This window comes from Lissotriton helveticus, assembly GCF_964261635.1.
Source record: "Lissotriton helveticus chromosome 1_1 unlocalized genomic scaffold, aLisHel1.1 SUPER_1_unloc_31, whole genome shotgun sequence".
In the NCBI taxonomy this organism is placed as follows: Eukaryota; Metazoa; Chordata; class Amphibia; order Caudata; family Salamandridae; genus Lissotriton; species Lissotriton helveticus.
Genome location: NW_027611672.1, coordinates 858,780 through 1,002,958, shown reverse-complemented (window position 1 = coordinate 1,002,958; position 144,179 = coordinate 858,780). Strand labels below are relative to the sequence as shown.

Sequence of the window (144,179 nt, the reverse complement as noted above, 5' to 3'; positions counted from 1 at the left end):
AGAAAGGAAGGATGATGAAGAGTACATCACAGATATGTTCAGCTCGTATACAGGGAGTCACAGACGACATTTCACCGTACGACTGTGTTATCATGTCTTGAATGCATACGAGGACCGATATCGAGACAAAGGTCCCGAGAGCCTAAGGACTCTGTACCGGAAGGTCGATATCGGGGATGAGGGCGAGTGTGATGTGTCGGACCTCCTTACGCGTACGCTTGAGGTTTTCCGCCACCTCACTGAACGAAAGCCGGGAGCTAAATCCGCAGCCTCCGTAGTGACCGAACCACCAACCGAGCAATCTAGCGCCATGATGCCGATACGTGAGGCTGCCCCTTACTGGGTTCCTCCTCGGGGTACAGGGACTCACGATGATGCAAACAACCAAGATGCGAAGGGAAGGGTAGTGTACAACTGGGTCTACCAGCCATGGGACCGGCAAGAGATACTGACATTCCGGAAATCTCTACCCGACCTACGTAAAAACCCCACTGCCTTCTATACTGAATTGGGTACAGCCCTGGGTTCAACGATCATGACCCTGGCTGACATCGACTTGTTCTTCGGGTTATGTCTACCAGCTGATGTGTGGAAGCAAATCCGGAAAGTCGACCACCTTGAGCTGTTTGGACATACCTGGTCACAACTCGATGACCTGGACAAACAACGGGGACCAGGACAAAAGCCGTTGAAATCCATTCTAGACCTCCCAGATAAAATCGTAGAGAAATTAAAAACCCTAATCCCAGAAAAGAAAGTGGACTGGTCGATAGTAACAGCCTGTCGCCAAAAACCCCAGGAGGATGTATCGGAATACTTCTCCCGGTTCGAAACGATGTTCTCCGATTACAGCGGCCAGGACATGACCACTGCAACCGGACACCATCTGTTTGTCCAGAATTATGTTAAGGGCCTATCATCGGAAATCTCCCAGAAACTACAAGCCAGCGAGAGTAGTTGGGCAGCCTCCAAACCTACAGCGATTCTCCAAATGGCCCAATATTATGAGCATCAGAAAAATGAAAACGATAGGGCGACAGAGAAAAAGAAGAAGGACTTAAAAGAGAGGGTGATGATTGCCAAACTGCAAGGGGTGACTATAGGACGGGACCAATACCGGGGAAACTACCAGACAAACGTCCCTAAGACTACATTTCCCCAGGACCGCACTCTGACTTCCTACAGTGGACGCACAGACCTTAGAGAAGACCAGTGCGCTTTCTGCAAAGGGACTGGCCATTGGAAATCCCAGTGCCCAGTTCTTCTGGAAATGATCAGAAACAAAGACCCCAGGGATGTAGCAAACGGACCGAGACCTAAGGGACAACAACGAGGGCCCCCAAATGACGCGACTAATGACAGATCAAGCAGACCAAATACGTTCGATCGACCCAGGCAGAACCAATATCAACAATCTGACTATGACGACACTCACACCTTCGCATAGGACAGCCAAGGGCGAGGGAGGGATCCAGTCGAGCTCTATGTTGACCAGCAGGGCCCTTATGTCACTGCTAAGGTCCTGGGTACCAAGTCTCCATTTCTGGTAGACACTGGCGCAACACGTAGTGCGTTATCTAAACGACTGATTCCAAGGGCACCCTTGTCTGGCTCACTCATAACATCGACAGGTTTCGATGGAACGCCCTCCACCAACCCTTTGTCTGCCCCGATTCTCTTTGACGTAGAAAACAACACCACTGACACCACGTTCTTGCTTTCCTCCAATAGCCCTGACGCCATTATGGGACTTGACTTACTGAAACACTTCCGAGCGACGATTAGGTGTTCTCAAGATGGAGTTCGAGTGTTTCTTTACGACAACCCCGTTCTGCTTAGACATTGTTCCCCCCGACACATGTTTTCCATCACCGACGTTGACGCGTCCCTGCTTGACACTCTACCTCCGTATCTGTGGGCCAAAGCGGATTCGGACGTAGGGCGTATGTTAATTGACCCAGTGCACATTACTGTCCGACCAGACGCAACACTCCCAAAACTCCCACAATATCGGATATCGCCAGAGGGCGAGAAGGCATTGGTAATGATTATCCAGTCACTGATAGACGCAGGAGTGGTAGAGGAAGTGGTTAGCAACGTTTGCAACAGCCCTATCTTGCCCATTATCAAGAAGCAGGGAGAGGGAGATGAGAAAGCATACCGTTTCATCATCGACCTCCGAGAGATCAACAAAGTGGTGGTACCCCAGTACCCTGTGGTCTCAGACATCACCACCATCCTGACCTTGATTCCATCCACTGCCACCACCTTTTCCGTCATCGACCTCAAGAACGCATTCTTCTCCATCCCCATCCACCCAGACAGCCGATATCTCTTCGGCTTTACCCTAAAAGCCCGCTCATATAGGTTTTGCCGAGCGCCTCAGGGCTACACGGAAAGCCCTAGCATCTACAGCCAGGCCCTCAAAAGACAACTAGACCAAGTCCAGTTACCCGACGGGGTGGTGTTGGTACAATATGTCGATGACATCCTTTTGGCAGCCGACACCACCCCTCTAGCGGTTACCGCCACCATTCAACTCTTGCACTTCCTTGCGGAAAATGGCCACAAGGTCTCCAAGAAGAAGTTGCAATTCTGCCTACCCCAGGTCACTTACCTAGGCCACCTTTTGTCCAAAGATGGAAGAAAACTCACCCCTGATCGAATCCAAACCATTCTAGATACCCCTGTCCCTAAAACCCAGAAGCAGGTTCGCTCCCTATTAGGCCTCACCTCCTTCTGCCGACAATGGTTACCAAACTTCAGCCTCGTTGTAAAACCGCTGCTTTCTCTGCTAAACAAAGACGTCCCTTTCCCACTCCCTTGGACTCCTGAGTGTCAAACTTCCTTCACAGAACTGCGAGATGCCCTTTGCTCAGCCCCTGTCCTGGGTACCCCTGATTACAAAAAGCCCTTCTCCCTTTACACTCACGAAAGGGAGGGGTGCGCTTTATCTGTCCTGACCCAGGCCATCGGCCCTAAGCAACGACCGTGCGCTTACTTCTCTGCCACTCTTGACCCTGTCGCCAGAGCCTTGCCTGCCTGCCTTCGAGCTGTAGCTGCTGCTGCAGTCTCTATCCGACAGAGTGAGGGGATTGTACTCTCGAATTCCCTCACGGTACTGGTACCCCATGCAGTCGACACCCTCCTGAACCAAACCAAGACGCAACATCTGACGAGTGCACGACTGACTGGATACGAACTGACCTTGCTTGCCCCCCATATCACCCTGAAAAGATGCACCACACTGAACCCAGCAACTCTGTTACCCTTGCCAGAGAACGATCCCAATGTGCACCCCGTACATGACTGCGTGACTCTTACGGACGAACAGACCAGGAGTAGGGTCGATCTCAGAGACACAGCTTTCCCTGACCCCGACGGGGAGTTGTGGGTGGACGGTTCTTGCATCAAACTCTCCGATGGTACCACTTCCGCTGCCTATGCAGTCACCACGGCTCGAACTGTAGTAGAAACAGCCCGCATCACCCAGCGATCTGCCCAGGCAGCGGAACTGATTGCTTTGACGCGAGCCTGCATCCTGGCAACAGGAACCACAGCGAACATTTACACCGACAGCCAGTATGCCTTCGGGGTGGTTCACCATTTTGGGCTCCTCTGGAGGGAGAGAGGAATCTTGACCTCACACGGCACACCCATTTTGCACGGGGATTTAGTCTCCGCCTTAATCGAAGCTGTCCTCCTCCCCAACAAACTTGCCGTTATCAAATGCCAGGCACACAAGAAAGTGACAGGCATTATTGGACAGGGAAATGCACTAGCCGACATCACCGCCCGAACGACAGCTGAAAATAGAACGACAACACATATGTACGTGACCAGGTCACAAGCAGAAAACTGGACTGACGCCAAGGACACAATTAGAGACATACAAACGACTAGCACACAACACGAATTGACTGAATGGACACGGGTGGGATTGAAAGACGATGAAGGCTGCTGGCGGACAAAAGACACGAACAGATGGTTGCTACCTGATTCGTACTTGATTCCCATATTAACCATGGCACACTCCCCTGCCCACATAGGATCAGCCCCCATGATCGAACTTGTCTCCAGGGTTTGGCACAATGACAAGATCCCAGATTCCGCCAAACGCCTGGTCCAACAATGCTTAATATGCCTGCAACACAACCCCGGGAAAGGAACTGTAGTACCCCGGGGGGGATTTGGGGTCCCAAACCACCCATTTGAAGTCCTGCAGATGGACTACATCCAGCTAGACAGATGCCAAGGCCTGAAATATGTACTCGTCGTGGTGTGCGCATTTAGCAAGTGGGTGGAAGCATATCCAACCCGTGACAACACCGCTATGGCCACTGCAAAGGTTCTGTTAAAGGAGTTTTTCCCCCGTTATGGCCTCTGTCGTGTTTTATGGAGTGATAATGGCCCCCACTTTGTAGCCAATGTTATCCAGCTCATCCTAAATGGGATGGGTATTAAACAGAAATTCCACGCAGTCTTCCACCCTCAATCTGCTGGGCTTGTCGAACGACACAATGCCACACTAAAGCTTAAACTGGCCAAAATAGTGGCTACGACGGGCCTGAAATGGCCAGACGCCCTTCCATTGGCATTGCTATCGATGCGCTCTACCCCCACCCGACATCACTTAACCCCTTATGAAGTTGTCTTCGGTCGACCCATGAGCGTCTGGTCTGCCCCGAAACCAACTTCCATTCATGACGTTCCGGATGTCCTAATGTCTGATTATCTGTACAAATTGAGTGAAACTTTGTCTGTCCTTCATCAGCAGGTGCAGCAGGCCATCCCCGATGCTTCCAGGGGTCCGGGTCACGCCATCCAGCCGGGGGACTTCGTGCTGATCCGAAATTTTCAGCGATCAAAGAGTTTGGAACCCCGGTGGACGGGCCCCTGGCAAGTGCTGATCACCACTCGGACCGCACTTCGAGTGGAGGGGAAGAAACACTGGCTGCACGCTCATCACTGCAAAAAGGTCTCTCCAGCCCTGGCCACGACAGACACCGTCAACACCCAAGAAGAGCTCCTGAACCAGGACCGACCATCGTTGAACTGCTACCCTGATACTGAGACACTTGAACTTTCAAAACATCCTGACCCCACTGTGCCATCTCGAGAAGGGTATTTCCTGCGTCGAAAGGAGGGAGCTTCGGCTAAGTAGGCCACGGACTAGGTTAAAGGATCTCAGAACGGTGACCCAAACTACCAAGGGTTACCTGGAGAGAAGCTAAAACTAAGTCTGTGGTCCTGCCCACTACCGAGCACCTTGAAGACGAAGATGATGGAAGCGCCAGATAAGAAGATGATGGAAGCGCCAAATAAGAAGCCGACGGAGACAGCAGGAAATACCCACTACAGAAATCCGAGAATAGACAGACTCCATAGCTCAAAGACAATTGCACTCTTCATCGTAATCCTCCTCTGTTTTCTCCTCATGACTACGCTCTGGATTATGGAAGAACACGCACCTGCTCACGAAACATTCCTAACCACTGCTCAGCCTACCACCGTGAAGGAACATCATCTAATTTCGCTCTCCCCTCAACTAAGAGAGAGGCGAAAGGAGTTTTGGAACAACTCTTTCGTGCAGCTACTTCACCAGCACAATCTTGCCACCAACACCACCAACTGCTGGATCTGTGGGTTGCTACCCCATGCCACTGGACATTCAATACCATTCATCCCTTCACCCTTCTCCGTCCACGGCTCCTGCCTTGCCTGGCTGATCCTCCTGCAAGAGAGCTATACGGGCAATGCCACCTCCAGCAGAACTGCAGCACATTCTTCTCATGGGGCCGGGCGAAACAAGACAAAGACACACTTCTGCCCGCTGACCCCCAGTGACTCGATCCAAATGGACATCCCGGCCAAAGAACGAATCGAAATGCAGGTGTTCAACAATCCAACCAGACCCACCTTCTCCTATCTGCGGAAACGAACGGCTGCCACTCTGACTGTGGCCCTGTCGGTCATCAACGTCACAGGCCACATGTGTGTAGAAGGACTTGGGACACAGCTGGTGGGTTGCAGCGCTTGCCGCTTTACCAGCACTCTGGATTCCACGGATCCACCTTCCTTTGTGTCATCCCCAAACATGTATTTCATCTGTGGCACGAAGGCCTACACCTGGCTCCCCAAAGGCTGGGGGGGCACTTGCTACATCTCCTTTGTCCTTCCTCCAACTTATGTGGCCCCAGCAAATCACCACAGGCAAAAACGAGCCAAAGACGTTGAGCAAGCCGACTCAACAGGGGCGCAGTTCCTCGATGCTATGAAAGGACTCGTCCCCCTCTGGGGCCCGATGGCAAACAGCCGTGCCATCCGACATTTGACTCAGGCAGTCGAGACAACCATGAACATCACAGCGGGCATCTTTGCCAACAACACTGCCGAGCTCCAAGCGGTCCGTTTGGTGGCTCTTCAGAACCGCCTCGTTCTAGATGTGGTTCTGGCGGACCGTGGAGGAGCATGCCGCATTATTGGGTCCAGCTGTTGTACATACATACCGGACAACTCACCCTCAGTGTACAAAGCCATCGAACATCTTCACAGACTCTCTTCGGAAGTTCACCAAGAGCAAGAAGAATGGTCGCTTGGTGGTTGGTTCTGGGACACCGTCAAAAGCTGGGGCTGGAGACTGCTCACCATTATCCTGATTCCCGTAGTTGTAATATGTGGCCTATGCTTAGGAATTCAATGTTTGCCACCTATGTGTTCTTTATGTGCGAGTTGTATTTTTCCCAAAACTGTGGACATTGGAAGCGAACATATGAGAGCATTGTATGATACCGAAGTTAGGAATTTGATGAAAATTGACATTGAGTAAAGCAAGGTGGCTAGATATGTTGAAAAGGGGGGACTGTTGAAAGTTGGGCTGAAACCGTCAACATTATCGACGCCCTCTTGCTCTCCTTAAACCTTTTGTGCGCGTAAAACAGCCGCCATTTTGGGCACCATGGCTTCCCTGCTCTCGCCGAGAGCCAGCGCGCCTCTCTCTCCCTCCTAGCTTCGCTGACAACCCCCCCTGCCTGCACCTGCCACGAATCATAAAACCCCTCTTCGGCGCTGCTCTGCCCCAGGCCCTCGTCTTGTTCCCAGCGCAACACCTCCCTTCTTCCCATTTATGATCCCCGGCCCTTTGATGCAAACCCCTTTCCCCGTGTGCCCGTTTGTCTTCCCCGTTCCCAGGCCGACACCCAGCTCTGCCGATACCAATCCCTTGCCCCTCCCCGTACAATAGAAAGCTTCCCTCCTCAAAGGACCCCCCGAGATGATCAAAGCCCCCCCCATCCCACGAGATCCGATCGAACCCCACACACTCCGTGAATCGGCGGAATATCCAGCTGCGCGATGATCGTCACCTGTTGTGAACGGGACGGGGACTTCCACTGTAACCTTACGTGGGAACGGGCTGGGAAGGGGGGGATTCTGAGGATGTCTTTCCGTACATCAAAGTATCGACGAGAATGTGTTACATGCAATAAACAGATAAACGTGTGTATAAGAGGCCAGGCCTCAGGGATGCAGTTAGAGCACCTCAGAACGATACCTTCTGTCCGTTTCGTTGTGTTCTCCTCCGGAGAGAATAAAAACCTTGTTTCCTGCCTTCCAGTCTCCAGCGCCTGCCTCTTCAATCGTTTAACTTCTTTGTGGGTTCAAGAGGCGACACCGCCGGGCAATACTTAAGGATCTTATATTCTGGTTGGTAGTGCCCCCCATTTATTTTCAACAACTCCACCCTCTCCATGACCAAGCAAGTCAACACCATCTCCGCGTCCTGCTTCAACACCCTCCGAATGCTCCGAAGGATCTTCAAATGGATCCCCTCTGACACGAGAAAAACCGTCACCCAGGCCCTCATCACCAGCAGACTCGACTACGGGAACGCCCTCTACTCAAGAACAACAACCAAGCACCTGAGACGACTACAACGAATCCAAAACGCCTCGGTACGACTGATCCTCAACACCCCCCGACGCAGCCACATCATACCCCACCTGAGAGGCCTGCACTGGCTCCCCGTCAAAAAGAGGATCTCCTTCAAACTCCTCATCCACACACACAAAGCCCTTTACAACGCTGGACCAGCATACCTCAACGACCGACTCAGCTTCTACACCCCCACCCGCAGCCTCCGCTCTGCCAACCTCGCCCTCGCCACAGTTCCTCGTATCCGGAAAACCACCACCGGCAGCAGATCCTTCTCCTACCTCACCGCCAAGACATGGAACACTCTCCCTACCAGCTTACGACAGACTCAGGACCTGCTGGCCTTCAGAAGACTTCTCAAGACCTGGCTCTTCGATCAGTAGCAACCTCCCCCACCCCCCCAGCGCCTTGAGACCCTCACGGGTATGTAGCACGCTTTAGAAATGCATTGATTGATTGATTGAAGCATCTAATAATTTAGACTCCTTGTCCGGAGGTGGTGCCTCACCAGAGGTCTGAGAATTAGCCCGTTTTCTAGCGTTAGCTGCCACCAGGGATTCTTTAAGGGAGTGGACCTTTGATGTAGGCGGGATCATTGAGAGGAGGTTTATATTTTTTGTCAATTCTCGGATTGAGAATTCTAGCCCTAACAGGGTCTTTAAATATGTCAGGGGCATGTTTAATGACACCTTTTAACATTGGCAGGGTTTGTGCAGTGTTTAGTGACTGCTCAAAAGTGTCTATTAGAAAGTCCTCCTCTGTAGGGTCTGAATGCATTGAAACACCATGGTATGTAGCTGCCCTATTTACCAACTGACTAAAGCCAATATTGTCATCTGGGGGAGATGGCTTTGTTGAGTATGCCTGGGGATCAGGGAGGTCTGGAGGGTCGGCCGCGTCATCATAATTGTCCCAGTCGTCCTGTGGTACATCTGTGTCGGTATCAGGGTCTATAAAAGTGTCATTGTTGCCTCCCCCATCCCCTAAATCATCATCAACCTGTGGTAATGGTGAATTTGGTGAAAGCATAGGAGAGTGTGGAGGAGAGATAGGCTTAGTAGGAAGAATAGGAGAAGAGGGTTGTATAAGTTAAGTAGCAAAGTCTTTTTTCTTAATAGGCACTGCAGGAATGCCTGGTGTATCCAGTTTCCTCTTCTTGTGTGGAACAGTAGACACATGTCCGGTTTTAGGGTCTATGTGGAGTGTTTTTTTATTCGGATCGATAGGATCCGGTCGAAAAAGTTCTTCCTCTTCGGTAGACGCTTTCGGTGCCGATCTTTTCGTGTCCAAGCGAGGTTTGGATTTCTGCTCTGGAGCCTTGGAAGGTGTTTTTGGATCCTTCGGCTTCGATATGGAGGCGGGAATCTTTTTCGGTTCAGAATGTGTTGGTTTCGGATCGGATGCCTTTTCTTTCGGCGCCGGGGTGGTCGATGCTGATTTCTTTCTGGGAGTAGGCTGTGCTCCAGACTTCGGTGCCGATGGAGGAGGACGCCCCCTGCGAAGTTCTATTAAGGCATCACATGTAAGCGGGTGTATGTCTTATTTTGATTATATACGAGCGTAGGTCTTTTATACAGGCACGTGATCTATGACGGGGGAGGGGGGTAATGCAGAATTCATTATATTTATGTCACCAGTAAGTAGAGGCATCATCACGTTTTCCTCTACTACCGGCGGTTGAATGGTTGCTGTCCTATTAGAAATGTAGGTCTTATCAACAGGCCACATATTGGATGACATGTTTATCTTTAAATCGAAGCCTATATTTGATGACTCTCCATGTTCCAACGTATGCTCTTGATGAATGAGTCGATTCTTTGGCCATTATGTGCGGCAATTTACCGTAAACACACTTCTCTCGTTTTATATTCTTAGGTGTCAAGGAACTACAGACACCCTGTTCGTTATAACCTGCAACTCGGGGGACTTGCATTTTTTAATTGGACCTGAGTGACAGATCTCCCCCAGGTACCATTTGGTCTCCCTTTTGGTCGCAATTTAGACTGTTATGGCTCCATGTATTATGGGTTGGGGAATGCCTGTACTGATTTCTTGGTTAAAATATAGGTGTCCATTTTAAACAGAACGTTATGAATAGTATGCATATTGGGATAACATTTTACCCTAACGTAGAAATTAGGATCTCGATTTTGTTTGGCATTTAAATTTGACTACTTGCCCCAATATGGAGAATCATGGGACTCAATATTTATATATCACTATTATATCCTTAATATTTAGGAAAATACTGGGATTTACTACGATCGAGCTCAAATATTCGCGTGGATAGAGCTATCTTCTTTGATATTATTTCATTATCCTGACTGTTCAGTTTATGGTGAGTCATGAAATAATTCATGCGGTTACTTTCACGTGATACCCTAAGACTCTCTGGGCAACTAAGGTTGTGGATATTTTCTCACCTTAAAATGGTTTTTTATTGGGATTATTTCCACGTGTGGTTTATACTGGTGAAATCTTGGACTATGGTCCTCTTGACCACACACTATCTCCTCGAACACGCTAAACCTGATGCATGTTAAACTTACATAATCTTTGCCAGGCATCTATCTCTCCAATAGCCTGGCGTCCTCCTGTTCACTAATTTCGGCGGGTGTATGGCTGCGGATGCACTGGTGAGGGAGCATTTGCATCCACAAAGGGGAAAACTGACCCTGTCATATGGCAGGTATCTATTCTGTCCAATATGTTTGGATCTATGGTTTGCTTGTTTCTTTTAAATCTTGCGATTCTCTTTGTAAAGATTATATTTTTCTATTTATTAGCTTGGATATGTTTCTTTTTGCAAGCTATTTTAGATTTAAGATAATTTAAATACTTATATATGTAAATGTCTCTTTTCAGCCCTGACGAAATCCCCTAGGCACATTGTGGGGATGAAACGCGTTGGCTGTGCCGTTTTATGCAAATGAAAATAAAGAATACATTTAAGAAAAACGACAGAGGATCTACGTAGTTTATGGACTTTTCGAGCTACTGATTTTATTGAGTGCGCCTCTCTATTCTTTTTTCTATTTGCTTCGGTGCCGATGGAGCCTGTGGGACACTAACATGCGGCTTGCTCGGACACGAGCTGCCTGAAGGCTTGTCCCTTGTCTTTGGAGCCGAGCCCGGGGGCGGGGCTTCTCAACATTGTTTTCGGTCACTGCTGGGGCCAACAGGCGAAGTCTTGACCATGGCCTTCTTTTTTACAAGTGGGGTTGGGGTTGCGGCAGTGGTACTCACTCGCTGATCTGGAGGGATGGGGTGGTCTGAGTCGGAGTCGTATGCTTCGGACACGATTTCCAGTTCCTCAGAATCTTCCTCCGGGAAATCGAGCCTTCATCAAAGATGTCCACCGGTACCAGAGCTGCTTGCTGCGCCATGATGTGTCATCGGGCCCGGCGATCATCGATGGTCTTTTTGGATCGAAAGGAGGCGCAGGCATGGCAATTTTTCTTGTTGTTTTCTGTCGAGAGACCCAGATTACAGACCTTGTGATGGTCACTGTGTGGAATCCTTTCCATGAGCCGTAGGCCAGAATGGCGTCGATAGGCCCAGCGGCCCTTGTCGACGACCAGAATGGGATATTTGAGAAACAATACCGTTGAATTTTATGATGGTTTGCGCGTCGAAAAGGTTTGGAGATATGGTGCCGAACTGGAGTGCAGAAGTTACATCCGAACCCGATGGCGGAAAAAAACAATCTGAAGATGGAGTCAATGCACACTATGGTCCAAGGGAGGAGTCACCTATCTCGTGACTACAAAAGACTTCTTTAAAGACAACAACAAGGTGCAAGCATCCAAACCCAACACCAGATGGTGATCTATACACAGAGTGTGAATTCTGCAGCTCATATGCCTCGAACAGTGGGTTTCTGTTGCAGTAACTTGGTGCAGAACAAAGTGAAGAGTCGACATGGCACATCCCTGTGTGCCATGCCCACAAACCACTGCCCTGGCATACATCAGTCATCCCTCTAGCTGGGTGCCCTATGCCAGTGGTGAGTGTACAGATGCATGATCCCTATATCCCTACAGTGCCCAAGTCTATTCCTGGGCATTGTAAGTGCAGTGCTGCCATTAAGAATATATGGTGCTGGGAGCTTGTCATTACGAACTCCACAGCACCATTATGGCTACACTAAAGACTGGGAAGTTTGGTATCAAACTTCTCAGCACATTAAACCCACACTGATGCCAGTGTGGTATTTAATGTAAAAAGCACAACATAGGGCAGCTAGGAGATGCCACCTGAAACTCGACCAACTCCTAGTGACCTGACTGAGTGGCTGCTTAGGCTGCCACCAACTGACATGTTTCTGGACGCCTGGGTTGAGAGTTTGCTGCTCTCGGGGGCCTGAAACAATGCACATACTGGGAAGAGGTGCCAAGCCTCCTCCCCCAGGATAGGCAGGGTTCACGAAGGGGAAGCTTCAAAGGCATACTGCCCTTGTGAGCCTCTCCATACTATTTGCTGCTTTCAGCAATGGGTCCCCACTGGTTCTAACCCCCACTTTGGGTGGGAGAACCGGCGGGAAAAACAAGTGAGGAAGAGGGGTGTGCCCACCTCTGCCAACTCCACCCCTAAGTTGGGGAAGGCGAGGTGAAGCACAACCTTGAGTCCCCACCATCTTGAGGATGGGGGGACCCAGCCAACCAGGGACAGGCTCCGGCCCCCCTCCCACTGGAGAGTGACAGAATAGGGGGTGTACCCACCCGAGGGAAGGGACCCATTGGTCCCTGCCCTTTACCTACCTGTAACGCCCCTAAATTTAGTATTTAGTGGCAGCCTTTACCTTCCTTCCTCAGATCCAGAAACAAGAAAAGAAGAGAAGGATGAAAAGCCATGCAGAGCTAACAAGAGGACGACGCCCACTGACTTGGCCCTAGCCCTACAGGCCTGTCTCCCATCGAACCTGCTCCTGCGAAATTCCGGTGTGTCCTGTAGCCAACAACCTCACAAACCCCAGAGGACCTGCCTGCCTTCACTTTCAAGACTGTTTCTCCTGCGAACACCGGACGTGTTTAAACTGCAGCGTCTGGTGCCAGCCAGAAACCGAGAATCCAGCCCACTCCACACCCACTGAACCCGACCCGAGCTCGAGTGGAAAAACACCCCAAGGAGTTCCCCCGGCGATTCTGACACGAGATCTGGTGACCCATGACTTGCCTCAAGCCTCCAGAAGACGTCTGTAGCCTCAATCCAGAGGACCCCTCCTACCGTGACCGGAGAGGGTAAGAAAATCCGACGTCCAAAGGCACCCCTACATCCGACTCCCCACGGCCTTGTGTGCCCAACCCAGCGGTGCCTAACCAACCTACAAGATCCCAACTTACCACTCGAAGTGGTGGTCGCTCCTGGAAGATCCTCGTCCACAAGCCTGCAGTGTTTCTTTGTCCCGGAGAATCTCCATTGAAATCAACAGGGCACCCGACCTCGATACAGCCCGTGCGCCCGGCCGCTGAGGGTGCACCTTTGGTCCCCAACTTGCCCTGAGCTAAACCCTAGGAGCTTTGCTCCCACAATCCTGTGGCCTGCTTGCCAGCCGCCACCAAACGAAGCCCCCCTATCCTCCATAGGAAAACATTGGGCGTCAACACTCTGCACCCGGCCGTCCTAGTGCCGCGGAGGGTGCAACAACAGTGCATCACTGACCTTGGGAGACCCCCTGAGTCTAACCCCAGAACCGTAACTCCCACAGTCAATTACTTACCTCAGAACCGTTAACCTGTTTTCCCTCCATAGGATAACATGGACACTTTTTGTCCAAAAAGTGTGGAGTTTTTAAATCTAAAAATATTTTTTAAATTGCACAAATAACCAAAACGTGTTTACTTACCTGTTTCAAGGGAATGTCCCAGTGCTGAATCTAGGTATCCAAAGCGATACAAAAGGGGATGATGGACGGAGCGTTTGAGCAAATCAAACACTCACCCCCAGTCAACTGATCTGGGTTTAATCAATTACCATTCTTTAGCTCAGTCCGCCAGTTCAGACATGGCCATATGCTAATCAGTCTGACCCTGTGCCTCATGGGAACAGTCCAGCACGAACTGCCAAGCCATGTCTTCCCTGGACCGGAAACAAACATCCTGGGACCGATTTCGGGTTGATAACCCTCGTCAGCCAGGCTATCTTGAATCCAGTGGCAAAGTGAGCAAGGGATTCACGTCTGAGCATACCCTGCAAACTTAGGGTGAACAAAGCGATACAAAAGGGGATGATGGACGGAATCTAGGTATCTAGCACTGAGTTAGAAAAGTAACACGAAAAGTAACTTACCTGCAATTTATTGTAGAAGCCCATTCATTTCAATGTACTGCTCCAAAAAGTTTACAAGTGTAGAGTTTTAAAAACTGAAAATATTCTTTAAAAATCATGCGAATAACCAATACATAATTACTTAGCTGTTTCTAGGAAATGTACCAGTGCTGAATCTAGGTATCCAGCACTGAGTTAGAAAAGTAAAGCAAAAAGCAACTTACCTGCAATTTATTGAAAAAGCCTATTCATATCAATGTACTGTATTTGCTAAGTGTTGCATACTACTGCTCCCTTGTAAATCAAACAAAATACAATTTCTACTGCATACTTGAACGGTGTTCATACAAGTAAATGATTACTGCAAAGTATTTTTATGCTTACCTGTGCCAGGCTTTCTTGGTTCTAGAAATAAAACAACAGTATATTTTTTATACAAAGAAAATTGGCCTAGAGTTCAGTTCTTGAGTGTGTGAATTAATTTGCTGAGTGTGTACATCAAATGCTTAACACTGTCCTCTTATACTGCCTTACTGCTCGACCAACCTACCACTTTAGAGAGTAAGGTTCTATCTAACTTTAACCTCTGCCTACCACTGGAGACCTTTGGACTCTATACACACTATACCTCACTTTGGTGCAGTATACAGAGCCAGTTTCTTACAATACCTCACTGTATGTCTCTCTCAATTTACATGTGATGTTGTAGCCCAGTAGAAGGAGCAAGCTGCTCTGGTAACTTTTTCAACGCTGGAGTTACACACCCGGATGAGGGAAATATAACTCTGCTGGGGTCTGTACTTCAGCATAGCATCTTGAAAGGTCAGAGTTATCACTACATTTTTTTAACAGGGGATTTTAACACTCATGTGTAGGGACATCATGCAAGGAGGAGTGGAAGCTATGGGCTGTGCACGACAAGCAGGCTTACACATGGAACATACTCCCAAGGGTATTGAGCTTAACTCCATCTTGCTTGAATTCGATCTAACATCTGTAATAAATAAGCTGCCTCCGGGGAAAACAGACATTACTCCCACCTTTATTGGGAGAGGGTGTGAGATCGTTATTGATTTCACCTTTGTATATACCCCCTTTTACTCTCTGGTTACCGATTTTTCTGTGCAGGCGAGTGAATGCAGTGACCACAACCCCATTTGTGTCTCAACTGGCTGGACCCGAACACTCGGACACACCAAGGTGGGCGGGGGGCTGGTGTCCCCCTTAAAGAGGTGGAAGCGGAAAGGAGCATAAAGTGGGGGTGTATTGTCCCAGAACTACTCCACGAGTCCCTTTTAACTCGGTGTCGCAGCGAGTTTGCCACCTGTCTCGACGATGAGACAAGTGCTCCGGACATCATGGGTGCATTTGGATCCATGTCTACTGTCATAAGGAACTTTCTACGGGCCTGTTAGCAACCAGGTCCACAATGGTTTGACTCTGTGTGCTCCCAGGCTTCCAGGAACCTTGGGTGTTAAGCCCCGAGACTGGGTGGTGGTCAACAGACTACGAAGAGCATATAAGGCTGCTCCAGCAACTCGCGAGTCTGTCCTGAAGGAGGAGGCCTGGATCAATTTAGTGGAGGCTAGTACACTGTGTAATAGCTCAAAGTTCTGGGGCATTATTAACAGCCCATTTCTATCTGGAAATCATGCTAATTTACTGGATGCCCAAATCACAGAGGACGATTGGGTACATAATTTCGAGGGTATCTTCCAGTCGGATACCCCTCCAATTGAGGGGCAGGAAAGGGTGGAAGGCAAGGTGGAACTTATTTTCACCACGCAAGAGGTGAGTGCCGGTATTCTGGGTCTATCTAAAAACAAGGCCCCCGCGCCAGATGGGATCCCACCAGATCTCTACATCGCCCACTTAAAAACTTGGGTGCCTGTCCTCACAGCTGTCGTCAATACTGCAGTCCAGATTGGCCGCACAAATTCTTGGGCTTTATTGTTTATAGTCCCGGCATTTATAAAGGGATAACGGGACAGTACCTATTGTTATAGGCCCATTTCTCAGCTGGACTCTGTGGTGAAGGTGGTGGGCCGCATGGTACTTGACACACTTGTATCATGGGTTGAGGAAAACAACTTTTTATCCGATATACAAAACGGCATTCGCCCAGGTCGTTCCACTGTGGAACAGTGTTTAAACCTTTACATGGTTCTGAACAAATACACTGTGGCTCGTTCCAGCCCCATATACCTAGCCTTCATGGACCTGTCCTCAGCATTCGACTGTGTTAATAGGTCCAAGCTGTGGCAGTTGATGTCCTCCATTGGCATTGACATTAACATCATTTTATTCACCGTGATTAAACTGTAGTTGTCCGCTATTCAAAGGACCTGAACGTGTCCTGTCAGCTTGACATCAAGAGAGGGGTGCATCAGGGGTGCATTTTAGCACCCTTTCTTTTTAACCTATATATTAATTCCTTAGAGAAGGCCCTTTTGGCCACAAATGCGGATTGTCCCCAGGTAGGGAAGCATAGCCTGCCAGTCCTCCTATACGCTGATGACGCAGTCCTCTTGGCGAGGACAGCTAGGGGCCTACAACTTCTTCTGAATTCTTTTGTTCTTTTAATGGAGGACTTGGACCTGTTGATTCATCATGAAATGAAATGAAAAATTATATTTATATAGCGCCAACCACCCAGAGGCCTCGCAGGCCTCATGCCAAGTCGTTCATTATGCAGGTGGGACCTCGTAAAAGCTAAGCAGTTCACTTTTAAACTCTGACTTTCATCAATACCGAAGACCAATGTTTTCTCCTATTTGGGAGTTGAATTTGACGATTCCTTGAGTTGGTGCCCTTTGCTTACTTGGAAGAAAGGGGATCTATTGAAAACTTTTGCAGCTGTTTTTAACTTTGCCAGCAGAGGGGCAAGGAAGCCAATAGGGGCTTTTTTGAAGACATATGAAGACAAATATATCTGAAAGGTTAGTTATGGGAGTGAGACTTTGGGCCACATTGGGGTAGGAGCAGTGCAAAGTACTGAAAACTCTTTCCTCCGAAGGACCCTTTCAGTCCCACAAAGCACTTCGTTGTATGTCGTGCACAAAGAGTTGGGAATGCCTTTCCTCTCAAATGTACTGGCTTTCTGTCCCCTGGCTTTGTGGCTAATATTTGGGCTAAGCAAGAAAATACACTTAGCAAAGACATCCTACGGGAATGCCTTTCACTTGACAGTGTCTCACGCATCCGATGGCTTCAGTATATAACAGTTGGCCTCTCCAGGGTAGGTAGGAACTATTCGCTAACCCTGAGCGCAGATGTAAGAGTGACTTTTCACTGGTCAAAGAATGTTTTTAGGAATGAGCCACTGTGATAGAGAGGGAAATAAGCGGTGTAAGCCTAGTGTGCGTATGTACATCGTGTTAAAAACCGTACCAACCAGAGAACCTTAACTTATAGGGCTTAAAAGCATCCATAATCATTTTCAATGACCCGGTTTCGGCTCAACCTCTTCCATTACCTCATGGCACACCCTCGCGGCTTCCACAGAGGCCAGTGCCTCATGCCCTGTAGCTGCAACAGTGAGTCTTGTCAGGACATGATGCACTTTATAATGTTTTGTAGTTTTTATGCTGTCCCTAGAAAGTTATTTATTATTCCCATTCTCAAAAAAACAGGTTTTAGGTGGGTGAGACCAGCTCTTATCTTTTTACAACTCCTCTCTAAAGACACTGTTTTAGATATGCTTTACGTTTTACGGTTCGCTGTTAGACTCAGGTCAAGTTGCGATTAACTTCGGTACTGTAATTCATGAATTTTTATCTTGTGTTTTGATTAACTTGTATGTATTATATTTGTCAATCTGTAACTTGGAAAATGTTTTATCATTTTATGTATGACTTTTATGTTTTTCTTTTATAAAACCGAATAAAGTTTGTTGATAATAATCACTAGGGGATTCATTTACGGGGTAGCGTGGTATCCCTCACAATAACTCCAGGAGTCACAGTCCACACAATGTACATGCGTTATTCCCCCTACTTCTAACTTAACATGTATCCCCAATCACCTGCCCAAACCTCTCCCTCCTGATGCCAATGTGGTCCTCCGTCAACCCGCAGACCATATTTTTGGCCTCTTTGAAAGTGCTCATACAATAAAAATGCTGCAGGTGTAAATACATATCAACTACCATTTGTTGTGTTTGAAACATTTTATTGAATAATAAAACCTAATAAACATAAGCTGATTATTAAAGCTAAACAGAACATCAGTTGCCATACTCATAAGAGACGAAAGTTGTACATAAAAATCAACAAACTGTAACACAGCAAAAATATATAGAGCACAATTCTTAATTTCGGGCAGTCTTTAAAGTTCAACAACAGAAACGTTCATAAAGAACAGGTTAAGGAAAGAAAGAAGGTGGGATACAGTGGTTTCATTAATGTAATGCTTCCTACATATAGAAAAACAAATATTAATTATTTTCCTTAAGCAATAAAGTCCTCACATTAAAATACTAAGAGAAATATATTGAACAATGAACATTTCATGTGTAATTAGAATTCAATTTGAATATTTTAACCTCCTCAGCATTATTTGACTCATGATTACAACCTGAATGCTTTCTGGAAAGGAACTGCCTCATGGGGTTCAAAATCACATCTTTTCCAACAATAGGATTAAAATGATAAACTTGAATTTCAATTCGATTTATTGATTTAGGCCTTTTTGGAGATCAACAATTTTAAATATATACAAAATCCATACACTTTTGTAAAATTGTCACCTAAACTTGAATTCAATCCACCTTTTGATTAAACACTTCCCATTCCAGCAAACATCCCAAGACCACTTGTTGTTATCTTCCCACTTAGTGATAATGTTTCAGATGGCAACAACAATAAATATGTTTAGAATTTTGCCTCCGAAAGCAAAAACATGCCATTTCTGGATCATGGTGCAAAATAAAATGTAGGAACAGAAGGGCATCTTTAGGTATAGCATTCATTAAGGTTTGACCATGCTTGAAACTAGAATTCCTGATTGTTTGGACATTTAAATGTCATATTTTTGAAAGAGTTCTAACAGACCAGCAAGAGTTCCGCGAAAAATAGAAGATGACTGAATTGTACTTAGAGAAAATATGCTGATAATTAATCTATTGATGTAAAATACAGTGGTCAGGCAATGCTTGTGAATCGAATCTATTCAGATTTTAACTCCATAGTTTGTTCAATAAATTGACTGAGCATAATACTTGAAGGTCCATCTCTCAGATCAGTTCTATTACAGTTTTATTTGCGATAACACTAAAAGATCAATGATATATAGATTTTAAAAGCCATGGATGGAATTGATCCTTGGTCTAAATCTAGATTATTGTCTGGAATAGAAACCAGTTCAAACAGATCAAATTTAAAAGGAGTGAATATGTTTGTTATATTGGTTTAGAGTAAACCCAGAAGACACACATTGGACCTAAAACTCAGAAAATGTATCTAAAGATTATGATTACATCCTATGTATGTCCATAGACCGCTTAGGTGCTTTCCTGTTTAAGTGACAACATTTGCGAATATATTTAACAAAACATTAAAGCTGGATGTCAGAAAGTCTTTAAGTTTTGTTTAAGAGTTATGTGTAATGGTTTTTATTTGATCTGAAGCAACACTTACACTAAATAGGTACGTGCACAGGTTATCATTCAACTAACATTATTAGCAAACTTAATTTGGAGGGAATTGAGAAAAATTGTCTCATGTACCGAGGGTTTTATTGTTCAAAAATCCACTGGTTGGGTAATTCACAGAGTTTGCAAATGCTAAACCCCTTGTTGAAATGTACTAAGCCCATTTAACAATTCAGAATTTGGAAGGGGAATGTTAATAGTGTCCCTTTTGAATATGTAATACATCCTTAAGGTATGTATTAAGCTTTGAAACCATATGTGGACTGCAAAACAGTAACAGGAGGTAGTAACCCGAGGGGGAGTTTCTGAATCTGAAAGTAAAATGGGGTGCATTAAAAATGCCTTTATTTAAACGCAATAACAGACACAGGAGTGAGCTGACTCCACAAGCAATCACTTTTACCAAATGGATTATTAATGCAAGAACCTCAGTATTTTCTATATTGCTGAAATGTAGTCTCTAATATTTTTGAAATGTGGTGTAAATATTTGTTCCTGTTATTTCCCATTTCAATATTGTCATGAAATGTACCTATTCTTTTTGTCAAACATATTGAAATATCTTTTTTTTAATCTCTTTTATTTTCTAAATCAGGAGTAGAACATAGGCCCAGATGTGCACAGCGTTAAGCCCACAACCCATTGAGGGCCGGCCGCGTTGGTTTCAAGAGTTTCCCAGCATAGAAAAAGGCAATAATAAACTAATTGGAACACAGCATGTCGCCTACAACCCATGTTAGGCCGGCCACGTGATCTAGTACATATAACAATATTAGCGTGTTGTGGGAAGTCTCAGGACCTGTTTAAAACCAATAACATTGAGAACACAGGCTAGAACCCCATATAAAGTGGATAGCGGTAGATGAACAGAAAAGGGTCGAAAAAAGAGATAGAAAGGAGAGGTATACAGCAAAGTAGGCGGTTGGGTGGACGGACGGGAATAGGTGTGTGACGGTGTCAGGTGTGGCGAATGAAGGTCTTAATGCTGGTTGAAGGGGTTGGCGGGCACTACTGTTCTAATTATGTGAGAAGCCTGTTAGGATCTGGCGGAAGTATAGCATCCTCAAAGAGTCGCAGCGCTTTTTAACTTTTGAGGGTAAATAACGTGCATGTTCTATTTTATAGAGGTATTAAACTAAGGGTCGCCAAACAGCTGTGAAGCGGGTGTCTCGTGATTGCAGCCGCGCTGTAAAAAGTTCCATAGTTATTACATACCACTAGCGCACAAACCAAGCGGCAATTGGGGGAGTCTCCGCTTTTTTCCAGTATAGTGCTAAAAGTTGTTTAGCCGCCCCAAGCATGTGAAGTGCTATAATCCAATCGCTGTGAGTGAGTGCATTTAGGTTATCAGGTTTGAGGTACTGGGCTTCCCCCTGGCTGTGGACTCAGGCAGGGTTAAGCCCAATACCTCCTTAATATGACTAAGGACTTCCTTCCAGAGCAGGATCAGGAGTGGACAATCCAATCAAATGTGATCATAGCCCGAATATCCTGGACTTGCTGCTAGGGAGGATAGACCCAAAACTGTGCTGTGTCCAGAACCGCTCCGATGAAAAGGAGCTTATAGGAGGGAATCAGGTGCGACTTCAGCACGTTAACTGTGAACCCCAGCAAATGCAGGAAGTCCGTCGTAGTCTGGAGGTGGGAGACAACAGCCTTGGCGAGCTCGCCTTCAACAGCCAGTCGTTAAGATAGGGGAAGACTGGAACCCCTGATCTGCGCAGATGAGCTGCGACCACCGCCATCACTTTCGTGAACACCCGGGGGGGCTGGTAAGGCCAAAGGGTAGCGTGGTAAACTGTAAATGCGTGTGGCCTACCGTAAACCGCAGGTAATGCCGGTGGGCAGGCAAGACGGGGATGTGAAAGCAAGTGGCCTGCAAGTCCAACGCTACCATCAAATCTCCAGGGTCGAAGGCAGACAAGACCTGAGCCAAGGTTAACATCTTGAACTTCTCCTTTCGGAGGAAGCGGTTGATGTCCCTGAGGACTAAGATAGGATGCAGGCCTTTGTCCTTCTTCGGTACCAAGAAGTAGTGGGAGTAGCAACCCCAACCTAATTCTGGCACAGGGACGCGTTTGATAGCTCCCTTGGCAAAGAGATCCATAACTTTGTGGAAGAGAAGGGCCAAATGATCCTCCAACATGGGATGAAATCACCATAAACGGCATGACCCTTATGCACTCCGCTGCTTGCGGAACTCCGCGTAGACCCAAGAGTTTTTTTGTCACTTTGCGGAGTTCCTCACTGAGGAACTCCGCATAGGCTTAATCTTATCATTAATAAATAGATATCAGTCATATGTTAAGAAACAAGGGTGAGTAGAAACCTTTTGGGTGGAGTAAAATTTAAGACATTATTATTGTGATTTTTGGGCAATTAGTTGATTTTTGCAAGCACTAACACTTCTCTGTGTATAGTAGAGACCTTGAGAGTTTTGTAACTTTCAGATACTCAAATTGTGGATTCTGTTGCAATTAAAAATATTTCCAGGCCTGATATTTCTTAGGATGTTGCATGCGGGCAGCCTAAGTTATCCTGCAAGAGTTTCTTGATGATTTCTATTGCAACTACAATATGTGCTCTCTCATGTAAAGTCAGGTTGTTAGAAGCTTTTCTACAAACTCAAGATACACCTTACTTTTCACCTGGTGTGGATGCATTTCTCATGTTTAGTGAGATCTCTTTTCTGAGTATAATGTTTCTGGCTTTCCCCTCCTGTATATGGCTTTAGTCCAGTGTGAATTCTCTCATGTGAAATGACATTGTATTCAAGACTGAACCTTATCTACAATTCAGAACACACATAAGGCTTTCTTCCCCCGTGTGAGTTCGCTCAAGTCAAGTGAGAAGTAATTTGTAACCAAAACATTGCTTGCATTTCGATAAGGTTTTTCCCCAGAGTGGGATCTCTCATGAAGCATAACACTGTCTTTCAGATTCAACCTTTTATGGCATAAGGATTTTCTCTAGTGTGGAGTTTCTCATGGTGAAATAGCGTTTTTCTCTGCAGCTTTTCTGGCATTCAGAACACTAATAAGGTGTTTCATCAGTATGGAGTCGCTTATAGTTAGTGAGGCTGTGCCTATCAAATAGGAATTTCTGGCATTCTCAGAAATTGGTAATGTTTTTCCCCTGTGTGCGACTGCTCATGTAGAGTGAGATTGAGTTTATAATTGATGATTTTCTGGCATTCGGAGAACTGAAATATTTTGATGGTGTGTTTTCTTATGGCGCTAGTAACCATCTCTACCTCTGAATCTTTTCTGACATTTAGAGAACTGATAATTTTATTCACCAGTGTGGATTCTCACATGTTCAGTGAGATGAGATTTTTGGCTGAAACATTTTTGGCATTCGGAGCACTGATAAGGTTTTTCCCCAGTGTGGGTTCTTATATGCTGAGTGAGACGGCTTTTTACACTGAAACATATATGGCATTCGGAGCACTGATAAGGTTTTTCCCCAGTGTGGATTTTTATATGCTGAGTGAGACTGCTTTTTTGAATGAAACATATCTGGCATTCAGAGCACTGATAAGGTTTTTCCCCAGTGTGGATTTTTATATGCTTAGTGAGACTGCTTTTTACACTGAAACATATCTGGCATTCGGAGCACTGATAAGGTTTTTCCCCAGTGTGGATTCTTATATGCACAGTGAGATGGCTTTTTTGACTGAAACATTTGTGGCATTCAGAGCACTGATAAGGTTTTTCCCCAGTGTGGATTCTTATATGCTGAGTGAGATCCCTTTTTTGCCTGACACATATCAGGCATTCAGAGCACTGATAAGGTTTTTCCCCAGTGTGGATTTTTATATGCTCAGTGAGATTGCTTTTTTGACGGAAACATTTGTGGCATTCAGAGCACCGATAAGGTTTTTCCCCAGTGTGGGTTCTTATATGCTGAGTGAGACTGCTTTTTTCACTGAAACATGTGTCGCATTCAGTGCACTGATAACGTTTTACCCAAGTGTGGGTCCTTGTATGTTTAGTGAGTCTTTTTTTGTCACTGAAACATTTCTGGCATTCAGAGCACTGAAAAGGTTTTTCCCCAGTGTGGATTCTCATATGCTCAGTGAGATAAGATTTACGCCTGAATCTTTTTTGGCATACTTTGCACTGAGAGTGGTTTTCCCCTGTGTGCATTCTGTCAAATTCTGTGAGATATGATTTATGGCTGTATCTTTTTGGGCACAGGTAACTTTTTTCCCTAACTCCGGTTATTTTGCCCTCAATTTTAGAGTCGGGCTTGTTTAGATAATGTTCAGCACTTATCTCTAAAAGAAATTGTGTGTAATCTTCTCAACACTTGAATTGAGCAAAAAATGTCGGGAAGCAGTCCTGTAACACCTGTTGAAATCTTTCTAACAGATAATAGTCTTTAGGTAATAGCCTCTCCGGCAGCAACTTAATTTGTGACTGAAGTTTTTCTCAAATCTATTTGTATAGGTTCTTAGCAATGCAGTAATAAGGTGTTAGTCTGATATTTAATGATTAAACTGATAAGTACCTTTTTGCACTGGTGTAATGGCAGTAACTGAGGGCTTTAGAACGTGCAGAGTACTATTGTGGATCATTAGTCGCAGAACATCAGTTCCTTCTACCCTTTCTATGTTTGGGGTAAGTTTAAGGTTTGTAGTTCTGAGGATGAGGATTTATTTACATTAGATATAGCGCAACAGTGCTCCTTTAATCCATTTTTATATTTAACAGTTTTACATATGACTCCTGCACAACAGATAATGTTGAGGCGATTTACATAGAATTACAGAACAGTACACAATAAAAAGGAAACAATCTGAGATGGTCATTAACACAATAAAGTGGTGAATTTTTAAGGTTTTCGCAAGAAAGAGCAGAGTGGGTGAAGGTGTTTTATATCCAGAGACAGATAGTCTCAAACTTGCGTAACTGGTTAAAAACGGTTGTTGAACAAAGGTGATTTTCCAATCTTTTGGTTGTTAACGTGTCAGCTTCGGAGTCTTCTTTCAGCGTCTTTTCTTTGATGGTATCCAGAAGAAACCTTTAGTTGTAAGTTTCTTATATGTAGTGTGTGCTTCCTCTCTAAAATTACATGATGCTTTAGATGAACGTTATTCTGTCATGCTGAGGCAATTTGTCTTTCTGATAATATTTCAGATGAGGATGCTGAAGCAGTCTTTCTACATTATTTCTGATGCTGTGTGCACAGATATGGCTTTGCTCTGGGTTAATGAAATGCAAAATTAAAGACTTCACTTACAGGTATAGTACTTTCCTTGCCACACTTAGATTTTTGGAAATTGTTTAAACGTAGAATGCTGGATGTCCTTCAGTTTTTCAAAATAATCCTTCTTATGCCACTGACATTCAGTTGCGTAGTGCTAAATCTTGCTTTCTTCGTCCGTAATTTCAATCACCTATAGTATTAAAATTAAATAGTTAATACATGTACATTTCCAAAAATATAATTTACAAGCCAAATCAATGCAGAATTTTGAAAATATTGAGCTATTTTTCAGACAGAGCAGAGTGTAGAATGGTAGCATGAGAGTACTTGGATGGAAGAGTGGGGATTTGTAGAATTTTCAACATTTTATTAAGCTCACAAAGGATACATGTACCCTATGGAGTTGTAACATAGAATCCCAAAGGCAGATATATAAGTCATATGGACTGGCACCAAACAGATATTAAAAAATATACACTATTAATTAATTTGTAATGCAGATTTCTGGGAAGGGAATGACTCCTCCACGGACCACAGGCGTTTTCCCCTGTCCTGAGTTACCACCTACTTGTATCTGGTTTCCTGACTTTTGAATTTTGGCCTCTGCCTCACGCAAATCTATTGTGTGCTGCGAGGACTATGCCTAGACCAATCCCTCAACTATGGTCGAGAGTGTGAATCAAGGGCAATGAAATTAAGGCGTACTTTCATGTGTTCATTTTATTCCACCTGATTATCAGTTATTAGGTTTTTCTGCACCTGGTTTTACTGGGTGCAGAAAACCAGGACACAATCTTTTTCCAGACAGAAAAATTAGACTGAAAAGTCGCATAAGACTCTGGGTGCAGCAGAAGCAGCCAAGACTTATGCTGTTTTTTTTTACTAACTGGGTGAAACACACAATTCTTCCCTCTGTTGGTGTTCACAGTCGTAGTCGGCCTGTGATTCGGCGGTGAGTGCAGAGCATATCGGTTAGAGCCAAGGGTCCGAGCCAAGGAGGCGTTGACGAGCAAGCGGAGCGGAGCTTGAGACTCCTGCCCGGGTTTGTTTTGTGACCGGTTCCCACTCCCAAAGGTTTCTCCTGCTGCACCCTCGTCCTGTTATACGGGCGCTTTAAGTTCTACGGATCTGCTTTGGGGTCAGGAACAGCCGCTGCTGGCACCGCGGTGCTAAGGCGCTGCTGGCGCTGCTCGTGCGGCGGCTGCTGTAGGGCACCGAGGAGCACAGAGGGGCAGATAATGCCTGATTTTTGTCAAAAATGTGTTTAATATTTTTTTTTCCACAGTCCACAGGCAAAAATGACATTATCACTTGGTCCCACGCAGGGGATCATAAAGCCTCAACAGAATTATAACAGGTGGACAAAGTGCATTGATCAATATAAACCAGCTCCTCCTCTTATTAGATACGCCAAATGAAAGATACAGCTTCTAAGTGCCCCGGAGCTGAGACAGAGAGATAAAAAAGAAAAAAAAGAAGGTCATGCAACTTTGCTAAGCCAGCAGATAGGTCTAAAGAAAACTCAACGGCCTTCTGTAACGGTAATTTCTCCAGGTTGCTCCACCGAGGTGTTGTATGTGAAATAGCCAAAAAGCGTGGACAAACTCATCCTAACATTAGATAAGTAATTATGAATCTAACCAGGGACAAAGAAAAAAAAAACACCTCCCACCCCACCAGTGGTGGCGGCGTATTCATACTAATGAGAGGTTGGTCAATACAGGAATTGTGATCAAGAGTGGAAGAGATTGAGGGCACTGATGGTGGAGGGACACACCGCAGACGGAAGGCCCCGGGAGAGGAAGGAGACAAGGGGGCCCCATTTAAATTCGAAATTCTTACAATTATCCCTGAAAATATCAGCCAGGCTAAGCAGTCTCCAAAGATGAGAGTGCCATAGGGAAATAGCTGGAGGAACCCTTCTCTTCAAGGCGGCTGCCAGGGTGACCTTAGCTGCCCCACATGCACCACTCTCAAAGTACGGGACTTAATTTTGGGCGACGACAGGTGGACTCCTTTTCCATCCCCATTCACTCCAATCCATTTCAATCCAGCTTTCCCCCCGGCCCAATATGAGGGACCCCATGATGCCTGGAGAAGGGGAGGCTGCTTAGCTCCAATACATTTGTTCCACAATTTTGATCCCCTTACTTTTGATCAATGTCAAAGGGACTTTGAATCAAAGAACATGGAAAGATATCAGTATATCCAATAGATGCACTGGGCCCTCACACCTCAGATACGGGAGGCGGCTACTCGACCTCTCACAAAATTTGAGGCCTTTCTCACCAAGACTGCTAACATGAAAGGGGTGATCTCATTTATCTATAGCTTCCTCCTTAAAACAGTGCTTTCCCCACGCCCCCGGAATATGTATATGTGGGAAGACTTAATTCACTGTCCTATTTCCGATGAGGAATGGACGCATCTATGGTCCGACATCGCACGCTTCAATCATCCCTCAGAACTCAGGGAACTGCCGCCTGATTTTACGTATACACCAATCATTGAGCAGAGCAGAGATGAGCCGAGGAGTGGAGGGAAGTGCAAACATCTGCCGTCTGTACTGGGACTGGCTCTGGATTCAGCTCTTGCTCCTGAACGATTGCCAGCATTCTCCCTTGTACTCTTGACAGCGATGAATAGCAACGAACAAGCAATGAACAGTGAGTGGTGAGTGACAAGTGGCAAGAGGGGTGTGGCATGTGGCGAGTAGTTAAGGTTAAGTCGCTGAGCCATTGGAGTCTGTAACAAGTCTGTAAAACAAAATCTGAGAAATTATGCAAAGGGGAAAGTGACAATAGACTTTGACCCTATTGATGTACCCCTCGGCCCCTGAATTACTCTGCATGCCTAGACTACAGCCCTACCCGGAGCCCGGATATTATTCAATCGATTAATGAATTAGTTCATTAAATAAGTAACCAGCAGCACCGGCGGATTCTGTACTGAGGTGTGCTTTGGGGGTGTTTTCCCTTGGAGGTGTTTGGAGGTGTTTTTGTCCTATCAAAGCACTCTTTGGTCTTGTCACTGGCCCGTTTGATTCTCTGAAAGAAGCAAGACTTCTTCACCTTAGAGGGTGTATTATGAGGTCAGGAAAGGAGCGGCCACCTTTCCCTCCTATCAAAAGGAAAAGAAAAATACAACAAACACTAATACTAGATACGTTTAAAATAAAATAGGCAGGTGACATATAGTCCTTTAAATCATCAAAGGTCCATACATTTGGGAAACTGGGAAAGTCGCCGTCAAAGTTTGATTTTATGAAAGATCCAACTGGTGCTATGCTAACATTGCTAACTAACCCATGTGATCTTCAAACTCCAATTAAACCACTGAGTGGAACAAATGTTATAGCCCCTAAGCAAGGAGTAAGTGAACCAGGCCACCCGGAGTCTGAAGCTGAAGTCGAACGAATGTCAAATTCAACTAAGGACCAAGTCAACCATTGGGGTCAAATAACGGACCTAGAGATGTTAACTATTCCACTTACTGGTCGTTCACAACAAGAGGACGTAAAATGCACAAATCTAACAATGGAAGATACTCAGCACTTACTACAAACTAGGCAGCCAATGCCAATAGAAGTGCAAGTAAAAATCAGAAAAGCTAACGGTATAGGGGAACCATCTAATTTGGGCCAAATAAATCAACCATAGCAAGAAGCTCCAAATGAACTAAATGGTGGGGTGAAAATCATAAGGGAAGCCAATACCCCACTGAAATCGGATCTTACTCTGTCTAAAATAAATTCAGTTAAAAACAGGACAAGCCGAAATGTAATCAAAATAACGGATCTCAAATTAATAAGGACGAATACAACAGCAACCCAGAAACTCTGCAGCGTTGGAGTACTCCGTATCAAAAAGAAGTTTTGAATAGTAGTCCACAATTCATAAATTCTTGTGACGAGGGACATGATTTTCAAGGACCACAAAAAGAGGAGTATAAGGACCTATAATTCATAAATGGGCAACACCATAGCCTAGGTACTTAGGTACCAGGAAGTGGGAACGCGGGAGCAATTTGGGATTTATTCTTCAAAACCTCGCAATTAACTCTGGAAGCTTTAACATATCAGTCCAACAAAAAGGAGATCCAAATAGATCTCTTGAGTGCTGCGTCATCCTCTGTTGCCGGAATTGAGCAGAAGATAACAACACAAAATAATCTAATAGTAAGGGCACAATCTCAGCCAATATCTACGTATGCAGAGTGTAGTTGTGCCCAACTAATTAACAAACTAGCTACCATTCCGGATATTTTAAAAACAATATTTGACTATGTAAAAGGGAATTTTCCTAATGTCGGAATTCAAAGCATCAAGACCGACTGCCCCTCTAAAGATACAATAAAATGTAAAGACAATACTGTTGTTGTTAAAGAAAAAATAGATGATAAAAAAAAAGATCAAGAAGTGATAAACCTATGCTCGACACAATCAACAATGACAGACGCAGCTCAGGACGTTCATCTATCAAAAAGACAGAGGAAAAAAATACGGAAAGCAAGAAATAAGCTTCTAAGAGTATAAAAAAAATACAAATGCATCAGATATAGTGAGATTGAACACTGGAAACAACCATGACCAAATATCATATTGTGAAGGTGAGGGTAAACAAATGTCTCCAACAAAACCCTTTTACCCTCTATTTAATAAGGATCTATCGGAGGTACAAGCAGTTATGAAAAATAAATGCCTAAACAATCAAGCTGATAGTATAAAAATGATAGAGAATGGGAAAATTCAGTCCTTTGAAATGCTGCAAGTGGAGGAATGTAATAAACAGGTGGAAAATAAGCCATCACAATTGGAAACAAATAGAGCAAAGAGAGAGAGTATCAGAGGGGATGAAACTAATAGAGATTTGTTAAGTGGTGCAGGTAATTTTTATGCCGGAATATAAATCTAGGGGTAATAATGAAACAACTTGCAAACATCCGGACCCAACACAAGATGGCAGGAGTATGCGAAGCATGTGCATCTACAGCATACATGCCTGAGGATTAATGTCCCCAAATCCCTGCCGTGGTATCTTGTCATGTTGTGGCTGAGTGTGCCATGTGATGTAGCAGGCTATAGTGCTTGGTGTGATTTGGTCATTTTTGACAAGGTGGAGTGCTGAACGGTTAGGCAAATTTTTATTTTCTTTGTTTTTGGGATCGTGTGATATAGTGCGGTAACTACCGTATGATGTAAATAAATTATATTGCTAATATACCATAAGGATGTGGGGTGAGTGTTATTAGGGCCAAAGCCTTGCTGATTATATGCAGAATAACAGGTCTGGGAGGTCACTACTGACTAGAGCAGGTTAGCAGCTGCACAGGCCTTGGGCATCGATCCTATTGAGGATAATATGTGACGGGCACTGGTCACTGGAGCTGGCTAGCAACAACGCTGGCCTCTGGTATTCATTACAAGCAGGGTAACAATACATGTCAATATTGACTGGAACTGGTTGGCAGTAGAGTTAACCTCTGGTTTTGAATATTTGCAGGATTTAAGGTACAGGGGTCACTACTGACTGGAGTTACTTAGCAGGATAATAGGTCTCAGGGAGCCAATACTGACTGAAGCTGGTTAGTATGATCACTAGTCCCAAGGTGCTACTAAAGACTCAAGTTGGCTAGAATGATAACAGGTCCCAGGGGCCAGTACTAACAGGAGCTGGCTAGTAGGCTTACATACAGGTCCAAGGGGCCACTACTGACTGGAGCTAGCTAAAAGAATAACAGTCCCAAGGATGGTGGGGTGCGAGTGGCACCAGTGACCGGGGTTGGCTAGAAGCATTGACAACATTTGCTATTGAATAAATACAGGATTCCAGGTCACAGGAGGCACTGCTGAACACAACTGGATAGCAGCAGTGGTGGCCACTGGGAAGAAGGAATTGAGAAAACATAACTGGATATACTGGTTTCTTCAATACCGATAATTGTTTACACATCATACACATCAATGCCACAACCTGCATTGATATATTACATTACCAAATTACAATATTCTTATATTAATTTGATGTGTCTGTTTGCCTTAATATGCCTGCAAAGTTATATGATTCTATTAGGGCCCAGAACCATTTTATTTAGTGATGTCCAACTGCACACTTTCCTGTATCTTGTAGTAAATTGAATATTGACAAACAGAAGTGTTATTTTCAGAAACAGTGAATTCTGCAGCTTGTCTGTGTATCTTTTATCTGCACCTTACGGACTCCTCACATTCCTCTCGAGAGAAGATCCTGCCTCCTACTCATTAGTGTTGTTTCAGTCACTGTTTCTATCATGTGTTCATGTTTCATTGACTTGTATTAGGAGAAAAGTGTATAAAAATACTTTGTGTAGCATTAGCATTATATACTCCAACTTGCTTTAGGGTGGATGCTCTCGTCCATTGCAAAGACAATTGTTTGCTTGGCCTTTTGCTATTTTTGCATTAAATGTACGATAGATTTGTTGGCCTCCAGGTGTGTTGTGTTTTATTTTACATATCATAAAAGATGACGAGGAAAATGACAGTCCAGTATACACATTCTTCTTATAATTCAACTCACAGTATGCTGTACTAGAGGTTCAGTCCCACAGAAATAATCTCTAACTGAACGCCCTAGGAAGCATGTGCTTTTCAAACCAGTTGCCTTCTGATACGCTGTCCTCGCTATTGGATAAGTCAGTTTGTCCTGAATTTTAGGAGGGTTACTTATCTAGTGCACTCTGTTAAACAGTGCTCACCTTTGGTAGTAAGATGTTAATAGGCACCTAATCACCTATGCACAGTGCAGGGCTTTGAGTTACAGAGCTCCTCACGCGGTGGAGAAGATTAGGTCACATTTACCCATTTTCCCATATTTGGTCCTGATGAAATGCCAACAGATTGCTCCACAAGGCATGAAAAATGTTGACCTGAAGTATAGATTCCAGCTTACCAGCAGGTCCATAGGTGATCGACACATTCACACAGTGATAGGTGCCATTAGTTCCTCAATTTCTCTGCCACTATTTTTAATCTTAACATGGACTAGTATGATCACATTAACTATATTGCGGCAACTGGTCGATAGCTGATCTTATATTCAGACTTTCACCAATCTCACATCTTATGACACAACATCCTCTGTCCTACTATGCTCATCCGGCATACTTTATAAAAGATGTCCGACAAAATGCCCTCTTGTGGTGCCCGCAAGGCATTGTAGTGCCGGCCTGGTGAGGAGTATAGCCCAATGATGAAGCATGTCACCTGCAGGTGAGTGAACGCAACTTGTCTTAAAAGCACATGCTTCCTAGGGTGTCTGCGTTCAGTTACAGATAATGACTCTGGGACTGAACCTCCGGAACAGTATACTGTGATTTGATTGTGTTTTATTTCAACAATTGTACATAGCAGATATTGGCGCTTGCTTGTTTCACAAAAATGATCGGATACCTGCCTCAGAGCGCACTTCTTACAGACGAGTATGGGGTTATCATGTTGCTGCTACAAGCTCCTTACCTGTGCGAGTTATCGGGAACGATGCAGGGGCAGAACCAAACCAGCCACACATGGAGATCAATGACAAATACTGAAGATTTAACAGAGCTTCCAAGCTGGTGACCATTACTTAATTGATACTGAAAGTAAAAGACACGTTTTTAGTATTCAGGTGACTCATGACCATAAAAAACAAAGGTTATAAATCAATATTGTCTCAAATACTTAAAAAATGGAACTGGATGTGCTGAATCAGATGTTGCCCCAGGTCATGCATGACACCTTCCGCCACTATTGCTTATGGGACTTGTAGTTTTGTTTTTCTCATTAAAAGGATGGGCTCTAAAGTCCCAGTGTTCTAAGCGATGTTGGTGAAAATCAGAGGCCTGAGTGAGGGTGAAGCATGACACTGCTCTGCTTAGCAGTGAGATGAATGACAGTTCTCCAGCCCTTCCATTATTTGATCTATAGAGGCCGTCGGCCATTCATATTTTTTTGCAGCGACAAAGAAACTTTTATTGCAGCTTGTGCCAACTGAAGAGATAAAACCCCTGGACGTGTTTAATTAACTACTGACAAACATGAACAACCAAGAACATGAGTTTCTGGAAAACTATCAAGCACCCAATCAGAATCAGTCGCCCTTCACACCCAGGAATTCTTGAGGCTTTGGAGAGGGTGAATTGCACGTGGTAAAAGAGGAACACTACATCGACTCAAAGCTCACTTCTCAGGGATGTACTGAAATGTCAGCCTCATGGCACACTTAGCCAGCTCTTCACCTCCTCCTCCTCAAACTGTTGACCAGCTATCAGGGCAAACGAGCCTGCAGCAAAGCATCGCTGGCTTGGTTCGACACCGGACCGGACCAACTCCATACTCCTCCAAGTCAGCAAGCACTCTGGTCGAGCCAGTCCTAACCCCACATGAATGTTCCCCATCACAACTGTTTTAATGGTACTAAGTTATGTTTCTGCCAAATGTACGAGTCAAAAAATGAAAGGCTTTACATGAAGTGCTGAAAGAGAAATCATTAGTTTTTCAATATTTCTGAGTCTGCCACAGTACACAGGAGCATTATACCTCTACAGCAGCAAATCATGCATGTGCCCTGTAGAAAGCACGTTTGAATGAAACATGTAAGGCATTGCAGCCAAAGATCTGTGGTGCAACATCATAGCAGAGTACAAGATAACTTGTGTTATTATTCCAGCAGAAAGAAAGGCCATTCCTAATGGTTACGTCATTTTAAAGACAGTGCCAGGAAAATGTGTGGTCAGTGTTGTTCTTCTGCCTGTTAAAAGACTATCTCCATAAATGTGTCAGGAAATAAAATTCCATGAGAATTCCTACTCTTTGGCAGGGTACTGCCTGCCACTGTATTGCAGGTTACTTCCAACATAATCTGATTTATACATACATACTCCAGGGTGCTGCCAGCTATCAGGTCTGCACACAGCAGTCTGGAGCCACTCAGGAAGGAGGTAAGCTCTTCATTTCATCTTAAGCCCTTAGGTTACATTCACAGCCTGATGGGTCCGGAGAACTTTATCCTCGCTCTAACTGCGCCGACGTAGCCCAACATAGTCTGTGTTGTGTGCTGGGTGATGCCTGGCATCTTATTATCGTTGGCGGATGGATGAAGCTCTGATAAGAGCTACTACAAGAAGAGCAGAGAAACAGGACCACAGATCGCCACAGAGTGAAAACTGCCCAGAAGCTGAAGAAAGAACTCTGGAACAGCAAACCTCCTACACCCTGAGATTCTCCAGAGTAAGCAAATGATGGTAATGAAATGCAAATTGCAGCATTAAGGTCACTGTAACACTGGACAGGGGACGGGAGGAAAAGAACCGGATAATGTTGAGTGGTGGCGTTGTGAACTGACGTCCTCCCCCTCTCTGCCTCATTATCAGCATAACTGGAACAGGGGAGAACCTTGTTCCTGGGACCTAGCCGACGAATTGGATGACGGCCCCTTTAACTGGAAGACACACGAGTACGCAGCTCCGGCCCCTGATGACGACGCGGGATTCCTAGTGGGTAAAAATGCGGAAGAAGATGTCCTGGCGTGTGACGTCACCGACCGAGGATCGAGAGTGGGAGAGCGGCCCGGAGGAGCAGAGAACGTAGCATTTGGAGGCGAACCCGAGGATGACAGGAGTAAGCCAGGGGGCCACCGAATCCGTGGAAGACGGGGTTCTTGTAAACCGTAGCCGCGTGTGTGCCACAATATATGCCCAACCTTTCTTTGTCCTCACCGTGTAAATATACCCCTTCTCACCAGTAATCACGCCTCTGCACCCTCGCACGTTTAATAAAGTGTTTAGCACCTTAGCACGGGTGTCCGCTGCACTTGCCCGGTTCCCTGTGGGAGAGTCCTGATAGAGTACATATCCTGACGACCTGTACCTTTTTCTTTTCCCTGGCGGAGTCCAATGAGGAGTTAGGAAGAACGGAAAATCCCCTGAAGTCTGCTTCTTAACCATCTGGAAACAAGACCATAACCAGACGCCATCACGCACCCCAGAGCTTTTCAGAGAGACACCTTGACAACCTGTCATAAAAAGACGTTTTCCAAAATAAAACCTTACCTACCCCGAACTGGTCTTAGGTCTCTTCTTGATCCCACGCCACAGTCACACACTACAACATCTTTCCCTTTAAACCGAAGATAACAGCTACAATAAAAAACTAACCAAAAAGCAACAAAATTAGAAAATGCATTTCCAAAAGCTGCAAAAGAGAAACTGTTAATACAAATGAACAATATTAAACTTTGTTGGTACCTTAGTAATGTGCTTACTTCTGGGCTTCACTCCATCTGCAGCAATAACGCTCTGAAAGGAGAAAATACTGCTGTGAGTCTCAGAGTCTTCAGTATTACTGGTCTCAGTCACGAAGACTGTGGTGTCGGAAGATAATTTTCTCTTATTTGGCTTCATAGATCCACCAGTCACGCCATCGCTATTAGCAGACAGGCCACTGTCAGCAGCATCATAACTTCAGGCAGACCAGCAAAGCGGATCTCACCACTCACATTGGGTGAACAGACTCGCCTCTGCTATATACATCCACTCTGTTCTCAAATTTGCTTGGGGCTGCCAAAATGCAAAGAGCTGCAATATATTTGCCACACTTTCCTGACTACCTTGTTTTAAAAAGTTGTGACATTCAAGCGTGATTCTTGGTTCATCACCAAGCTGAATTTTTTTAGAGGTTCTATTGCCACACAATACTATTCCCATATTCCAGTTTGTCCACAGGGTGCTTCAAGCCTGGTAGGTTGTCTCCTGCCTGTTTTGCAGATAATTTCAGATAGTTTCTGTAAGAAACTGAATTATTATTTACGGTAGATGAGGAACAATCACAACCGTTGTCAGAATGAACTTTCAAAGCCATTCAATTAACCTAGGATCAACCCCCTGGTACCTAAGCACGGAACAGGCAGGCTTAACTTAAGGTAATATGTCAAATATTTATGCAGAAACCAAAAAAGTAAAAGTCAAAATGCAAAACAATAAAAAACCCAAACCAAAATAGAAAAAAAAAGTAAAATGTATTGAACAAAATAACACTAAAATGACCAGATCCAATAAGGGGAATGAGATATGAATTGTAACGCTGTAAGAATCACAAGGTGCCAATGGATGAGGGGCCCGGGAATGGATTAGTCTCTCTGGAGCTGACTGCCAAGTCTGAGTGAACTTGTATTCTCAGTTCAGCAGGAAGCCACTATACCGGAGAAAGGGCTTTAAGTGGAATGAAAAACCTTGTGCTGGCTCCCAGAGGGACGTGGTCGATGTAATGAAGGGCGTGGCTTAAAAACCCAAACTGAAAATACATGCTCGGCATAGTGTGTCGCCCCAAGGGTATTTTGCTGATTCGCCATTCCATCCATATACAACAAGTAAGATTACATCTACTACAAGCCAGGACTATTGGCTTTGTCAATGGTTGTTAGTTGCATAAGATAAATATGCAACAGCGATGGCTTCAAAGCTTGAGGGGGGCTGCTAAGGGTGAGAGGGGGCTGCGAGAGGTGAGAGAACTGTAGCTGGTGTGAGAGCGACGCTGCAAGGGTGTAATGGGTGCTGCGAGGGTGTGATGGGCGCTGCGAGGGTGTGATGGGCGCTGCGAGGGTGTGATGGGTGCTGTGAGGGTGTGATGGGTGCTGCGAGGGTGTGATGGGTGCTGCGAGGGTGTGATGGGCGCTGCAAGGGTGTGATGGGTGCTGCGAGGGTGTGATAGGCGCTGCGGGGGGTGTGATGGGCGCTGCAAGGGTGTGATGGGTGCTGCGAGGGTGTGATGGGCGCTGCGGGTGTGATGGGTGCTGCGAGGGTGTGATGGGCGCTGCGGGTGTGATGGGCGCTGCGAGGGTGTGATGGGCGCTGTGGGGTGGTGAGAGGACGCTGTGAGGGGTGCTGCTGGGGTTCAGAGTGTCGCTACTAAGGGTGAGAGGGGCTCTGCTAGAGGTGAGAAAGAACTCCAGGTGGTGTGAAAGCTGCACTGCTTGAGCGAGAGAGGGCCTGGTGGGGGTAACAGATGTGCTGAAGAGGGAGCGAAAGGGCACTGTAGTAGACAAGCAGTAATTCAGGCGTTAGAAGGGTAACACAGGGTTCGGGGACGGGGGCTGCAGAGGGCAAGGGATGCCCTGCAAGGGGGGAGAGGGGACATTGCTGGTGGGAGAAGGACACTGACGTGTACCTGGGAGCTGTGCACGAGAGGGGATCGCTGCAGACTTCATCGAGGGCATTGAAGAGGGGAGACTGGGGGCACTACCACAGTGAGGAGTGCCATGGCAGTGGCTAACAACAACAAAAGGATGGAGCAGATAGTGTGATAAGTGTGTAAACGGGCGCCCTCTGGTGTGAGATTGGATGCCCCACGGAGGGAGGCCGATCAGCGCGTCACTGGTTGAAGGTGTAACTCGGGGAGTGATCAGAGGTGCGCATCTGGTAGTGAGCCGTCACAGTGAGATCTTGAAAGGAGTGAGTTTGTATGGGAGGGGAAGTCCCTGTCTACCGGGACTGTGTGTGCACGCGTGTGGTTGAGGTGTGAATAGAGCGCACACTGCAAGAAGTCACTGTGGGGAGAGTGGATGTGTGCACGGGTGATAGTGAGTGTATTGAATCACCGAGTGAAGGTTGCATCCGTGCAGGTGGTGAGGAAGCAAGGAGAGGGTGAACCAGTGTGTGTAATGACTGTCTGCTGGAGGGCTGTGTGCAGCGATGAAGGGCTGCTCGTTGAAGGTGTGTGCAGCGTGATTGTGAGGGGACTGTGAGTGCAGGTAGTGTCTGAGAACAACTGTCTGCCAGCAGTGCGTGATACGTCACCGATGCCCTGAAAACGCGCTGGCGGTATATATATCGCTGTGACACCCCTCATGGAAAGTGCGTGCAAGGCGCGTGTCTTCAGAGAAATGTGTGCACCGGGAACCATTGTGCAGACGTTATATCAGAGGGAGTGTGTCAGTGAGATTGTGCATAGAGAGGCTTCTTGCAGAAAGTCACTACAACAAAGTGTGTGCAGGGGGAGTGCGTGTATGGGGGTCACAAGTTAGGAAGTCACCACAGCCGATTAGGAAGTCACTGCAACAAAAGTGTGTGCAAAGGGGATCACCAGCTAGGTAGCCACTAGCCACTGCAGGGAGAGTGCGTGCAGGGTGAGTGCGTGCATGGTGAATACCAGCTAGGAAGTCACCGCAAGGAAAGTGTGTGCAAGGTAAGTGCGTGCATGGGGGGTCACTGGCTAGGAAGTTATTGCAACAAAAGTGTGTGCAGGGTGAAGGTATGCATGGGGGTCACCAGCTAGGAAGTCGCTTTAAGGAAAGTGTTTGCAGGGTGAGTGCATGCATGCGGGTCACCAGCTAGGAAGTCGCTTTAAGGAAAGTGTGTGCAGGATGAGTGCATGCATGGGGGTGTTACTGACTTGAAAGTTATGTGGCCTACACTGTCATCCACTCGAAAGGGTGCTCTGTTCTGTATTATTATATGTGTGGTATACGAGGCTCCTTGTCCACCACCACCACCATGTCCACCACCACCACATCCACCACCACTACATCCACCACCACAATGTCCACCACATCCAACAATACCACCATGTCCACCACCACCATGTCCATCACCACCACCACGGCCACCACCACATCTACGTCCACCACCACGTCCACCCCACATCCACCACCGCATCCACCACCACCGCATTCAACACCACTGCGTCCATCACCACCACGTCCACCAACACCACATCCACCACCAACTCCACCCCAACCACCACGTCCACAACCACCACCATGTCCATCACCACCACATCCATCACCACCACGTCCACATCGTCCACCCCCACCACGTCCACCACCACCACCTCCACCACCACCATGTCCACCACCACCACACCCACCACCACGTCCACCACCACCATGTCCACCACCATCACCACGTCCACCACTAACACGTCCACCACCACCATGTCCACCACCACCACCATGTCCACCACGTCCACCACCATCATCATGTCCACCACCACCACGTCCACCACCATGTCCACCACCACCACATCCACCAACACCCCATCCACCACCCCGTTCACCACCACCATGTCCACCACCACCGCATCCACCACCACGTCCATCACCACCACCACATCCACCACCACCATTTCCACCACCACCACCTCGTGCACCACCACCACATCCACCACGTTCACCACCACCATGTCCACCACCACCACCACCACCACACCCACCTCCACCACCACGTCAACCAGCACCACACCCACCACCACACGTCCACCACAACTACCACCACCACCACATCCACCACCACCACGTCCTTCATCACATCCACTACCACCACCTCCACTACCACCACCACGTCCACCACCACATCCACCACTACCACGTCCACCACTACCACGTCCACCACCATGTCCACCACCATCACGTCCACCACCACCACGTCCACCACCACGTCCATCACCACTATATCCACCACCACCGCATCTACCACCACCACGTCCACCACCACCATGTCCACCACATCCACCACCATGTCCACCACATCCACCACCACGTCCACCAAATCACTAACAACACCATGTCCACCATCACGTCCACCACCATAACATCCACCACCACCACATCCACCACCATGTCCACAACAACCACATCCACCACCACCACATCCACCACCACCACGTCCACCACCACCATGTCCACCACCACCACCACATTCACCACGAGGCCACCACCACGTCTACCACCACCACGTCCATCACCACCACATCCACCATGTCCACCACCACGTCCACCACCACGTCCACCCCCACATCCACCACCACCATGCCACCACCACTACGCCCACCACCGCGTCCACCACCACTGTGTCCAACACCACCTCGTCAATCACCACCACGTCAACCACCACCATGTCCACCCCCACCCCCACCACCAGCATATCCACCACCACCAAGTCTACCACCACCACTATGTCCACCACCACATCCACCACCACCACCATCGCATCCACCACCACCATGTCCACCACCTTAATTTCCTATGTAATGAATAACGTTAAAAGATTTTCCAGTGGCGCATCTGCAGAAAAGTCCTCTTCCTGTTGGAAACTAAGAGGAACTTAACCCATCACCCAAACAATACATTTACGAAAAAAATGGACTGAATGAGAGCCGTGGCCTGCGGCCTTGGTGCTACAGTAATATTACACGTGGAGGCCAAGAAACCAAGCGCGTAGAAGCCCTGAGAGCACGGCCGTCACGCCGCAGATGCACGCACCGCGGCTGCCATCTGTGGGTTCTGCCCCGGTAGCTCGCGTGGTTTAATGTAACAGGCCATTGGCTTTGAATAGATCCCACAGGCTTCCCAGGAGCGGGATACACTTACAGGGGCAGATTTAATCTTCCATGAAAAATCAGTGGGATGCCAGTGGAGCATGGGACAAAGAGGCGCGAGTGGTTTATAGCCGCTGCCAAAAGGACCACTGGACATAACTTCTTCAAACAGTATATGTCCATCTTCACCATTGACCCAGTAATGCACACCAGAACCGGAGTCGTCAAGGACAACTGTGGCAATCAAACCACACACACAGGTATCTAGGTAATCCATAGGAATGCTTCTGTTGTGGGGTGGGAAGGGGGAATTCCATAAATCTAATGCCATTTGAATATAATTAAATTGGGGACTTTACTGTAAGGAAAATAGTACTTCAAGGAAGTAAGCGGCCACTAAGGCATTTATTCCACACACATGTTTATTTGTTGACAGGAAAATACACTATGCAAAATGTTTCAGTAACTGACAGCTTTTGGATAAACCTGGGCAGAATCATTCAAATTCAAACTTTGTTGACAACGAATTAGAAATGTATGGTTGTGTGTACAGCGCCCTAGGCCATAAGGGTCCACACCAAAGCTTCAAATTTAAGTTTTCTAATGTTACTAAAAAGACCATGAGACTGAAGATAACAAGCATTTGCAATGCAACAGGTAGCGCATTTACACGAGTTTAAGCTATTGGGATTGTAAATGACAAAGCATTTTATTTATGTTTTGAAACCCAAAACATAAATAAAAGGCATTGTCATTTACAATGCCAATAGCTCAAACTTGCGTAAATGTGAGACCAATTGCATTGCAAATGCTTGTTCCAGTTTGTTGTGTGTCCAAACACCCATTTGGTAGCAAGTAGCAGGTTTACCCCAACTGCCTGGTATTTAGTAAACATCAAATGAATCGCTAGTGGGCTGCCAACTATCAGGGTCGCACTGACATAGAGAATATTTACGGGCACCAAAATAAAAATGCTCACCATTAGTGAATAGCTGAAGAAGTGGCATCTATAAGCTAACTGTAATGCACAGCTATCATGCAAAAGGAAAATAATAATAGACTACTGCATAGAATATCTGTGCAATGCAGTAAAAAAAAGTACATAGATATGCAAGTCAGATTCAGAGAGCACTATATTCATTCTATATCATGCATTACAATATTTTAGCTTTCTCCCACTGGAAACTTGCTCTGCCCAATGAAAGTCAATGTTAACATGTTCCCCCACGTTTCATTAAAACTCTCCCACATTGTTGTACCAAAATACATTTAAGACTTCTTTATTCATGTACATGAGGGTATACGCTGCTCATGTGTGTGCTTATATTACGTGAATGACGGTTCATTACCATTAAAGAGAGGCATTATAGATTTGCAATGTCCCTCTCTGTGACATTACTGCACACTGCCTATGCTAATTAACAAACCCTGCCCCTCTGAAACCTATTTTTTGTTTTGTTTAGGGCTCGTGCCCCCTGTACTTTTCATTTTTGTACTTGCGGTTTGCTGTTTTCAGTATCTGTATGGACTTAAATATACAAAAGTGATGTTATTACAATCCTTAAAATAGCAAATGTGTCACAAATTGTGGCTTTCGTAAGGACGGAGGGACAGGAGACTGATTAGTTAAGTGGTGAATAAATACACCAGCCTCGTCACACTCACACTTCCTTGAAGACTTGACAAGCCTGTCTGCTCAACTGCGATCCCTTTTTGAAGAACATGGAAATACACATGTAGCTGGGGTGGTCGCCGGGAGGATCTAGATCAGTGATACTCAAAATACGGCCCGGGGGCCGCATAAGGCCCTCCAGGTCTTTACATGCGGACCCCCGGGCAGCAGCAGCACTGGGCTGCCGTTTACTCGAGTCAGAACTAACATGAACAAGAAACGTACATATACAGCAAACACTTATTTAAAGGTTAATTGCAGTTAGGAAAATGAAGTAACAAGGCCTTTAACTTTAAGAACACCTTCATTCTTAAAGGCAGCCACTAGATATACATGCTTTGTTTCCCCATCCCAGACTTTACACCCCGCTGGTATCAGTGCGGCCCTCGGTCACACCATAGACCAAACTTTGCGGCCCCCGAGAAAATGTTTGTGAGTACCCATGACCTAGATCAACAAAATGCTGGAGTAGTTAGACAGGAGGATGAAACAGAAGCTTGCATCTCTAAAAGGCACAAACAGGAAACAATTAAAACAAGCATTGGCATAGCCAATAGGTCTTGTCTTTGGGACCTTATAAGTGTTTAGTCTTGCAACAGTTGATGTTGTTGCACCAAGGATATTGTGCTGGATAACTAAACACTTATAAGGTCCCAAAGGCGAGACCCACTGGCTATGCCAATGCTTGTTTACCTGATGGGCATTGGCTGACTGCTACCTGGTAACTGAGGCCCTAGTGAGGTTGAGTCATATTTGGGGGAGTTTTAGCCTCATCAGATGCTGTGCAGGTCCAGGCCCAGGTGCAATGAGGCGCAGTCGGTGCTGACTGGGAGTGCGTTCTTTCACTTTCAATTGACGGGGCTGCCCCCCTTCACTCTGGTGAAAGCCACAAACGGAATTCAAGTCAATCTTCTCATCACAGACTTTTCAAGTGAAAAAATTTCAATGTTTGCTGATGCCTTGAAAAGAGCGACCCAACTCCACGAGTGAGGGCCAATGAGCATTGTTGAGACAAAATAATCATGTCTGAGGATCAATGCAGACAACAACACGAACCCGGAGAACTTACGGACCACTCCACTCTTTTTTTGTAACGGCAATGAGCCGAAGATTCAGGGCAAGCGGATTTGCTTGCACATGCTGACCGGCTGCACACCCGGCGGCGGACTTTTCTACCCCTCATGTTTCCTCGACGCTTCGGAATTACTCCTTTACGCGTCCGTCACATACTTCTCACACCCGATTAGGACCGGGTTGGAATTATCACCGGTCCGACGATACTGCCTTCAACTTAAACTTCCACAGCCCTGAAGAGTCACGGGTCTACCCCGTTATTGACGAAACACGTGTCGGCTGGTTTTCTTTGGTGAAACATATACTCTCACTGGACAAAATAAATACTAAACAAGACAACAACATTGGAGTTCGATCTCATCCTTTCATCAAATGATGCATAACGTACCTAGGAGCTAACTCAGGTTGTGTGCGCTTGACTTTGCTTACATATATATAGAAGGTGGAGTTCTTCCCCCCTCTTTTTTCAGAGACTAGGGTTATCTCTGACCAAGAAGCACCAACCACCTGAAATCTCACAACTACCGGAGGGAAGTAGAAAGACGGTGGTGACAGCTCTTGTACTTTCACGCATCGACTACTGTAACAGTCTTTTCCTCGAATAAACTTCAGGTCCTACAAAATGCGGCCGCCCGCCTTATTGGGGGGCTGCCCAAGTTTTCCTCAGTTCCCAAGGAGCTGGAGAAGTTGCATTGGCTCCCGGTGCGGAAGCGGATTCTGTTCAAGGCCCTCTGCATTGTCTTCAAGGCATTACATGATCTTGGCCCTCGGTGCCTTCAGGATCACTTTCAATGGTACAGACCAGGCAGACAACTTAGGTCGGCCAGTCTAGGGCTGGTTAAAACGGCTCGGATCAGGAAGGCGCGTTGGGGCGGGAGGAGTTTTGTTAGAGGAGCAGCCCTGGCGTGGAACTCCCTCCCTCTTTCCCTTAAACAGAACGAGAATCTGCTGGCATTCAGAAGGGATCTGAAAACATGACTCTTTTCCGTCTAGTTCCCGAAAATTCCTTCCCTGGGAATTATCACTTCAGCGCCAGGACACCGACTGGTAATAGCGCGCTTTATACGTGTTACAATAAATAAATAAATAAATACCGTCTTACTACTACCTGTAGAGCGCCATCATTTCGGAACACTCCCATAACCCTTCGCTGAATTTTGTGCTACCTGGTTACTGAGGCCCTAGTGAGGTTGAGTCATATTTGGGGAGTTTTAGCCTCATCAGATGATGCTGTGCAGGCCCAGGTACACTGAGGCGCAGTCGGTGCTGCCTGGGAGTGCGTTCTTTCACTTTCGATTGACGGGGCTGCCCCCCCTTCACTCTGGTGAAAGCCACAAACGAGATTCAAGTCGATCTTCCATCACAGACTTTTCAGGTGAAAAAATGTCAATGTTTGCTGAGGCCTTGAAAAGAGACCCAACTCCAGCAGTGAGGGCCAAGGAGCATTGTTGAGACAAAATAATCATGTCTGAGGATCGATGCAGACAACAACAACAACAGATGAGTCCTTAAGAGCAGGCTCGAGACCCTCCAGCACCAGACAATCTTTCCACCTTGTGACCTCACCTGGTCGGGCCTCACCTGGGGTGGTTTGGGTGCTGTGCTCCCTGCTGAGCCCGAGGCCAGGACTGAACCATGAGCGCGGGGTGAAGAGGCCTTGGATTAACTGCGCATGCGCGGAGGACCACCAAGGACCACGAGGCGCCTCGCGACACAGCAAACACTGAGATTTCAGTGCAAAGCGTCTCGGGTTGGCTCCTCTATATTGGGGGAAGTGTCTTTCCTCTGCGCAGGCGCAGTGAGACTGAGTGTCTTCTGTCCAGGGCAGTTCACAGGCTGCACTTCGTGCAAGGTCCTAACTCGGCGATTGAAAGTAGTGTCTTCGCTCCACACATGCGCAGCAGTGACGAGCGGTCCTGAGCGTGCGCAGCAGTGAGACGTATTGTTTTGTTCGCGCGCCTGTGGCTCGGCGTGAGCGTGCGCGTCACTCCTGGGGCAATAACACACCGGGCCCCACTCCTCACAGGCATCCGGGCCCCCGGGTGCCGGACTTAGCCTCTCCCCAAGGCCCTGCTGCCCCCACTGAGCGGTGCACAAGGAGAGGTGAGGCACTCTAATCCCAGTTTCCAAGCTCCATTGGTACTGTACTCTTTGCGCGTGCTGGAGACCGTGTCTGTTTTCCGCGCATGCGCAGTTGCACGGCGCGTGAGAGTGTCTATTCTAAGCCTGGCTGCACTAATCCCCGTTTCTAAGGTGCATTGTTTGTATCTGGGACATGTAAACAGACACTGGGGCTGGGAGGAGTATGGAGCTGCTGCTGCAGCGCCCCCAGTGTGGTCAGGGGACGGGCGGGGGGAGCATTGAAGTGTTGAAGAAGCCGAGTCAGTCACCGGTCACTCCTTGTACACACCCTCCGAGGGGTCATAAAAGGGTCAGTCACCGGTCACTCCTTGTACACACCCTCCGAGGGGTCATAAGAGGGTCAGTCACCGGTCACTCCTTGTACACACCCTCCGAGGGGTCATAAGAGGGTCAGTCATCGGTCACTCCTTGTACACACCCACCGAGGGATCATAAGAGGGTCAGTCACCGGTCACTGCTTGTACAGACCCTCCGAGGGATCACAAGAGGGTCAGTCACCGGTCACTCCTTGTACACACCCTCCGAGGGGTCATAAGAGGGTCAGTCACCGGTCACTCCTTGTACACACCCACCGAGGGATCATAAGAGGGTCAGTCACCGGTCACTGCTTGTACAGACCCTCCGAGGGATCACAAGAGGGTCAGTCACCGGTCACTCCTTGTACACACCCTCCGAGGGGTCACAAGAGGGTCAGTCACCGGTCACTCCTTGTACAGACCCTCCGAGGGATCATAAGAGGGTCAGTCACCGGTCACCCCTTGTACACACCCTCCGAGGGATCATAAGAGGGTCAGTCACCGGTCACTCCTTGTACACACCCTCCGAGGGGTCATAAGAGGGTCAGTCATCGGTCACTCCTTGTACAGACCCTCCGAGGGATCATAAGAGGGTCAGTCACCGGTCACCACTTGTAAAGACCCTCCGAGGGATCATAAGAGTGTCAGTCACCGGTCACTCCTTGTACAGACCCTCCGAGGGATCATAAGAGGGTCAGTCACCGGTCACCACTTGTAAAGACCCTCCGAGGGATCATAAGAGGGTCAGTCACCGGTCACCACTTGTAAAGACCCTCCGAGGGATCATAAGAGGGTCAGTCACCGGTCACCACTTGTAAAGACCCTCCGAGGGATCATAAGAGGGTCAGTCACCGGTCACTCCTTGTACACACCCTCCGAGGGGTCATAAGAGGGTCAGTCACCGGTCACTCCTTGTACACACCCTCCGAGGGGTCATAAAAGGGTCAGTCACCGGTCACTCCTTGTACACACCCTCCGAGGGGTCATAAGAGGGTCAGTCACCGGTCACTCCTTGTACACACCCTCCGAGGGGTCATAAGAGGGTCAGTCATCGGTCACTCCTTGTACACACCCACCGAGGGATCATAAGAGGGTCAGTCACCGGTCACTGCTTGTACAGACCCTCCGAGGGATCACAAGAGGGTCAGTCACCGGTCACTCCTTGTACAGACCCTCCCAGGGATCATAAGAGGGTCAGTCACCGGTCACTCCTTGTACAGACCCTCCGAGGGATCATAAGAGGGTCAGTCACCGGTCACCCCTTGTACACACCCTCCGAGGGATCATAAGAGGGTCAGTCACCGGTCACTCCTTGTACACACCCTCCGAGGGGTCATAAGAGGGTCAGTCATCGGTCACTCCTTGTACAGACCCTCCGAGGGATCATAAGAGGGTCAGTCACCGGTCACCACTTGTAAAGACCCTCCGAGGGATCATAAGAGTGTCAGTCACCGGTCACTCCTTGTACAGACCCTCCGAGGGATCATAAGAGGGTCAGTCACCGGTCACCACTTGTAAAGACCCTCCGAGGGATCATAAGAGGGTCAGTCACCGGTCACCACTTGTAAAGACCCTCCGAGGGATCATAAGAGGGTCAGTCACCGGTCACCACTTGTAAAGACCCTCCGAGGGATCATAAGAGGGTCAGTCACCGGTCACTCCTTGTACAGACCCTCCGAGGGGTCATAAGAGGGTCAGTCACCAGTCACTCCTTGTACACACCCTCCGAGGGGTCATAAGAGGGTCAGTCACCGGTCACTCCTTGTACACACCCTCCGAGGGGTCATAAAAGGGTCAGTCACCGGTCACTCCTTGTACACACCCTCCGAGGGGTCATAAGAGGGTCAGTCACCGGTCACTCCTTGTACACACCCTCCGAGGGGTCATAAGAGGGTCAGTCACCGGTCACTCCTTGTACAGACCCTCCGAGGGATCATAAGAGGGTCAGTCACCGGTCACTCCTTGTACAGACCCTCCGAGGGATCATAAGAGGGTCAGTCATCGGTCACTCCTTGTACACACCCTCCGAGGGAGCATAAGAGGGTCAGTCATTTCATGGTTTTGCAGATTCTGTTTTCTGAGGAAACCAAAGCCCCCTGCAAGATGCCGCATTTGTCATACACCAGATACTCCTGCAGGATGATGATACTAAGATATGGGCTGGATCTGTGCCTACACCTGCGTACAATGAGTGTCATTTAAGCAATACAGATTCGGAGGGCACGAATGTGTGTTTGTCGACATGGCCGAACATACTATTCAGTGGACTAATAATTACTGTATCGAGTTACTCTTTCTCTTAACTATAATACACTTGCACCGATTATATGGGCCCGGACTGAAAGCTAAGTGTTTCCGGTTATCATACCAGGTTTGGGCACACATACTCATCCAATATGGCGGAGTTTACTGAACCGTCGAATTGGAGAGGGGGAGAGGTGTCATATCTCCCATTTTAAAAAAAAAATAATAATAATTAATGCACCTTGTTTTTAAACTGCATAGCTAGAATATGACATTTTACTGAAGGTTTTATGTTGAACTGACTGGAGTAAAAAAAAAATTAGGGAATATAAGTTATGTCGTTTTTTAGATAACTATTTTTATATTGTCAGCATATTGTAATGATTTTAAATAATCGAACAATAAAAGCTTTTTCACCCGTCAAATCGGGCGAAACGGTCTAGCTATTGCACGGTTGGCACTCTTTTACAGTGCTTCTGGCATCCGGCTCTGAACTCTCGACCATACTGAGTTGCCGGGTGACGAGTGAGGATCACGGAGGATGCCACATACAGGTTAGAAGTGACGCCGGTTAGAGTTAACTCGCACCACGCGCCCTTTTTCTTCCTAGATATGGATGTTTGCTCGGATACTAATGGTAGTCCACATTTGTCCTTTGTATTTGCCTTGTAGCATCCAAGCACGGACTATAATTCCAAACCGTGCTTTTTGAAAATAGAAGGATCTTTACAGCGCGCACACATATCGTGCACTGATTTTGGGGTAAGCCTCATTTCTGCTTCTAATCAATACACACGGTATAAATAAAAACCCTCTGTAGACTAATGATTGCCGAGCACGTAATTAAAGCCACAAACCCCAACACTAGAAGTTGATGTATGTCACTGGATATGAGCACTTACCATATACTCACATAATAGATGCTATATAAGTATGATGCAAGGGCTAAATTTACACTTGTATGATAATCATAGTACCCATCATCTTTGTACAGATAATTTAACAAGATTGACGTTCAAGATTACGTTTATTACCCAGCCGATCTTAGGCTGGGTCGGAACTATAACCAGCCAGAAGGTATGTTTCTTACCTCCTGGTACTAAATAAATTCACAATCTTGGGATAATGAGCAGTTACTAAATATGGTCACATCTGGCTACCCTCTTTAGGCATACAAAGAGAAGTTGTACTTTACAAGGTAGGCCTGAGCTTTTCTGCTCAGTGTGTGTTTGGGAGAGGACACAGATGAGTGTATTCTCACTGACGTATATTATTAAGTATAGTAATGCGCTTGACCCTTCCTACACTTTCCACCACGAGCACCATGGTTTTTCTTTGTGATGTTCTTGATCTGTTGTTTATACTTCAACCTTTAACCCTTTAACCCAGGATATTGGGGGCTTTTGTCTCTTCCTGTCCCTCACCCATTTTTTCACCATCTACTACCTCCAAGTGCTGGTGGGATTTGTGATGTTGTATCACAACTTTGGAAATGTCATAGCATGGATTCTGCTAAAGTGATTTTAATGTTACAATGCCCGAGGAATTGCTGGATTACATGAGGTTTTCTGTTTTTCTTTCCCAGCCCTGAGGAAGTCGTGGGCCCTTCCCCATACGACGAAACACGTGTTGGCTGGATTCTGAGCAAGATACTAATATTAAAAGCATCTTGTCTAACTATTGTGCTCATTCTGTAACTTGAAAGTAATTTAACTTGAAAAAATCTGTACTTTGGTGTGATAGGGCTTTACATGTACGTTTGAGATCTGCGGATCTATTTTAGGGGATTTTGGATGATTGCCCCTCCCTAAGCAACCACTAAAACAAATAATCTCCAGTAACTCAATATTGCCGAAAGACCTGAGAGTGCCATAATCCATCCAGGATAAAATCATCCCAGCTTTTCTCATAGAAAGTAGTAGTCTACTTTTGTGTGTGGAAGTGGTAGGTCATTCACCAAAGATTAAAGCCACAGGTTTGGATTCGGGCAGCGCTCTTTCAATGACGAGGCTTCTAATTTGTTACTGTGTCAAATCCATTGGGTCTGGGAACGAAACTAGAATATCTGCAAGAAATGTGAAATACATTGATTGCAACTGTTGTATGTATTCAGGAATTGCTGCTCCCCATCGGAATTGAGACACACATGTACATTAAATAATGCGGCTGGTGATACTAATGTTTCTGCGGAGAGATTGGATTTTTGTTGAGTAGTAGCTCTGATTGTAAATTATCCAGCTCCAAAGAATGCGTACCACACTTTTATCACAGAAATGACTGTATTTTATGAGGATTATAGCAATGAGTTACTGGTTTTGTCATAGAGATCCTTTTGCTATTCGTGCAATGTCTGGTGCACTACAGCACCTAGCACTGAGCTGGGAGAGTGGAGGGTCAGGTGCTGTATATTCAGAAATAACATGGGTTTAAAACCACCTGCTGACGAATTCCTTGTATGTCCAAGAGTTCTCAGGCAACTATAAAAATGTAAAGATGCCTCCTGTGAATAATGTTCCTGCTGGAGAAAGAGAGGCATTTTGTCTAGTGCCTGTTTTTCCTCATCATGAAGTAGCGGAAAGGGTTAATGTGACTACTGCAAAGAACGTGTACTATGCAGACCACTTAAGAGCATTTTATGTGGCTAGCTCAATGAGTTACAGCTTGTCGCAGAGGTCCTTTTGTTACTTGCATTTCATTAGTTACAATCCTAAAATGGCACAGTTAGGTATGAACTGTCTTCAAGAACTGCATTCAAACTGTGTGTATAGGTTAGAACATTCTTTTCTCCCCCAGTTTTTCATTATCCTAATGCTGCTAAAAAGGGTTAGTTCTCGTAGATGAGCATTCTTTTTACTTATGCCAATTACTGTGGTATGTTTTAAATCCTGAGTTTACGCTTCTCCAGACCATATACTCTTAAAATATACTGCACACTTATATCTATGACGTGATTCCTACAACTTGCAATCCTCACCGTCATATGTAACATTTCCTATAGACTACATTTACACAGATATGATTAATTGTCTCTGTATAATGTGTGTGTGATGTATCGATCTCTGACACTCCATATTGTTATGAGCAGCTCTATAAAACAAATAAAATGTATATGAGAAGGTAAGTATTCTTCCATTTTCATAACTTAATTTTGATAGCAAGAAAGTGTCACTCTAAGTGTCACAAATTTGGTCGTTGGAAGTCATTCATAAGTACACTGAAACTATGAAAATGTCACACATAAGCAATCTGAAACCTTGGCAGCTATGGAGATTTAGTGTGCCTCACTCACATAACCGTCCTGACCCAGTCAGCCACGGTCGATCCACTCGCTCCCTGAACCCTTTTGCGCCTGATTGTGCCCCCGATCTCGCCTGGAGACGGATATTGCCCTCAGCCATGCTGCTTGCTTGCTGATTGTGCCCCTGAGATCGCCTGTGGTCATATTGCTGTGCCTGGTATCGTATTTGTATAGATATTGGTATCGTATTTTGTAGCTATTTATTTGTTCTGCCTTGCATTGTGCCTGGTTGTGCCCCCGATCCCCCCACTACATTTTGGACCGTGCCATTTGGTCCTAGCACCCTACCGCTGCTCCCCCGCGGCCCCACCCCCGTTCCCTCAAGCTTTCCCTGGACATCGCCTCCCCGCTCCCGCCTCCCAGCTGCTCCTCCCTCCCACTACCAACAAATAGATAGTCCCGCGAGCGGAAGCGCTGTGACCGTCCTGACCCAGTCAGCCACGGTCGCTCCACTCGCTCCCTGAACCTTTTTGCGCCTGATTGTGCCCCCGATCTCGCCTGGAGACGGATATTGCCCTCAGCCCTGCTGCTTGCTTGCTGAATGTGCCCCCGAGATCGCCTGTGGTCATATTGCTGTGCCTGGTATCGTATTTGTATAGATATTGGTATCGTATTTTGTAGCTATTTATTTGTTCTGCCTTGCATTGTGCCTGGTTGTGCCCCCGATCCCCCCACTACATTTTGGACCGTGCCATTTGGTCCTAGCACCCTGCCGCTGCTCCCCCGCGGCCCCACCCCCGTTCCCTCAAGCTTTCCCTGGACATCGCCTCCCCGCTCCCAGCTGCTCCTCCCTCCCACTACCAACAAATAGATAGTCCCGCGAGCGGAAGCGCTGTGACCGTCCTGACCCAGTCAGCCACGGTCGCTCCACTCGCTCCCTGAACCTTTTTGCGCCTGATTGTGCCCCCGATCTCGCCTGGAGACGGATATTGCCCTCAGCCCTGCTGCTTGCTTGCTGATTGTGCCCCCGAGATCGCCTGTGGTCATATTGTTGTGCCTGGTATCGTATTTGTATAGATATTGGTATCGTATTTTGTAGCTATTTATTTGTTCTGCCTTGCATTGTGCCTGGTTGTGCCCCCGATCCCCCCACTACATTTTGGACCGTGCCATTTGGTCCTAGCACCCTGCCGCTGCTCCCCCGCGGCCCCACCCCGTTCCCTCAAGCTTTCCCTGGACATCGCCTCCCCGCTCCCGCCTCCCAGCTGCTCCTCCCTCCCACTACCAACAAATAGATAGTCCCGCGAGCGGAAGCGCTGTGACCGTCCTGACCCAGTCAGCCACGGTCGCTCCACTCGCTCCCTGAACCTTTTTGCGCCTGATTGTGCCCCCGATCTCGCCTGGAGACGGATATTGCCCTCAGCCCTGCTGCTTGCTTGCTGATTGTGCCCCTGAGATCGCCTGTGGTCATATTGCTGTGCCTGGTATCGTATTTGTATAGATATTGGTATCGTATTTTGTAGCTATTTATTTGTTCTGCCTTGCATTGTGCCTGGTTGTGCCCCCGATCCCCCCCACTACATTTCGGACATTTTGGACCGTGCCATTTGGTCCTAGCACCCTGCCGCTGCTCCCCCGCGGCCCCACCCCCGTTCCCGCAAGCTTTCCCTGGACATCGCCTCCCCGCTCCCGCCTCCCAGCTGCTCCTCCCTCGCTCCGCCCCCTCCGCTCTCCACTTATGACAGATGCATTTGCGCGCAGCGTTCATGCGCAGCGGACGCGCCCCATGCGCGCCGAAGTCGTGCCAAAAGTAAGCCCGTCTACACCCGTCCGCGCCTGGACCGCGCTCAGCGCCAGACCCCCTGGCCCCCGCTAAAACCTCTCCACCCGCCTAACGTACGATGCCGCAACCCTCTCTGCACTCAACACCGGCCGACTCCCCGACTGCCACCAAGCCGCCCCAGGACGTACCCATGGACCCTTCACCTGCCAATCCTGCATCTCTGCTGCATCAGGACCAACACTACAACCACTAACGCCAAACTGAGCTCAAACAACAACCACCTGAAGTGCATCCTGCTCAACACCCGGTCGGTCCACAGACCGGGTGTTCCATTGAATTATGGAACCTACTCGACACCATAAAACCGAACGTCGCCTTTCTTACAGAAACCTGGATGAACGCCTCATCTGCGCCCGACATCGCCATAGCCATCCTGGACGGTTACAAGATCGTCCAAAAAGACCGCATCAACCAAACAGGAGGAGGCATCGCCATCGTCCACAAGACACCATCCGCATCTCGACCAGCTCCGACGACACCCTCAAAGCAGCCGAACACCTTCACTTCCAGATACACACCGACCCCAAGACCACACTTAGAGGCACCCTCATTTACAAACCCCCAGGACCCCGCACACAATTCAGCAAAGACATCGCTGACTTTATCAGCCCACACGCCCTCCCCTCCGAGGACTACATTCTCCTAGGAGACCTCAACTTCCACCTGGAAATGGACAACGATAGCAACACCACCTCCCTTCTGGACAACCTCGCCAATCTGGGACTCAAACAACTGGTAAACAACCCCACCCACTACGCAGGACACACGCTCAACGCAATCTTCTCCTCCAGTAAGCACATCTCCTTCAATCACGCCACAGAACTCCACTGGACGGACCACAGCTGCGTCCACTTCCAACTTCAGAAAGACCACGACCCACCACCACCCACAACAAGTCTCCCGCAGAAACTGGAACAAAATCACCACCAACCAGCGCACCACATTGCTAAACCAAAATCCTCCCGCCAGATCATCGGACCCAAATCAAGCAGCCATCAATCTCGCACAATGGATCACCCACTGCGCTGACGAATTAGCACCCTTGAAAAACCATTACAACAAGCCAGGAAGAAAAAAGCCCCCTAGTTCAACGATTGTTATTGTTATTGTTATTGTTAATTCCGGCTTTTATAGCGCCAACTCACCGGCAGGTCTCAGGGCGCTTATGACCGAAGGGCAACAACTACATAGTTATCAGAAGGAGGGGAGCAAACATGAAGTTTAAGCTGAGCTCAGTGCATCCCTAAACAAGAAGGTTTTTAGACTTTTTCTGAAGCGAAGGAGATTACCTTCTTTACGGAGGGTCTCAGGTAGTTTATTCTAAATTTTTGGGATCAGAGCAGAAAAGGATCTCCCCCCTTTTGTGGCCAGCCTAAACCGGGGGCACACCAACAACTGTGCGTCTGAGGACCTTTAGTATTCGTTCCGGTTTATATACCTCCAGCCTTTCCTTTATGTAAGCGGGTGCTTGCCCGTAGATTGCCTTATGGGCTATACATAAACTTTTGAAGACAGACCTTTGCCCAATAGGTAACCAATGGAGGTTCTGCAACAGTGGAGAAGCATGAGATCTTCTTGGAAGCTTGAAAATAAGACGTGCGGCGTCGTTTAGGACCACCTGCAATCTGCTAATCAGGGTTTTTGGAAGGCCCAGGTAAAGGGCATTTCCGTAGTCCAGCCTTGAGATTATCGTGGCAGAGACTACAGTGCGAAGCATGGACTGGGATAGGAGAGGGACTAATTTTCGCAGTTGTCTAATTAGACCATTGCAGGTGCCAACTATAGAGGAAATCTGGCTACACATTGACAGTTCGCTGTCAATCTTGATGCCCAGGCTTTTCACCTTATCCACTGGTGTAGGCGTTGGACCCAATTCCTGGGGCCAGTACAAGTCACTCCATGGGGAACCTATAGATGATACAACTAGAACCTCTGTTTTTTCAGGGTTGATTTTCAGAAGGTTCATAGTCATCCAACTCACTGTAAATCTTAGAACATCTTGCGCGTAGGTCTGCGCCAGCGCTGTGTTCTCTATGCTCAACAATAGTTGGGTATCGTCAGCGTAATTGAATACGCGACATCCCATCTTTGCCAGGGAGCTTATCAGTGGTTGCAGATATAGGTTGAAGAGGAGTGGAGACAATGCGGAGCCTTGGGGGACCCCGCATGTCAGGTTTCCCACCTCCGATACCTTATCCCCCAGCTGAATCCTCTGTGTTCTCCCTACTAAGAAAGATTCCAACCACCTATAGGCCGTATCTCGAATCCCGAAATTAGCCAGTCTATCCAAGAGCAGGGTATGGCTGACAGTATCGAACGCCGCCGACAGATCTAAAAGTATTAGGGCGCTCGGTTTCTTACTGTCAGCCATCCCTCTGAGCTCGTCCAGCACCGAGAGCATCACCAACTCGGTGCTGTGATGTGCACGAAACCCTGCCTGGAGATCATGGAGAGAATGATGTAACTCCAGGAATGCGGACAGGGACTTCAGCACATGTTGCTCCAGGATTTTTGACAGGAACGGGAGTTGAGAGATAGGCCTATAATTTTTCAGAATCTTAGGGTTTGCTCCTGATTTCTTCATTAGCGGCTTCACTCGAGCTTCTTTGAAGCTAGCTGGTAGCCGTCCTGTGTCTAATGAGTTGTTCAGGAGGGAGAGGATGTGGTCTTCCAAGGTAGGGCGTGCTAAACGAAAAACACTAGGGGGGCAGGGGTTCGCCGGGGAGCCGGATTTAACTTTGTTCATGAGTTGCTCAAGACTCATCGCATCCATCATTGGAAAATTTGAAATATGGGTTTGGGTTTCCATAGGAATCTGGGCATCCTGCAACTTGATGGATTCAGTCACAGTACCATTCCCAATGTCCTGTAAGATGGTCTCTACCTTCTCTAGAAAGTAGCTTTGGAAAGTGTCGCAGCTGATTGCTACTTCCATATTTTCGGATTTTTTGCTGAGTTCAGTTAATATTTTGAAGGTTTCCTTCTGGACATTTTCAGCTTGTTTTATACGCTTTTCATAGTATTTAGCTTTAGTGTCCAGAATGAGCTTTTTATGGATATTGAGCAAGGATTTATATTGCTCTCGACTTTCCTCATTTTTTTTCCTCCGCCAATTGATGACCTCAAGAACTCCAAAAAGAACTGCCGATCCCTCGAGAAAGCCTGGCGAAGAAACCCAACCACAGACAACATGACCGCCCTCAAGGACGCCACCCGCAAACACCACCAGCTGATCCGATCCACCAAGAAATCAGCATTCAAGGATCGACTCGACAACAACGCCCACAGCAGCAAGGAACTCTTCAACATCGTCAAAGAGCTTACCAATCCCAGCGCCGGCACCAACGACATCACTCCCTCTCAAGACCTCTGCGACTCTCTAGCATCGTTCTTCCACAGCAAAATCACTGACATACATAACAGCTTCGGCGACCAGCCCACTCCCCTTACCTCCGAACTGAAGCCCCCCACCACCACCCCCAGCGCCTGGAACCCGATCAACACCGAGGACACCATCCGCTTGATGAACTCCATCCACTCCGGATCGCCAACCGACCCATGCCCCCACCACATCTTCAACAAGGCCGACTCCATCATCGTACCCCAACTCCGAGATATCATCAACTGCTCCCTAAACACCGCTACCTTCCCGGAAAGCTGGAAACATGCCGAACTCAGCGCCCTCCTGAAAAAACCTACAGCAGACCCCACTGAACTTAAGAACTACCGCCCCATCTCGCTCCTCCCATTCCCTGCCAAAGTCATAGAGAAAACCGTCAACAGTCAGCTCGCCGCCTTCCTCGAATCAAACGGCTCCCTCGACCCCTCACAGTCCGGCTTCCGAGCCAAACACAGCACGGAGTCCGCCCTCATCGCAGCAACAGACGACATCCGAACACTACTCGACAACGGGGAAACAGTTGCCCTCATCCTCCTGGACCTCTCCGCAGCGTTTGACACGGTCTGTCATAGCACCCTTGTACAACGCCTCAGCAACGTCGGGATACAAGGAAAAGCATTGGATTGGATCATCTCGTTCCTCGCCGGAAGAACCCAGAGAGTACGCCTCCCCCCTTTCAGATCAGAGGCCACCGAAGTCATCTGCGGCGTACCACAAGGATCATCACTCAGCCCCACCCTCTTCAACGTCTACATGAGCCCCCTCGCGACCTTCGCACGCCAACACAACCTCAACATCATCTCATACGCTGATGCCACACAGCTGATCCTCTCCCTCACCAAAGACCCAAACACCGCCAAAACCAACTTACACGAAGGGATGAAAGACGTAGCCGAGTGGATGAAGAACAGCCGTTTAAAACTGAATTCAGACAAGTCGGAAGTCCTCATCCTAGGATCATCCCCCTCTGCATGGGACGACTCATGGTGGCCGCCGGCCCTGGGCAGTGCACCCAAACCAACGGACCATGCTCGCAACCTGGGATTCATCCTAGACTCCTCCCTCTCGATGACCAGACAAGTCAACGCCATCTCATCATCATGCTTTAACATCTTACGCATGCTCCGAAAGATCTTCCGATGGATCCCCGCCGAAACAAGAAAGACGGTCACCCAAGCACTCGTCACAAGCCGACTGGACTACGGAAACACCCTCTACGCCGGAATCACAGCCAAATTACAGAAAAAACTCCAACGCATTCAAAACGCCTCCGCCCGAATCATCCTAGACATACCCCGCCACAATCACTTATCCGGTCACCTGAGAGACCTTCACTGGCTCCCCGTCAACAAGAGAATAACGTTCCGTCTCCTCACCCACGCACACAAGGCCCTCTATGACCTAGGACCCAGATACCTCAACACGCGCCTGACCTTTTACAACCCCACCCGCCAACTACGATTGTCCAATCAAGCCCTCGCCGCGATTCCACGCATCCGAAAAGCCATCATGGGAGGAAGATCATTCTCCTACTTAGCGGCCAAGACCTGGAATTCGCTCCCCACCCACCTCTGCCTCACACAGAACCACCTCTCTTAAACCAGCTCAAAACATGGCTATTTGATAAGTAGCGAACCCCCCTCCCTCAAGCGCCTTGAGACCCTCTGGGTGAGTAGTCGCTATATAAATTTTCGACTTGACTTGACATAAATGCACGTTTTGCATCAGAGAGTGATTGACACTGCCAGAATTCTGTTCCAGTGTTAGCCAGCTAGGTGTTCGCTTGGGAACATTTAGGGGATGCTACTACTATTATGATAGTAGTATACCAGGGGTGTTCGCGTCTTCCTTGTGGCTTTATGTAGCTCATACAGTCCTAATCTCCCTGATGTACGTACTGTACTATGCAAAGGGAGACCAACTTGGCCCATCAAAAGAGGTTGGAGTACCAAAGATCATTCATGGAAATGAATTAATAGTTCAAAATGTAATTTTAGATTAGGAATCTAGGAATAGGTTATCTGATTTAAAATAATCAATACTGTGTCTGTCAAACTGTTTTTTGTAAAGAGAGTACCACCAATCATTGTTCTTTTTATCTTTATTCCTTTCATAAGCACCCAAGGGCAAGAGGGCACCTTCATAAGCAGCTGCCACCACCACCAGCGCCGCGGAACGTTTGAAGACAAGCACAACCAGGTTGACTCCCACCACCAGCTCTGCAGCCTTGGCAGATGGTTCTGCCGACCCCAGTAAATCATGTTTATTATTATTTCTAACGTGTAACTATTCCCACTAGTAAAAGTATGGCCTTGTACATTTATACTATTTACTTTTCTTCAACTTTACTATCAAAGGTGTTTTATCCCTTCATTTTCCAGTGTTTTTCTATCTTGTGCGGCTGACTTTCTCCTGGCTGTAACTTTTTTTCTGGTCCCCTGTTAGGTTTTGCATGGACATTGATTCACCAAAATGCCAGGGGTATCAGAAGTGACATCACACAGCCTTTGACCTTAATGAATCATAGCATTTGTAAAGCGCACTACTTACTCTGGTTTATAGACGAGGGTTCCTCTGAGAGTGGTATTGGGGTCGGTGTGGATCTGGAAGTGGAGATGTTCGGTGGTGCTGAGGGCTTCGTCTGTGCTGGGCGATTCCTCCTCCTTCTCCGTTGGTGCGGATCCTGCTGGTGATCTTGTAGCCTTCCGGGATGGCTATGGCGATGTCGGGTGCCGAGGAGGGGTTCAGCTAGGTCTCCGTCAGGAAGGTGACGTCTGGGGTGGTTGAGTCGAGTAGGTCTCAGAGTTTAACGACGTGTTTGCGGGCAGAGTGGGTGTTGAGAATCAGAGGAAGTTATATCATATGACCTTTAATCCTGAGTCTTTCTAGGAGGTGAACTCATATAACCTTAATACTTAGGACATCGCAATAATTGACATCACTAACATTCTATAATAACTGCATCATTATTATGAAAATACAAGTTAAACAAATGTCTGTTTAATTTCCACCTGTATTATGGTGCTGATATGATCTTCGAAAGGGGTGGGAAATAATACTAGCTCTGAATTGTAGAAAGTGAAGCAAATGAGCCAAACCTCCTCTACGGAGTGTGCAGAGAGGTTCAGAAACTGAGGAAATGTTTTTAAGTATTGGGTCAAATAGTGCATTGTAAAGCACATTTTTCAAATAGATTAGCTAAAAAGGTCTCTCATTAAATATTCATGTCTTTTGCTATTATGCCAAGCCAATCGACCCCATTGTTTCAAAATGTGATCTAGGGCCCCTATATGTTAAAAAATATCTCTAGCATGTCAGGACCAGCATTTGATCATGGCTGCCCTGCTCCAATATCCCACTGTTGTGCTCCCATATGCAAAGACTTACCGCCAATGTGCAGTAATCATATCTACAAAAACATCAGCGAACACATACAGAGGAAAAACCCTTTAAGTGCAGATAGTCAACCATCAGTCTTACACAGGCATCAGCAAACACACACTGGGGAAAAACCATACCATTGTAATGAATGTGGAAGTAGTTTTCATGACTTTTCCGCATTAAGGATTCATCAGCAAAATCGCACAGGGGAAAAGCCTTTCCAGTGCAGTGAATGTGTGAAAAGCTTTAGTCAGCTATCAATCCTGCAGAGTCATCAGAGAACACACACGGGCAAAACCATACCATTGCAGTGAATGCGGAAGTAGTTTTAGTAACTGTTAAAACCTAAGGATGCATCAGAGGACACACACGGAGGAAAGCCATAAGTGCACTGAATGCAGGAAAGGCTTTAGTCGCTCATCAGTTCTACACAGCCATAAGCAAAAACACACCTTCATTGAACACACATGGAAACAATCCAAGAGATGCAGAGAATCTGGCAAGACCCTAAACACATCAACAATAATACTGACCCATTTGTGGACACACACAGGAACATAAAAGTGCAGTTAGTGTGATGGAAGACTTGACTAGAAGGAAAGAAATAAAACAGAGATATTTATGGTATTATGAAAGTGTCTATTCTCAGCAAATGTTCATTTCTCTACATGTAGGAAAAACCAAGAAGTACCAGGAAGCTTATTGGGAGACTAGCATAATGTGGAATAAAAGAAAAGAAACATTGTATCTTTTCGAGTGAAACAGACAGAAAGAAAAGCATCCAAGCACAACTGATCACGCTACTGGTTAAAGCAACACTATGAACAATACTCGGACACATGGGTATTTTCAGCGAAATTTAGGGATTACTGATAAAAACCCGTTAACCCATAAACCCAAAACAAATGTACTCCCATGGAATGCTCATCCAAAAGTCAAAGGTAGTTCCTAATAGTGAACAGTGTAGTATACACGTCATCCACTCAGCAGGATGGTAAAGAGGCTTTACTCCAGGGGAGTGACACGCACAAGAAGAGCCAACACAGGCTGACGCACAACATGCAAAATAGGCAAGCTACTGACAACATTTATCAAACAATATCCTAGGATAAAAGCTAGATATGAGCATAGTTTTTGTTCTCTACACTAAATAATACAAACAACCACTTACTTAGTACATGCCGTTCACTCGTGTCTCTCTTTAATGAAGAGTGCTGTTACCACCAAATTTCCTGATACTCATTGTACGAAACATAGATGGAAGAAAGGCTGAGTCAGTCATACCGAGCTGACTCTGGTGTTCTGCCAGTTTATATTTCTATAAACCCTACCTTGGGAAGGCAAGAATAACACTATTACGCTAAAAACTCTAAAGTAGAAAATCACTTGTGGGAGGGAGGCAGCAACTTGAGTCAGTCACACGTAATAAAAGAGGCACATATTTCCCCTATTGGAATTTATATCATAAGACAAACATATATGTTCAATATCTGACTCAATGCAGATGAATATAAAAGATATTTGAAAACTGTAGACTGTATGAAGTGCTTTTTTAGTGTCATCACTGCCAGACGTTCATGGGCATGTGGCATTATTAAGAAATCGTTTTGGTGTAATAGTGGAGGAAGAAGGTGTTAGACAGATGCTGATAACATAACATATAACAAATCGAAATTGATCAGCGTGTGGGGGCCATCGGTATATGTATTACACTGACAGCTGGACTACCTGATCAGGATTTTTGTTTTTTGTCCTCATCTTGCCAACTCTCTTGCTAGGGTTGATCTTACCCCACAAATGTCCGGGAGGGGACGGAGTACATCTCTGCAGAAAAATACTGCTGGTTCCACTTCCAACTCCTTTACGAAAAGGGGACCACAACACAGGAGAGGCCAGGACCCACATCATGTTTGGCTTAATCATTGGACCCACTGATGTTTTCTCTCCAATTTACCAACATTGTCCAGATCATATCCGGACTCCTTGGATCACAGGCCATATCAGACTGGCTCGTATAGATGAGAATTTTGAGGCACTCAGAAAAAGAAGGGGGACTTTCAGACTTCCAAAGCCTACATATCTCCCGCCTCGCTACCAAAAACGCATCGAAAATAAACTTGGGAACAGCAGAATGTATTCGTACATCTTCCTCTTGGTTGAGTCCAAAGAAAACAAGATGAGTGCTTACCTTAATCTGTTTACCTATTACTTCCCCAAGAAAATCACACACCGAGGTCCAGTAAGAAGCGATCTTCGGACACAACATAAACATGCAGATCATCTGCTGATGGAAGCATACACCTTGGGAAGTTGTAGATATTACCTGTGACCTTTGATAGCTTCGCTGGGGACCAATAAACTCTATGGGTGGAAAACAGATGATTACGTTTAAGCGAGGCGGGTTTTACCAAAGTCCAGCGACATTTGCTTCAAATGTCCATCCCCAAGCTCCTTTGCACATAAATTTGAGATTTCAATCTCGATCTTTTCATCCGCCTCCATCAAAGTCCAATACCAGAATGAGACTTCCTTTTCCCATCGGTCGACTCTCATGACCTTATCGAACTTAGAGTGGTAGAGTGAGGGCGGTATAGTGGTAGAGTGAGGGCGGTAAAGGGGTAGAGTGAGGGCGGTAGAGTGAGGGCGGTAGAGTGGTAGAGTGAGGGCAGTAGAGTGGTAAAGTGAAGGCAGTACAGTGAGGGCGGTAGAGTGGTAGAGAGGGCGGTAGAGTGAGGGCGGTAGAGTGGTAGAGTGAGGGCGGTAGACTGAGGGCGGTAGAGTGGTAGAGTGAGGTCGGTAGCGTGAGGACGGTAGAGTGGTAGAGGGAGGGCGGTAGAGTGAGAGCGGTAGAGTGAGGGCGGTAGAGTGGTAGATTGAGGGCGGTAGAGTAGTAGAGTGAGGGCGATAGAGTGGTAGAGAGGGCGGTAGAGTGAGGGCAGTAGAGTGAGGGTAGTAGAGTGGTAGAGTGAGGGCTGTAGAGTGAGGGCGGTAGAGTGGTAGGGGGAGGGCGGTAGAGTGAAGGCAGTAGAGTGGTAGAGTGAGGGCGGTAGAGTGAGTGTGGTAGAGTGAGGGCGGTAGAGTGAGGGTGGTAGAGTGAGGGTGTGAGGGCGGTAGAGTGAGGGTGTGAGGGCGGTAGAGTGGTAGAGTGAGGACGGTAGAGTGGTAGAGTGAGGGCAGTAGCTTGAGGGCGGTAGAGTTGTAGAGTGAGGGCGAGATAATGGTAGAGTGAGGGCGGTAGCGTGGTAGAGTGGTGAGGGTGTGTGTGTGAGGGTGTGTGAGGGTGAGGGTGAGGGTGTGTGTGAGGGTGAGGGGGTGTGTGAAGGTGTGTGTGAGGGTGAGTGGGTGTGGTGGTGTGAGGGAGTGGGGGTGTGAGGGTGAGGGTGTGTGAGGGTGAGGATGTGGGTGAACGGGCACTCTCAGCGGAGCAGAAGGCAAGAAAAACTAGTGCAATCAGGGGAGCAGAAGGCAAGAGACCAGGCACAATCAGGGGAGCAGAAGGCAAGAAAAACAAGTGCACTCAGGGGAGCAGAAGGCAAGAAAAACAAGTGCAATCAGGGGAGCAGAAGGCAAGAGAACGAGCACAATCAGGGGAGCAGAAGGCAAGAAAAACGAGGGCAATCAGGGGAGCAGAAGGCAAAAGAACGGGCACAATCAGGGGAGCAGAAAGCAAAAGAACGGGCACAATCAGGGGAGCAGAAGGCAAGAGAACGGGTACAATCTGGGGAGCAGAAGGCAAGAAAAACTAGTGCAATCAGGGGAGCAGAAGGCAAGAAGAAGGAGTATTACAGGAAATCACAATGATTGATTGTCTCTGTTATGTTCTTCTTTCCCACAGGGTCCTCCTCTTCAGTCCCTTAGGTGAGCCTCGGCCGCCGTTGTCCCTCGGACAGAAGGAAAAGACTCAGGTAAGTGTTTTTGCTTTATGGTTTAGTCAAGGGAGGATGTGAGGGATAAATAATAACTATGCATCAATGTGAAGGGAGGGGGTAGAGCACAGCTTTCCAAACTTTTCTTGTTGGTGACTCACCCATTTGTGAAAAGAATTTCAGGGACACGGTAACGCGAGAAAGCGCAGCGAGCGAGCTCGAACTACCTATGGTGGGTTCGGGCCCCACACACACACACCCCACCCCACACACACACCCCTCACACACACCCCACACACACACCCCCACACATACACACCCCACCCCACCCCGCCCACCCCATCCCCACCCCCCCACACACACACACCCCACACACACACCCCCACACACACACACCCCACACAGAGAGACTTGAGGGGCCCTGTTAAAGGGTACTAGTGAGGGAATCAGTGGCAGAGGTGGCCTTTCCCTCCATCTCTGTCTCACTCCCTCTCAGTCTCATTCCCTCTCTGTCTCACTCCCTCTCTCTCACTCCCTCTCTCGCACTCCCTCTCTGTCTCACTCCCTCTCTGTCTCACTCCCTCTCCCTCCAACTGTCTCCCTCCCTCTCTGTCTCCCTCCCTCTCTGTCTCCCTCCCTCTCTGTCTCACTCCCTCTCCCTCCAACTGTCTCCCTCCCTCTCTGTCTCCCTCCCTCTCTGTCTCACTCCCTCTCTGTCTCGCTCCCTCTCCCTCCAACTGTCTCCCTCCCCCTCTGTCTCCCTCCCTCTCTGTCTCCCTCCCTCTCTATCTCCCTCCCTCTCTGTCTCCTTCCCTCCCTCTCTGCCTCCCTCTCTCTCTCTCTGTCTCCCTCCCTCTCTGTCTCCCTTCATCTCTGTCTCCCTCCCTCTTCTGTCTCCCTCCCTCTCTCTCTATCTCTCACTCCCTCTCCCTCTGTCTCTCCCTCCGTCTCCCTCTGTCTCTCCCTCCGTCTCCCTCTGTCTCACTCTCTCTGTTTCCCTCTCTGTCTCCTCCCTGTCTATCTCACTCCTCCCTCTCTGTTGCCCTCCCTCTCTTGTCTCCCTCCCTCTCTGTCTCCCTCTCTCTCTCTCTCTCTCTCTCTCTCTCTCTCTCTCTCTCTCTCTGTCTCTCCCTCCGTCTCCCTCTGTCTCACTCTCTCTGTTTCCCTCTCTGTCTCCCTCCCTGTCTATCTCACTCCTCCCTCTCTGTCTCCCTTCATCTCTGTCTCCCTCCCTCTCTGTCTCCCTCTCTCTCTCTCTCTCTCTCTCTCTCTGTCTCTCCCTCCGTCTCCCTCTCTCTGTTTCACTCTCTGTCTCCCTCCCTGTCTATCTCACTCCTCCCTCTCTGTCTCACTCCCTCTCTCTCTGTCTCACTCTATCCCTCTCCCCCGACCAAAATATTCTGTGGGTTCCATAAGGGTCTGTGACAAAGAGGAAAAAATGCTGCTTTAATTCTTAAATCTTTTTCATATTTTCCTGTATTGGTGGTGCCCAGGTGCGCAGCGCCCCTACCCACTCCCTCCCCCGCACTCCTCCATGCCCAAGGCTCACACGGGCATTCTCCATTGAACTGAATTGTTTCTGTTTTTGTTTTCGTAAGGTCACAAGCCGCAGCGTGCAGAAGGATGTAAATGTGAAAGCTTCTATAGGGCTTCTTGGCAGCTTTTCTTCCCAATGCACCGCGATCCCGGGGCTGCCCCAAACCCCTGGCCAACCCCCTGGACCCAATAACCCACCGTATTCACTCATTGAAGGGCCCTTTGCCAAATGGACTATCCACAAATGAAGACCATTTAACATGCTAATAAGGCTTTGTTGTTATTCATATAAGAGCCCCTGCAGCGGCACTCTGTCTGTTGCTGGAAGGCCCGCGGGGTGATCTAAACAGCATACTAAAACCGGGACATTTGGATGTTTTACCGGGACTTTGTTGTAAAACCCGGACATCTCTCTACTTTGGAGAAAAGTGTCAGGACACTGGGACACTCCGCCAAAAATGGTGGTCACCCTACTTCAGTACCCTCTCCCCCCGCCCGTCGTGTGTGGCAGCCCGGGACCGCTCACAGCCGCACCCGAGCACTTCACAGGTCTTTAAGACCTTGTGCATGTTAATAGGGCTTTGTTGTTGCTTGGCTCCTTCTAAGAGCCCCTGCAGCTCGACTCTGCCGATGCAACACACCTACATATGGGTCGCGCCACATAGTTTGGAAAGCTGTGGTGTAGTGGTTGGAGCAACCAAAAGAAAAAGAGTATCCGATGATTTCTACTCTTGTCTCTGTTTCCTTCTCACTTATTTCCTTTTCCCTTGGTCCCTTTCACCCCTCAGCCTCCCCTCCCGTCCCTCTCCTAATCAGCCCCTTTCCAAAAGCCCTGTAGACGCCCACGCACCTGGAAGAGCCACGTCATTCCGGGGCCGTGGCGTGGTGACTCTGCGTCCTTCAGTGAGGTCTGGTCTTCTGCTTCGGCTTTCCCTCCTCCGCCAGGTTCGGGTGTTCTGCCCGCCGACAAGCTGTTACATATCCAAGGGGGTCCCAGTACAGATAACAGACAAACAATTGAATACTAAATGAAAATACAACTAAACTGAAGTCTTATCACACTTGTTTTTACTCACAGTGTGATAACATAGCAAAGGATTACACAAATTACAAAACCAATAAAGGCATTTCATAATCATCATAGAAAAATGTGTGCTCCAAGGGAAGAGGGGAGAAGGGGAGGCAGTGCAGGGTGAAGGTAAAATATAGCAGACCTTAACTCCTATCTAAAGAGTAAACATTTCTTCATAGTTTATAAAACAGTCCGTAATAGCCCTGGCTTCAAATGTGAGCCAGTTACAAAGAACGACATCAACTGTTCATGACCATTTAGTTAGACAACATGCTCAAAAAGCTCCTGCATGTATCGGGTTAACTGTTAGCGTAAGCCATTGTTGAGGTGAAAACAAAAGTCGACGTTTCGACCCCAATATGAAGGTAGGCGGCAGCTACAGCCTTAAAGCGCAGACAAGCTGTGACCTCCCTTGGGCTCCGGTTCGCTCTCTCGTAAGGCTGTTAGTCCTTCTCTGTCTTTCCGGTCTTCCCCCACTGGTTTCTCCGCCTTGCATTCTCATGCCGCATGTAGCTGGACCAACTACTGACCAACCTGATGCGCTCTCCGCCCCCGCCTTCTTCAAGTGTGTATCCTCTGATGTCCGTCCTCAGCTCTGGCTTAAAGGGGCCGCCTGCCGATTCCCCTCTCTCCACTTCTTGATGACAGAAAAGCGGACGACTGGTAAAAGGGGACTGTGAATATAGGAGGGGAGAAATATATGAAGGGATGGCATGGCACTCCTTATCCTCTATCCCATCGTCTTCCACAGGGGCTACCTGACACACCCCACCCCCAGATGTTTCCCGTTTGGGGAAATGAGGGATGCGTGAAAGAAAGTCAGCAACTTGGTATGCAGAGTATAAATGATGACAATTCTAAAACTAGTGCCCATCCTGGAATAAAAGAAGACACACCTAAAAATAGCTTATCCTAAAAACCCACCTTCCAAACACAAGATACCAAACAAAAGGAACATCTTAGGAGCTTCAGGTGATATCCCTAGTGTCTGATTACTGGTGTTTGTTTAGGTTTACAGGAGTCCAGATGTTACATAGCAAACCTTGTCTATGCATGCCGTGTATTTTTCATTCATTATTGTCGTATTTATGTAATCCACTCATCGCGTGCCAGAAGGTAGATGTATTTGGCTACAGTTGTTTATATAGCTCCAGACTAGATCTAGTCTGTGTCTCCTGCTCCACAGCTTGTACCCGTAAAAGTGCATCAATATCTCCTTCCCTTGGAAGCAAATCCACTTGTCTTCCAGTTTAAGCATATTTATTCTCATCGAATCACTTCCAAAATCAACTGTTCCGCAAGTAAATTCAACTTCAGTCTGCCCCAATTCATTTTGGGGGTTCTCCCTTCATCAGGGTAAGCATGTGAGGAATCTATCTTGTATGTTGTATGCAGAAAATAGTGACATAAGAATTAACTTGCAATGCAATCTAATTCTACAGATACATAAATTATTAGTTTACAACATGTCCTGGTAGAGCCTAACCGCATGTCTGCGTTTGTGTTATTCCAGGGTCTCCACCTTTTTCAATAGTGAGAGCTACTTCTGATCGAGGAGAATCATCCTGATCGACTGCCTTTATCACGTGGCTTAGCTAAGGGTAGATGAATGCCAAGCAACTGAATTGCTGCCCCTAGAGCGCCCAGTCTTGCTGCAGTGAGCACATTGCATTTGTAGCACTGGGTTAGGAAAGGTTTACCTGTAGGGCCCCTGAGCCTTTGTAGCACTGTTAGGTTTACCTGCGGGACCCCAAGCATTTATGGTACTGGTAGGAACGGTGTAGCTGTGGGGTCCCCAGGGACGCGTTATGTTAATTTTATTCTTATTAAGGAATCACATCTGAGAGGTCATGCAATACATGGGATGGCATTGTTCTCTCTGAGTGAGTGTGAAGACAGAAGACTTCTATCATCTGGTGAGTTGCCCTCCTGTTCATTGGCTCTTGTCCAGATCCTGGCCCTGGTTTAACAATTCAAGATTAATGTTCAGTAGTGGCAGTCACAATATAAGGACAGTGAGCAAGACCTGCTGTAGAGTTTTCGCTGTCCTAGGAAATATACGTGCGCTGATTGCAGTGTCCGATTTATTAAAAATTGCACACAGAGTACCCCTTAGAGGGGTCACGTAAAATCTACCACTCCTTAGTGTGGTTACCGCCTGAGCTAGCCTGCTACCACCAGAGTGTATTCTGTCCTCATGGGGTAGAGTGCCTGTGCACTTCGAGGTCAATACCAATGCCTTTCCTGGGTGGAGGTGCTCACACCTCCCCCTGGTCAGGAAGAGCCATCTGTGGCAAGGATTTTCAAAGGCCTTGCCGCCTTTGTAATGCGGCCCCAGCCTCTCCTGTTAGAGGGAGCAAGCGATCTTCCTGTCCTCACCCCCTTTTAGGCGCAAGGACAGGTGGGAAACCTTAGATACAACAGGAGGTGCAACCCCCGCTCCCTCTGTTAACTCCATCCCTCAGGTGCTGGAGGCGAGGTGAAGTACACTTTGTAGTGCCCACCATCTTGAAGATGATGGGACTTATCCAATTAGGGCTAGGACTATGTCCCCTTCCCACAGGAGGTGGGCATGATAAGAGGGTGTAGACACCCCATGAGAGGGGCCCATTAGCCTCTACCTGTCACTCCCTTGTAACACCCTTAAATCAAGATTTTAGGTGGCATCCCCAGACCCTGAATTTCAGTTCTTGGCGACCTAAGGGCACTGCAGCCTTCTCTGCTGGTGAGGATCTGTAGAGAACTATTTTCTTGGTCCCAGTCCTACTGGCCTGTCTGCATCCCTGGATGATCCAGAACCAAAAGTCAAGTCGTCTTGCAGCCCAGCGACCTCCAGAACCTTGGGAGGACTACCTGCCTTTGATAAAGGGCAATTTAGTTTTATGTAGTGGGATTTGGCCAGGGAGTGTCAGGACAAGCCAAGCTATGTTACTCACTCTATATTTGCAGACTTTGTGTTTTTGGTCTAATCACTCTCACTAATGTGCACCGTATTTTCGGTGTCAACACCATCGATTGAGCACTTGTTCAATAAAAAGAGATTTACAAAGTACCTGTGTCTTGGCAAGATAAGCAGTATGCTGGTCATTTATTCAATCAAGTCTGTTGTTGAGCTCTGAGTTCAAGCTGCCCTTTAATGTAAACAGGGTAATTGATTTGGCAGTATCAGTATCTGTAGTTCAATTAGACAAAAATGAGTTCGGACACCCTGAATGGCCTCAACCCAATCGCCATCGCCAAGCGTGCCTAGATCCCTCTCCCACACAGCTCTCCGCGTCCCCAAGGCATCCAGAGAATTGTAGATCAACTTCCTATAGATGGTTGAGATTGCTTTTTCGGTCAGGAGATCAATTAGTAGCTGGTCCTCCAGTAGGGATGCATCAGGCAACTGCCCCCCCTTCCCGGATGTGACTTTGCAGAGCGTGGCCACCTGCAAATGCCAGAACAGTTTTTAGTCACCTAATTTATACTTTTGTTGTAGCATCGTGAAGGACACAAGCGCCTGGCCCCCCACACATCGCCCGGCCGCTCTAATCTAATCAATCCCCATTTTGTGAAGCCCTGCAATACTCCAACTGCACTTAAGAGATCACCATAATAGAGTGGAGTAATTTCAGTCAGCTTATCTTCCCAGCCTAAATACCTGGTAGCCTCTTTCCACACCTTTACCAATGTTTGGGTATGAGTAGGCAGGGTGCACTCATACTTTCTTCGATACAGCACCAGGGTGGGGTAACCTCTCTTGTCCATGGCCAAACTATCTACCCGGTAAGCAGGATCCTTACGGTCCGCAAAAACCTAGTTGTTGAGTGCCACCAGCTGCGTGGCCCAGTAATACTTGTGAATGCTCCGGACCGCCAGTCCACCTTAATAAACTCCCCTCTGCAACTTACTCAGCGTGACGTGCCACCATCCCACAACAGGAGCCGAAGTTCTCAGACTATCTTTTGAAAAAAAATGTCTGGTGGGATCTTAAAGGACATTTTTTGCACAATGTACAGGAGACCCTGGAGGGTCATCACTTTAAATAGGGCCACCCAGCCCAGTAAGGAGAGCGGGAGCACCCGCAAGCGTGGGGCATCCCAGCGAAGACTGTCTAATTTCGGGAGTATGTTCCTGCCTGTGCTCTCTTGTAATGAACACAACCAAATATTTAAAGCTATGTAGTGCCACCCTAACTGTGCACCTAGAGTGCAGCCGCAGGGTCCCTGCCACCAACAGGAATATTAAGGACTTCTTCCAGTTAATATTATATCCTAAATAATCTCCAAGTATGTGAAAAATGTGTAGGATTCGTTCACTCGAGAAGGCTGGCTACGTGTCATATAACAAAACGTCTGAGTAGACGGAGATTCTCAAATCCCACTCCTGATCAACTGGAATACCTCATATGAGAGATCCTGGTGAACCCAAACATGTGTGAAGAGCATAGGAGACAAGGAACATCCCTGTCGGATGGCAAAGACTCGGTAGACTGTATTATTGAGGCGCATGCTCGCTAGAGGGGCCACATACAAGAGCGTAACAGCAGCGCCACTGGTTCAGCAAAGGAATCCCCTATTGCATATGGTACTCCATTAAGGTGTCGGAGATTTAAGCGCGTTCCCTGGTGTGGCATAAAGCCAGATTGATCAGGATGAACCACTGTTGCAATTACTGTCCACAGGCAGATCGCCAGGGCGTTCGCAAGGACCTTAGTCTCAATATTAAGCGAGCAGATAGGCCTATAAGACCCACACTCAGTTGCTGGTTCGTCCTTTTTAGGGCTCGGGCCTACCGTCCCACTGCGTCAGCAGTGGGCGTGGCCCAAGAGCCTTTTCTCAGGGCTTCCGAAAACGTACCTAACGAATTCCAGGCTGCTTGTGGTTTTTCGTGCTTTTTTTTGCTACGTGCATTGCTATTGGCCTTCGTGTGCGTGTGCTTTAGAAACAGAACACGCAATAGGCCATAGGCGGTCGAGTAGCTCCGCCTATGGCCTATGGCCTATTGGTGTCTGTTACGTGCACCAGAAGGCCATATATCTTCAATTATCTATTCAATCACGGCGGAGATAATTCAAGACATATGGTTGCAGTGGCGCTCGCGCCTGCACCACTCGATTACGATTATGTTTCTTCCTTTTTTTTTGCGGCTTCTGTTTTTTGTTGCGAGTTGCTCTCGTATCTGGCATACTAATATCTGTTATGAGATCGAGTAGGCAGGGGTGCTGAGAGATAGCCTCGTATATTATATTTAAATTATATTTAAAACTTTTAATTGAGAGACTGGATACATTTCATACCCATGATTTATGTCAGCAATGGGGCCGCTTAGCTGTCTATGAACTGAATAACAAGAGCACTTGGAGCCGGCGCTTGCTTTCCAGCTGGAGTTGGCAAAATGCAAAAATTCCAAATATGTATTTAGAGCACGGAGCTCTCCCTGTCAGCCTCTTCTCTGTGTCTACGCTGGGCTTGGGCAGGGTCAGTCTGCTCCCAGGGCATGGTTCTTGCGACACAGAGGGGCGCTGGGCTGGGGCAGGGTCAGTCAGCTTCTAGGGCATGGTTCTTGCAGACACAGAGGGGTGCTGGGCTGGGGCAGGGTCAGAGAGTGTTGAGTGCAGAGAGTGTTGAGTGCAGATAGTGTTGAGGGCAGAGAGAGTGTTGAGGGCAGAGAGTGCTGAGTGCAGAGAGTGTTGAGGGCAGAGAGTGTTGAGGGCAGAGAGTGTTGAGGGCAGAGAGTGTTGAGGGCAGAGAGTGTGGAGGGCAGAGAGTGTTGAGGGCAGAGAGTGTTAAGGGCAGAGAGTGTTGAGGGCAGCATGTTGAGGGCAGCGTGTTGAGGGCGTACAGAGTGTGTGTGAGTGCAGAGTGTTGAGGGCAGAGTGTTGAGGGCGTGCAGAGGGCAGAGTGTTGAGGGCAGAGTGTTGAGGGCAGAGTGTTGAGGGCAGAGTGTTGAGGGCAGAGTGTTGAGGGCAGCGTGTTGAGGGCAGCGTGTTGAGGGCAGCGTGTTGAGGGCGTGCAGAGGGCAGCGTGTTGAGGGCGTGCAGAGGGCAGCGTGTTGAGGGCGTGCAGAGGGCAGAGTGTTTAGAGCAGCGTGTTGAGGGCGTGCAGAGGGCAGAGTGTTGAGGGCAGCGTGTTGAGGGCAGCGCGTTGAGGGCAGCGTGTTGAAGGCGTGCAGCGTGTTGAAGGCGTGCAGCGTGTTGAGGGCAGCATGTTGAAGGCGTGCAGAGTGTTGAGGGCAGCGTGTTGAGGGCAGCGTGTTGAGGGCAGAGTGTTGAGGGCAGCGTGTTGAGGGCGTGCAGAGTGTGTGTGAGTGCAGAGTGTTGAGGGCAGAGTGTTGAGGGCAGAGTGTTGAGGGCAGCGTGTTGAGGGCAGCGTGTTGAGGGCAGCGTGTTGAAGGCGTGCAGAGTGTTGAGGGCAGCGTGTTGAAGGCGTGCAGAGTGTTGAGGGCAGAGTGTTGAGGGCAGCGTGTTGACGGCAGCATGTTGAGGGCAGCATGTTAAGGGCAGTGTGTTGAGGGCAGCGTGTTGAGGGCGTGCAGAGTGTGTGTGAGTGCAGAGTGTTGAGGACATGCAGAGTGTTGAGGGCATTGTTGAGGATGTGCAGAGGGCAGAGTGTTGAGGGCGTGCAGAGGGCAGCGTGTGGAGGGCAGCATGTTGAGGGCAGCGTGTTGAGGGCAGCGTGTTGAGGGCAGCATGTTGAGGACAGCGTGTTGAAGGCGTGCAGAGTGTTGAGGGCAGCGTGTTGAGGGCAGCGTGTATAGGGCAGCGTGTTGAGGGCAGCGTGTTGAGGGCAGAGTGTGAGTGAGTATGGCAGAGTGTGAGTGAGTGCGGCAGAGTGTCAGTGAGTGCTGCAGAGTGTCAGTGAGAGTGAGTGCAGAGTGAGAGTGAGTGCAGAGTGAGAGTGCAGAGTGAGAGTGCAGAGTGAGAGTGCAGAGTGCCTAGTGAGAGTGCCTAGTGAGAGTGCCTAGTGAGAGTGCCTAGTGAGAGTGCAGAGTGAGAGTGCAGAGTGAGAGTGCAGAGTGAGAGTGAGAGCAGAGTGCGAGTAGAGTGAGTGCAGAGTGAGAGTGCAGAGTGAGAGTGAGTGCAGAGTGAGTGCAGAGTGTGAGTGAGTGCAGAATGAGTGCAGAGTGTGAGTGAGTGCAGAATAACTGCAGAGTGTGAGTGAGTGCAGAATAACTGCAGAGTGAGTGCAGAATGAGAGTGAGTGCAGAATGACTGCAGAGTAAGAGTGAGTGCGCAGGAAAAGACCACACACATAAGACCACACACATAAGACCACCCACATAAGACCACACACATAAGACCACACACATAAGACCACACACATAAGACCACCACACACACCACCACACACTCACCACCACACACTCACCACCACACACGCAACCACACACACACACCACCAGCCGTCACTGCACACTTTCACCGGGCACAAACACCATCAGATGTCAGTGCAGGCTTCCACCAGGCACACAACACCAGACATCAGTGCACGCTTCCACCAAGCACACACACCTCCAGCCGGCAGTGCACGCTTCCACCAAGCACACACACCACCAGCCATCAGTGCACAATTTCTACAGGCACACACACCACCAGGCATCAGTGCACACATCAATTGTTAACGCATCCACAATTAACTATTGTAGCAATCGCAGTATGGTGCACTTTACTTTTAAACATATTCATCTAAAGCGCAGCATGCCACCATTGCTACAATTCCAATCCAACCCACATAATTCCACTACACACCACATGCATACACTCCATAACACATGGCTAAAAGACTTTGCCATTTACAATGCCATTAGCTCTAACTCAAATAAATCCGAGACCTATTGCATTTCTAATGGTTGTTGGGATGACCACCACCTCAGACGTTCTTTGGTGCTCCGGGAGACATCCTTATTTTCAGGCAGTCTGAAACCTACTCTGGAGGTACTCCCTGATATTATCCATCATGCTTTTATATAATTCTAACGGGAGCTCATCAGGCCCCGCGCTTGCCCTACTTGCAAGGTTCCTATTGTCTTATTGATTTAGTCTACTGTCAGGTCTTGGTCTAGTGAGTCTCGGTCCTCATTTGTAAACATTGGCAGGGTCAGGTCTTTCAGGAAGTCTCTCCCAGTATTTCCATCCCCTTGTTGTCTGTGTCCTCAAGGATCCAGTTCCTTCCTTTGTCTTGTCTCTCTAATCATGTAAGCAACTCATTGGCTTTATCACCGACATCATAGAGACAATGCTGGGTAGCCAGCGCATGAGTGCACGCTATTTTCCATTAGTACTCTTAATGTGTGCTGCTTCAGTTGATGGTGTAATGGGAGAGAAACTGATTCCCCACTTGCCAAGCGAACCTCCAGGAAAGCACATTCCTTGTCCTGAGCCTCGCACTTCAATTTACGTTCCTTCGACATTCTCCCAATCAAGGCTTGTGTCTGGCCGCGAATCACTGCCTTAATTTCACCCTATAGCATGCAAGCTGATTCAACAGGCCGCCCATTCTCCTTAAAATAGAAGTCTGCTCCATCTCTCATACAAGCTTTGAACGTCTTGTCTTTTAAATATCACGGATCAACCCTTGGGGGTAGGATGAAGTGCACAACCGGACCATCGAGTTGCACCTTCCCCAGCGAATGGTCTGAGATTCCCCCTGCTATGTGCGTAGCGGCTCTGAAATCAACTTTATGGACAGTCTGGGTGAAAAGATAGTGCATGGATGCCAGATTAGCATCTGCTGCAGACAGGTGCGTCCGGTTCTGATACAGTCTTCCCCTCTAGGGGCATTTAGGAGTATCATGAATATAGTGTAGGTGCAGTTCTGTCACTCCAGTCACCCCAATGCGTATATGCTCTGTTGTAAGCATCTTACCCTTTTACAAAATGAGTCAGTCTTGTCTGGGTCTTTTTCCTGTTTCCCGGCACTTGAATGGCACGCCCGAACACTCGAGAGAGCAGTGACCCACCAGCAGGCTTTTGTGGAGCACTTTTGTCCTGGGTGTAGGGCTGCATTCAGTAGGGCACCCACTCTGTCTTTTCTTTGCAGTTGCCTGAAGATCAGCAGTCCCAAGGTAGCAGTCACACCTGGCCTGTCAGCAATTGAGCCCACACTGTGGCCAGCTGGACCACAGGCGTAAGCTCAGACAAGGTGTTCGACACTGGGGTAGTTGCAGTCCCTCATGGGCCTCTGACACAGAGTAGTCAAAAACTCAGCAGCTAAAAGCCCAACACAGGCTCTCCAGGAAGCCAGTAGATTCAGACCCTGTTGTGTTAGGAATTTGGCAAATGCAACCTTGAACAGGCTTGTTGGCAGCACACAATCGTCCAACTGGGCCTCAACAATCACGTTGTCGTAGAGTTTTATTTTCTGCCTTGAACTGTTGGGAGTCTTGGCGGGGGGTCCCTCAGACTAGCTGGTCCTGCTGGATGGCTTTCCGGCCCGCCCTACGAATACCGGGGATGTGTCAGACCTTGCTTCTTCCAGGACCGCCTTGTCCTCCTACTGGATAGTCAAACTCCCTTCCCTTTCTTACCAGACAGGCAGACTTCTAGGCTCCTCAGTACAGGTACATAGCTTCTCCATTAAGTAATTCAGCCTGCAGGTGATGTCCCTTCAACTTAGATAGACTGTCAGGCTGACACCATCCCTGGTGTCACAGCAGGCACCTGAGTACTTTGTAGAGCACATTATTCCTTGGTAACAGAGGACTTTGAACTCGGGTATAAATGAGGGATAGATGGTCCCACTTGTATACACAACTGGCAGGCAGGAGATGCAGTTTACTCTGTCGCACTCTCACATTGCATTTATGCTACGCACACCCAACACCCTAAACATGCACTTGATGTTAGCGCAAAGTCTGGGCACAGGTATAGAAATGGAGCATTACATGGGTGTGTCAGTAGGACGCCACTCTACTGACCACGATGCAAAGATCTCATCAGGCTATTGATCCTTACAACAGGGTGCATTGCCACCACCGCTCTAGCTGTTAAACCCATGACAGTCCTCTGCCTTAAATAAGGGCACACTTGGTGTGACCCTCCAGGTCACAGGACCGGTCCAAGACCTCTCATAGTCCCTTGTTAGAAGTTGCACAGTACTGGGGTGGCAGAAAAATCTCACGTAATTGTTTTGTGGTAGATTTACCCCAGTAACGTACAGTTACTAGTTTGGCGCCATGGACTGGGGAGTTGCCACGAGGAACAGATTCTCCTGCCTGTCATACCACATGCCATTCACTATTTCATAGTGTTTTTCTTTTTTTATTTACCACTTGTTTTAAGCAGGTGGTATATATATATAAATATATATGCATGTGGTTGGTTGGGGGGATATGGGTGGAGAAGCAGGGAAGGGAAGAGGAAAGCATTTTCTAACAGAGGGAAGAATTGTGGGTTTCCCCCAGTTAGTAAAAAAACAGGATAAGTCTTGGCTGCTTCTGCTGCACCCAGAGTCTTGTGCGTCTTTTCAGTCTAATTTTTCTGTCTGGAAAAAAATTGTGTCCTGTTTTTCTGCACCCGATTACATCCAGGTGCAGAAAAACCTAACAACTGATTTTTTCTTTTTTGTAAAACCTTTTTATTGATTTTTGGAAATAATGTTCACAGTAAATAATAATGCGACGAAGGTGATACAATAGTACAGACATGCCCGTTAGATGTATACAATATTCCACAGGCGCGTGGAGTAGGGGCATGGACCGCTTAGAACTGATGTAGCTTGAGCGCAAGGAGAATTTGGTGGAAAGAAACAGGGCGACTACGTGTGGGGTGAGGGAACTTGGTAAAGAAAGCAGTGTCCCTGCGAAGGGAGGGAGAGAGAAAAGAGAAAGCCCCGGAGGGGAATGAACTAACTGGGGAGGAGGGGGGGGGGGAGAGGGATGTGGACTGAGCCAAGGGAGCTGGGCAGGCGAATTGCACTGAGCGCATCTACGGAGTAAAACAATTGTGGGGGGGAAGAGTGGAGTAGAACAGAGCGGAGGCCGGAGGGGTAGATTCGGAAATGGGTGGGGTGGGGGCGGGGGGCATGTCGATTATTCCCTATGAGGGCATCGATGCCGTCCGGGGCGCGGGGCGTGTTGGGAGGGGCTTGGGGTATCACGCTGGTGATCTGACAGAGATTCATGGGATAGGGTGGCCCATTCTAGGGAGATAGGACGCTTGCGCTGACCTGTAGCTTCCTCCTCCCGAAGGGCATCCTCTTCCGCTGCAGTCCGCTTTCTCACTGCGCCCGCCCACGTCTCTAGTGAGGGTCCAGCTGGCGCGCGCCATTGCATGGCTATGTTCCTTTTGGCTAGAAGCAAGGATAGCGCAGCATATCTGAACTGCACCTGGTGTGTTTTTGGCCTGTGGAATGTCCCCAGGGGGACTGCCTCCCAGGAATGCAGGTCGGTGAGGCCTGTGAGGGTGCTAATGAAGTCAAGTATGGCTGACCAGTAAGGCTGAAGGGTTGGGCAGTCCTAGAACATGTCGTGGAAGTGTGCGTACGGGGAGTGACATCTGGGGCATAAGAACTGAGTGTCAGGATAGAAACGCTGGAAGCGTGCCGGGGGTCTGGTAAGCCCTATGTAAAATGTAGTATTGTATGTTTTTGAACTGCGCGTTTCTCTACACCTTCTTTGGGAATTCCAGCGCTCTGTCCCACTCCCGGTCATGTAATTGTCTCCCAATCTCGTCCTCCCACACCGTCCTAAGAGTGAGTAGCGGCTTGTGTGTAAGTTCCCGGATGGATGTACAACCAAGTGACTAGGTGTCTTCCGCTCCCCATGTAGAGGATAGTGTGTATTACGGGATGTGTCGCAGGGTTCACTGACCGTTAGATCACCATGTGGGCGATAGCCGTCGATGAGTTGGGGATGTGTCAGGAACTGCCCTGGGGGGAGGCCAAGGTCCTCCATAAGTTGTGCGAACTGGCGAAGCTGGCCCTCCTCAAATAGTGCCTCCGCCTCTGTGACCTCAGAGTCCGTCCATGCTCCTACCATGGCGCTCGTAAAGTAGGAGACGCCGCGTGGCCACCCCGCTAGTGGCAGCCGTGGGGAGTAGCAAGTGGTCCTCGTTGCCATGCGGTGAATTTCCAACATACATTGGCGGACCACGGACACCTGCAAGGGGTAGGTCCGGCAGGGTTTGATGCCAGGGAGCAGCAGCCGACAGAGTTCCGGGATGGGGCCGTGCGTTGTATGAGTTTCCCCGGAATGTCTTACCGCCGTCCAATACGAGAGCCACTGAAGTTGCGCTGCTAGGAAGTACGATTCGAAGTCGGGGGCACCCAGGCCCCCCTGTGTGGTGGATAGTCTAAGTTTGGCGAGGGCTATTCTATGCCGACCATTTCCCCATATAAGGGTGCGGAGCAGCGAGTCCAGTTCGTGGAAAAAACTTCTGGGAGGCACCACCGGGAGGTTGGTGAAATAATACAGTAAGCGAGGGACAATGATCATTTTTGCCAGGGCTACTCGCCCGATGTGGGCTAGTGGGGGGTGTTTCCAGAAGCACACCGAGGCGCGGTTGCCAGCGAGAACCTTGCCATGATTCATCAGGTGGAATAAAATGAACACATGAAAGTACGCCTTAATTTCATTGCCCTTGATTCATACTCTGGACCATAGTTGAGGGATAGGTCTAGGCATAGTCCTTGCAACACACAATAGATTTGTGTGCGGCAGAGGCCAGAACTCAAAAGTCAGGATACCAGATACAAGTAGGTGGTAACTCAGGGCAGGGGAAAACACCTGTTGTCCATGGAGGGGAAATTCCCATCTCAAAAATCTACATTAAAAATTATTTAATAGTATTCTTTTTTAAATATCTGTTTGGTGCCAGTCCATATGACTTTAATTTCTGCTTTGGGATTCTATGTTACAAGTCCATAGGGTACATGTATCCTTTGAGCTTAATAAAATGTTGGAAATTCTACAAATCCTCACTCCTACATCCAAGTACTCTTAGGCTACCATTCTACACTCTGCTTGTAAATTATTTATGGGGAAATTTACATGTATTATGTATTAACTATTTAATTTTAATACTATAGTTGATTGAAATTACGGACGAAGAAAGCAAGATTTAGCACCAGGCAACTGAATGTTAGTGCCATAAGAAGGATTATTTTGAAAAACTGAAGGACATCCAGCATTCTAAGTTTAAACAATTTCCAAAGTCTAGGTGTGGCGAGGAAGTGGGAGCTGAGGAAAGTACTATACCTGTAAGTGAAGTCTCTAAATTTAGCATTTCATTAACCCAGAGCAAAGTCATATCTGTCCACACAGCATCAGAAATAATCCCAGAAAGACCAATCACAACATCCTCATCTGAAATATTATCAGAAAGACAAATTGCCTCAGCATGACAGAATAACGTTCATCTAAAGCACACATGATCTAAAGCATCATGTTATTCCAGAGAGGAAGCACACACTGCATAAAAGAAAGATATAACAAAAGGTTTCTTCTGCAAACCATCAAAGAAAAGACTCTGAAAGAAGACTCCGAAGCTGACACGCTAACAACCAAAAGATTGGAAAATCGCCTTTGTTCAACAACCGTTTTTAAACAGTTACGCAAGTTTGAGACTATCTGCCTCGGGATATAACACCTCGACCCACTCTGCTTACTCTGGCGAAAACCTTAAAAATCCACCACTTTATTGTGTTCATGACCATCTCAGATTGTTTCCTTTTTATTGTGTACTGTTCTGTAATTCTATGTAAATGGCTTCAACATTATCTGTTGTGCAGGAGTGATATGTAAAACTGTTAAATATAAAAATGGATTTAATGAGCACCGTTGCACTATAGCTAATGTAAATAAATCCTCGTCTTCAGAACTACACCTTACACCAAACATAGAAAGGGTAAAATCAACTGTTGTTCTGCAACTGGTGAGCCACAATAGTACTGTGCATGTTCTAATGTTCTCAGTTACTGCCATTACGTTGGTGCAAAAAGGTACTTATCAGTTTAATCATTAAATATCAGACTAACACCTTATCACTGCATTGCTAAGAACCTATACAAATAGATTTGAGAAAAACTTCAGTCACAAAATAAGTTGCTGCCGGAGAGGCTATAACCAAAAGACTATTATCGGCTAGAAACATTTCGACAGGTGTTAGAGGGCTGCATCCAGACATATTTTGCTCAATTCAAGTGTTAACAAGATTACACACAATTTCTTCTAGAGATAAATACTGAACATTATCTAAATAAGCACGACTCTAAAATTGGGTTCACTCGTACCGTGGCATATAAGCAAGAGAAAACTAAATGTAACTCTAGGAATACACCTTATAAAAACACGTGCTGTGAGAACAAATTCAGTGTTCAAACCCGCCTCAATCAAAGCAAAATAACCCAAGTTGGGGAAATAAGTTACCTGTGCCAAAAAAGATTCAGCCATCAATCTCATCTCACTGAATTTGAGAATGCACACTGGGAAAAACATCTCTCAGTGCTCTGAATGCCAAAAAAGTTTCATCAGTAAATATTATCTCACTGAGCATATAAGAATCCACACTGGGGAAAAACCTTATCAGTGCTCTGAATGCCAAAAAAGTTTCAGCAGTAAATATTATCTCACTGAGCATATAAGAATCCACACTGGGGAAAAACCTTATCAGTGCTTTGAATGCCAAAAAAGTTTCAGCAGTAAATATTATCTCACTGAGCATATAAGAATCCACACTGGGGAAAAACCTTATCAGTGCTCTGAATGCCAAAAAAGTTTCAGCAGTAAATATTATCTCACTGAGCATATAAGAATCCACACTGGGGAAAAACCTTATCAGTGCTCTGAATGCCCAAAAAGTTTCAGCTGGAAATCTATTCTCACTGCACATGTGAGAATCCACACTGGGGAAAAACCTTATCAGTGCTCTGAATGCCCAAAAAGTTTCAGCTGGAAATCTCTTCTCACTGCACATGTGAGAATCCACACTGGGGAAAAACCTTATCAGTGCCCTGAATGCCCAAAACGTTTCAACCGTAAATCTTATCTCACTGAACATATGAGAATCCACAGTGGGAAAAACCTCTCTCAGTGCTCAGTGTGCCCAAAAAGTTTCAGCAGTAAATCTTATCTCACTGAGCATATGAGAATCCACACTGGGAAAAACCTCTCTCAGTGCTCTGAATGCACAAAAAGTTTCAGAAGTAAATCTTATCTCACTGAGCATATGAGAATCCACACTGGGGAAAAACCTTATCAGTGCTCTGAATGTCAGAAAAGGTTTAGTATCAAACGGAGACTATATCGACATGCATTAACCCACTCTGTGGAAAACCCTTATCAGTGCTCTGAATGCCCAAAACATTTCAAACTTAAATCACTTCTAACTGCACATTTGAGATTCCACACTGGGGAAAAACCTTATCAGTGCTCAGTGTGCACAAAAAGTTTCAGAAGTAAATCTTATCTCACTGAGCATATGAGAATCCACACTGGGGAAAAACCTTATCAGTGCCCTGAATGCCCAAAACGTTTCAACCGTAAATCTTATCTCACTGAACATATGAGAATCCACAGTGGGAAAAACCTCTCTCAGTGCTCAGTGTGCCCAAAAAGTTTCAGCAGTAAATCTTATCTCACTAAGCATATGAGAATCCACACTGGGAAAAACCTCTCTCAGTGCTCAGTGTGCCCAAAAAGTTTCAGAAGTAAATCTTATCTCACTGAGCATATGAGAATCCACACTGGGGAAAAACCTTATCAGTGCTCTGAATGCCAGAAAAGGTTTAGTATCAAACGGAGTCTATATCGACATGCATTAACCCACTCTGTGGAAAACCCTTATCAGTGCTCTGAATGCCCAAAACATTTCCAACTTAAATCACTTCTAACTGCACATTTGAGATTCCACACTGGGGAAAAACCTTATCAGTGCCCTGAATGCCAGAAATGTTTCATTGACAGAAACAGGCTCACGGTGCATATAAGAACCCACACTGGGGAAAAACCTTATCAGTGCTCTGAATGCCAGAAATGTTTCAGTGAAAAAATCAATCTCACTCAGCATATAAAAACCCACACTGGGGAAAAACCTTATAGGTGCTCTGAATGCCAGAAATGTTTCATTGACAAAAACAGTCTCACTCGGCATATAAGAACCCACACTGGGGAAAAACCTTATCAGTGCTCTGAATGCCAGAAATGTTTCAGTGAAAAAATCAGTCTCACTCAACATATAAGAACCCACACTGGGGAAAAACCTTATAGGTGCTCTGAATGCCAGAAATGTTTCAGCTGTAAATCTACTCTCACTAAACATATGAGAATCCACACTGGGGGGAAAACATTATCAGTGCTCATAATGTCAGAAAAGATTCAGACGCCTGAACACCATTTTTCCTTGTCCATGCAGGATAGTCTCAAATTTCCGTGGTTGCAATAGGAACAAGGGAGTTGTCCCTTCTCTGAAGGAGGGGGCGCCATTAGACTTGACCTTTTCCACATGAGCGATTTTTCAGGGTGTATGGTGAAGTGCCACAGGTCACCTAACATACAAGAGAATACGTATGGCTAACCATATAGAACTATGGCTCCTGATAACCAGGTGCCTTAGAATATGTGCGAGGGACACTGCCTGTTCTTTTCTATATTTTCATATATATATCTTTTTTTTATTATCCTCTCATAAGCTCAGAAGAAGATTACCACCACCAGATACCTGTAACGGGCTGTCCGCTGGACATGGCCCAAACATCCTACACTTATCCATACAAGATTGGGCACTCTGATTCGGGTGCACTGACATCTCTATACCCTTTAACATATGGGTCTGACCGCTTGCAACAGAATACATGCGTAGTACAAGGGACATGGTTTACACACCCATCACTCATTTCTGCTATGAGCAAACTGGTTTTCGGGTCTGCTGATTTTCCTAATGGGTCTTCTGCCCTTGGGTATATGGCGCTTACCCTTTAAAAACACATCCTAGTACATTGTGGTATTTGCATTTAACTTCGATGGAGGCCTGTCTTTAGTGATTCTATTCCACGTGAAGAAGCGGCTGTGTGTGACAGAGGCACGAAGGCCTTCAGCATTTAGTGCACGTTGATTCAGATTCATGCTGCCTGCATGGGACTGCATTTCCCAAGTACACGTGGTCACAAGACTGCATCAGAGTGATGCGATTATACAACCTCCTATATTTTTGTCTGACACTGTGTCTATGTGCTCATTAGTCACTCTCCCCCCTGACTCCGGTATTTCCATTGTCAAAATTATGCCTCCCCTCATTTGTACTGATTCCGGTACTTCTCGCACTTGCACTGCACTCTCCCGAAGCCCAATTATCTGCCTTATCACCGTTCGTGCCGGTCGCTCTATCCGATTTAACATTTGCCAGCCTGGGTGAAGCAGCGTCTAATCTCCCCTTGCGCTTTTCCTCAGCCGCATCGAATATTGCCGGCATCGTGGTAATCTTAGACTTACCAGCCTCAGCTCTCTTCTCGGCGGCTGTTTTAGTTTTCTCAGCAGCAGCAGCTGGTTTACTCAGTAACAGTTCCTTCTCTGGTACACTCTCAGCGTCGGCTCCGGTTCCTACCCCAGCTGCCTGCGTCTCCTGAGTCTTCTTTCCACGTTGACCTTTAGGAGCCATTCTCCCGTGCTTGCTTCTAACTGCCTGAGTTCCTCTCACCAAACGCCTCAGGCTCCGCAGGCCTTCTGCAGCTGTGTTAATTACCAGCGGCCACACCGTGCGATAGCGTGTGGAGAGTTCGTGTAGCAATCCGAAGGCACCGAACATCAGTGAGTCAGCAGCCAGCAGCCTTTTCTCTCACAGCGACCAGCAGCCAGCACAGAACCGAATCAGCAATATATCTCGGCAGCTTTCACACTGAGCAGATGATGTTTTTCCTCATCAGTGATTCCAGGTAAGAACGCGCAGAAAAAATAAATCTCCTAATCACCCGTTTTCTCTGTGTATCCCTGTAGGAGGGCAGAAGCGGCTGGTGATGTCAGCTCTCGCGTCCTCTCGCACGGACGCCAACTTGCCTCTCTCTGACCCCTTCTAAATTTATAAAATTCTGTTGTAAAGTTGTATCCAAGAGGCAAGTATAGTCTCTGATAATAATGTATACTTTTAAAAAAAATGTATTTTTATTTGCATTTATAATCAGCATAAACACAGTTGGCAAGTCACAGTTAGTTATCCACATTCCCAGGCGTCCTCCCGCACCTCCACCCACCATCCGTAGTGACAACGTCATGAACAGCAAGTCAACAAGATCCAGCCCTCTCCCACAATACATAATTCTGCCACACTCCGTCATCCCCCAAGAATGCTCCTTAGGTCTAGGTCCCACAGCCCGCCTTCCAGCAATATGAAACATAGCCTTAATCTATCCGGCGTGTTATTATTCAGGGTCTTATATGTCAAAGATACTAATTCATTGGGTACCTGTTCTTGTAACAAACGACCCTCTAACGGGCATATCCTGGCAATTTGGAGGTGAGCGATGCCTCAGCCTTCCAGGCATGGCGCAGCTGCGCATATTTGAGGAACTGCGCAGGACGTAGTCCATACTTCACCGTGAGGGTCTCATATGTTTTAAGCTCTCCCCTTGCCACCAGGTCCCCCAACGTTGAGATCCCGATAACATCCCACCCTCTAAAACCCGTGAGTTTGTTGAGTTCCTTCAACCACGTGCAGGTCCATATTGGCGTCTGCTTGGTCGGCTTATGCGACCACCCCATCATCCTCATCACCCTATCCCAGACCTCTATAGTTGTCAGCGTGGCTGGGAGTAACCTTCTCTTTCCGACCCCCCCATATAAATAGTTTAGGCTGGAACGGTGTGCCATGGTGGCCCTTTCCAGTCTATACGTCGGGTGATCCGCAGGCACATGGAGCCACTCATTTATCGGTGTGCCATGGTGGCCCTTTCCAGTCTATACGTCGGGTGATCCGCAGGCGCATGGAGCCACTCATTTATCGGCGCCAAGTGTTCAGCCCAATAATATGCCTCAACATCCGGCAGGGAGATCCCTCCATTGTATTTATTTCTCTGAAGAGTATCCAGAGCTATTCTTGGTTGTTTCCCTAAGCACAGCAAAGCGCGTAGTTTTGCATTGATCACCTTAAACGTCTGTCTGGGAAAGAGGAAGTATTCATTCTGTAGGGCGTACGGGAAGCAGGGCAATGTGATCATCTTAAACATTGCGGCTCGGCCTAATATCGTGAGGGGGAGAGTCTCCCATCTAAGGGCATCATCTATAAAATTCCCTAGCACTCGTTGGATGTTTGTTAGATAGTAAATGTGTTTGTCTGTAGTCAGGTACATTCCCAGTTATGTGAACCCCTCCCGAGTGACCTGGAGGGTGCCAGGTAGGGGGGGCCATTCCTCCTCCCGACGTGGGCTATATAGGACGATTTATGCCAGTTCTTAATGTACCCTGAGAAGGACCCATACCTGTCCAGGAGTTTGAAGAGTGCAGGGACTGTAGTGGCTGGTTGGGCCACATACAGCAGGATATCGTCTGCATAGAGCGAAATTTTCTCCTCCTGCAAGTCGGCCTGTGATATATGAAATCCCCGTATCTCGTCTGTCTGGCGGACCGCACAAGCCACAATTTCAATAGTGATGGCAAATAGCAGTGGGGACAGGGGGCATCTCTGCCGGGTCCCCTTCCTCATGGGAAAGTCTTCAGATAGTATCCCTTTCACCTTAACTTGGGCTCCGCATATAGAAGTCCCACCCATTTCCTAAAGTCGGGGCCGACACTGTATTTAACCAGGGCCGCCTCCAGAAAGGGCCAGTGGACCGCGTCAAATGCTTCTCCAGCGTCGAGAGATAGGAACATGTGCAGATCCTCCCGTCCCTGCACCTCCATGAGCCAATTTATGTTTCCGTCTTAGATTTTGCGTAGTCACCCTGTCTGGCAGGAATCCTGTCTGGTCCTGGTGTGCCAGGCCTGAAATCACCTGGCGCAGGCGAAGGGCCAAGATCGTCGCCAGAAGCTTAGCCTCCACATTCAGGAGGGAGATCGGTCTGTAAGATGCTCAGTCCTCAGGGGGCCTGCCCTGTTTATTTATAGGCACGATCGTGGCCATCCGCAGGTCAGATGGGAGGATACCATCTTGGGCTGCATCCTTAAAGAGCGCCAGGAGGCGGGACGTCAACAGATCAGCACCTTTTTTTAAAAATTCCACCGGGAGTCCATTTGGACCCGGGGACTTCCCTGGCCAGAACCTGGTTATCGCCCCTCTAATTTCCGTAGCCGATATGTCAATCAGGAGTTTGTTAGGAGTTTGTTAAAGCGCAACTACTCACCCATAAGGGTCTCAAGGCGCTGGGGATGGAGGGGGTGCAGGTTCCATTCCATCAAGGAGGGGGTCTGTCGAAGAGCCAGGTTTTGAGGTTTCTTGCGAAGATGGGGAGCGATGTTGTCGAGGCAATATGTTAGCCTCAAGGGTCTCCTTGTCTTCGTCTAAGGTCGGGGTGTGAACATTAGACAAGTACGCGGCAATTTCGGCCGAGCTGCCCAGTTCCCTGGCTTTATAGAATTCCTGGAAGTAGGAAGCAAATGCCTGGACGATCTGGAGGTCCCCCCTCTGCAACCGTCCCTGTCCATCAACCACACCTTCTACCCATCTGGCGTCCCTTTCCTTATGGCTTAGCCACGCCAAAAGCTTTCGGGACTAGACCCCATCATCATACAACCTACGCAGGGTCGCAAGTGCCTGCGCTTTGGCTTCGTTCTTCACTAAGGTTATACTGCTGTTGAATATCAGTCAGGCGCCATAACACCTATGGGTTCCTTCCTGAGAGATACCGCCATTCTAGGTCTAGTATTTGGGTTTCCAGGGTATGAAGTTCCGCTTGGGCTTTCCGTTTCCCCAAGGATATCCGGTTTTGAGCCCTATCTCGGAGCACTGTCTTGTATGCTTCCCACACAACAACTCCCAACTGCACTGAGCCTATATTTTCTGCAAAGTATACTTTCGTGTCTGCTCTTAAGCCCTGCATTATTTCATTATTTGAACAGATGACAGTACCACTGTACAAGCTGTATTAGGTGCTTAGAAGTAGAGTGACATAGAGGGCAAAAAACACTCCACTAACTCTGTCACTCGCTTAGTACAGACGAACGCCAAAGGCTTCATATTTTTATTTATTTTAGAGGTTTTATATAGCGCTAGCTTGACCCGTAGGTATCAGAGATTTTTACATATACACAGTAATGATGAAGCATCAGAGTTCAGCCTCTTTCTGCGTCCCATGGTCATTTTGGCTTTTGTTCTACAGAAGAGGCTGCAGACACTTCCATAGCCCTTTATGTAGCGTGGATCACGTAGGAGAGATTCTCAGCGGGCATGCTTTCCTTTATATTGGGCATGGCCACATTCAAATGCGAGAAAACCTTTTGTCTTGTGACTGCACTTTATTATTTACACTGGGTGAAAGGGAAAACAAGCAGTCAGGAGGCGCACTGATTGTATACCCCCACCTGACAGGATGGTGACAGACCCCAACCACCTGCAGGGGAAACGTGCCACCTCATTTAATAGCTGCCAGACGTTTTACTTAGTAAGCAGACTGGTGGTTTACAACTGTATCTACGTTGGGGCACCACATGCTTTTTCCAGCATAATCTGGTGTACTCCCCCTGTGTGGCATGACAGCACCTACTGAAGACTGCACCATTGTGTAGTGTGGGACACTGCCCCTTCCCTGTAATTCTGAACTGGGCCTTTAAATACGGTACTATGTTGTGTGCCTATTTAATTCAGTTATACAAAGAATGTGGTACTACTTGTATACTAAGGTAGGGCAAGGAAGATTGAATTTCTACGGTGGCAGCAATGTTTTTGTCACAGTGCTTTATGCCCTCAACACTCTCCCATACCCTGAACATAATGGGATTACGTAGATTACACCTCTTTTGCTTAATGCAGGAAACACCCCTTAATAACAACGTTTTTAAAATGACTAACCTGAACGACGAATCCTAAACAGCAACAACATCCTTAACCACGACATCCTTAACCACGACTTACTCAAACCACGACTATTCTAAACCACGAAAAAATACCTTCTGACTGGCCAATAGATGGCACTATTGTATTTACAATGACAAGCCTTTCTAGATTTTGATGAACACCCAATGCGTGCACATATATGGTAGGGGTCAAGCAATGGCCCATGACAGCAAAGGAGGATTGTGTAGTTTATTTTTATCTTTCTAACATGCAACCTTTCAAGGAGAAAATTTAAAGTAGAACTGTACATAGATGTTACAGTTAATGATCGATCATGTGAAACTTCATTTTCTCCACTACCTGCATAACTTCTTGTTATTGACGTTTTTTAAGGCGATTGTGTTGAAAAATGCACACTGGACACCATGTTCTCAAGGATATCTTAAGCTGATCAAAACTTTTGGGGTATGACATTGTGGTATATAAATAAATAATACCGGATCTAGGTTTGACTAGGCATAGCAATAACAGATAGCTCAATAAATAAGAGTCAAGATTCGAGGTAGTAGGAGTTTGCAGGTTTAATACAGCATAAAGGACAGGAACAGGACAACCTGCATAGGAATAGGATGGCAGGGCCCGGCAGCTGCCGGGGCTGGATCTGGGATGAGCGCGCTAACATTTAATAACAATACACAAGTATATATACTAAAACAGTTGCATTACAATACATACGATAGGCGGAGCAGTGGGTGTGGTCAATAGCAGTCGCGAAAGATAAGGGTGAAAGTAGGTGTTTGATGATGGAGGACGCGTAGGGACACAGAACATGGCAAAATTTACTTTTCCACAACATGAGAATACTGAAACATTCCACTTTATCTGAGAATTGCGCCATAAAATAGTTTTTTTCTTAAATGTTCTTGGGTGAAAACACATGTTTACTAGAATCACCTTTGAATGATTCCATTTGTGACCAACAACAAAAATATTTGGGACACAGTAAGAATTTTCTATTTTATCCCGGCCCCAGCCGGCACAGTGAAGGAAAGGTTGGCGGACGGTTACCGAGCATTCAGAGCAGAAGCAGTGACGACCCGTAGGTGCAGAGAACCGATCACCGCACCCGGCTCGGGGTACGCATATTTAGTTATATTTTGGCACTGTGAGGGTTCAACCCTCTTGATAAGGAAATTATACCACAGTCTGTACTGGTCACTGAAATATACTGGTGTAGGCAGGGTCTGTTTCTTCAATACAGAGGGGGACCCCACATCGATCTAAGGCAGGTAGACGGGGAAAGAAACATCAAAAGCAGAACGGGTACCTGCCCTATAGATTTGAACAGAAAGGCCTAGGAGAGGTCCAAATGTATTAATACAAAGACACCTAAGCCCAAGCAAATTACACCACACAGACAGGTTTATTCGTTTAGTATCAAAATTTATTTTTCAGGAATGAATTTATTTAAGGGACTGCTTTTTTTGCTAATACATAAATATGTTTCGTGGGTTAGCCTACACCGAAATAAATAGACACAATAATAAAAATAAGTAAATAGGCAGGGTCTGTGTTGAATAGAAAGTGCCTGTATATCTCAGCACTGGTCTAATAAATGTACTGGAGGGCACCGGTACTGCTCCATAACAAACAGATATTTGGAGGTTATTGCGGACATTTTTAGAGAATGCTTTTTGTTTTTGGTAGAGTATTTTCGTGGTTTAGGAACTCCCAGTTGACAATGTAGTGGTTTGGCATTGCTCGTGGTTTAGCCTTCGTGGTTAAGTAAGTTGTTGTTTAGGCAGTAGTTGTTTAATCATATATCTACCTAATGCTGCCATTTGTTCAGAGCCATTGGGCGTTCCCGATCTGTCTGATATTTGCATATGAAAAAAATTGGTAATTTGGAACCTAAAGATAGATAAACATATTCATAGGTCACGATTTAAGTCTGCATCTAAAATAAAACTGTAAATTCGGAGAGGTGATAAGTGAGAGGTTAAAAGGCAGCCGCTTATCGAGCTGCATTTGTAAGTAGGCCTCCCTATATTATGATATCTATTCCTGCTTTAGTGCTTAATTGCAATTAATACTTTAATACCCAGGCATGAAGTCATCGTCAATCTATTTAAATAATATACCTGTCTCCCCAGTTCTTCGACACTGCATCCTTAACCAGTGGCCTAGCCAGTGTGCCCTGGGCCCTAAGGCAAGAAAGGAAATGTGACCCTTGCCCTCTGTTTGGACTGTGGAAAACAGCAATAATCATTGTTCTATGGGACCCTTAGGCCTCTGTTTGAACTGTGACAAACAGCAGTTATCAGGGTTCAGTGCGCCTTTAAGGCATCTGGGACCTGGTGCCATTGCACCTGCTGAACCAATGGGAAGCTATGCCCCTGCCCTTAACAGCTTCTATTCTAGCCCCACTGGGGAACCTAAACAGCCAAGTACTTATATTGCCATTTCTGTAGGCATGCAGCCACCTCTTCCACTGAAGGGATTTAAGTCGCATGAAAGCAGCATGCGGGAAACAACCATTTTCTGAGGCAAAGTCAACAAACACCTTGTTTGTTCCAACCTGAATCTGTTTAAACCAGGGACGAAAAAAGGTCCATCGTTATCCCTTACTTATCAAAAGGGTAAAACAGATTCATTACAGTGTACCACATAAAAAATTGTGATTCTGTGTACAAATTAAAACGAGCTTGCATATAGAAAGGGGAGTCTTTGGCCAAAATAGCCATTTTCCCTACCCATACTTCTAACACATCTTATACAAAAAAATGCTAACTGCATTGTCATCCGGAAATTAGCGCCTACTCATAAATAAGCAAATGACATTTAGAATTGACTTTCACTTCAAGCTTTCAAAAGTAAATTGAAATAAAAGCAGTATTGAATTTTTTGACATTGTGTACTCTTACCAAAATTTAGAGCATCAATTTTATGACACCCCATAGAAAAAAGGAGTTGTTTATATTTACTAAACCTCCAGAAACGTTTGATTAACCAGTTATAAAGTCACGTCTAGCTTAGTTAGTTTATAGTCTTCTTTTTTTTAATAGAAATTATTTCACATTGGATCTGCATGGCTAAACACTTATAAGGTCCCAAAGGCGAGACCTATTGGCTCTGCCAATGCTTGTTATTGATTGAGTACAACGAGCAGCAGCACTTTTGATTAGGTCCTGAAGAAAGCCGCAAACACTTCTTTGGAGGGTTAATATGCTGAAACATGTTGACCGCTTATTGACACTAACAGTGCATATATATTTCTACCACAGTGCCCTGTTTTTAATCGTGGCCCAGGGGAGTACAAATAATGGAAACCATACACCCTTTAGCAAGTTTTAACTTTCAGTCTGCTGCCCCCACTACCCTGAGCTCATCATTGTGGTATTTAGTATACCTTTCTCTATAACAAAACATGCCTGAACTCCTCCCTCTCTGTGAGGGGGTTGTACCCAGTACCGTGACTAGGTATAACGGTGCGAGGAGATTCCGAATGAGGAAACATGGCAACTATGGTGGGCGAGGGAAATCTTCCTTTTAAAGAGCTATTTCATCTTAGCTAGGTCTTCATTTCCAACAGTAATCCTCATAGACCCAAGGGTTTCTTGATTGTGGTAGAAATACATTTTTACCCCTTCATTGTTTGTCTAAGCACAGACCATTGCTTGAAATGTTGTGATCAACGTAGGAAAAATACTCTGTGCACTGAGAAAATGTGTTAAAATAACAGAAAGTTGATAATCGCATTTAATACCTTCTCATATCTGGATTTATCTAGAAGAGAAGTCTGTTAATTCTAGCAGATTTTTGATACCGCAAGGTATAAGAAATTAGGGTCTCTTTATCTGATATCTTTATCATTAAATTATCTGAAATTATTGAACATAAACGTTTGCAAGTATTATTTCTAAAGATAAAGGAAGTTCTATATTTGTCTTTTCTAAACTAACCCCAGTGCCTATGACTACAATAACCACCTCTCTCAAATCAATACTGTGCTTGGTTTAGTGAGAAAGCTAAATGAACTAGGAAAAACCTGGACTGCACGTCAGTATTTTTCCTAGGGAGCTTTAAGTTAGAGAGTGAAAAAACTTTTTAGAATGCCCCAAAAATTGTGATAAAGATATTTCAATATATTTGACAAAAAGAATAGGTACATTTCATGACAATATTGAAATGGGAGATAAAATAACATAAACAAATATTTACACCACATGAAAAAAATATTAGAGACTACATTTCAGCAATATAGGAAATACTGAGGTTCATGTATTAATAATCCATTTGGTAAAAGTGGTAGCTTTTGGAGTCAGCACAGTACTGTGTCTGTGATTGCTTTTAAATAAAGGCATTTTTAATGCACCCCATTTTACTTTCAGATTCACAAATATCCCTTGGGGTACTACCTCCTGTTACTGTTTTTCAGCCCACATATGGTTTCAAAGCTTAATACATACCTTAAGGATGTATTACATATTCAGAAGGGACATTATTAACATTCCCCTTCCAAATTCTGAATTGTTAAATGGGCTTAGTACATTTCAAAAAGGGGTTTAGCATTTGCAAACTCTGTGAATTACCGAACCAGTGGATTTTTGAACAATAAAACCCTTGATAAATGAGGCAATTTTTCTCAATTCCCTCCAAATTAAGTTTGCTAATAATGTTAGTTGAATGATAACCGGTGCACGTACCTATTTAGTGTTAGTGTTGCTTCAGATCAAATAAAAACTATCACACATAACTCTTACACAATACTTAAAGACAGAATTTCTGACATCCAACTTTAATGTTTTGTTAAATATATTTGCAAATGTTACTTAAACAGGAAAGCATCTTAAGCGGTCTCTGGACATAAAATAGGATGTAATCATAATCTTTAGATACATTTTCTGAGTTTCAGGACCAATGTGTGTCTTCTGAGTTTACTCTAACCCACTATAATAAACATATTGAATCCTTTTAGATTTGATCTGTTTGTACTGGTTTCTATTGCAGACAATAATCTAGATTTAGCCCAAGGATCAAATCCACCCATGGCTTTTAAAATCTATTTATCATTGATCTATTTTAGTGCGATTGCAAATGAAACTGTAATAGAACTGATCTGACAGATGGACCTTCAAGTATTATGCTCAATCAATTTATTGAACAAACTATGGAGTTAAAATCTGAATAGATTACGTCCAGAAGCATTGCCTGACCACTGTATTTTACATCAATAGATTATTTATCAGCATATTTTCTCTAAGTACAATTCACTCATCTTCAATTTTTCACGGAGCTCATGCTGGGTTTGTTTGAACTCTTTTAAAATATGGCATTTAAATGTCCAAAAGTTCAGGAATTCTTGTTTCAAGACTGGTCAAACCTTAATGAATGGTATACCTAAAGATGCCCTTCTGTTCCTAAATTTTCTTGTGCAGCATGATTCAGAAATGGCATGTTTTTGCTTTCGGAGGTAAAATTCTAAACATATTTATTATTGTTGCCATCTGAAACATTATCACTAAATGGGAAGATAACCACAAGTGGTCCTGTGATGCTTGCTGGAATGGGAAGTGTTTAATCAAAAGGTGGATTGAATTCAAGTTTAGCTGACAATTTTACAAAAGTGTATGGATTTTGTATATATTTAAAATTGTTGATCTCCAAAAAGGCCTAAATCAATAAATTGAATTTCAATTCAAGTTTATCATTTTAATCCTATTGTTGGAAAAGATGTGATTTTGAACCCCATGAGGCGGTTCCTTTCCAGAAAGCAGTCAGGATGTAATCATGAGTCAAATAAGGCTGAGGAGGTTAAAACATTCAAATTGAATTCAAATTACACATGAAATGTTCATTGTCCAATATAGTTCTTAGTATTTTAGTTTGCAGACTTTATTGCTTTGGAAAATAATTAGTTTTGTTTTTCTATATGTAGGAAGCATTGCATTAATGAAATCACTGTATGCCACCTTCTTTCTTTTCTTTCCTGTTCTTTATGAACGTTTCTATCGTTGAACTTTAAAGATTGCCCGACATTAGGAATTGTGCTCTACATAACTTTTCTGTGTTACAGTATGTTGATTTTTATGTACTACTTTTGTCTCATATTTGTATGGCAACTGATGTTTTGTTTTGCTTAAATAATCAGCTTATGTTTATTATGTTTTATTATTCAATAAAATGTTTCAAACACAACAAATGGTAGTTGATATGTATTTACAACTGCAGCATTTTTTATTGTATGGGCACTTTCAAAGGGGCTAAAAATATGGTCTGCGGGATGACGGAGGACCACATTGGCATCAGCAGGGAGAGGTTTGGGCAGGTGATTAAGGAATATGTAAGGTTGGATGTAGGGGGAACAAAACATGTACATTGTGTGGACTGTGACTCCTGGAGTTATTGTGAGGGATACCATGCTACCCTGTAAATGAATCCCCTAGAGATTATTATCAACAAACTTTTTTTGGTTTTATAAAAGAAAACGATAAAAGTCATGCATAAAATGATAAAACATCTTCCAAATTACAGATTGACATATATAATATGTCCAAGTTAATCAAAACACAAGATAAATATTCATGAATTACAGTACAGAAGTTAATCGCAGCTTGACCTGAGTCGAACAGCGAACCGTAAAAAGTAAAGCATATGCAAAACAGTGTCATTAGAGAAGAGTCTTTTGGTTATGAACAGACTATGTGAGGTGTAACAAAAGTGTAAGTGATATGTGGTGGCAGGGTTGTTTCTTCCTGGCGAACTCTCAGAGGGACGGCTGTTGTTCTGCTTTGGCGTGTCGCTCTGCTGCAAACAGTGTGCTACTTGGGACAACTTGCGGGCTTCTTCGCCACACCTCGCGGCCGCTCGTGCCCGGAGTCTTAAGGGAGTGTGGATTTTTCCTCTGTGAGCCCTGAGGAGTTGATCACCCGTTATCCCACCCTCTGACTGCAGCGGGACTGCGAGGACGGCTGTTGTTCTGCTTTGGCGTGTCGCTCTGCTGCAAACAGTGTGCTACTTGGGACAACTTGCGGGCTTCTTCGTCACACATCGCAGCCCCCGCTTCGCGGGAGCCGCTCGTGCCCGGAGTCTTAAGGGAGTGTGGATTTTTCCTCTGTGAGCCCTGAGGAGTTGATCACCCGTCATCCCACCCTCTGACTGCAGCGGGACTGTGAGGACCAGCCTGCTGTGCGGCGATAATCGGCCGCAGCTGGTCCTCTTCCCGCCCCTCCCTGTACTAAGAGCCTGTGGATCAGTACCTGTTTGGTTGTTTCTTCCTGGCGAACTCTCGGAGGGACGGCTGTTGTTCTGCTTTGGCGTGTCGCTCTGCTGCAAACAGTGTGGATTTGGAAGATAATGGTCAAGAGAGCAACGCTCGAGAGTTATGTAATGTACGATTTAAATTTGGGGAAGGCATGATTGTAGGTCCCGATGTCGACAAAGCAGTGGAGGTATTATTATCATATCGAAGTACAGGTGGTAATTCTGGGTCATCGTCTGAATGTGGTACGTCTAGCGGGAAAAGAGCGAGACAGTACCCCATGAGAGAGGTTCCTCCAGTTTGGAGGGAAGGTGATGCGAATGCAGTACCGCCAATTCTGCCCCATTTCCAGCGTGTATGGGTACGTGTCCCATGGAAAAGATCGGAAGTATTAGCACTCAAGCAGTCACTACCTGACCCTCGTAAGAACCCAACTGGGTATTATAAGGAGTTATCGCAAACTGCAAGCTCATGTATAATGAATTTAGCGGATGTAGACATGTTATTTGGGAACGTTGTTCCACATCCTTTATGGAGCAAGATACGTCATACGGATCACGATCAGGAACTAGGTGACTCGTGGGCGAACATTGCGACTACAGATGCTAGACAAGTAGGTGGTTTTAAACCTGAACCGTTAATAGCTGAACTTCCCGGTAGAATTATAGCGTACATGAAAACAATAATGCCTGAAGTACGCGTAAATTGGGACAAGCTATCCGCGTGTAAACAAAAGAAAGATGAGAATGTGTCTGACTTTTTCACGAGATTTGAGGAAACATTCACCGACCACAGTGGTCAAGATATGGCTACCGAGGGTGGCCAAAGATTGTTTGTTGACAAGTTCGTACATAATTTGCTCCCTGAACTAGGTAATAAACTAAAAGGCTCTGAGAGTGCTTGGGCTGTCTCTACGTCAGCGCAGATTTTAGCTACAGCCCAGTACTATGAAAATAGGCGTAAGGACGAGCTAGACAAAGCAGATAAAAAGACGAAAGATTTGAAAACTAAGGTTCTTCTCCAGCTGGCCTAGCCGCCTCGCACGGCTAGTCAGCCCGACTATCAACCACGACAGCAGTATTCGAGAAACGCGCAAGGTAACGAGTTTTCCCATCAGCGTCCTACATATGGCCCGAATCAATGTGCGTATTGCAAGGAAGAGGGTAATTTTAAAGGTAATTGTCCGGCTCTTACGCGACGTTTAAACGGTGCTCAAGGTGTAAGGGGATGAGGTGTTCAGCATGCCCCTAGGGGTAGGGGCCGTGGAAATTTCACTCAGAATACAACTTCTTTTCCGCCTCAGAATTCCATGAATAGCTTTGACCAACAGAATAATTCATCGTCTAAGTCAGCTCAGTACTATGCTGACGACTATTACGCCGAACACGAAAATGAGGGTAATGATTGCTAGGACAGCCATGGACAAAGAGAGGGAGTTGTTTCAGTTCCAGTAGATCAGAATGGACCTTATGTCGAGGTGATTACCTCAGGAGTGTCGGAGCCATTTCTGCTGGATACTGGTGCTACAAAAAGTTCTATTATGCACTCGAAACTTCCTGGCGCACCTTTGTCTGGCGAAATGAATGTCTCAGTAGGTTTCTCTGGCGCCCCTGTTAGAAACCCGATCTCTAGTCCTATATCCCTTTCTGTTGGCCCATGCGAATTAGAAGCACCCCTCATTTTGACGACAGGTTGTGGTGAAAATTTGTTAGGTTTGGATTTACTAAAAAGGTTATATGCGACCTTGTACTGTTCTCCCTCGGGAGTACAACTTACTTTAGGTAAGGAGGTCATTTCTCCGATGTATTTGTCAAAGGAAAATATTCCAACTGAATTATTGTCACTTCCTGATATACTTTGGGCTAATGGTTCTAATGATGTAGGTCGTTTGGAGATAGCACCATATGTCATAACTTTGAAAGCCGACGTTAGGTTGCCACGTATTCCCCAATACAAAATATCTAGCGAATGCGAAAAAGCATTGTTGAAAATTGTTTATGATCTGATTGATAAAGACGTCATCGAAGAAACGACAGGAAATGTCTGTAATAGTCCAGTTTTGCCCGTTTTAAAACGCACTGATCACTCACAACAGCCTGCATACAGGTTCGTGATCGACCTCAGAGAAGTGAATAAGGTAGTTATTCCACAGTTTCCAGTTGTCCCCGACATTACTGCTTTATTGACAATGGTTCCAGCTTCAGCAAATTGGTTCTCGGTGATTGACCTGAAGAACGCTTTCTTCAGCATCCCGATTGCTGAGGAGAGTAGAGACATTTTCGGCTTCAATTTAGGAGGACGAAGCTTCCGCTTCAAGTGCGCTCCTCAAGGCTACTGCGAAAGCCCATCAATATTCAGTCAGGCCCTGAAAACACAACTGGACACGATTATTTTTCCAGATGGTTCGACTCTGATTCAGTATGTCGACGATCTACTGATCGCCGCAGACACTGAGGAAATTTGCAAGCAAGCTACATTGTCATTATTGCGTCACTTATGTGACATGAAGCACAAAGTATCCCTTTCCAAACTACAATTTTGCCGACAAGAAGTAACCTACTTAAGTCACATCTTGTCGAAGGAGGGAAGGAGACTGACACCAGAAAGAATACAGGCAATTACAGAACTGAGTGCCCCAAGGACACAGAGAGAAGTTCGAGCCTTTTTGGGCATTACATCGTACTGTAGACAATGGATACCGAATTTCTCACTACTAGCTAAACCCTTGCTGGCACTACTCCGTAAAGATACGCCCAATCCTATGCCCTGGTCTGAAGATTGTCAGACGAGTTTCCACAAGTTGCAGGATGCATTGTGTTCGGCTCCTGTGTTAGGAAACCCCAACTACAGTAAGCCTTTCACATTATATGTCCATGAGAAGGAAGGCTGTGCATTATCAGTCCTAACACAACACTTTGGGGACAAACAGCGCCCATGCGCGTATTTTTCGGCAACTCTAGATCCTGTGGCTAAGGCACTACCAAGTTGTCTGAGAGCCACCGCCGCAGCAGCTGTCTGCATTCGACAGTCTGCTGGATTAGTCATGAATAATACTCTGATCGTTATGGTTCCACATGCAGTAGACATTTTGCTAAACAGGACAAAGACACAACACCTTACTAGCGCTCGACTATCCAGTTACGAACTTACACTGCTAGCAAGTCACATACACATAAAGAGGTGTGATACACTCAACCCTGCTACGCTATTACCCATCCCGACAGAAACAGACACAGACAAGACTGATAAACATGACTGCTGCTTCAAGACAGAAGAAGAGACAAAAGGGAGAGTAGACTTACAGGACACTCCCCTTCCTGAATGCAATGATACTTTATGGGTTGATGGTTCATGTTTCAAGTTACCGAATGGTGATACGACTGCCGCATATGCCGTAACAACATTACACACCATTATAGAGACCGCACGTATTTCCCACAATTCTGCACAAGCTGCCGAAATTATTGCACTTACCAGAGCATGCGTGTTAGCAAAAGGAAAGCGAGTGAATGTGTACACGGACAGCCAATACGCCTTTGGCGTGGCTCACAGTTTTGGGAGATTATGGCGTGAACGTGGTTTCCTTACATCACATGGTGCAAAGATACAACATGGTCAGCTAGTTAACGAGCTCCTTGAGTCACTGACCATGCCACTACAAGTTGCCATTATGAAATGCAGTGCACACAAGAAAATTCAAGACGATGTTGGCCGCGGGAATGCATTTACAGACGAGGTTGCGAAAGAGACCGCAAGGAACATGATGAGTCGAATGTATGTTGCGGGTCCCGGTAGATGTATTGCTGATGTGGGAATGTGTGAGGACACCATTGAAAGCGTGAAATCTATACAAGCTGAGGCAACTGAGAGTGAGTTGAATGAGTGGAGAAAGAGTAAGGGTAGATTAGATGCGAATGGTTGTTGGGTCGAATTATCGGAACACCAGCGATGGCTACTACCTAATGCATACGTACTTGCAGTAGTAACAATGGCTCACGGCATGGCACACATCAGTATCAAATATGCAGAAAATGTGGTCAGAAACTGTATGGTGTGTTTGAAACACAATCCCGGTAAAGGAACTCCAACTCCAGCTGGTCATTTTGCGCCTCCTACGTATCCGTTCGAGGTTTTGCAGCTCGATTTCATCCACATGGAGAGGTGCAACAATCTAAAGTATGTGCTCGTTGTTGTTTGCGCCTTTTCAAGGTGGGTGGAAGCGTACCCCCTTAAGGATAACACCGCCTTGACAACTGCCAAAGCCCTTGTCAAAGAGTTCTTCCCGAGATTCGGTATGCCTAGAATTGTCTGGAGTGATAATGGAAGTGAATTCATCGGACGAGTGATGAAGAGAGTGTGTGAGTGTCTAGGCATACACCAGAAATTCCACGCTGCAAATCACCCCCAATCAGCTGGATTAGTAGAGTGCTACAATGGCACATTGAAACTCAAGCTAGCCAAGATCCAAGCCAGTACAGGTCTTAAATGGCCTGACGCCTTGCCCCTAGCACTCTTGTCAACTAGGATGACTGTCCATTCCAGATTAGGTCTTTGCCCTTACGAGATAGTGTTTGGCCGCCCAGCCAAAGTCTGGGGCGTGCCAAGACCAAAGAAACTCAGTGAAATAGAACACCCCGTACTGCTTGATTATTTGTGCGAATTGACAGCTAAATTATGTGTTTTACACCAACAGGTTCACAGTTCCTCTCCGCCAGCCTCTGACGATCCAGGTCACGCCATCAAACCCAGCACGTGGGTCCTGGTGCGAAACTTCCAGCGCACCAGCAACGAACAGCCGAGGTGGACAGGACCGTACTTGGTGCTTCTTTCCACGAGGTCAGCTGTTCGGGTGGACGGCAAAAATAACTGGGTGCATGGGACCCATTGCAAACGGGTCCCTCTGCCCCTTCCATACGACCGGTTGGTCGATAAAAGACTTGCCGACTCTGAGACTGAATCCGTACCTCGTTTCATCCCTTCCAGCGGTGCACGTTTAAAAGAAACTGGTACCGAAAAGGAGAGTGATCGTATTTTGCAAGGACTTGTGTCACCATCTATGCAGTTGGACACTACCGAACTTGAGACATTGTTTAAAGACCATACCGTACCTGAGAAGCCACGATACGACCTGAGATCCAGCCCCAGAGACTAATAAAAAAAAACTTGATCTAATGTGATTTCCCTTTTCCCCCAAGAACTATTTTTGATTTTTCAGCTCTCTCGTCCCAGGGAACGAGCTCATTTTTGATTTTCGAACCGCCATCCGGTTCCGCTGCTAGGGTCGCGGTTGAAAGTCTGGGGAGTGCAACCAAGGAAGTTTTAGGTCCACGGTTCTGGTTGGTCCGAGGGAGTCACCCCGGACTGAACGGAGCGCACTCCCTGGCAGAATCAACCTACCACCGCGGGCAGCAAGAAAAGGAGGATGGAGTTTCCAAGGGTAGAGAGATCTGTCAAACTTACGAACTTTGAAAAACAATTGTGTACTATACTGTCCAGGAGAAGATTTTTTATAATATGTGTTCTAATGCTGTGTAGCACTGTGATACTTTTGATTGGTTATGCTCTATTCGTATTTCGAGTTTCCCTATTCTCAAATAACACTCTGCCAACGCCTCCTCCCATTCTCTCCCCACACTCTTTTCGCCCTCTACCTGAACACGAGTCTGCCAGAAGACTCGAATTTGTAAATAACTCTTTCATCCAACTCCTACACCAACACCAGTCTATAATGAAAACATCAAACTGTTGGATATGCGGACTCATGCCACACACAACCGATAAGGGTATCCCATACTTCATCCTGCCATTTAGTTATTATGGTTCTCTGTGGGCTTTTCAGACCATGTTCCTATTCGCCCTAGAACCATACCCGACCCGTTCCACTGAGAGCGATTCCAGTAACAAGGCACTAATTGCAGGGATAAGAAATATGAGTAGGGATATCGACACATATCTGACAATCCCCAAAGATGAACTCAGTCCATACACCCGTTGGAACGTAACTAAACATGGCGTTTACCTGATCAAGAGCCAAGCAGCAAAGAAATCCCGCCCAGTTTGGATAGTGCCCCACCGAGGTCACTTATGTCTACAAGGTATTGGTAGGAATCCCACAGCACAGTTAGGAAAGAGCATTTGCACTGAAACATATGTGTTCGCTTCCCGAACCTCCCCCATACTCTTAGCAGGAAAAGGCACGTATTTCGTCTGCCACGACCAAGCCTACACATGGTTGCCCCCTGACTTCTCAGGCACGTGTTTCATCTCATTTCTGCTGCCTCCCACCTACACGGCCCGAGCAGATTACCATCGGACAAGGACAGCTAGAGGTGTCGTGAGTAACGACGACACCGCGGGTCAGGAATTCGCTGACTTCGCAAAGGGTTTTCTGACATTTTGGGGGCCTATGGTGAACAGCAGGAATATCCGCCAGTTAGCAAGGATAGTTGAATCCGCTGTGACTACAACGGCCGGAGCACTTGGCAATTTGACAACCGAGCTTCAGTCGGATCGACTTATGACCCTCCAGAACCGAATTGCCCTTGATATCATACTCGCCGATCGTGGTGGTGTGTGTAGAGTCATCCAATCTAGTTGTTGCATTTTCATCCCTGATAACGCACCGACAGTGTACCAAGCCATCTCTAAACTACATGAAATATCTGGTTCCCTTCACGTGGAAAAAGGGGATTGGTCCTTGCTAGGGTGGTTCTGGGGACTGATCGCTGCCTGGGGATGGAAAACACTGATCTTCATTGGGATGATCTTAACACTTCTGTTTATGTTTTGCCTATGTGTACAGTGCACTCCTGCACTCTGTGGCCTCTGTGCTACTTCATGTGTACGGAAGCCTGTGTCAAGGGACGAACTGAGCAACAGAATGATGTTACAGCAGCATCTCCACGAATTTCTTCATACCGATTTGGACTCAGATTAACATGAGTTATTGCCTTACATAAGGGCAAAAGGAGGGCCTGTGGTTCTGAAAATCTGGACCCTGTTGTTATCCCAATGTCGAGGTTCAATACCTGTGTCACAAAATATCAACGTACCATGACGAATTTGGTGTCCATGAACCGATAATGATTAGGACATCATTCCTATGTATTTTCGTCACAATCGAGGGTTGCCAACACCCTCAAATCGTAGTTTCCGTCCCAATCCCTTAGTCTCCATTTTGTGAACGGCATCCATCTTACGTCTTGCCCTCATGTTAAGTCAATTAAAGGTCGAGCTTGATCCAAAAGGGACACGTCCACCTTCCCTGACTTCCCCCTGACCTGTCCCAACTGACTCCATTGCCTTAAGCCAAACCTGTTTGGGCAGCTCCTTGCCCAGTGGCCGAATACGATAGCATCAATGCATAACATTCCACGAACCATTCACCCCATACAGAACATGCTTTCTACAAACATGCACCTGTCCATATTCCTTGTTTATGGCCAGTTTTATGGCTGGGTGGTACCTTTCTTTATTGGTGTTTCATCGATATCTGATGGGAGTTCCAGATCTTGCTGGGTAATCTATCACAAACTGGACATCTAAAATGTGGGCTTGCTTACATGACTCCGCACTTTGTATTATTGCAGAAATATGTTTATAGCCATACCATAAACTCAAGAATTCTTGCTTGCAGCCATTATTTTCGTATATAAGGAGAAGGCTGGTTCTGTAAAAACGAACACGAACAGTCTCCTGAGAATACATGCTTCTAGGACACGTGTTACTTGGTAGCTACCAATAAAACTTGATCTCTGACTGCGACTAGAAGACTCATTGTTTCTGTGGTCCGGAACAAGGGAGAACTCAGAGGTCTTCGGGTGTTATCCCCTGGCACCACCGGGTTCCTAAAAACCCGGCACCTCACACTGGACAACAACATCACATGTAAATTGGGAGAGACATATAGTGAGGTAGCAGAGATGCCAAGGACAGCTAGAGAAACAAAGGTGATAAGCCCCCCCTTGGCTCTCCTTGACCTGGATTGGGTAGCCTGAATGAGGAGGGTTTTATAGCCATCCCGGTGATAATTATTGTCTACAGCCCATGTTTCCTGGAAGCATATCACATCAAAACTCTTAACAAAGGCCAACCATTCGGTGTTCTCAATCTCGCTCTCCAGCCCCGCGATTTTCCTAGAAAGAAATTAACACCCTCCATTCACACTTGATACCTGTTCCGGGGGCGATACATTACCCTGGGATGCGGGTACCACAGGGTCCGAGAGACCCACACATCGTCAATCGCAATCTTCCAATGAGCTCAGAGGAGTAAACCTATTTGCTGTGCTTACCCCTATCATCCCCTCTGCACGACCCCTATGGCCCACCTCTTGGAGCCGCTCGCGCTGGGACTGTAGTTGGTAATACCCTGGACAGACCACTTTATGGTGTCTGCCCAGTGGCAGTTCGATATTTCAGCTGCGCTGGCCCCCAGGGCCTCCATCTTGGACAGAGCCTGGTCTAGGCTCCCAGTGAATACTTGGGCGGCATATTTGGAGGCGTCACGACCTCCCCCGGAGCCCAACCCACTTGTTGCGGATGAGAACCTTAACATCTGGTTCACCAACTCACTGGATGCTCTCCTTCCCAAAAAAAAACAACTTGTTAAGGGTAAGAGAGTAGGATCTGCACCCTGGTACACACCCGAACTGAGAACGCTAAGGAAGGGTTGCAAGAGGCTGGAGCGGTCCTGGAGGAAAGACTGGAGCGAAACGAGCCGTAGAGAATATCGGGCGGCTCTTAGTACCTACAAGTCTGCTATTCGGGTAGCTAAAGCTGGATTCTTCACGGAGAGAATTGGCTCTGCGGCTAACTCCTCGAAGGAATCATTTAGGGTCATCAAAGAACTTTTGAAAGCTCCCGAACCTCAGGTCACTCACGAGGACCCACGTGAGAAATGCTCAGAGCTGGCCATTTTCTTCAAAACCAAAATTGATAACATCCTTGCCTCCCTACCCCGGCTAACCGAGGATGTTTCCTCGTGGGACAGTCCAGGGTTTCAATCCAGGGTGCGACCGGTGGAGTTGGATTCTCTTGGTCCGGTCACTGTGAAAGAAGTTCTCACAGTGTTAACATCTATGAAAAGTGGCTCCCCTAAAGATCCTGCTCCCATGAAATACCTGAAGCAGGTGGCTCATGTCATCGGCGGGCCGGTGACGGACCTTATAAATCTGTCTTTTGCCCAAGGAGTAGTACCCCCGAGTTGGAAAGGTGCGGTGGTGAAGGCTCTTTTAAAGAAGCCGAACTTGGATCCAGCCTACCTTGCCAATTTTAGGCCTATATCCCTGCTTCCCGGCATCAGTAAGGTGGCCGAGAAGCTGGTGAATAGTCGCCTCTCATGCTTCCTGGAGTCTAACGTCCTTCTGGGCAATTCTCAAACTGGGTTCCGTCCCGGTCAGGGGACCGATACCGCCTTGCTGGCAGTCGTGGAGAGCGCAAGGAGCATTTTGGATTCAGGGGGATCAGTGGCAGTGATCCTCCTGGACCTCAGTGCTGCCTTCGACACCGTAGACCATCAGGTGCTTCTCCGATGGCTGTCAGGGGTGGGGGTCTCCGGGATGGCCCTCAGGTGGTTCGTCTCCTTTTTGGAAGGCCGGTCATTTGAGGTATGGGAAGGCCCTGAGAAATCATCCTCAGTACCTCTCCAGTGCGGTGTGCCACAGGGCTCTTCGTTGAGCCCTACTTTATTCAACATCTACATGGCCCCCCTGGAGAGTGTGGTACTGCCTCTGGGTATTAAGATCATCAGCTATGCTGATGATACCCAGTTGGTAGTAGGTCTCCCTCAATCGACCCATCATCCCGACCGGTTGCACATATGCTTGGAGAAGATCTTTACATGGATGTGTAGCTCAGCCCTCAAGCTTAACGGCTCGAAGACGGAACTGATGCTGCTGGGGAATTCATCGCCTTCTCTATCTCCCAGCAGCTGTCCCAGTTGTTTGGGACCCGTGCCCACCCCTAAGCAGGAGATTAAGAGCCTCGGGGTGTGGCTTGAGCGGGACCTCTCCTTTAAAACTCACGCGAAAAAGATCTCAGGCGTGTGTTTTGGCCTGCTCCGCTCAGCCCGGAAGATCTTACCTCTACTGCCTGCAGCCTCTAGGAGGTTACTCATTCAGGGGCTTATCATCTCGCGGTTGGACTTTAGTAATGCCCTGTTTTTGGGTGCCCCGGAAGGTACACTAAACAAACTGCAGCAGGTGCAGAATGCGGCCGCTAGGCTCCTGATGGATGTCCCGAGGCGTCAGTCTGCTCGCCCTGCACTGAAGGCGCTACATTGGCTCCCCGTCAGAGAGAGGGTTAAATTTAAGTCACTTTGTATAGCCCACAAACTTTTACAGGGGAAAGGGCCACCTATCCTTGAGGACATGGTCCAATCCTATAAGGCCCCCCGCTCTCTCCGCTCCGATCATCAACACCTGTTGCAGGTTTTGAGGGTGAGGAAAGAAAGAACTGGTGGAAGAATATTTTCCATAAGGGTGGCCACCCTGTGGAACTCCCTCCCTCTGTACCTGCGTTCGGAAGCAAGTTTTTTACGTTTTCGTAAACTCTTGAAAACTTTTTTGCTCCCTGCCTGATTTCTTGTGCTGATGTGACGTTGCTATTCTCTGGATAAGCGCGGGGATGCCTTATGGTAACCAGGCGCTATATTAAAATTCGTAATAATAATAATAATAATTGGGTCTGTAGAAGTATCCCAGCGGGAGTGTCAAGATTGCTGAGTTCCAACACCTGTAGTTAGACTGGGCAACCGTGCTTAAGATTCGGTTTACCATGACTGGATTGTTAAAATTGATGATAATGCAGTCCCCCAGCCAGGATTTCTTGGCGCTACCAACCCACTGTGTCCGGTGCACCATGAGAATTTGGTTTTCCACCCTAAGCCCAGGGGCAATGTTGGAATTGAGCCAGTGCACCACCTTATTGTTCAGCTGGTAAAAGTCTTCCTTGGTCCCGGGGTTGAGGCATGGTACTCTAGCTAACACCACAACAAGTGGAGTGGACTCTGATAGGAGATGAACAGAGCCCAAACTAGGATGATAGTTATTCAAGTCCCCAGGGGCATGGCTTCCAGCTTCCCACCTATCATCGGAACTGTACAATCCGCCCACTTTGAAACCCTGAGATTTCAGAGACTGAGAAGAAACTGGGTTCAGGGTGACCCCTGCCCACCTCCGGTTGGCTGGACGGTCTTTAGGGTCAGTCCTGGGCATAATAGGTGGCGTTGTATCTACTACCATATGACTAGGCTGCTTCGTGATAGACACTGCTCTGTCTCCTGCCCCCGTGCCACTACTACTGGGCCTGGAAATGGTGGTCGAGATCGTAGGCCTTGTAGGAGGGAAACTTGTGGAGAGAAGGGCATTGTCCCCTTGCAAGTAGCGATCAGTGCAGACAGGTTGCTTTCCAGTTCAGAAAGCTGTAGTAGCATGGGGTCCAATTTAGTTCCAAGTGCTGACACAAGGCTGCTTTGAGCATGTCTAACGAAATAGCATCCAGGTTAGGCACTACTGGGTGGACTGCTGAAGATGACTACAATCCAATGTTCTTTCTGTGTTTACAAGGGCCCCCAACCGAGGGGCGTTTCCTTTTAGTGCCTCCTGTGCCCAGCCCATTGACTGGCGTCATGTCAGGGGCTGACCTAAAAATTGAGTGTGAGAAGTTGGCCTGGTATATGATGTCCACAGTGCTGTGGGCACCTTGTATCAGTCCAAACAATCCCTTATGGTGATGGTTGTAAGTCAACCTTATAGACAAGCTATCCTAGGGGTAGCATGGACTAAGCAGCCTTAAAGGCTTAACTCAAGAGGGCATGTGAAGCCAGCTGTTTTACCATATGCAATCCTGTAATATCAAATGAAAGGACACCACACAAGTTATATATTATAAAAATATATGTATTTATTCTCAGAATAATCCCCACTACTCTTTATGAGCAATGAAGCACAAGCGTTTAAACAAAAGCACACTATAACATATACAAGTTGCACGTTTTTGGATGAGGCCGGTGGCCACTCAAACCATATATCAAAAAAGTGGTATAACAATCACTAATCGATCAGTTGTAAGGCCTAGGGCCTTGGGAATTGCTTGGACTACAGTGGACTAACGACAGTTAAGACGGGAGTAGCCCGCGGGATTCGGGTGCAGTGCCTAAAGCACAAGCTTGCACCAATGTAAAGTCAATGGTGCGTAAAAGTTATCGTTTTACAGATTTAAGAGTCTTCCGACTGTACTAGAAGGACAAAACTTTAGACTTAGACACTAGAGGTGTAAACCACTACAGGAGCACCAGCGTTCAAGAGTTACCTCACCCACAGGAAGCGGTGCATAGGTGCAAAGATGTGTCGGGTTTCGTCACGCAGTTCTAGGGTGCCTGGAGATGAAGATGCTGCAGGAGTCCAGAAGAGAAGTGTCCGGTGCGATCTAAGGGTGGATCGAAGTTGAAGAGTACCTGAAAGCAGAGGGGACAGAGTCTGGGTCCCTAGCCAGTGACCAGGAAGGAACCAGGAAGGAACCAGGCAATGTCGTGCGCAATCAGGTCGATGTCGTGAAGCTTGTCTCCGCTGCCACGTTGACTCTGGGGCACCGAGGATGTCCAGGAGTGGATCACGAGCTGTCCCACAAAGGCTCTCGCTGTCGGCGGTGTCGGCTTCCAGATCGGAGTCAACAAACCTTGGCAAAGGCAACCCATGCAGGATTCGAAGAAGGCTTAACACTCAGACCAGCAAGGTCATAGCGGGTGCTCCTTTTCAGGGAAGCGAGTGCCACTCTGGAGCAACCAGACCAGCTGTGTAAATTCAAAGGTTCGTTGGTTCTGGGGCCACTAGCCAACGGGCAAGCGACCGGACCAACGCGTCGAGCAGGAAAATGTAAAAGGGCCCCACGCAGCACTCGTCGAGTGTGGAGGGGTGAGCTTCAGTGCAAAAGCTGCTCGGGGCTGGAGCTTCTTAAACTCCAATGCACAGCTTCGAGGGAGTCTCGGGTGCTGCACGGTCGGTGCTTCATGGTTTTTCCAAGATGGCCGCTCCCACGCTTCAGGTCGCCTCCACGGGTCCCAGCTCTGCATGGACTGTGGATCGGGCTGTTAGAAGTCGGGATCGCTGGCTCTTGTCGATCTCTGTCGCTCAAGTTCCAGCGGGAACTGCAACAAAGCAAACGTCGAGGTGCTGGATGGTGCCTGTTTGCACAGGGTGGTCACTCCTTGACCACAAGGGAGATTCTTCAGTCTTCCACGTCGAGTGGGATGTCGAAGGGTCCAGAGTTTCGTTTCATAAGTTTCAGTCAGGATAATCTGATGTGCATTGGCACTGCTCCCATCTATATTCCAAATCTGGGGGCTGGATTACCTGCTTGGTCCCTCCTATGGGTGGGACCCAGGAAGGGGGTGGTTACACCCCTTTCCCTTTCTCCAGCTTCCCGCCAGGACTGGGACTGGAGAGTCCCAGAACCGGTTTGGCTGGCATTTGCCCGGGGACACCTAGTGCGCCCCAGGCAGTGTCTAGTTTCTTTCAACCATCCCTGCTACAATCCACTATCTCCTGTCTGGGGTGGTGTGACACCTCCCTGTGACAGGAGATCCTTTGATCAAGCCTCCTCTGTCGAGTTTCGGTTAGCAGCAGGGGGCCAGACTCGTGTCTGTGGCAGCAGCATCCATTTTGTGATGCTGGGGCAGTGGTTTGGATTAACCGCATTTGCAGTAAGTAACATGTCTTCCCCTCCTAGAGGGGTGGGATGCTGCCCCTATCGCCAGAATCGTCGAGGGGGTAGCATTCCACGTTGTATGACACCAAACACGGGGGCCAGTTGCGCAATGGATAACGCTTCTGACTGCGACACCAAACACGACATGTTTTGATAAAGCCAAGCCAGAGTTGCAATAACCGTAAGGATTATAATGCACTTAAGAGTATATGGTATGGCAGTATAATTGGTACAGCTATAGGGAAATGGTCCCGCAAGCTGCAGACAGGCTCAGCTCATGCTAGAGCACCATCTCACATAAAACCAAGCACTCTGCCTCCAGGATTGTTAAGGCCTGCCATAGGAGTGGCTGATAGGTATATATGTGTCCAAATATAGGTTTAAGCATAGGTATACTATACCTAAGCAAGGGGTGATTACACCACCTTGCCCCAGCTGAGTGATCAGCCAGTTGTGTCAATTTAAGAGCGAGCCAGGGGTGGCAAAAGCTATGCTTTAGCCCCTGGTAGGCCTTGGATGCCCCTATGCCCTGGGAACATATAGTGCACTGTACAGGGGCTGACAAGGAGTCCAGTACCAATTTGGTTATGTACCTAAAGTACATGTGTGTGAATTTAGAGAGAGAACAGCAGGCTGGGGGTCTGATTAGCAGGCCCACAGCCACATTAAGTCGAAAACCAGTAAAGCAAAAAGCAAAAATTGGGGTGACCATAGGATAGCAGATCCTACTCTCCTACATTGAGCGACTGGGCACCGACCCATGTGACAACAACTGGTGTAAGGAGGACGATACCCCCAGCCTGGTCTTGAGGCATATCTTGAGGTATGTCCACCAAGTCTACTTGAGAGGACTGAGGCTGAGTATGGGAACCAGCATATGGAGCAACACAAGAAACCACTAGGGAAGGATGGGAAGGTGAGCGAGATAATCGTCTAATAGCCAATTCAATCTCCTTGTCCAGAACCCCAGCAGCCTGCTGCAAAAAAGCTTACTATGTATGACTCTTATGTTTGTTTTCTTTTATAAAACCGGATAAAGTTTGTTGAACCCCCTAATGTTTAGAAGAAACATAGATACTGGACCTTAAAGTAAGCCTTTTCTGCCAGCTATTGCTGCATTTGGGGAGCCAAGTTTACACAGGAAGTAACTTGACTGGTATGAAATACAATCTTAGGCATCACTACCTCCTTATTCATTTAGTCGCTTATCTGTAAACAGTTTCAGTGCTTGGAAACTGGCTCTGTTAAAGTACAGAGTGCTTCAAAAAATCCTGTTAAACCCCCAACAGGGTGTTTAGTTCACTGAGTTGGGCAGCCACAAACCCACCCATGTATTCCTGGATTGACCTCTTTGCCAAAATATTGTTGTTGAGAACTCTCTATTAAAGGGCTGGGCAGCTTGCACTCAGTGGCATTTCCATGATAAGAACAGCCCCGGTCCCACCATCACAGACAGTGACATCCACGTTGTGTAACAAACAAGATGGCATGTATAAAACCAGGAGATTTGTTTTTCTTAATTCTCAGCCTCCCCTTGTGACAAATTGTGTTCTCAAGATCTATCTCTTCGTTTTTAACAGTTACACGAATAACTTAAATTAAACTAAACATTTAAGGTAAGTTTTTGATAGAAAAACAGGACTGTAACCTTGGGTAGTCTTAGATGCATACTTCGTATCATCCCACTTGTACCATACAGCAAGCTGCAGCTAAACCGCCACCCAACTGATTGGCCGTCTTTGAACACTGTAAAAACGTGCATGTACACTCTGGGCCTGCCAACTGCATCCCGCTTATGTTGTAGGTCTTCTCTGCTGTGTTTCGTTAACCAGAAGCGCGGAGAGAAGCCACAATGATTTATTAGTTCTTCAGAAATCGAACGTGGAGCATTTAAATATCAAATGAATATATGAATCTTTTACTTATACTTTAAGTTCTTTGACTCTAAGTTCCCTGACTGATTGTAACAAAATGTAAATTTGAGCTAGGACAAGTGGATACTGTCCTTATTGAATCCCTTTTGGATCGTAAAGAAGTGCCACACTCAGCGCAACTTCCTGCAAATTTGTTTTTCTACTGCCCTGCACTGAAAAACTAGGAAAGATTACATCAAAGATGGCATTATGAACTTTGGCACTGAATCTTATATAGCAATCCTAATGTAACAAATTTTCCTAATTATGTTACTTTGCCCCGTGGACAAAACATTGATCCACAGTTTTCATCTCATGCCGACTGGTAAGTGAGTCTTAACATGCTTTCTAGTGTTGCGAGTGTTGAGATGAATGCATCTAAGGTAGTTGGGATCTTTCCTGGTAGGAGGGTTGGTGGGCCGGATGCTGGTGAAGCTGCAGTTCTGGCAGGAGAAGGGTCCTTAGGTGCGTTTCGGGGCAGCCAGGCAGCAGGTGCATGATCGTCCGGGGTTGAGTGCGTGGAGGGAGCTGAAGTAGTAGCGGAGACGGGCGTCGTGGCGTTTGCGGGGGCCAGGTGTTCTGGCTCTCGGCGCGGTCTAGGCGCGGACGCCATAAGAAGGGGAGGTGGAAGGGAGGAGCAGCTGGGTGGTGGGGGCAGACGAATGGGCGAGCGGGGGAGTGGGGGCGCAGCGGCCTGGAAAACTGGGGAGGAGCGGCGAGGGTACAGAAGGCAGAAAGGGCACAGAAATGGCACAAGAGGAAAAGGAGGAACGGGAAGGAAAACAACTAACAATCCAACAAAATGCAATACAAAATACACTAAGGCGAAGTGTAGCAAGTGGGGGGGGCAGGCCGGAGGGGACGCAGCGACGGAGAGACCATGGGAGGAACGGCGAGAAGGCAGAAGGGCACTGGGCACAGAAGTAGCGCAAGAGGCAACAGGGGGAATGAAACAAACAAAATAAACAATACAACAAGCAATACAATTACACAAAGCAACCTACCACTGGTCACCAGGGATGGGGTGCAGGTGGTAGCCTGCAGGTGGAGGAGGGCCCGAACTCGCGTCCAAGGCAGCTGCAGCAAGCTGGGAGACACGGGCAGACAGATGGTGCTGTTGCGGCGTGGGGAGCCACCTGCCTGTGAAAGAGTCAAGGGTCGTTCTCCTCACCGTGCAGCAGCCGCCATAAGAAGGGAAGATGGGAGGGAGGAGCATCTGGGAGGTGGGGGCGCATGAATGGGCGCGTGGGGGGGTTGGGGCTGCAGGGGGCGCAGCGGCAGGAAAACGGAAAACGGCGAGGGTACAGAAGGCAAAAAGGGCACAGAAATGGCACAAGAGGAAAATGAGGTATGGAAAGGAAAACAACTAACAATCCAACAAAATGCAATACAAAATACACTACGGTTAAGTGTACCGAGCGGGGGGCAGGGCCGCAGGGGACGCAGCAGCGGGGAAACCACAGGAGGACCGGCGAGAAGGCAGAATGGCACAGGGCACAGAAGTAGAGCAAGAGGTAACAGGGGGAATGAAGCAAACAAAATAAACAATACAACAAGAAATACAATTACACAAAGCAACCTACCACTGGCCACCAGGCATGAGGCACAGGTGGTAGCCTGCGGGTGGAGGAGGGCCTTGAACTCGTGTCCGAGGCAACAGCAGCGAGCTGGGAGACACGGGCAGACAGGTGGTGCTGTTGCAGTGTGGGGAGCGACCTCCCTGTGACAAGAAACCTATTTTACTACCTTCCCCTGCTCGGCCATGGCCCAGCAGCAGGAGATTAAATGGAGGGGTAAAGTTGCCTTCAAGGGATATGATCAAATTTAGAAACCATTCATTAATGACACCTTAGTCGGAAGGAAAAATCAATTATCCTTATGTGTAATTAAAACAAAAAATAAATTGTCAAATCACATTTAACAAATCTTAACACATACACAACATATAAACAACAAAGCACAAGGGTGTATATAAAAAAAGAAATTTTATCAACAAATTCTTAAATCAGCAATAATTCAAAAGAGCAGGACAGGAAATGCAGGTACAAAAATATTGATAAACTAATAAATGGCACAGCAAAACCTAAAAGAACATCTATCCCAGAACAAAATGACTCAAACACTGCAGGGATAAGATGAAATGTCGACGTTTCGGTCTCCTAAAGCAAAGTTATCGAGACCATCCTCAGGACTGACGTCAATTCTACACTGCTAGAGCTGTATTGTAATCTGAAACATAAATGTTTACAATTACATATTTATCATTTATTCAGAGAAATAAATACACCCAAGTGACAAACCTAACTACATAAATACATATACTACTGATATTGACCACACAGAGATCATTAAAACTTACGAGAAACAAACAGAGACACCTATTGCGTTATTTAGTTTAAAGAGATCAACACAACTTGCTGACATTTCATAATATTCGAGAATAGATTGTGGATTTCAATTTGGACAGTTCTTTTGCAAAAGATTTAGTAAGAGTTCATTTATGCAAAGATAACTGATAACATGCCCTGTAAGCAAGATTTTTAGCACACAGGGACGCTATTTTGAAAAATATTTGACAAAGCAACATCACTAGATTCATGCATTAACATTAATCGAGTTCTATGCATCAGGAACAATGATTTAGATTCCAGCAGGCCCAAAGAGGTCACTGCACTTCCACATGTATAGCACACCTATTTTAATTTAAACATAGTGAATACGGATGCTTGACAAACATACCAAGGGGGAAACAGTTGCCGGGGTAAAATTTCATGCAAAAGCTTTGGATAACCAGTAGTGATACCTAAATAAACAAAGAGGGGTTTTAACTTAGTACCAACAAGGTAAGAGTTAATGTTAATCTGAGCACACATAATGTCTACGGTACCTGGAGATAGAGTGAAACCAGGCCTCAAATTGATTACACGGGGCACGGTGGACCTTCACAGGAAATGTCCGGTTCTGACTAAACAATAAAAGCACTGAAAAAGGATGGACACAGCCGTCAATATGTTACAAAATTATTGTGCTGTACTAATTTTGTTTAAAACCAACAAGTTTTAACAGACCTCTGGCAATGGCAATAGGGGTTTAGAGTGCGAAGACCTCGTGATGGCACTGACAGATGTAGCGAGAAAATGAATCTAAAGAGATAACATAAAAATCAATTCCTGCACATATTTGTAAAAGCGTACTAGAACTAATGATTTGACGCTGGGACGGAATAATTACGTTAGTCGCAGCAACAATGTCATGGACTACGACCTCGGGGCACTTCAATCAATTATTTTTGGCAGTCACTAGAATAAACGGTATAGGAAGCGAGGGGGTCAGCGTGAGAGAGACGAACTAAATTACACAACGCTGTAGTGGGGAGCAGATAAGACGCGTTTAACTTACCGAATAAATCCAAGTGGGTCGGGGTCAGTCTAACCGGCAGCACTGCTTCAGACGAAGTAATCAGTGATCTGCCGCCATGCAATTTAAAGCGCTGTTTGGAGCGCGAGAGAGGACTGCATGCATGTCTCTCTGCGCACGAACTCAGGCGCCATCTTAGAGGTGTAAAAAACGGCAACCTAAGCCTGTGTTTATATTCAGCATGATTCCCATTTATTAAGGGTATGATGCATTCATTTAAACTTCACGAATGACTAAATAAGAATGCATTGAACCTTTGTAATGTATTCAATACTATTAAAAGGGGGAACAAAAGTGGTCATTTTCGGGAATAACAAATGTCAAATATCGACACAGTGAAAGCGTATGGAGTATTAAAAATAGTAGATTGTATGTTGGTAAAGCATCCGCATTTTTTTCTTCACACAAATACCAAGCACCTAACAAAAAAGTAGCAACATATTAGAAAGATTTAACATCTGATACAGACAAGCCATACTAAATGTACTTTCATAATGTCTATTTCAAAACAGATTCCTGAAATTAACACGTATATGGATGGAACTCATATCTAAAGAAGGCATGCCAAGGCATGCCATTCAGTTGCAGAATTAAGGCCTCTTTTAACTGTGTCTGTTAGGCAGATTAATTTGCCTTCTCTTAATGAGAGAATTCTATCGACGTTGTTTTGTCGTGTGCTTGGTCGAATGACTTCAAGCACCCACCAGACCATATCGGTCTCTTTGTGGCCCAATTGAAGATAATGTTCAACCAAGGGAGCATTCTCTTTCTTACAGCGGATACGCGACTGATGTTGCAAGACGCGCTTTTTAATGGGTTGTATGGTTTTGCCCAAGTAATGGAGTAGGCAGGGGCATTGAATGCAATACACCACGTTAGTGGTATTGCAATTGGAAAAATTCTTGGCTGTGAACTTCACACCATTAATCGTACACATTTTCACAGTCTTGGTGGTGGCACAAGCCACACAGTTATTGCATTTATAGTGACCTGTTAGCGGAGCTAATTGCCTCATATTATCCACGATATTATCTTGTGGAGTGTTGTCGTATGCATGGATAAGCCTATCCTGCAGATTAGTGCCTCGCTTAAATGAAAACAATGGTTTTTGTACCAGTTCAGGTAAGGAGTGGAGCAGATTCCATTGTCTGGAGACAATTTTCTTAATTGCATTTGAGTGCGTGCCAAAGGTTGATACACAGACAATATTCGTTTTGTTTTGGCGTTTGTTGACAGTCAACAGTGCCTCGCGGTCATAATACCAAGCCCTCTTCATCGATTTTCTTAGAAGTCTTGAAGGAAAGCCCCGTGCTTGCAGTTTCTCCTTCAATTTGCGGGCTTCACAAAAGTAATCATCTTTGTATGAACAGTTCCGCCGGAGACGGAGGAACTGCCCAAAAGGCAACCCATCTTTCAATGCCTGAGGGTGATGGCTTGTGTAGTACAACAGGGTGTTTCTAGCTGTTTTTTTCGTAAACAGGGTAGTGTACAGTCGGTTATTAGCATCAACTTTTATCGTGATATCCAGAAAGGGCATCTCCACAGTGTGGTGTTCCAGCGTAAACTGTAGATTCATGTTTCTGGAGTTGAGCCATATGTGGAAATCATGTAGTTGTTCAACGGATCCTGCCCAAACCATGAACACGTCATCTATGTAACGCAGCCACTTCAGTATATTTGTAGCAAAAGGATTGGTAATGTGCCAAATATATTGATCTTCAAAGGCAGCGACATAGATGTTCGCTATATCAGGAGCGAAAATCGCGCCCATAGCCACTCCTTTTCGTTGTAAATAAAAGGAGTTTTGATATAGAAAGAAATTTTCACACAAAGGGATTCTGATGCATTCTAGAATGAAAGATGATGGAACAGAATGGGGTCTCGGTCTTAATTCCAGAAGAGTGTTCAGTAAATCCAATATTTCAGTTTGAGGAATGTTTGTATACAAACTCTCTATATCCATAGATACAAGTATGTTAGTCGTAGGATCAAATCTGAAATTCTCAACTTCATTGATGACAGCTGTCGTGTCCCTAATATAGGACGGCCGCTCAATCGCGAACGGTCTGATAAAGAAGTCTGAGTAAGTGGCCAGGGGCTTCAAGATAGAATTACAACCCGAGACGATCGGGCGACGCGCTTCGTCAAATACAGATTTTGACAAAAGAGATTCAAACCCTGGAAAATAAGATCTCAGGTGACAGCTCAATTACTAATAGTAAATTACTCCTAGATAAAATTCAACAAACCATCAAAGAGTTTGAGGAGTTCAATTCTCAGAAGAAGTGTGATAAGTTGCAGAACGATATTAGGAGATACAATAAAGAAAGAACGTATCCCTACTTAAGGAAAGACTTTTATACTTCCCAAGGTACTAACCAACAACCGACTAAACGTGTTAACTTCTCTGACACTGGGTCTGAATCTGGCAGTGACAGATCATTTAATACTAACCATCGCCAGCAGGACCAACAACCCTCCACATCCCACCAATCTTTTTTAGGACAGGACCAGCGAGGCTCCAGACCACCAGGGAGACCGCAACAATCGAGACGAGGATGGTTCCGCAGACAGTATACTCCGGGGTTCCGCCGGACCCGGAACCAATACTACGAGTGGTGAATGAGGACCTAACAATACCCATTTTCAATCTGTCATCACATAACTTGTCTGAACAAGAAGTGGCAGTTCTATCTAATGGTCTTAGTTTTGTTCCTACATACAGAAATGATCTGTTTCAAACTAAACTCGAACTGTACCGTTTTTTCCGCTCAGTTCGGTTAAAAAACTTTTTTGCGAATAATTCATCAGATCCCAAAACAGGATTCACAGGACTTAGGAACCCATCTACTTTCTATCCATCCAATACGATGGTGCACAAAGACATAATCACCTTTGAAAATGCCACACTTATTGAAATTGAACTTCTATTTAAAAACCCCTGTAAATACAGGTCCAATTTACCTAAGGAACATCAAGCAGCACTTCAAAATCTTCAGAAGCTACCACACGCTGTGCTCAAGCCAGCAGATAAGGGCGGTGGTATAGTTTTATGGGAAAAGTCCAAGTACAATCAGGAAATGACGAGACAACTCTCTATCCCTACCCACTATCAGAAACTCGCAAACAATCCAACTAAAAGATTGACATTGGAAATTCAAGCACTAAGTAAATTGGGCCTCGACGGAGGTTGGCTGAATGATAAGGAGGCTTCCTTTCTGGTCAATAAAACTCCAACGGTGCCTGTGATTTATATGCTCCCTAAGGTGCATAAAGACCTTGTTAACCCACCAGGTCGCCCGATCGTCTCGGGTTGTAATTCTATCTTGAAGCCCCTGGCCACTTACTCAGACTTCTTTATGAGACCGTTCGCGATTGAGCGGCCGTCCTATATTAGGGACACGACAGCTGTCATCAATGAAGTTGAGAATTTCAGATTTGATCCTACGACTAACATACTTGTATCTATGGATATAGAGAGTTTGTATACAAACATTCCTCAAACTGAAATATTGGATTTACTGAACACTCTTCTGGAATTAAGACCGAGACCCCATTCTGTTCCATCATCTTTCATTCTAGAATGCATCAGAATCCCTTTGTGTGAAAATTTCTTTCTATATCAAAACTCCTTTTATTTACAACGAAAAGGAGTGGCTATGGGCGCGATTTTCGCTCCTGATATAGCGAACATCTATGTCGCTGCCTTTGAAGATCAATATATTTGGCACATTACCAATCCTTTTGCTACAAATATACTGAAGTGGCTGCGTTACATAGATGACGTGTTCATGGTTTGGGCAGGATCCGTTGAACAACTACATGATTTCCACATATGGCTCAACTCCAGAAACATGAATCTACAGTTTACGCTGGAACACCACACTGTGGAGATGCCCTTTCTGGATATCACGATAAAAGTTGATGCTAATAACCGACTGTACACTACCCTGTTTACGAAAAAAACAGCTAGAAACACCCTGTTGTACTACACAAGCCATCACCCTCAGGCATTGAAAGATGGGTTGCCTTTTGGGCAGTTCCTCCGTCTCCGGCGGAACTGTTCATACAAAGATGATTACTTTTGTGAAGCCCGCAAATTGAAGGAGAAACTGCAAGCACGGGGCTTTCCTTCAAGACTTCTAAGAAAATCGATGAAGAGGGCTTGGTATTATGACCGCGAGGCACTGTTGACTGTCAACAAACGCCAAAACAAAACGAATATTGTCTGTGTATCAACCTTTGGCACGCACTCAAATGCAATTAAGAAAATTGTCTCCAGACAATGGAATCTGCTCCACTCCTTACCTGAACTGGTACAAAAACCATTGTTTTCATTTAAGCGAGGCACTAATCTGCAGGATAGGCTTATCCATGCGTACGACAACACTCCACAAGATAATATCGTGGATAATATGAGGCAATTAGCTCCGCTAACAGGTCACTATAAATGCAATAACTGTGTGGCTTGTGCCACCACCAAGACTGTGAAAATGTGTACGATTAATGGTGTGAAGTTCACAGCCAAGAATTTTTCCAATTGCAATACCACTAACGTGGTGTATTGCATTCAATGCCCCTGCCTACTCCATTACTTGGGCAAAACCATACAACCCATTAAAAAGCGCGTCTTGCAACATCAGTCGCGTATCCGCTGTAAGAAAGAGAATGCTCCCTTGGTTGAACATTATCTTAAATTGGGCCACAAAGAGACCGATATGGTCTGGTGGGTGCTTGAAGTCATTCGACCAAGCACACGACAAAACAACGTCGATAGAATTCTCTCATTAAGAGAAGGCAAATTAATCTGCCTAACAGACACAGTTAAAAGAGGCCTTAATTCTGCAACTGAATGGCATGCCTTGGCATGCCTTCCTTAGGTATGAGTTCCATCCATATACGTGTTAATTTCAGGAATCTGTTTTGAAATAGACATTATGAAAGTACATTTAGTATGGCTTGTCTGTATCAGATGTTAAATCTTTCTAATATGTTGCTACTTTTTTGTTAGGTGCTTGGTATTTGTATGAAGAAAAAAATGCGGATGCTTTACCAACATACAATCTACTATTTTTAATACTCCATACGCTTTCACTGTGTCGATATTTGACATTTGTTATTCCCGAAAATGACCACTTTTGTTCCCTCTTTTAATAGTATTGAATACATTACAAAGGTTCAATGCATTCTTATTTAGTCATTCGTGAAGTTTAAATGAATGCATCATACCCTTAATAAATGGGAATCATGCTGAATATAAACACAGGCTTAGGTTGCCGTTTTTTACACCTCTAAGATGGCGCCTGAGTTCGTGCGCAGAGAGACATGCATGCAGTCCTCTCTCGCGCTCCAAACAGCGCTTTAAATTGCATGGCGGCAGATCACTGATTACTTCGTCTGAAGCAGTGCTGCCGGTTAGACTGACCCCGACCCACTTGGATTTATTCGGTAAGTTAAACGCGTCTTATCTGCTCCCCACTACAGCGTTGTGTAATTTAGTTCGTCTCTCTCACGCTGACCCCCTCGCTTCCTCTACCGTTTATTCTAGTGACTGCCAAAAATAATTGATTGAAGTGCCCCGAGGTCGTAGTCCATGACATTGTTGCTGCGACTAAAGTAATTATTCCGTCCCAGCGTCAAATCATTAGTTCTAGTACGCTTTTACAAATATGTGCAGGAATTTATTTTTATGTTATCTCTTTAGATTCATTTTCTCGCTACATCTGTCAGTGCCATCACGAGGTCTTCGCACTCTAAACCCCTATTGCCATTGCCAGAGGTCTGTTAAAACTTGTTGGTTTTAAACAAAATTAGTACAGCACAATAATTTTGTAACATATTGATGGCTGTGTCCATCCTTTTTCAGTGCTTTTATTGTTTAGTCAGAACCGGACATTCCCTGTGAAGGTCCACCGTGCCCCGTGTAATCAATTTGAGGCCTGGTTTCACTCTATCTCCAGGTACCGTAGACATTATGTGTGCTCAGATTAACATTAACTCTTACCTTGTTGGTACTAAGTTAAAACCCCTCTTTGTTTATTTAGGTATCACTACTGGTTATCCAAAGCTTTTGCATGAACTTTTACCCCGGCAACTGTTTCCCCCTTGGTATGTTTGTCAAGCATCCGTATTCACTATGTTTAAATTAAAATAGGTGTGCTATACATGTGGAAGTGCAGTGACCTCTTTTGGCCTGCTGGAATCTAAATCATTGTTCCTGATGCATAGAACTCGATTAATGTTAATGCATGAATCTAGTGATGTTGCTTTGTCAAATATTTTTCAAAATAGCGTCCCTGTGTGCTAAAAATCTTGCTTACAGGGCATGTTATCAGTTATCTTTGCATAAATGAACTCTTACTAAATCTTTTGCAAAAGAACTGTCCAAATTGAAATCCACAATCTATTCTCGAATATTATGAAATGTCAGCAAGTTGTGTTGATCTCTTTAAACTAAATAACGCAATAGGTGTCTCTGTTTGTTTCTCGTAAGTTTTAATGATCTCTGTGTGGTCAATATCAGTAGTATATGTATTTATGTAGTTAGGTTTGTCACTTGGGTGTATTTATTTCTCTGAATAAATGATAAATATGTAATTGTAAACATTTATGTTTCAGATTACAATACAGCTCTAGCAGTGTAGAATTGACATCAGTCCTGAGGATGGTCTCGATAACTTTGCTTTAGGAGACCGAAACGTCGACATTTCATCTTATCCCTGCAGTGTTTGAGTCATTTTGTTCTGGGATAGATGTTCTTTTAGGTTTTGCTGTGCCATTTATTAGTTTATCAATATTTTTGTACCTGCATTTCCTGTCCTGCTCTTTTGAATTATTGCTGATTTAAGAATTTGTTGATAACATTTATTTTTTTATATACACCCTTGTGCTTTGTTGTTTATATGTTGTGTATGTGTTAAGATTTGTTAAATGTAATTTGACAATTTATTTTTTGTTTTAATTACACATAAGGATAATTGATTTTTCCTTCCGACTAAGGTGTCATTAATGAATGGTTTCTAAATTTGATCATATCCCTTGAAGGCAACTTTACCCCTCCATTTAATCACCCAAGCCCTCGAAGGTTTATTTGGGTTGCTCACTGTTTGTTGACCAGCAGCAGGAGGGCAGAATTGTGTCTGGCATCGGCAGCAGACCTAGGTTGCTTTGCAACGTCGGTCCCGGGAGTAGGGAGGGTTCCCCGGAAGAGCTCTCCTAAGACCAATTTCACGGACCAACTGATCGATCTAATTGCTATACATGTGCTCTCCTCAAATACATTTCTTTTGTTGGGGGATTTTAATTTTCATGGTGAAAATCATACGAACCCTGAGGTTAATAAACTCCTCTCTACTCTTGACATGATTGAACTCACCCAAAGAGTTACAGGCCCAACTCATCCAGCTGGCCACTCGCTAGACCTAATCTTTTCTAATATTGGTCATCTAACCTGTAACCTCCCAGACTCTCTCACTTGGACCGATCATTCAAAGATTAAGTTCTCTATCCAACAGCCATGCCCTAAGAGCTCAGACTTATGTGCAGGGAAAAAACAAGTGGCGCAATACCTTGGCGAAATCTTTCTGTAGAAGCCTTTAATGAGGATTTCCCCCTGGAATCACCAAAGAAGGATAAGGATGCTCCTACGACGTTGGAAGAATTTAATACCGCCTTTGTGACAGATTTGGATTCTCCCCAATGTCCACCATCAGCCCCCTGGTGCACTTCGGAGCTAAAGATTGAAAAATCCAAATGCAAGAGATTGGAGAGACTTTGGCGAGTCAGTAAAGACCCACAAAACAAACTACGGTTTAAACAATTCTTGTCTAGCTGTAATCTGAATTTAAAATCAGCCAGACGTCTATTTATTATTAACCAAATTGAACGTGCCAGTAACGTCCCAAAGGCCCTTTTTAATATAGTAAAAGACTTCGTATCTCTTCATGTCTGTAGACAATTGCCTATGGAAACACAAGATTTTTGTAATTCGTTAGCAATCTATTTTCAAGAAAAGATAATTGATATTCATGCTAACTTTTCATCGATCACCTCTCAAGACCTTGAAGCCTCTACTAGAACAGAGGGCTTAGAAAAAATGGCAGCTAGCACCTTAGATTGTTTCGAGTTAACCACGCTTGAGGTTTCCAATGCTCTCTCCTTCTCAAAATCTGGCTCACCCCAAGATCTTTGTCCTCCAAAGACAATGGCCCTATTAGCCACTCATTGCGTGCCAGCAATTCTAAATATCAATAATTATTCAATACAATCAGGTACCATTCCAATAACATGGAAGGAAGCATTTGTGCGTCCAATATTGCAGAAACCGACTGCGGATCCCAGAGAACTCAGCAACTACCGCCCTATTTCTTTGGTACCTTTATTGGGCAAGCTTCTGGAAAGTATAATTAACAAGCAACTAAGTCTATGCCAAGAGTCCAACGAAATTCTGGATCAATCACAATCTGGATTTCTGAGACTGCCATGCTCGCTGTAACTGACTCGCTCAGACAGAAAATAGACATTGGAGGATCGGTAGTACTGATCCTTCTAGATCTCTCTGCGGCTCTTGATACCATCTCACATTTAGTGCTCGCGGAGAGACTAGCTTCCTGTGGCATTCAAGGGACAGCCTTGAAGTGGTTGCAGAACTTTGTCATACAGAACACAAACTATCGTGCTAGGGCCATATCTGTTAGCTTATATTTACTATTGTCCCAAAGATAGAAGCAGAGAAATTGCGGTTCTCCAGCGGAATGCTTGTAATCTCTAGCTGGATGACACAGAACTGCCTCCAATTGAATCCTGGAAAAACCGAGGTCATGCTAACGGGGAAAGCCTCCACTGGCTGGTCTGATGAATGGTGGCCCTCACAATTGGGACCAGCTCCTGTTCCTAAAAAATGTGTTAAAAATCTAGGCCTAAAATTAGATCAGTCATTAACCATGAATGACCACATTGCTGCCACTACTAGCTCCTGCTACTATAGTATGCGTTTACTCCGCAAAATTCTTCCCTACTTGCCCACCAATCACCGCAGAACCTTAGTTCAAGCCATGGTCATCAGCCAATTAGACTATGGTAATGCTCTGTTGGCGGCAGTGGGAGAGACCCTGTTTACTAAATTACAAGTGATTCAGAACACGGCGGCCAGAATGTTACTGAACCGCCCTGCTGGCTCCCCTTCTGCTCCCTTGCTGAGAGAGCTGCATTGGTTACCTGTAAGGAAGAGATCCTTTTTCAAAATCTGCTGTCTCACTTACAATGCGCTGAATGGCAGAGGCCCTTACTATCTACAAAAGATACTCACCTATCATACACCGAACATAAATCTCAGATCCAGTACTCTAGGCCTTCTACAGGTTCCTCGTATACGTTTGAGTCAGACTGGTGGAAAAGCTTTTTCGTATCTGGCCCCAAGATACTGGAATAAACTACTGCTGTCCCGAAACAAAATTTCCATATACAGCACCTTTAGGAAACAACTAAAAGCATTCCTGTTCTAACTCTGTTCTGACTTTCAGTCCTCGGGCCAAATTTCTAGGCGACCGCTGAGATGCCCCCGGGTGAGTCATGCGCTATAGAAATTAACTTAACATAGCAACATACATAACATGCCTGAATGTAGCTAAACCAGAACCCCTAAATGTGCGCTGCCAGCTTTGCTCAGTTTGACTTCTAATTATTATAGCAGCACTTCAGCACTTCACAGCTCAGGAAGCCATAAAAATGTGTGTCTTTGGATTTCAATACAGTGATGCGGACCACCACATTGAAATGCGTTACTCTAACCCCTGATGCGTGGTACTTGGCAGGCCTGCTCCCCTCAACGCAGGCACCCTTGCAGTATGGTGCAAGGCTGCCTGCATTTGCGCTAGACAGCTAAATTCAGCACCAGCACAGGGAGAAATGCAGGGCTGCACCGTATTCTTGTAAATTTGGTGATTTTTAGGTCTCGCCTAGGCAGCGTGCATGCGCTGTCTCTCCAAGACATCTAATAATCTATATGCTTGGGGATACTCCGCCTATTGCGAGATAATTTCTCCCTGCTTGCCATTAGAACTTTCCCTTTTTAGGTCTTGCCTGAGCCAGCGCATGCGGCTCTGTGAGACATTTTGTTAGGGCTTTTAAAAGTGCTGCCACACGGCCTAGCGCTTGCGTTCACGCGCGCAGCCACCAGCTTTCAGCGCCCTGGCCTCTCCTTCTTTCGTGCGCACCACTCGCGTGTTTTTTTTTTGCACGTGTGCGCGCACAACTCCCGCGCTTGTTGCTTGCACTTCTTGTTTTAATTATAATGTTGGTATGTGCTGTACTTAACATGCTTCCTGACCAGATCCCTGGCACTTAAGTTTTTAACAAATTATTCAATGGGTGTAATATCTTTCCACAAGCTCTGTCACCACCCACTGCACGCGTGTACATGTAGCGCAGAATTACCGGGAGCTATAATTACACCCTGAAGTCAAAATCCTTGCTATTTATCAATTTTACGTGTGGACGATCCCGTCCCACGCGGTGGAAACTCCGTGCGCAGCCAGTATTTCATGTGGGACTGGCCATTCAGCATTACTTGCATCTCGGAGTGTGCCAAATATTTGCTACCAGATTTAACAGGACATGCTTCACCTCCTCTGCACCCCGGACAGGCCTCGCCTCCTCTGCTCCCCCTGGAGAAGGCATCTCCCCTGCACCCCTCAGGACAGGCCTCACCTCCTCTGCACCCCTGGACAGGCTTCACCTCCCCTGCACCCCTGGACAGACCTCTCCTCCTCTGCACCCCTGGACAGGCCTCTCCTCCTCTGCACCTCTGGACGGGCCTCACCTCCTCTGCACTCCTGGACAGGCCTCACCTGCACCTAACCCCATGGACAGGACATGCTTCACCTCCTCTGAACCCCGGACAAGCCTCGCCTCCTCTGCTCCCCCTGGACAGGCATCTGCCCTGCACCCCTCAGGACAGGCCTCACCTCCTCTGTACCCCTGGACAGGCTTCACCTCTCCTGCACCCCTGGACAGACCTCTCCTACTCTGCACCTCTGGATAGGCCTCTCCTCCTCTGCCCCCCTGGACAGGCCTCTCCTCCTCTGCACTGCCACGGAACAGGCCTCACCTCTTCTGCACCAGCTTCGCAGGCCTCATCACCTCTGCACCCAAGGACAGGCCTCACCTCCTCTCCTCCCCCTGGGGAGGCATCACCTCCTCTGCACCTCTTGACATGCGTCACCTTCTTTGCAACCCCCCCTGAAAAGGACATGCCTCACCTCCTTTGCACCCTTTGGACAAGCCTCACCTCCTCTCCTCTGTACCCCCCTGGAAGGCCTCTCCTCCTCTGCACCCCTGGACAGGCCTAACCTCCTCTGCACCCCTGGACAGGTCTCTCCTCCTCTGCACCCCTGGACAGGCCTCACCTCCTCTGTTCCCCTGGACAGGCCTCACCTCCGCTATACCCCTGGAGAGGTCTCACTTCCTCTGCACCCCTGGACAGTCCTCGCTTCCTCTGCACCCCTGGACAGGCCACTCTTCCTTTGCACCCCTGGACAGGCCTCACCTCCTCTGCATCGTTGGACAGACCTCACCTCCTCTGCACCCCTGGATAGGCCTCACCTCCTCTTCACCCCTGGACAAGCCTCACCTCATCTGCACACCCTGGGACAGGCCTCACCTTCTCTGCACCCCTGGACAGGCCTCTCCTCTGCACCCCTCAGGACAGGCATCACCTCTTCTGCTCCCCCTGGACAGGCATCTCCTCTGCACCCCTCAGGACAGGCCTCATCACCTCTGCACACATGGACAGGCCTCACCTCCTCTCCTCCCCCTGGGGAGGCATCACCTCCTCTGCACCCAGAAACAGGCCTCACCTCCTCTGCACCCCTGGACAGGCCTCACCTGCTCTTAACACCATGGACAGGATATGCTTCACCTCCTCTGCACCACGGACAGGACTCGCCTCCTCAGCTCCCCCTGGACAGGCATCTCCCCTGCACCCCTCAGGACAGGCCTCACCTCCTCTGCACCCCGGGACAGGCCTCACCTCCTCTGCATGCCCCGGGACAGGCCTCACCTCCTCTGCATGCCCCGGGACAGGCCTCACCTCCTCTGCACCCCTAGACAGGCCTCTTCTTTGCACCCCTGGACCGGCCTCACCTCCTCCGCTCTCCTGGACAGGCCACACCTCCTCTGCTCCTCTGGACAGGCCTCTCCTCCTCTCTTCCTCTGGACAGACCTCACCTCTTCTGCACCCCTGGACAGGCCTCACATCCTCTGCACCCCTAGACAGGCATCTCCTCTGCTGCACCCCTGGAGAGGCCTCACCCCCTCTGCTCCCCTGGAGAGGCCTCACCTCCTCTGCACCCCTGGACAGGCCTCTCCTCCGCTGCACCCCTGGACAGGCCTCTCCTCCTCTGCACCCCTGGACAGGCCTCACCTCCTCTATACCCCTGGACAGGCCTCACCTCCTCTGCACCCCCTGGACAGGCCTCACCTCCTCTGCACCCCTGGACAGGCCCCTCATCCTCTGCACCCCTGGACAGGCCTCACCTCCTCTGCACCCCTCTGGATATGCCTCACCTCCTCTGCACCCCTGGACAGGCCCCTCCTCCTCTGCACCCCTGGACAGGCCTCTCCTCCTCTGCACCCTATGGACAGGCCTCACCTCCTCTGACCCCAGAACAGGCCTCACCTCCTCTGCACCCCTGGACAGGCCCCTCCTCCTCTGCACCCCACTCAGACTCAGCAGGAGGAAGATCCATGTATTAATAAATTGCAGCCAAGTGAGTCAGCAGCTCTCCTACCTGAACAGAAACCTGTCAAGGCTCTCTCCTCCTCCTGGGGGGGCAGATCTTGGGTCTGAGGGGGGGTCTGAAGATGAAGTTATCTGCCCACCAGACAGGGCTCCTTCCTCCTCTGCAGCAGGCTGGACACATGTGTAGATGTGTGTGGATGGACAGATGTGTAGCAAAACAACTCTCTCGTCATATCAAGGACAATGATCTTCTTGACAATTGTCAGTCTGGCTTCATGCAAAACTGCAGCACTGAAACAGCCCTACTGCAAGTGGTTGATGACGCGCTGAGGATACTCGATTCGGGGGGGTCCTGTCTTCTAATTCTCCTGGACCTTTCTGCAGCCTTTGACACTGTCAATCACAACACCCTCCTCAATATCCTTCAACAGAGAATGGGCATGGAGGGCACTGTGCTTAAATGGTTTGCATCCTTCCTCTCTGACAGATCCCAAATGATCAAAATTGCGAACAGTCTTTCTTCTCCTGTGGCGGTGGGTCAAGGTGTTCCCCAAGGCTCTATACTTGCACCTACATTGTTCAATCTCTACTTAGAACCACTGGGAAACCTCCTAAGCAAATCCGGGATTCACTACCATCTCTATGCAGACGACACTCAACTCTACCTCAAGGTTGCCTCCACCCATGATCTCTCCTTCCTAAGCTCTACTCTGGACTCCATCCAAAACTGGATGTCAACTCATCAACTGATTCTGAATCCTTCCAAAACTGAATTCCTCCTCTTCTCCTCCTCACTCTCTCCCCCCCCCCGGTTCAATCATGGATGGATCAGATGAATCTACTTAACACTAAACCCATCATTGTCGACAGCGCAAAATCCCTTGGAGTTATTCTAGACAAAAAACTCAATCTAACCCCCCACATCAATTCTATTGCAAAATCTGCTCGTTACCAACTGCGCCTTCTTTGGGGAATCAGACGCTTCTTCCCGGAACAGGACCTTATAACCCTGGTGCAATCGCTGGTCCTCTCCAGATTAGACTACTGCAATTATCTTCTTACTGGCCTCCCCAAATCCCACCTGTCCCCACTTAAGTCTGTTTTCCATTCAGCAGCTCGCTTCATTTATGGGGCCAAAAGAAGCGATCATATCACACCGATGTTATCCACCCTTCGCTGGCTCCCCTTCGAGGCTAGAGCTATCTACAAGACCGCTTGTATCACCCACAAAGCCTTGCACTCCTCCTCTCCTCGCTACCTGGCGAATAAACTGAAACTCTCTGGAGGCTCTAGACCCTCACGCAATGCGGAGAATCTTCTACTTGAACCTCCCACTTTCAAGAAGGAGAGAACAATGGCCCAATCCTTCTCAGGCAACGCAGTGAGAATCTGGAACTCACTCCCGCCTCAGCTCCGGACCACTGCCTCCTCCCAGGCTTTCAAAAGGGACCTCAAAGTTCTCCTCCTCCAGAGACACCTCCAAAAGTAATTCACGTCCTCTTGTTATTTGGAGGAAGACTTCCCACTACTGTTATTTTCCATGCCCATGGAAGTGCCTTCCCAGGGTATTCCTGGGGTTGGAGTGTCTGCCTCTTTGGAGTATTTTCCATGTACTTGTGTTTGGTGCCCTTGTGTAACATGCACACACCACTTCGCCCTTGTAACACACGGTTTGCTACCTCTCACATGTTTTTATCTTTGATACTTGCACAAGTGCCACCTTGCCTACATAACGCTTGTTCGTTTCCCTGAGTGTCTAGCACCTTTTGCAGTATTATACCTCAAATGATACTTTGTTCTCTCTTGTAACTGCACACTTGTCACTTTTTCCTCCTGTGCACTTTTTAGTACCTCATGTATTTTTGGCTGCTCACAATTTTCACTACCTCATGTATTCTGTTTGCTCACAATTGTCACTATTACCTTTACTACCTCATGTATTTTTGGTTGCTCACAATTTTTACTACCTCATGTATTCTGTTTGCTTACAATTGTCATTATTACCTTTACTACCTCATGTATTTTTGGTTGCTCACAATTTTTAATACCTCATGTATATTGTTTGATCACAAATGTCACTATTACTTTATGTAACGTAACGTATGCTTTTGTAATGTTTCTCATTATGTTCCATTTCTGTTCCTTTTGTGAAGCGCTCTGACACCTTCGGGTAAAGTCCGCGCTATATAAAAATGCATAAATAAAAATAAAAAACAGGAGAGACAGGAAGTGGTGTCACCAACGCGGCTGGTGCTGTCTCTGCCGCCGCTGACCCGGAAGAGGAAACCCTTCTCCCTTTCATAAAACATGCAGATCAGTGGGTTTCATCAGCAGGCGAGGGGCACCCTCTGGTGGCCGCTGACGGAACCACCGCCTCCAGGCTCACACAAAAAAGCATTGGTGCCTGTAAAGACCTGGGATTTCAGATGTCACAGATGTGAATGTTTTTAAGGGTCAGACAGTTCAAGTACAGGGCCTCACACTTTGCTGCTGTAAAAAAGTATTTATAGCTTCTCTTCAGATTGCATCTTCCAAACACTGACGTAAAGGACTTAAGAGTATTTACAGAAAGGTGACAACTGGAAGTGGCAGTCTGTATTTCAATGAATATATCTGTATTTCAAAGAATATATCAGAATATCAGTCAGTTTTCCAATTAAACTGGGCAGCCTATTTATTCTTTTAAATAATTTATTTGCAGTTTTTCAAATCCACAACGTCCTAGATAGCAAAGTAAACAGAGGTAAATACCATGGAGTTTTAAACACCAGATCAGTGACAATGCGGCATAGGTCATGTGTCAAAGCGACAATTGATGGAACAGCTTATTTCTAATGTTCCTGTGTCTGTGACTTATTCCTTATATTTAATTCGGTTTTATATCCTCGAACAAGACTGAATTGTAGGTTCTAATTAGGTTTTCAGTTTCTGGTTTAAGAGCACAACTGTCTCCTAAAATATTAAGATAGCGGCCTCTTCCAGGCTTTGTTGTTTTGTTTACAGTAACCACCATCCTCTCTCAACAAAGATTCACTGACAAAAAATAAAGCAATTTATCTTTGAAACAATTTATTCCTAAAATAGGGCAATCAAGTATGAACCAGAAATTTCTCACACAGTTTGCATTGTATCGTAAAAATGAGTGGGTGTTACTGGTCTGAGGAACAGGGGTGGGGCATTTCACTACTCGAAAATATTCTACTCCTTCACATAGGCCCCTATATCATAGTACACTCATCATCAATACACCGCTGATTAGTGAGTGCATCAACTCTTTGCAGCATTGTCATGCAAGCAGCCTTGAATGCCTCACAGCAACATAAATTTGGACGTGCATATATCAGAGCCTTCAAGCGTCACTCATCACGAGTGACACTAACACATTTGGAGGTCGTGCTGAGGTCTCACACAAACCTGGCCCATTCTTCCAAACTATGGGGATTAACTAGAACTTCACACATGACTATTCGGCACGGAGCAGACCCTCTGTCCCACATTTTGGTGCAACACTTTTCTCATATTTCACCATGAGTATTGCACACAGTTCAGTGGAATGTTAAATTGAATGTCTATTTTAGTGAGACTTGGTTGTCAATATTATCACTTTACATGTGTGCTGATCATGTCTATAAATTCAGTAATGTCTCTTCCTTTGGAATTGTCAAAGTCAAATGTTAAGTGACACCACTCCCTGTGTCTTTTTTAAATACCTCAATTCTCTATTGATTTTTCATATACAATGAGCATATTACAGGGATGGAAGTTTATCGATTCAGCGGAGTCCAAGATACTGTGTAAACTAGAACTTGTGAGAAGACATTGAAAACAGGAAAAACAATAAATGAAATAACCCCTCTAGATAGAGGTGATGTGGCTCAGAAAATCCCCCAGATGATCAGGGAAGGTGGATGAGGGAGAACACGAGGGGAAGGGACATGGGAACAGGAAAAAAAAATGTCAGGGTGCCAAGCCCCATGGTCGCCCCCAAAAAGCCAACTCCCACTATGAAGGCCATAGCCAGCTAACTCTTACAGTGGTGGCTTAAATCCTGGAAGGCTGACTTTTTGTGAAGCAAGGTCAGACGGGCCATCAATTGCGGTGCCACCCCTTGGTTGGTCATCAAGGTATCCCAAACGGAGCCCCAGTAGCACAAAGCACTGTACAGTCCGCAGGAAATGTAAAATGTCACAGGCGAGTGTGCCACACCTTCAGCACCTCCGGCACTTGGAATCGTCTGCCGTATGTGCTTTATAGATCCACTCCGGCATCCAGTACCAGTGGTGTAGGAACTTGAAATAACTGAATTTCAACCTGACCTCCTGGAGGAAACTGCCATGTTCTTTCCAAAGGTCGTGTCCGTCCTGCTCAGAGAGTGAGAGGGACAGCCTCTGCTCCCACAAACAGCATAAAGTGTGGGCAGTGGTGCTCGAAGAATGGCTGTCCATAGTGGTAACATACAATCCCACCATAGTGTCCTTGAATCCTTTCCACATCACGATATAATGCAACATTGGGTCAGTCTCTAGATCGTAAGGGGGAGCAGCCAGCATGTGTGGCAGGCTCTGCATGAGCTGTCAGTGATGCGACTGTGGCAGCCCATAATCACACATGAGAGTAGCAAAGGGGGCCAACTCACCGTCCCCTACTATATCGTCCACAGAGCATATCCCTCTGGTCCTCCACTGTGTAATCGGAGTTCAGATCATACTTGGCCCCAAGCAGCTCCTTGAGAAGAGCAGGTGTCAGCAATGCGTTATACGTCTGAGCCAGGAGAAGCATGAGGTCAGTCAATCAACGCTGTTATGCCTCACAGTGGCACTTATAGGCAGCCAAATCATTCATCAAATTACCTCTAAAATGCGTTCCTGCCCTCCCACAGCACCTGTGCAGAGGACGTGGACTCAATGTTTTCCTCCAAGTACTGGCTCAGATATTGGCACCATCTGTGCTTATTTTCATGGGCTTTATACCATGCTGTATACATATGCCAACGGGCCTGAGAGATTTGCAACAATCGAAGTTTATGGTCGAGTTGTACAAGATCATGATCAGAGGTACTGTTTGGGAGGATCAAGGCGTAAACGTTAACAATGGACGCAGGAGGTGAAAGTATAGTCCACGTCCCTCAGGTGAGTCAACCACCATGGATTGATCAAGGCATGATCATCAATAATGTCAGAGAGGATGAACCGGTCTCGGGGCTGCCTGGTCATTTGGTTTCTGGACTTGTCAAGGTGCCATATTCCAGCACCCCCCCTCATGAATACCCTGGCTGTCCAAAGGACAGCAGGAGTTTGGTCAGCCGCCGGGGTATAGATAGAGCCCACACACAAAGATTCAATAGTTATCTGAACCTTGACAAAGTTATACATCTGTCAAGGGGGTCCCGCAATGTCCGCAGTGTGCAAACGCCCAGGGATTTGTGAAATAAGATGTCCAACCCACTGTGCCCCTGTTCCATAGGAGTAGATGGCTGTGTAAGGGTAGTCTGGACCCTGCTGGCATGTAGTACTGTACTCATCCAATCCCTTTTGAGTTCATCATGTTCAATAGGTGCAGGTGCGTTTCCTGGAGCAATGCTACATCAAGGTGGTGCATCCTCTGAAATAAGAGGACTTTCTGCCTCTTGATAAAAAAGGTCAGGCTGTTGTCATTAAGGGGCATATTTAGAAGCAATTGGAGGTGTACAGCGTTAGCCTCCTTGGCTTCACACCACACTCTCCACTTCTGAAATGCAGGGGTGCACCGTATTTACAAGAATATAGTGCAGCCCTGTGTTTCTTCCTGTACTGGTGCTAAATTTAGCTGCTGAGCACCAATGCAGACAGCCTTGCACCATAGTGCAAGGGTGCAGGCGTTGAGGGGAACAGGCCTGCAAAGTACCACGCATCACAGGTTAGATTAACGCATTTCAATGTGGTGGTCCGCATCACCGTACTGAAATGCAGTCACACATTTTTATAGCTTTCTGAACTGTCAAGTGCTGGAGCGATGCTATATTAATTAGAAGTCAAACTGTGCAAATCTGGCAACGCACGTTTAGGGGTTCTGGTTCAGTTACATTCAGACATGGCACTCCAATCCGTCACGTGAGATTGCAATGATTTGCCCAATGCTGAGCTGTTTGCCAGAGCCGGTTTTGGGTTTCCAGTCGGGCCGTGGCTCGCTCTGTCACAATAGTGCCTGCCACAACCGGTATTTATGTCCTACAACCCCAATCCTGGGGAGGGAGGGGGGGGGTGGCACTTGCACAATGTTGTCGATTTTACTCTGGTCTGGGTTCTGGCGCAGGCAAAACAAATCCTAAATTATTATTGGAAGCTGAGTGTCAGAAGGCTCAGGAATCCACTGGAGTCGACGATGGTCCCAACGCCCCACTACCTCAGGAATCACCAACAGAAAAACTATTGGTAACCCCTAAAGCAACGGGGAAAGGGGAAGTGGAAGAGAAAGAGAGAAAACAGTCGCAGGTAGGTGGGTGGTGCTTCTCTGGTATAACTTCTAACTGGATACGCCAACCCCTGGAAGAGTAACTTATGCATTTAACAGCTCTATAACATATGATAGATATTGACAGTTATAATTATGCAAAAAATCTCTTACCCCAAGGAAACCTGGACTATGCTTCTCTCTTGTAGGTAGCTGTTGTATGTTCTTCACAGCTCCTGTACATATAACACAATTAGAACACTGTTCCTTCTGTTTACTCACGTGATAACCTTTGAATAGTTTTTGGGGAAATTACCTGGGTTTTTATTAGTCCCTTGTTGTATTTATACTGGAACTTGAACGCTATAATCCTTGGGTAAAACCTACCCTCACTATTAGTAAGCTAAGGCTCCTAAACCTAAAATGCTACTCTGCCCCTCTAATGTGGACTACTCTACTCTGAGTCATTTGAATGGCAAAACTTGAATTTGAACTGTAGAAATTCGAAAACGGTGCTTTATGCACAAGTCTCTCTCAAAAGTCACTTGCCAGAATCCCTCGTTGCGCATGCGAGTGATATCTAAGCCAAAGAACAGGAAGCGCTGACAGGAACTTCAGGAAAAGTCTTCACGCGAGAGCTGCGCTGCGTCTCCGGTGAAGAAGTCAGTTGAAGTGCGCAGATCTCTGAACGAACGTGCGCTTCATTACCTCTGCCGCTCGCGAGCCCAAAAAGACTAGAACTGTCACTCTGCGCAGTTTGTGGGCTTCCTCTGCGGCCATGTTGAAGTTCACGCTCTCTGAGGTGCTGAAAGCAGTGCTGCATAAACAGAATAGTCACTCGGTGTTGTCTTCTCCAATGTGGGTATTTGGAGGCTTTCTTAAGAGATCGCTGAGGTTTTTTGTGAACTACTCTAATGCTTGCTATCGTGCCTGGAGTCTTGACAGTACCCCCCTTCAAGGAAGATTCCCCCAGAGTTGGTTTGTTGGGGAAGGTCTTATGAAATGCCTTAACTAGTCGGGGGGCATGCACATTGACAGATGGTTCCCATGACCGCTCCTCGGGCCCATAACCTTTCCATTCTATCAAATAAAATAGTTTATTCTTGGTGAATTTAGAATCTAAGATTCTGCTAATCTCATATTCTTCATTGGACTCAACCATGATAGATGGTGGTGTGTTTTTTAATCTGGCCTGGTCTGGGTTCTTCTTTAGAAGGGAAATGTGGAAAGTAGGATGAACTTTCAATGATTTGGGTAGTTGTAATTTAACCACTACGGGGTTTAGGATTTTTACGATTTTGAATGGTCCTATGAATCTCGGCTGAAACTTTCGATTACCCTTTAATCTTAAGTGTTTTGTGGATAGCCATACTTGTTCACCTACTCCAAACTGAGAACCCTGTCTTCTTCTTTTATCTGCCTGTTTCTTATAAGATTGTTTAGCCCTTGTTAAGTTCCCCAACGCTCTTTTGTATGAACCCTGTAGTTCTTTCATCACACAAGTAATGGCTGGGACCTCTTCATCCTGTTTTCCTAGTGTGATTGTCGGATGTCTGCCTGTATTCAGATAAAATGGAGTAAACCCTGTGGAGTCATGGATTGCATTATTATATGCGAATTCTGCGGTCCACAGTAATTCAGACCATTCAACATCCTGTTCCAACAGATAGAGGCGCAAATATTGCTCCAAATCTTGATTCAGCCTCTCAGTCTGACCATCTGTTTCAGGATGATAACTGGTTGAATAACGTGTATCTATGCCTAGGTTATGCATAAAGGCCTTCCAAAATTTAGACACGAACTGTGAGCCCCTGTCTGATATGATTACCTGTGGAACCCCGTGTGCCCGAATTATGTGCTGATTAAAGGTCTGCACCAATTGAAAAGCTGTGGGTACCGCCTTGAAAGGAATGAAGTGACCCATTTTGGAAAACGAGTCCACCACCACTAAAATCACTGTGTGACCTTGACTAGGAGGCAGATCTACAATTAGATCAAGTGTCACTGTGTGCCATGGGTATGGTGCATTTGGCAAAGGTTGCAGCAGTCCCTGTGGGGACTGTCGACTTGGTTTCCCCTTAATGCAAATCTCACAGGTCGAAACATATTGTCTTACTTGAGCTGCCAATCCTGGCCACCAAAAGTGCCGCCTGACCAGATCCTCTGTTTTCCTTACTCCTTTATGACCAGCCAACCGATCATCGTGGCAACCTTTCATGGCATCTTCTTGAAGTTCTCTGGTGGGAAGATATAACTTGCCCTCATGATAAGGAAGTCCATTTACGAGAGTTCTTTTCGCATCTGATTCCACCCATTTGCGAAGATCATTCTCTGAGCACGCTTGCTGAATTTGTTCATTAAACTCTTTCAAGTGCATGGCTCCAATGATTTGTTTCAACGGAACTATTGGTTCCTCTACTGAAACTCTTTCTTCGACGTCAGGATTCATTCGTGACAGGGCATCGGCTTTTCCATTTTTAGCACCAGGTTTGTAAGTGATCACAAAGTCAAATTCAGAGAAATACAGGGACCATCTCAACTGACGCGGCGAGAGAGTTTTCGCAGACTTAAGAAATTGAAGATTTCGATGATCTGTAAATACTGTGACGGTGTGTTTGGCCCCCAGTAGATAATGTCGCCAATCTTGGAATGCCTCTTTGACAGCCAACAATTCCTTGTCTGCGATGGAATAGTTACGCTCAGTATCAGACAGTTTCCTGGAACGGTAAGCAACCGGATGTAGTTGTCCTGTAGTTTTGTTTCTCTGCGATAATATTCCGCCAGTTGCAAAGTCTGACGCATCTGTCTCTACAAAAAATGCTTGTTCAGGGTCGGGGTGCATCAAAATGGGAGCGCTAGTGAACGCAGTCTTCAAATCTTGAAAGGCTTGTTCTGCATTTGCAGTCCATTCAAATTTCTGCCCCTTCTTCAGCAGATGGGTGATGGGAGCGACTTTAGACGAGAAATTAGGAATGAACCTCCGGTAAAAATTGGCAAAGCCAATAAAACTTTGAATTTCTTTCACACTTCTTGGTGATGACCATTCCTGAATGGTCCGAACCTTTGAATTATCCATCTCGACTCCAGCTGCAGACAACATGAATCCCAAAAACTCCACCTTCTCAGCATGAAATGAACACTTTTCCAATTTCACATATAAATGGTTATCTAACAGTTTCTGAAGAATTGCTCGCACATGCCGGACATGATCCTCCATATTGTTGGAAAAAATCAATATATCGTCAATATATACTACAGCCACTCGATCCAGGAACTCCCGTAGAACATCGTTTACGAAGTTTTGAAAGGCAGCTGGGGCATTGCTCAACCCATATGGCATTACTTGATACTCGAATAATCCATACTTGGTCCGGAAGGCTGTCTTCCATTCATCACCGTCGGCAACCCTCACCAAATGGTAGGCTCCCCGTAGATCAAGCTTTGTGAAAATTTTGGCTCCTTTGACTTGGTCCAAAAGTTGATTGATGAGGGGTAAGGGATATCGGTTTTTCACAGTGACTTGGTTCAGGGCTCTATAGTCTATGCACGTACGGAGAGTTCCATCCTTTTTTGGCCGGAAGAAAAGAGGAGAGGAAACTGGCGATTGAGATGGCCTTATGAATCCCATTTTAGTATATTCTTCCAAGTATTCCTTGAGATAATTATTCTCCTTTTCTGTGAGTGCATAGACCCGGCTACAGGGTAAGTTGGCAACGGCTTCCAACTCAATTTTACAGTCGTAGCTCCTGTGTGGTGGTAGTTTTTCGGCATTCCTTTTGTCAAACACACTTGCTAACTCTTGATATTCCTGGGGTATTTCTTCAGTACTGACTGTGCAAACGTGAACCGATAGTTGAGCCAACTCGGTGGCCGGCGATCCTTCACCTTTCTCCATGTTTTTTGCAAGACAATTCTTCTGACAATATTCTGAGTTCATCTTGACCGTTCTTCTCTCCCAATCAATAGTCGGGTTATGTACAGTCAACCACGGCAGACCCAAAATTAGTTGAAACTGGGGCGCATCGATAAGGTTAAATCTGATAGTCTCTCGATGACCCTGTAATCCTTCTAAATGTAAGGTTTCTGTTTCTTCCACAATAGGACCTGAGGTTAAATTAGTACCGTCGACTGCTTTTACCACTTCATGGTTTTTCTCCTTAACCGCCTTGATTCCCATCTCTTGTGCGTATCTCTGATCGCAGAAGTTTCCGGTAGCCCCAGAATCAATCATAACCGAGACTTCCTTCAACTTCTGTAGCCCAAATTTGACTGTGAAGGACACTGTGAGATGAGGAGCTGCTGACTGTAAGGTGTTTATCAATTGCTGGTGTTCGTGAGTTGACTGTTCAGAACATCCCACCAGGGCAACTCCCTTTACTGATGGGATCTGTCTTTTAACCCTTGGTTATTTTTTGGCTTCTTCGGACATTCCCTCACAAAATGCCCTGACGTACCACAATACAAACATAACTGATTCGCCCGTCTCTTGTCCTTTTCTTCCTGAGTGAGGGGTCCCCGAATGGAACCTATTTGCATAGGTTCTTCTCCAGAACCCACGTCGGTTTTAGAATGTTCAGATTTAATACGGTCCAGGCGTGGCACAAATGGCTTGTAGTCTCGCTTCTTTTCGGACCTTCTTTCAAACAATCTGTGTTCAATTTGAAGGACTAAATCTATCAGTTCTGATATTTCTTGAGGTCGTTTAGGAATCTGAGCTAAGGCATCTTTTATTTCGTCCTTAAGACCTCGATAGAATATCGCCGAACGTTTACTGTCAGGCCAGTCCGTTTCGACGATCAATTTGTTAAACTGGGCTATGTACGCTACCAATTCTCGATTGCCTTGTTTGAGATCTAAGAGTTCGTTGTCTGTCGCTTGGTTAGCAGTTCTTCTATCGAATATTCTTAAGAATTCTTTTTTGAAACGGTCAAAATCATACAATGCTGCGTCATTACGAGCAACCAGAGGCATGGACCAGGCAGCGGCGTCTCCGCTCAAATAAGACAACATGAATGCGACCTTTGCTTGGTCCTCTTTGAACACTACTGATCTGCACAAAAAATGTAAGGAACACTGTGTGAGGAAAATTTGGGCCTTATGAGGATCCCCAGTAAAGCGTTCAGGGTTAGCTAAAGGGACAATTGGAGCCACCGAATGAATTACTTGAGTGGCTACCTCTGAACCTGAATTGTGTGAGGAATTGAAACTAGGTAAGGGAGTTGTTCCCGCTACAAGTTCCTCCAATTTCCGCTGAACATGACGAGTTTCTTGTTGGGACCTTTTAACCTCATCCCTAAGGATCCTATTCTCTTCTGCTGAGCGTGTAAGCTGAGTTTGTAACCCTTCTAAGATTCCGGCCAAAGACTTTAAATCAAATCCCTCAGCCATGACGACTCGAGTGGAAAGTGGGCACTTCAATCTGTCAGAAGGCTCAGGAATCCACTGGAGTCGACGATGGTCCCAACGCCCCACTACCTCAGGAATCACCAACAGAAAAACTATTGGTAACCCCTAAAGCAACGGGGAAAGGGGAAGTGGAAGAGAAAGAGAGAAAACAGTCGCAGGTAGGTGGGTGGTGCTTCTCTGGTATAACTTCTAACTGGATACGCCAACCCCTGGAAGAGTAACTTATGCATTTAACAGCTCTATAACATATGATAGATATTGACAGTTATAATTATGCAAAAAATCTCTTACCCCAAGGAAACCTGGACTATGCTTCTCTCTTGTAGGTAGCTGTTGTATGTTCTTCACAGCTCCTGTACATATAACACAATTAGAACACTGTTCCTTCTGTTTACTCACGTGATAACCTTTGAATAGTTTTTGGGGAAATTACCTGGGTTTTTATTAGTCCCTTGTTGTATTTATACTGGAACTTGAACGCTATAATCCTTGGGTAAAACCTACCCTCACTATTAGTAAGCTAAGGCTCCTAAACCTAAAATGCTACTCTGCCCCTCTAATGTGGACTACTCTACTCTGAGTCATTTGAATGGCAAAACTTGAATTTGAACTGTAGAAATTCGAAAACGGTGCTTTATGCACAAGTCTCTCTCAAAAGTCACTTGCCAGAATCCCTCGTTGCGCATGCGAGTGATATCTAAGCCAAAGAACAGGAAGCGCTGACAGGAACTTCAGGAAAAGTCTTCACGCGAGAGCTGCGCTGCGTCTCCGGTGAAGAAGTCAGTTGAAGTGCGCAGATCTCTGAACGAACGTGCGCTTCATTACCTCTGCCGCTCGCGAGCCCAAAAAGACTAGAACTGTCACTCTGCGCAGTTTGTGGGCTTCCTCTGCGGCCATGTTGAAGTTCACGCTCTCTGAGGTGCTGAAAGCAGTGCTGCATAAACAGAATAGTCACTTGGTGTTGTCTTCTCCAATGTGGGTATTTGGAGGCTTTCTTAAGAGATCGCTGAGGTTTTTTGTGAACTACTCTAATGCTTGCTATCGTGCCTGGAGTCTTGACACTGAGTCAGACCGTGTCTTATCGCATGCGTAGCTGGTAATCAAATGTTGATAACATAACTGCCATCACCTGCAGACAGCGCCAGGCACACGTGGATCCATGAGGCAGCGCCTTGCCTGTTGATATGTTCTGGCAAAGCTTGCCATGCTTATTCATGATTGCCGTGAGGCAGACATTCCAGCACCTACCCAAAGGGCCACTAGCTTTGCAGCAGGCAGCCGCAGTGAATGTACTCTTTCCTGGAGTGCTTGAGTCTGCCATAGTCAGGTCAAGAGAGCATTCGTTCTGATGCATCCTTGCGCCAGATATCAGAGTGACAACTCGGACGACTTCATGTCTGCAGCCAGCAGACTCTCATGCAGGTGGACTTACAGCAGCCCTGAGCCAGGGCCTCAGTACAAACACCACTGCCACGTCACCAGTGAAGCGCTCCGATGGGCAGACACACTCCCCCACACACTTGTGAACTGGCAGCCTGGGGGAGGCCCGCACTTAGGGCCCGATTCACAAATGTAAACTTTTGTCTCAGTTTAACTAAACTGAGACAAAAGTCTAACTTTACTACTCGTAAATCCCCTTTGTGAATACCGAAAGTTGTAAAGTTAGCCTTTCGTCTCAGTTGCCCTTTGTGAATCGGGCCCGGAGTCTGTACTGAAGTTCACTCTGACCGCTGCAGGCAGATGTTTTAACAGCCGTAGGCCGTAATTCCAATTAGTTTACACTAAAATGAGACAGTGGCATAATTTTCTTAATTTATATCTCACTCATTTGAAACGGACAAAAATGTTATGCATGTAGGTGAACTTGTTCCATCCACAAAGAGTGAATGAAACATGCATGAAGAAATATGAGATGAATGTTGTGTCTTCAGTGAATTCTTAGAGTTTCTCGTTGGTCAAATGGGTGTAATTTCTGATATTTATGTTTCCCTAAATATTTCATTGCTCTTGCGAAAAAGTGTCACTCATAGTCATTGAAATGTCACTCATAATTACACTGGAATTATGAAAATGTCGCACATAAGCAATCTGAAACCTTAGCAGCTCTGTGGATGTTTTCAGGAGACGCGCATTCAAGTGCAGGCCTCACACTTGGTTGCTGCTGTAGAAAAGTATTTATTGCTTCACTTCATGTAAGCATCTTCCAAAACCTGATATCGAGGACTAAAAGTATTTACAGAAAGTTGACAACTGGAAGTGACAGATTGTATTTCATGGAATAAAAGAGAATATTGGTCAGTGGTGCAAATTGGGCCATATGTATGAAGCAAATTCGCATTCGCAAACTCGGCGTTTGCGAATGCGAATTTGTCGAATGGTATGTATAAAGGAAAATCTGGTGCAAAACAAGGAATCGCAAAATTTGCGATTCCTTATTTTGCATTTAAGAAATCGCAAATTTTGCGATTCCTTAAATGCAATGTATGGAGAAAAAAAAAGCAAATTGTCCTTAAGGAATCGCAAATTACCACCAACTTCAAGTTGGTGGTAATTTGCGAATTACTTGAAAAATGCACAATTTTGCATTTTTCAAAGTGCCATGTGACGCACATACATGCCCTGAGGGCATGTATGTGCGCCACAGGTGCACCCATGCTAATTTCAGGGGTGCAACAGGGTGTCCTTTGGACACCCCTGCACCCTTGAAATTATTCTCAATTTGCGATTCTCAAATTGCGAATCGCAAATTGAGAATAACTTCCCATTCATTCCTACGGGCCTCCTGGCCCATAGAAATGAATGGAAAAGTATTCCTTTATTGCGATTCGCAATTTGCTAATCGCAATTAAGGAATACTAAAAATTCGCAAAAAAATTGCGAATTTGTACATACATCCCAATTTGCGATTCTGAAATAGCGATTTCTAAAAAATTGCTATTTCAGAATCGCAAATCAGGTTGATGATACATATGGCCCCTTATCAGGTTTTTTCAAACGCAGTGTGGTACATAGCAAAGCAAACAGAGAAAAATACCACGCAGTTTTATACACTAAATCAAATAAAGTGTGTGGCATAGTTCATGTGTCAAAGCAAACATTTTAAGGAAAGCTAGCTAGTTTTCCTATATCTGTGGACAATTCCTTATATTTAATATTATTTAATATGGTTTTACATCTTCGAACAAGATTGAAATTGTGACCCAAATTAGGTGTAGAGTTTCTGGTTTACGAGCACAATTGCCTCTTAAAATATTACGTTTGTGGCCGCTGTCAGGCATTGATACTTGAGACTGTCTCTTTGTTTGTTGTTTTGTTGAACACCTCCCTCTCTCAATCAATTCAATACTTTATTTTGCATAAAAGTGCATAAAAGCACATAAAACATTTACAATAATTTAATAAAAAGACATTAAATATGAAATAGTGCCAATACAGGGATACAAATATACAACACTACCAAGCTTGTTTTAGATCAGTTAGTTATCCCACAACAAATTGACTTAAAAAAATTAATAAAAGGCAATACGTCATAAGTAAACTGATTAATTAATTGCGTTTCCCTCCAGATGGTCAATAGTCGTATATTTCCACCATAACCAATCCATCTATCACTGGACACTCATCAACACCAATAATAGTCGACCAAAAAAAATACCTCCATCTCTCAAGAAAGATTCACTTACAAAAAATACAAAAAGGTATTGTTGAAACAATGAATTCCCAAGATAGAGCGCAAGTAAGTGACACCTCATGCCTTCCACGCCGTGTTTTTTGGCTCTTTCAAACGCTTTTCATTTTACCTTTCTCATTTAAAAAATACCTTACTCATTTGTACGTTGCTTATTTGTACTTTCATGCCACGGGGCAAAGTTGTCATACAAGTTTGGGGTGGCTTTCTGTTTTTAATTTTACTGGGGGGTATACAATTCGAATTTGCTTGAATACGATTTGGATTTGCTTGAATTTGAATCTGCTTGAATCACTTTTCCTTGCACTCAAATGGCGGCGGTGTAACTCTACTGCGAAGCCTTCACTTCCTCACTCCAGTGTTTAGCAGTGGGCGGGGCAGCTTACTCTTTTCTCTGTTAACGCTTCTTAAGATGTTCAAAGGGCAGATGTGCCACTGGGGCACCGAAGGCAAGCCCATCTGAGCCCGTCTGGATCCTGGAAGCAACCACATTCTAGCACATCAGACGACGTCAATGGGAAGAGCAATTGCTCCTGCTGCAGATAATGTCTTCCCATGCCCAGTGCATCGGGGGCAAAGAACTGCAGGTGACAAGAGAGATCACTTATGAAAGGTCTGCAGGTTAAACCTTTCAGCACAATCTAAAGCACCTGAAAGAGAAAGGAATCTCGACTCTTCATGAAATACACATCAACGGCAAGAGAAATACCGACTGAGAAGGACTCCTCCACCAGGCCCCATGCATGGTAAGGATCGCAAGTTTTCTATTCACTAAAGATTTGTTACTAAAGATGACTGCATCAAAGAGCTGGTACTGGACGTCATTACTGATATAATTGTTTTTCTAGGTTGATACAGTCCCCATGTTTTGTCTGCATCCCACCTTGGTCCAGTTTGATATATCTGACTCACGTACGGTGTTGTGTAGTTCCGTTAAATCTGTATAGGATCTGAACGTTTAGACAACATAAACTGTGGGATTGGTGTCCAGACTGATTCCAGACACCCCCACCGGGTATGTTCGCCTGTGTACCAGCTAGCTCACAGTGCCACAATGAACTCCTCTTACCAAGGACAGAATAGTTTCTGGCAACTATCGAACATGACAAACCTGCCCCATCAGGTATCATGAAAACAGTACAGTACTTTTCGCTCAGTCACTCGTGCTCACTTTGTCTCAGAGAAATAAACAGAATAAACAGTGGGGACATTTCAATAAGCATTTATTGAACAAGCATGTGTGCTGAAACAACCATAAGACAGAAACAGATATAAACGATTATAAGCACCAACAAGCGATCCTTGACCTGTTCTCAGGCCAAGACGCTCTCCCGCCGCCCCGCCGCCCCAGTGCTCCCTGCTGGTGCTCTGCCCCTAGGTTGCTGCTGCCCGTGAGTTTGAGGCCCTCCTCCACCCGCAGGCTCCCGCCTGCACCTCATCCCTGGGGGCCCAGTGGTGGCCAGTAAGTATTGGTCTGTTGTTGTGTGCCTTGTAACCTTTTTCTCTTCCCCCTGTGCCTGTATTTTTGCTGCCTTTCTCTCTGTGTTTTTTCCTCTCCTCTGTTCCCTCA

The 144,179-nt window shown here is 46.4% G+C and overlaps 2 protein-coding genes and 1 long non-coding RNA gene across 3 annotated transcripts; 2 read left to right on the top strand and 1 right to left on the bottom strand.

Moving 5' to 3' along the window:
• Window positions 1-23,139: 23,139 nt before the first annotated feature.
• Window positions 23,140-127,263, bottom strand: LOC144805883 (uncharacterized). The gene is made up of 4 exons (XM_078672366.1): window positions 127,136-127,263; window positions 35,324-35,374; window positions 32,556-32,674; window positions 23,140-25,250 (listed from the first exon to the last, which is right to left on the bottom strand). Exon 4 carries the CDS (start codon window positions 23,995-23,997, stop codon window positions 23,140-23,142), a length of 858 nt encoding a protein of 285 aa, XP_078528492.1. The 5' UTR covers window positions 23,998-25,250; window positions 32,556-32,674; window positions 35,324-35,374; window positions 127,136-127,263.
• Window positions 45,100-79,781, top strand: LOC144805888 (uncharacterized). Its single transcript, XR_013605621.1, has 4 exons — window positions 45,100-45,237; window positions 58,415-58,549; window positions 63,514-63,583; window positions 79,163-79,781. It is a non-coding gene; the product is annotated as an uncharacterized LOC144805888 (long non-coding RNA).
• Window positions 80,495-83,066, top strand: LOC144805896 (uncharacterized). The gene is made up of 2 exons (XM_078672373.1): window positions 80,495-81,738; window positions 81,958-83,066. The coding sequence occupies exons 1-2, from the start codon at window positions 80,551-80,553 to the stop codon at window positions 82,513-82,515; spliced, it is 1,746 nt and encodes a 581-aa protein (XP_078528499.1). The 5' UTR covers window positions 80,495-80,550; the 3' UTR covers window positions 82,516-83,066.
• Window positions 127,264-144,179: the final 16,916 nt, after the last annotated feature.

What these genes read in the sequence shown, in the direction of transcription:
- LOC144805883 (XM_078672366.1), bottom strand. Translation starts at nt 23,997, where the DNA reads ATGCACACAGGGGAAAACCACTCTCAGTGCAAAGTATGCCAAAAAAGA.
- LOC144805896 (XM_078672373.1), top strand. Translation starts at nt 80,551, where the DNA reads ATGCACACTGGGAAAAACATCTCTCAGTGCTCTGAATGCCAAAAAAGT. An exon ending in ATATGAGAATCCACACTGGG is followed by an intron (nt 81,739 to 81,957) that starts AAAAACCTCTCT and finishes CAACTTAAATCA; the next exon opens with CTTCTAACTGCACATTTGAG.